The 144,179-nt window shown below is 42.6% G+C and overlaps 2 protein-coding genes, 1 long non-coding RNA gene and 1 pseudogene across 3 annotated transcripts; 3 read left to right on the forward strand and 1 right to left on the reverse strand.

Moving 5' to 3' along the window:
* The first annotated feature begins 10,587 nt into the window (after positions 1 to 10,587).
* Positions 10,588 to 45,307, forward strand: LOC115101686 (uncharacterized). Its single transcript, XR_003859340.2, has 4 exons — positions 10,588 to 10,719; positions 10,823 to 10,855; positions 11,274 to 11,320; positions 44,744 to 45,307. It is a non-coding gene; the product is annotated as an uncharacterized LOC115101686 (long non-coding RNA).
* Positions 45,308 to 61,232: 15,925 nt separating this feature from the next.
* Positions 61,233 to 69,462, forward strand: LOC115101687 (cerebellin-4-like). The gene is made up of 3 exons (XM_029621152.2): positions 61,233 to 61,787; positions 65,924 to 66,040; positions 66,821 to 69,462. Exons 1-3 carry the CDS (start codon positions 61,491 to 61,493, stop codon positions 67,016 to 67,018), a joined length of 612 nt encoding a protein of 203 aa, XP_029477012.1. The 5' UTR covers positions 61,233 to 61,490; the 3' UTR covers positions 67,019 to 69,462.
* A 13,112-nt stretch (positions 69,463 to 82,574) lies between these two features.
* On the forward strand, positions 82,575 to 87,489 carry LOC135563097 (uncharacterized; annotated as a pseudogene).
* A 43,238-nt stretch (positions 87,490 to 130,727) lies between these two features.
* LOC115101688 (N-acetyltransferase 8-like) lies at positions 130,728 to 132,322 on the reverse strand. Its single transcript, XM_029621153.2, has 2 exons — positions 132,175 to 132,322; positions 130,728 to 131,657 (listed from the first exon to the last, which is right to left on the reverse strand). The coding sequence occupies exons 1-2, from the start codon at positions 132,191 to 132,193 to the stop codon at positions 130,912 to 130,914; spliced, it is 765 nt and encodes a 254-aa protein (XP_029477013.1). The 5' UTR covers positions 132,194 to 132,322; the 3' UTR covers positions 130,728 to 130,911.
* Between the last annotated feature and the right edge of the window lie 11,857 nt (positions 132,323 to 144,179).

Consider the following 144,179-nt stretch of genomic DNA (forward strand, 5'->3'; position numbering starts at 1 on the left):
CCTCACCTTGAACTGGGTGTCACTCAATCAGTGCACGAATCCATCCCTGACTGCAGCATGTCACAACAATCCCATCCCATATGCTGTTTTTAGCATGTTAGTGTACTACTAATGAATTGTTTTCCTCCCAGGTAAAACAAAAATGTTCATTAGTTCAGATTTGATAGAATGCAAATGAGTGCACAACCCAAAGGCACTTGAGAGCTGATAATTAATTCAAGCACCTTTTTTTATCTTCTTTTTTTTTGTAGTTATTTAATTCCAAGTTTCAGGTAAAGTCAGAAAATCCATAAATTTCTGACTGTCAAGAGAAAAGCTTTAATTTGTCATTGTTGATTTTGTTGATTTTTATTGCTCCCCCAGATATCTTCCTCCAAAGTTTCCCTGTGCAGCCAGGAGAACTGAAAGACAAACTGTTCTTGGTTAATGAGGTTGAGGGAGGCTTCTCTGATGAACAGATCACTTCCCCGAGGAGGTAAGGGATTACATCAGAAAAACACATCCATGTTGCAGATTCATCTCGAATTTGGATACAACCGAATTTGGATTCCACCACTGAGGGGGGAAAAAATGATTCAGACTTGATGCAGGGATTTATCAAGTCCAATGCAGGGCAGTAGTAAAACATGTTGCATGGTAGCCTACATGCACAAGCCCAGTAAGGGGTGTAGTTGGTAAAACATTAGGTTGTGTAACATCAAGTGTTACAAGTGCAGGGTACATAAAGGGAACATACATGTACATACAGCAAATGAACCCTAGTGAGACATGGCAAGTGAAGTTAGTGCCAGAACCTTTTACCAGAGCAGACTACTAATGAAATTTTCATTGGCGAGGTATTTAAGGAGATGGGCACTATTTGAGTTTCTCTCAGCTGTCATACTGCTGGGAAAAATGCTTGTGTCGTGGGTCTCGGTCTTACGTCCCACCAGTTTACTCACTCAGTGCTTTCTTTTGTGAGCTGCTGATCTAATGTACCGCATAGAGGATTATATTTATTCTATGAAAACGTAATATCAATTTTAATGTGGCATCGCGTGGGCCTCAGGAATACAATCTCTGACAGAAACCACTCCCAACAGGGCCTGCAGTATTAATGATCTGCGGTTATAGTTGTATAGATCTACTTCCAACGACACAACCCTAGGCTCATGAAAAAGTACATCTTTGGTTTGGAGTGGAAACGCACTCAAATGACAAAAGTGAGGAGTAGAGTCCATTTTGGAAGATTCCCAGGCTTGGATCTGGGTTCATACTCGGTGCAAGTGAATGAATGAATGGATGGCTGTGGCCTGGCATCAACGGTCCTGCTGCTTTATAGGAGCTGACAGAGGCCATCTGAGCTACTTGGCTTTTAATCACTCCCCTTTCTCCAGGCCACTGGAAATCAGCTTAGCATATGGCTCTCAGACAAAGCCAGAGAGAGGGGGCATCGCATAGCATGATCTTAAATGACACCCTGGCTTAGTTTGTATGAAGCAGAGTGTGTCTTGTGAAAAAGTGTTTGTTGTATTTCACTTAATTTGTGCATTGTAAGTAAAAAAGTGACTAATTTGATTCAATTGCCAAAGCCTCACTGCCTTTCTGACTATGTATCACCGCTATACTGACTGAGGCATTATATTTTGCGGACTGAAGCAAAGCAGACCTAGTCAACCCTGACATTGCTCATTTGACTTATGACACAATCAAGTGGGACCTCTTATGACATGAAAGGGATTTATGTGTTAACAAAGAACTCCCACAGTGAAATGTTCCATTTATAGATATCTACCTACGTCAGACGATGTGGAAATGTATAAATCCTATTAGGGGTCTGTGTCAGATCTGCATGTTGTTGACCAGTACATGATGGAGCTAAGTGCTTTCGCATGCCATGCTTTCCATGACTCGTGTTTTAATATACCTACTTATCACCGGCATCCTGGAAAAAACCTTAATGTTGGCTAATTTAGAATTTGTTAACATAAATGGAAAGAAGCTCTTACCGTTCATGTGCTGTGCATGCTTCATGAGTCGAGGACCAATTAAAATCATTTAAAACCCCCTGTGAATGTTTATGTGGGGATGTGATGGATCTACAAAATAAACCATATTTAACATTTCCCGGGAAAGTTGAAGGTTTTTCCAGGACGTTGATGTTATGGCATTTCGGCATCTACAATTTGCATGGTAACAATATGCACTTTCCTCTGACTCCTTGTCCTGATGGATTGCTGCTGTGTCCTCAGTAACCTTTATCCTCCTCTCACAACATACTATATGATGAGGGTTCTCACCTTTTAGATACAGTGTGAAAGTATCCCATGCGGTTGATGATGGGCAGAAGAGATGACAGGTGCTCCAGGGAGCAGGATCAGCCAGCCATGTCCTCCTGGAGGTCTGACACCACGCATAGGGTTATGTTAGGAGGCATTGTGACAGTAACACCTCCAACGGTGAAACAGCTTAGAATTACATTATGTGGATACCCTAGGCTCTATGGGAATGATGGATAGTGGTGAGTCCCATTGCCGTCCTTAGGATAACCCAATTGCTAATAGTTAATCTTTCAAAATACACAGTTAAACTCTTTTGTAAACATTTTGGAAGTATAGATCAGATTTTAGACAGCCAGACAGCCTTTTAGACATCGAGCCTTTGAAAAATATAATTCCTGATATATAGCTACATTTAGTCTGCCCTAAAACAGTAGATGAACGATCACAGACACAAAGAAGTAACCCCAACCCTAGCATATTTCACACATCCCCCATCAGACCAAGGCCCTTTGGCTTCTGAAGCCTGACGCACTTGAGTATGAGCTAGACGGTCGGCGTGACAACCCAGATGATTTATTAGAGGTTAGCAACTAAACCAAAGGTCGACGAGGCAGATCAGCCAATCATTTCAAAGTGTCAAGCATTCAGCTTCTCTGCTGAATCAGACTGAAGACGAGACGTCCCACAGCATTCCCACTAGCAGCCCAGGGGATCTTAGCTCTTAGATAAAGCTGCTCTCCATGTCAAAGAACACTTGAGGAGAGTATGTAAATAGGATGTGGGATATTGTGTGTGTGTGCGTACTTGTTCGTGTGCGTTTTTGTGTGTTTTGTGCGCGCATGGGTGCGTGTGTGTACATTATGTGACTGTAATTTACTCATACTGTATAACTGTTTCCCCCATTACAGATGTGTAATATTCCTTACCTGAGCACCAGACTGGATCTGCTGATGACTCTGAGAGAGCTTCCCGTAAGCATGGAGGATCTGCAGCCAGTGAGTTCACTTTGGCTCTGTTGCAAAATCAACATTAGCATATCAACACTAGCATGCTACTGAAGCAATGTGTAGGACACAAGGTTCTCTCTAGGATTTTTTAACAAGGCGATGCTGCCGTGTACGGCCTGGGGGGAGGCCCTTTGAACGTTGGGTTTTTGTACACTTGTAACTGCCATTTTCCTGCAATCTAGAGCAAAACATGGCTGTATTGGATAACAAATAGTGGCACAGGGCCTCTTACATTCTTTGAGGAGAACCCTGGGATTAATAACTCACTGACCATTTGCTGCAGATGCAGATAGATAGGTAGTTCATTCATTAGTGAATAGAGGTAGACTAGACTTGGAGTAGAAGCAAAATACCGGCAGTGCTTTCAGAAAGTATTCGCACCCCTTGACTTTTTCCACATTTTGTTGTGTTCAGCCTGAATTTAAAATGTATTACATTTCAATTTAGTTTCACTGATACCCCATAATGACAAAGTGGAATTTTGTTTTTGACAAATTTATTAAAAATGAAAAGCTGAAATGTCTTTAGTCAATAAGTATTCAACCCCTTTGTTAAGGAAAGCCTAAATAAGTACATGAGTAAAAATGCCAGTCACATAATAATTGTATGGACTCTCTCTGTGCAATACTCGTGTTTAACACTATTTCTTTGACTCCCCTATCTCTGTACCACACATAAAATGATCTGTAAGGTCCCTCAGTTGATAAGTGAATTTCAAACACAGATTCAACCAAAAAGACCAGGCAAATCCAACACATCACTGAGTACTACTCTTCATATTTTCAAGCATGGTGGTGTCTGCATTATGTTATGGGTATGCTTGTCTCCGGCAAGAACTAGGGAGTTATTTGGGCTAAAAAATAAATGGATTGAGCTAAGCACAGGCAAAATCCTAAAATAAATCCTGGTTCAGTCTGCTTTCCAACGAAACTGGGAGACAAATTCACCTTTCAGCAGGACAATAATCTAAAAAAACAAGGCCAAATATACACTGGAGTTGCTTACCAAGACGGTATTGAATGTTCCTGAGTGGCTGAGTGACTCGGAGGTATGAATACTTATGTACATTAAATATTTCTGTATTTCATTTTCATGAATAGTTACAGTATCTAATCAAGATATATTCATGAAATCATCATTTTTCTTCTATTTTGACATTACAAGGTATTGTGTGTGGATCGTTCACAGAAAGGACTATTAAATCAATTTGAATTCCTCTTTGTAACATGACAACATTTTAAAAAGTCACGGTGTGAATACTTTTTGAAGGCACTGTTAAAAATGATTGGACGGGTGTACAAGATATTATCAGTACAATGTATTACATGGTATATATATATATCAGGTTGGTCTTTCAAAGATCTCCTGAATGTTGACCTTTCCCCCACACATCATTACTCTCCCATCACTGGCACAACTTTCAACTGCAATTATTTTCTTTGTTGATAATTTCCTCTGAAATGATCATGCCTTAACTTAACTGAATTGTGTTTCATCAAGAAGTTGCTTTGTATGACATTTTATTTCAGCAATGCAGCCTGAATAGGTTAACGGTGCAATATATACAAAAAAAATAAAAAAATATAAAAATATATATATATATATAGATATACTAAAAAAAGTATATAAAATAAGAATATAAATCAATTCTCTATGCAAATTGTCATCTTAATACATGTTTTTTTAATGAAAAGGATGTAAGACATACACAAAGGCTTTCCCCCATTTCAAAGTACCTCTTTAGTTTAAGTATTGTTTTGCTCCATTAATTTGTTGCTGGATGGTTCAATTCCACTGAAAGAATGTCCTGAGAGACACTTTTACATGCCTCTCTACATTTGTGAAAAGCAAAGTATTTTCTATCGGCTTAATTAAACAAGTAAATGCTCCACCTCACACCCTAATAAATTAAATATCGCAAGACATTTCAAAACTTTAATGACGTCTCCAAATAGTGTTTGAAAACTTGTTTCACCCCTCTACCATTCAAAAATACTGTAATAAATGATGTTTCTGAAGTTACAATTCATAGACCTTAGCACAGTGTTAGTTGCACATGGTTAACACTTATAAAATGGTGTCTGTACGGCATACTGTGTTTACTGTATACTGCATGAAGGTTCCATATAATACTGTGAGACACCAACACCTGCTTGTGCCCTGTTTTGTTTGTGGAATCTTGGTTAGTTGTCACATTGTATGCTTGACCTCTACTGTAGGTCTGTTCTGTACCTCTGAACAAATAGGACAATGTATAGGCTCTCATGAGCCCAGTAGTTTTGTCATTGTCTGTCCGGCTACTCTTTACACCGTTCAACTTAAATTTCATTATTGGATTTGTCTCTCTTCTCTTCATGCTTTCTCTTACTCATATTATAGTTGAAAACTATTGGAGGGAAATGGGCTTATTGTTGTAGGGTGCATATGAGTTTGGTGCCCAGATGTTCGTGTCTTGAAAGGTGGGAGGCAGGTAATCCTTCAGATGAAGCATCTCGGAGCTGAACACAATGTGAACACAAACAGGGAGAGGCCTGGGTTCTTCTTCTCTGAACAGTTTAAGTCCTGGGATTAAAGCCTATAACATTGAGGATTTGGCTGCCATCTGACTGGCAGGCCACTTGGATGGAAAATAGAGAACTCACAGCCCAGGGAGGGAAGGGGAACGCTTTCACACTCAAGGTGAGCTTTGTGTCTGCTCAACACCGAATTATGAATTTCATCCGGCATTGTAGGCGCTTCCTTATACGTATAAATTGTTAATGCCTAAGCAGCTGCTTTTGTGGATTAAGATTGATTAGAGGAGGAAATAAAATGTGGATATAACAACAAACGCCTAAGGCAACAGGGACCTTGTGCTAAGGAAGCCTTGATTTACTTGTGATCCTTGCAAATCATGTTGCTAGGAGTGCAGTACAAGGTTGCCCCCTTGAAGACCTGATTCGCATACTCCGATATGTGTTTGCTGCTCTGAGAAGGCTTGAGGAGGTCCCACTGGTGTGCTATGGGAAGTTACTCTGTAAACTTGAGCATATGGTTGGGTGTTGTATCAGACACCCACCTTTGCTAAGTGGGGTAGTTTTTCCAGAGGGCTTCTCTGTTTCCCCACAACCTCCCCACCTCACTTCCGTCCTTAACTCACGAGCAGACGGGGGAGTTCTATCTTGTTGAGAGAGATTGCAAACATAATGTAATATTTATTCTATTTTTCTATATAGCTGCACCCTGTTTCTTAGAATGATTGTGGATATAAGATACAATCAGTTACAGGATGGTCAAAACCTATGTAGTATGAATGATAACAAATAATGTAATTCGAAAAACATAATATGATGAAAATATAACTACTTTCGCAATGTAAAACAAGTTAATCTACTTGTTTACCACAACATTTGTTCATGTACCCAAGAAAGCGAAGGTAACTGAACTAAATGACTATCACCGAGTAGCACTCACTTCTGTCACCATGAAGTGCTTTGAGAGGCTAGTTAAGGATCACCTTACCTCACCCGACACCCTAGACCCACTGCAATATGCATACCGCACCAATTGATCCGCGGATGATGCATTCGCCATCGCACTGCACACTGCCCTATCCCATCTGGACAAGAGTAATGCCTATGTAAGAATGCTGATCATTGACAACAGCGCAGCCTTCAACACCATCATTAAGCTCAGGGCCCTGGGTCTGAACCCCGACCTGTGCAACTGGGTCCTGTACTTCCTGACGGGCCTCCCCCAGGTGGTGAAGGTAAGCAACAACACCTCCACTACGCTGATCCTCAACACAGGGGCCCCACAAAGGTGCGTGTTAAGACCCTTCCTGTGCTCCTTGTTCACCCACGACTATGTGGCCATGCACGCCTCCAACTCAATCATCAAGTTTACCAACACGTGGTTTACTAACACGAGTGGTAGGCTTGATTACCAACAATGACGAGGCAGCCTACAGGGAGTAGATGAGGTCCCTGGCAGAGTGGTGCCAGGAAAATAACTTCTCCTTCAACGTCAACAAAACTAAGGAGCTGATTGTGGATTTCAGGAGACAGCAGACGGAGCACACCCCCATCCATATCGACGGGCCACAGTGGAGAAGGTGAAAGCTTAAAGTTCCTCTGTGTACACATCACTGACAATCTGAAATTGTCCACCACACAGATAGTGTGGTGAAGAAGGCGTAAGACCTCTTCAACCTCAGGAGGCTAAGGACATTTGGCTGGGGCCACTAAGACCCTCACAAACTTTTACAGATGCACAATTGAGAGCATCCTGTCGGGTTGTATCACCACCTGGTACAGCAACTGCACTGTCCGCTACCGCAGGGCTCTCCAGAGGGTGGTGTGGTCTGCCCAGCGCATCACCGGGGGCACACTACCTGCCCTCCATGAGATCTACAGCACCCGGTGTCACAGGAAGGCCAAGAAGATAATCAAGAACCTCAGCCATCTGAGCCAAGGCCTGTTCACCCCGCTATCATCCAGAAGGTGAGGTCAGTACAGGTGAATTAAAGCTGGGACCGAGAGACTGGAAAAACAGCCTCCACCCAGTACCCTGCCCTGAACTTAGTCACTGTCACTAGCCGGCTACCACCCAGTTACTCAACCCTGCACCTTAGAGGCTGCAGCCCTATGTATATAGACATGGAACACTGGTCACTTTAATAATGTTTACATACTATTTTACCCTTTTCATATGTACAGTATATACTGTAGTCAAGGCCATGCTATTCAACTATAGCTGTACATACTGTGTACTATTCTACATATTCTATGGATGTCTATACATCCCATCAAATACACTACATGACCAAAAGTGTGTCTGTGTGTGTGTGTGTACCAGCACAGTACCAGTCAAAAGTTTGGACACACCTACTCATTCAAGGGATTTCTTAATTCCATTCTTTCACTTTTAGATTGGTTTGTATTGTTAGATATTACTGCACTGTTGGCGCTAGGAACACAACACCCGCAATAACATCTGCTAAATATGTGTATGTGACCAATAAAATGTTACTTGATTTGAACATACAAGCCTTTATAACCCAAAATAAATGTGTGCTACTGCTATCTACTCTGACTGCAAATGGACTTGAAAATCAAAAGGATTCCACCTGGGTTTACTCAATTCTCATAAGCCCCTGATTCAGGACAAAACTAGAGTGACTATGCAGTTAGATTAGAGTGAAATGACCTGTCCTGAACCGTTGTTTGTCTTTCAGCTGATTAACCAGAAGATCAGGATGTGCACGCAGTTATACGGCGCCAGGTCGTTCATCTCCGTGCTGCAGTACCTGCTGTCCATCGGCAATTGCCTCAACGAGAACGCAGGGAAGGGAAAGGCCAAGGGATTCCGCCTCTCCTCTTTAACTAAAGTAGGTTCTCCTCTCCTCCGTTGTCGCCTGACCTGTGGTGGAGTGTCTAGCACTAGGCTAATAAGACTTCTCGTGGATATACACAGAGGGATCTAACTCCTCCCTCTCCCTTCAATTTCTCCTGTTTACTCTGTCAATTTATTCCTAGTTATATGTAAATATTTCAACCTCAATTACCTTGTATCCCTGCATATCGACTCAGCACTGGGACCCTGTGTATAGAGCCAAGTTGTCAATACTCATTGTCTGCCTGTTATTGCGTGTTTTACTTTTCTATTATTTCAGTAATAATAGAAAAGTAAGCATTTCACTGTTATTCCACACCTGTTTACGAAGCATGTGACATTTCTTCCGTCCATCCTCTGCCTGGTCATCTGAGTCCAACTCAGCTAGGGTCATTCCTCCTAGTGCGTCTGATACGAAGGTGATTGTATCACCGCCTGGCTTCACAAATCAAATGGAACATCTCACCATGGCTCAGAAACTGGGCCGGTAGACATTGGACAAGTCGACCGCTAGGTGCCCCACAGTGGCAGTAACAGCAACTTTTTAATCTTGCTGGACCTTTTCCGTCAACTCTCAATTTTGAAAGTCTTTGTTTCGGGATTAGACTCATTGTTTATTAGATATGTGAATTTCCAAGTTTTGTCAATTTGTACAGGATGATTTAAAGATCTCCCTGAGCTATTAGCATAGGGTCTTAGAGGATATCGGCAGTTTCTATAGATTTCCTCCGGAACTGCTGCTGTGCTGCACTGGTCCCTTGATGGGATGATATAAGGGCACTTTGCCACAGATGTAAAATGCTTCCTCTCCATCTAACGAGACTGCAGTCTCTTACACCCATACTCCCACAGAGGGTTCGAATGTGAAACAGAGCGGGCTAAATTCACACAAACACATTCTTAGGGTTCTCTGTGAAATCAATGGCTGGGTCGGTGTAGTAACTGTAAGATAAGAAAAAGCCATAGAGGTTGTGTTGGATTAGTGGTTGTTGTTCTTATCTTTAGTTTCTGCTCCATGCATCTCTTCTAGCCTGGCCCTCAGGGGAATGCCCTGGACCTGAAATTGGTATAACAACGCAACCTAGAAAAGACTGGAATAAATCCCATCACATGATTTGCGAGAGGGGTCCCCCTTCCATTTCAATTAAGACAGAAGGCACAAGCCACTGTTGTGCAGCAAGGCTTGCATTTGGAAAAAATATCATTAACATTTTATATAAACGGGTTTAAAATGGATGCGTTTTATAGGTTTTGTCCAAGTATTTCATTCACAGAAAAAGATCACCACAGTCTAAGTAAGGAAACGACGTATTACGGCTCTACTGAAGGTGATAAGGACTCTGCATGTAACATGGAAGCTTTTGTGATGTCTTTGTTATGAAACAGTTTTGTTTGAATTTGTTTTGAACTCAGATTGATAGGAAACACAGCCATTATATGAGTAACAAATGTATTAACCAATACCACAACAATCGATTGACCTTGTGAGCATAGTACCCACATTCTTCCCCAACAGAAACACACAGAATTGTAAGGGTTAATGTTGGGTTGTTGATACATGGCTCCAGTAACACAGTGCCTCAATGGAAGCGTAGAGATTCATTTTTGTGTGGTAAGGATAACAGAAGCTGCACCTTGACCGACTATTGTTTGGTTGGCCTTGGGGAAAGGCACTTTCTTTCGTGAATGCAGCATACATGAATTTGTAAATTCTTCTGTGCATCTCAAGGCCTTATAGGAACAGTAGTTGTGTGGCTCAGGCAGGACTGCTGCAGTTGTACCTGCATGCCCTTCTCTCACATTCTCTGAAGGTCTCTGTGTAGACTGAAATGGCACAGTATGTTTTTTCATATTTGAACTTTTTAAACTTTTTTTTTTTTATAAACTTTTTTTTTTACAATGGAGAGAGCGTCACCTCACCTTCCAATGTTCCTCTTCAGCCCCACAGCTCTCCCAGCTCCATGGGACAGACAGGAAGTTCACCTTGCTGCATGCCCTTGTGGAGCAGATCATGTTGCACGAAGCCGGCTTGGCCACTTTTCCCCAAGAGTTGGCGGAATTCGAAACTGTCCCTGGAGGTAAGTCATCAAGATTTTGGTCAATGCCCTGAAAATCTGTACTGTAGATTTCAATTGGATCAGTTTAGTTAAAACCTTTTTGGTGTTGTCTGTTTCTGGTCAGCTTCCATTAAAGGCCTAACTGCTGAAGTGGATGGTGAGTCTATCAAGTTTCCTATCCTGTTCAATAATAATATTTTTGTTATTCTGATAAGCCTATTCTCTCTCAGTTATTATTCAGACAGAAAGATACAAGATTCAGACAAATGTACAAGTAAAACCTTGACACATTTAATAAACGACCGGCAGATGCATTGAACCTTTACACTTATCTTATACCGTGCTTGTCCCTAGATGAGCGCATCATAGTGTGGCGGTGAAGGGAATTTCCATTTGTCAGGCATATTGTAAGTGTTGCTTCACATCGCATTATGTTTCTCTGATGGTGTCTGCTGTCTGTTAGCAGTGATCGTTTTGTAACGCAACCAACCACAGGTGTTCTGATATTAGACACATCAAATAACGAATAAGCTTAGCAGTAACCCCTCTTCACTCTTCAACCCCCCTTACACCAGATGACGATTGAGAAGTACCACACAGATCTCACCCTGCTGACAAAGAGGTATGAGGAAACTCTACACTGATATATTGGTAATGCCTGAGTTATTGTTTTCTATATGTCTGTTGTGCAGCTCCTCCAGAGATAGATGGTTCCTCTGGTCCTGAAATGTCGAAGTGACCCGTTCCACTGTTTTTCATGTTATCTATTCCTCTGCACTGTGGAGGGGGGAGTAGTGGAGATATTTTCCAGACATACATTTCAGAGAAATTCTTTTTCAACGTTACTAACTTCTGCAGCAGATGCTTGTGCCCTCCCTATTTTGAGGGGTGGGCAAACTTCAAATATGTACCGTAGGCCATAGACAATATAGACTCAGCAAAAAAAAGAAACGTCAAAACGTCCTCTCAATGTCAACTGAGTTTATTTTCAGCAAACATAACGTGTAAATATTTGTATGATCATAACAAGATTCAACAACAGACATAAACTGAACAAGTTCCACAGACATTTGACTAACAGAAATGTAATAATGTGTCCCTGAACAAAGGGGGGGGGTCAAACTCAAAAGTAACAGTCGGTATCTTGTGTGGCCACCAGCTGCATTAAGTACTGCAGTGCATCTCCTCATGGACTGCACCAGATTTGCCAGTTCTTACTGTAAGATGTTACCCCACTCTTCCACCAAGACACCTGCAAGTTCCTGGATATTTCTGGGGGGAATGGCCCTAGCCCTCACCCTCCAATCCAACAGGTCCCAGACAAGCTCTTCGCTGGCCATGGCAGAACACTGACATTCCTTTCTTGCAGGAAATCATGCACAGAACGAGCAGTATGGCTGGTAGCATTGTCATGCTGGAGGGTCATGTCAGGATGAGCCTGCAGGAAGGGTACCACATGAGGGAGGAGGTCTTCCCTGTAACACACAGCGTTGAGATTGCCTGCAATGACAACAAGCTCAGTCTGATGATACTGTGACACACTGCCCCAGACCATGACGGACCCTCCACCTCCAAATCGATCCCGCTCCAGAGTACAGGCCTCGGTGTAACGCTCATTCCTTTGACGATAAACACGAATCCGACCATCACCCCTGGTGAGACAAAACCGCGACTCGTCAGTGAAGAGCACTTTTTGTCAGTCCTGTCTGGTCCAGCAACGGTGGGTTTGTGACTATAGGCGACGTTGTTGCCGGTGATGTCTGGTGAGCACCTGTCTGGTGAGCACCTGCCTTAAAACAGGCCTACAAGCCCTCAGTCCAGCCTCTTTCAACCTATTGCAGACAGTCTGAGCACTGATGGAGGGATTGTGCGTTCCTGGTGTAACTCTGTCAGTTGTTTTTGCCATCCCGTACCTGTCCCATAGGTGTGATGTTTGGATATACTGATCCTGTGAAGGTGTTGTTACACGTGGTCTGCCACTGCGAGGACGATCAATTGTCCGTCATGTCTCCCTGTAGTGCTGTCTTAGGCGTCTAACAGTACGGACATTGCAATGTATTGCCCTGCCCACATCTGAAGTCCTCATGCCTCCTTGCAGCATGCATAAGGCACATTCACGCACGTAAGTAGGGAAAAGTGGGCATCTTTCTTTTGGTGTTTCTCAGAGTCAGTAGAAAGGCCTCTTTAGTATCCTACGTTTTCATAACTGTGACCTTAATTGCCTACCGTCTGTAAGCTGTTAGTATCTTAACGACCGTTCCACAGGTGCATGTTCATTAATTGTTTATGGTTCATTGAACAAGCATGGGAAACAGTGTTTAAACCCTTTACAATGAAGATCTGTGAAGTTATATGGATTTTTACTAATTATCTTTGAAAGACAGGGTCCTGAAAAAGGGACGTTTCTTTTTTTGATTAGTTTATGTAAGATGCCTTCAGAAAGTATTCACACCCCTTGACTTGTTCCAAATTTTGTTGTGTTACAGCCTGAATTTTAAATGGATTAACTTGGGATTGTGTGTCAGTGACCTACACGTAATACCCTATAATGTTAAAGTGGAATTATATTTTTTGAAAATTTTCCAAATGAATTAAAAATGAAAAGCTGAAATGTCTTGAGTCAATAAGTATTCAACCACTTTGTTATGTCAAGCCTAAAAGTTCAGGAGTAAAAATGTGCTTAACAAGTCACATAAGTTGCATGGACTCACTCTGTGTGCAATACTATTGTTTAACATGATATTTGAATGACTACTTCATCTATGTACCCCACACATGCAATTATCTGTAAGGTGGTTTTCCAATGCTTCACAAAGAAGGGCACCTATTGGTAGATGGGTTAAAAAGATATAGATAATGAATACCCCTGTGAGCATGGTGAAGTTATTAATTGCACTGTGAATGGCATACCAATACACCCAGTCACTACAAAGATGCAGGCATCCTTCCAAACTCAGTTGCCGGAGAGGAAGTAAACCACTCAGGGCTTTCACCATGAGGCCAATGGTGACTTTAAAACAGTTGAGTGTAATGGCTATGATAGGACACAACTAAGGATGGATCAACAACGTTGTAGTTACTCCATAATAATAACCTAAATTAGAGTAAAAAGAAGGAAGCCTGTACAGAATAAAAATATTCAAAAACATGCATCCTGTTTGCAATAAGGCACTAAAGTAAAACTGCTAAAAACTCGTTATGTTGGAGGCAAACACAATACATCACTGAGAACCACTCTTCATATTTTCAAGCATGATGGGGGCTGCATCATATTATGGGTATGCTTGTCATCGGCAAGGACTAGGGATTTTTTTTTGTGGATAAAAATGAAAGGAATAAAGCTAAGCACTGGCAAAATCCTAGACACTGGGAGACAAATTCACCTTTCAGCAGGACAATGACCTAAAGCACAAGGCCAAATATACTCTTACGTTGCTTTCCAAGATGACATTGCATGTTCCTGGTGGCCTCTTATAATTTGGACTTAAATGCACTTGAAACTCTATGGCAAGAATTGAACTGTCTCGCAATGATCAACAACCAACTTGACAGAGCTTTGAAAATGAATAGTGTGCAAATATTTTACAATCCTATTCTGCAAAGCTCTTTTAGGACCCTCCCCTGAACAACTCCAAAGGTGATTCTAACATGTTTTGACTCGGGGGTATGAATACTTATGTAAATGAGATATTGCAAACATTTCTAAAAACATGTTGTTTTCACATTGTTATTATGGGGTAGATTGGTCAGAAAAATCAGTATAATCAATTTTGAATTCAGGCTGTACACCAACAGAATGTGGAATAAGTCAAGGGGTATGAATACTTTCTGAAGGCACTATATATATCTAAGGAAGTACTCAGTGGTTTGTAAGGAGAGATACAGCATCACACTTGTTAATAAATAGATAAAATAACATTGAACAGGAAGATATGCCTCAGGATATTTACCAACTTTTGGAAACTTAGTTCCCACTCTTTGTTCTGTCTAGTTTGGCATCAGCCTAGCTGCTGATTGCATAAAGAGAAACTCTTACACAACAATATATTTTCAAAGAAAGTAAATCCCATTTTCCAACCTCACAACAGGAGTTCACACACACACACACACACACACACAACAGGAGTACACACACACACACACACAACAGGAGTTCACACACACACACACACACACACAACAGGAGTTCACACACACACACACACACAACAGGAGTTCACACACACACACACACACACACAACAGGAGTTCACACACACACACACACACACAGGAGTTCACACACACACACACACACACACAACAGGAGTTCACACACACACACACACAGGAGTTCACACACACACACACACACAACAGGAGTTCACACACACACACACACACACACACAGGAGTTCACACACACACACACACACAACAGGAGTTCACACACACACACACACACACACAACAGGAGTTCACACACACACACACACAACAGGAGTTCACACACACACACACAACAGGAGTTCACACACACACACACAACAGGAGTTCACACACACACACACAACAGGAGTTCACACACACACACACACAGGAGTTCACACACACACAACAGGAGTTCACACACACACACACAGGAGTTCACACACACACACACAGGAGTTCACACACACAACAGGAGTTCACACACACAACAGGAGTTCACACACACACACACACACACAACAGGAGTTCACACACACACACACACACACACACACACACACACACACACAACAGGAGTTCACACACACACACACACACACACACACACACACACACACACACACAGGAGTTCACACACACACACACAACAGGAGTTCACACACACACACACACAACAGGAGTTCACACACACACACACACACACACAACAGGAGTTCACACACACACACACACACACACACAGGAGTTCACACACACACACACACACACACACACACACACAGGAGTTCACACACACACACACACACACACACAACAGGAGTTCACACACACACACACACACACACAACAGGAGTTCACACACACACACACACACACAGGAGTTCACACACACACAGTTCACACACACACACACAACAGGAGTTCACACACACACACACACAACAGGAGTTCACACACACACACACAGGAGTTCACACACACAACAGGAGTTCACACACACACACACACACACACACACACACACACACAACAGGAGTTCACACACACACACAACAGGAGTTCACACACAACAGGAGTTCACACACACACACACACACCAGGAGTTCACACACACACACACACAGGAGTTCACACACACACACACACAGGAGTTCACACACACACACACACACAGGAGTTCACACACACACACAACAGGAGTTCACACACACACACACACACACAGAGTTCACACACACACACACACACACAGGAGTTCACACACACACACACACACAGGAGTTCACACACACACACACACACAACAGGAGTTCACACACACACACACAACAGGAGTTCACACACACACACACACACAGGAGTTCACACACACACACACACACACACAGGAGTTCACACACACACACACACACACACACACACACACAACAGGAGTTCACACACACACACACACACACACACACACACAGGAGTTCACACACACACACACACACACACACACAGGAGTTCACACACACACACACACACAACAGGAGTTCACACACACACACACACACACACACAACAGGAGTTCACACACACACACACACAGGAGTTCACACACACACACACACACACACACACACACACACACACACACACAGGAGTTCACACACACACACACAACAGGAGTTCACACACACACACACACACAGGAGTTCACACACACACACACACACACACACAACAGGAGTACACACACACACACACACAACAGGAGTTCACACACACACACACACACACACACACACACAACAGGAGTTCACACACACACACACAGGAGTTCACACACACACACACACACACACACACACACAACAGAGTTCACACACACACACACACACACACACACACACACACACACACAGGAGTTCACACACACACACACACACACACACAACAGGAGTTCACACACACACACACACACACACAGGAGTTCACACACACACACACACACACAGTTCACACACACACACACACACAACAGGAGTTCACACACACACACACACACACACACACACACACACACAGGAGTTCACACACACACACACACACAGGAGTTCACACACACACACACACACACACACAGGAGTTCACACACACACACACACAACAGGAGTTCACACACACACACACACACACACACACACACACAGGAGTTCACAGTTCACACACACACACACAGGAGTACACACACACACACACACACACACAACAGGAGTTCACACACACACACACACACAGGAGTTCACACACACACACACACACACAGGAGTTCACACACACACACACAACAGGAGTTCACACACACACACACACACACAACAGGAGTTCACACACACACACAACAGGAGTTCACACACACACACACACACACACCAGGAGTTCACACACACACACACACACACACACCAGGAGTTCACACACACACACACACACACACACACACAGGAGTTTTACACACACACACACACACACACACAACAGAGTTCACACACACACACACACACACACACAACAGGAGTTCACACACACACACACACACAGGAGTTCACACACACACACACAGGAGTTCACACACACACACACACACACACAGGAGTTCACACACACACACACACACACACACACAGGAGTTCACACACACACACACACACACAACAGGAGTTCACACACACACACACACACACACAGTTCACACACACACACACACACACACACAACAGGAGTTCACACACACACAACAGGAGTTCACACACACACACACAACAGGAGTTCACACACACACACACACACACACACAACAGGAGTTCACACACACACACACACACACACACAACAGGAGTTCACACACACACACACACACAGGAGTTCACACACACACACACACACACAACAGGAGTTCACACACACACAGGAGTTCACACACACACACAGGAGTTCACACACACACACACACACACACACACACAGGAGTTCACACACACACAACACACACACACACACACACACACACACACAGGAGTTCACACACACACACACACACACAGGAGTTCACACACACACACACACACACAACAGGAGTACACACACACACACACAACAGGAGTTCACACACACACACACACACACAACAGGAGTTCACACACACACACACACACACAGGAGTTCACACACACACACACACACAGGAGTTCACACACACACACACAACACACACACACACACACAACAGGAGTTCACACACACACACACACACACACACAGGAGTTCACACACACACACACACACACAGGAGTTCACACACACACACACAGGAGTTCACACACACACACAACAGGAGTTCACACACACACACACACACACAAAGTTCACACAGGAGTTCACACACACACACACACACACACACAACAGGAGTTCACACACACACACACACACACAGGAGTTCACACACACACACACACAACAGGAGTTCACACACACACACACACACACACACAACAGGAGTTCACACACACACACACACACACACACACACACACAACAGGAGTTCACACACACACACACACACAACAGGAGTTCACACACACACACACAGGAGTTCACACACACACACACAACAGGAGTTCACACACACACACACACACACACACCAGGAGTTCAGTTCACACACACACACACACACACACAGGAGTTCACACACACACACACACACACACACACAACAGGAGTTCACACACACACACACACACACACACACAGGAGTTCACACACACACACACACACACACACAGGAGTTCACACACACAACAGGAGTTCACACACACACACACACAACAGGAGTTCACACACACACACACACAACAGGAGTACACACACACACACAACAGGAGTTCACACACACACACAGTTCACACACACACACACACACACAACAGGAGTTCACACACACACACACAACAGGAGTACACACACACACACACAACAGGAGTTCACACACACACACACACACACAACAGGAGTTCACACACACACACACACACACAACAGGAGTTCACACACACACACACACACAACAGGAGTTCACACACACACACACACACAGGAGTTCACACACACACACACACACACAACAGGAGTTCACACACACACACACAGGAGTTCACACACACACACACACAGAGTTCACACACACACACACACACAACAGGAGTTCACACACACACACACACACACACAACAGGAGTTCACACACACACACACACACAGGAGTTCACACACACACACACACACACACACAGAGTTCACACACACACACAGGAGTTCACACACACACACACAGGAGTTCACACACACACACACACAGGAGTTCACACAGGAGTTCACACACACACACACACACAGGAGTTCACACACACACACACACACACACACACACAACAGGAGTTCACACACACACACACACACACACAGGAGTTCACACACACACACACAACAGGAGTTCACACACACACACACACACAGGAGTTCACACACACACACACACACACACAGGAGTTCACACACACACACACACACACAACAGGAGTTCACACACACACACACACACACACAGTTCACACACACACACACACACACACAACAGGAGTTCACACACACACACACACACACAGGAGTTCACACACACACACACACACACACAACAGGAGTTCACACACACACACACACACACACACACACACACAGGAGTTCACACACACACACACACACAGGAGTTCACACACACACACACAGGAGTTCACACACACACACACACACACAGGAGTTCACACACACACACACACAACAGGAGTTCACACACACACACACACACACACACACACAGTACACACACACACACACAACAGGAGTTCACACACACACACACACACACAGGAGTTCACAACACACACACACACACAACACACACACAGGAGTTCAGGAGTTCACACACACACACACACAGGAGTTCACACACACACACACAGGAGTTCACACACACACACACACAGGAGTTCACACACACACACACACACACACAGGAGTTCACACACACACACACACACAGGAGTTCACACACACACACACACAGGAGTTCACACACACACACACACACACACACACACACAACAGGAGTTCACACACACACACACACACACACACAGGAGTTCACACACACACACACACACACACACACACAGGAGTTCACACACACACACACACACACACACACACACACAGGAGTTCACACACAACAGGAGTTCACACACACACACACACACACACACACAGGAGTTCACACACACACACACAGGAGTTCACACACACACACAGGAGTACACACACACACACACAGGAGTTCACACACAACACACACAGGAGTTCACACACACACACACACAGGAGTTCACACACACACACACAACAGGAGTTCACACACACACACACACAGGAGTTCACACACACACACACAACAGGAGTTCACACACACACACACAACAGGAGTTCACACACACACACACAACAGGAGTTCACACACACACACACAACAGGAGTTCACACACACACACACACACAGGAGTTCACACACACACACACACACACACACACAACAGGAGTTCACACACACACACACACAACACACACACAGGAGTTCACACACACACACACACAGGAGTTCACACACACACACACACACACACAACAGGAGTTCACACACACACACACACACACACAGGAGTTCACACACACACACACACACACAACAGGAGTTCACACACACACACACACACAGGAGTTCACACACACACACACACACACACACACACAGGAGTTCACACACACACACACACACAGGAGTTCACACACACACACAACAGGAGTTCACACACACACACACACACACAACAGGAGTTCACACACACACACACACAACAGGAGTTCACACACACACACACAACAGGAGTTCACACACACACACACACACAGGAGTTCACACACACACACACACACACACAACAGGAGTTCACACACACACACACACACACACAACAGGAGTTCACACACACACACACAACAGGAGTTCACACACACACACACACACAGGAGTTCACACACACACACACACACACACAGGAGTTCACACACACACACACACACAACAGGAGTTCACACACACACACACACAACAGGAGTTCACACACACACACACACAGGAGTTCACACACACACACACAACAGGAGTTCACACACACACACACACACAACAGGAGTTCACACACACACACACACAACAGGAGTTCACACACACACACACACACACACAGGAGTTCACACACACACACACAACAGGAGTTCACACACACACACACACACAGGAGTTCACACACACACACACAACAGGAGTTCACACACACACACACAGGAGTTCACACACACACACACACACCAGGAGTTCACACACACACACACACACACACAGGAGTTCACACACACACACACACACACACAGGAGTTCACACACACACACACAACAGGAGTTCACACACACACACACACACAACAGGAGTTCACACACACACACACAGGAGTTCACACACACACACACACACAGGAGTTCACACACACACACACACACACACAACAGGAGTTCACACACACACACACACACACACAACAGGAGTTCACACACACACACACACACACAGGAGTTCACACACACACACACACACACACACACACACAGGAGTTCACACACACACACACACACACAACAGGAGTTCACACACACACACACACAACAGGAGTTCACACACACACACACACACACAGGAGTTCACACACACACACACACACACACACACACACACACACACACACACACACACACACACACAACAGGAGTTCACACACACACACACACACACACACAGGAGTTCACACACACACACACACACAACAGGAGTTCACACACACACACACACACACAGGAGTTCACACACACACACACACACAACAGGAGTTCACACACACACAGGAGTACACACACACACAACAGGAGTTCACACACACACACACACACAGGAGTTCACACACACACAGGAGTTCACACACACACACACACACACACACACAACAGGAGTTCACACACACACACACACACACACACACACACAACAGGAGTTCACACACACACACACACAACAGGAGTTCACACACACACAACAGGAGTTCACACACACACACACACACAGGAGTTCACACACACACACACAGGAGTTCACACACACACACACACACACACACACACACACACACAGGAGTTCACACACACACACACACACAGGAGTTCACACACACACACACAACAGGAGTTCACACACACACACACACACACAGGAGTTCACACACACACACACACACAGGAGTTCACACACACACAGTTCACACACACACACACACAACAGGAGTTCACACACACACACACACACACACACACACACACAGGAGTTCACACACACACACACACAGGAGTTCACACACACACACACACACACAACAGGAGTTCACACACACACACACACAGGAGTTCACACACACACACACACACAACAGGAGTTCACACACACACACAACAGGAGTTCACACACACACACACACACAGGAGTTCACACACACACAACAGGAGTACACACACACACACACACAACAGGAGTTCACACACACACACACACACACACACACAGGAGTTCACACACACACACACACACACACACACAACAGGAGTTCACACACACACACACACACACACACACACACACACACACACACACACACAGGAGTTCACACACACACACACACACACACACACACAGGAGTTCACACACACACACACACACAACAGAGTTCACACACACACACACACACACACACACAGGAGTTCACACACACACACACACACACAGGAGTTCACACACAGGAGTTCACACACACACACACACAACAGGAGTTCACACACACACACACACACACAACAGGAGTTCACACACACACACACAACACACACACACACACCAGGAGTTCACACACACACACACACACAGGAGTTCACACACACACACACACACAGGAGTTCACACACACACACACACACACACACAACAGGAGTTCACACACACACACACACACACAGGAGTTCACACACACACACACACACAGGAGTTCACACACACACACACACACACACACACAGGGAGTTCACACACACACACACACACAGGAGTTCACACACACACACACACACACAGGAGTTCACACACACACACACACACACACACACAACAGGAGTTCAGTTCACACACACACACAGGAGTTCACACACACACACACACAGGAGTTCACACACACACACACACACACACACAACAGGAGTTCACACACACACACACACACACACACACACACACAACAGGAGTTCACACACACACACACACACACAGGAGTTCACACACACACACACACACACACACACACAGGAGTTCACACACACACACAGGAGTTCACACACACACACACACACACACACACACACACACACACACACAACAGAGTTCACACACACACACACAGGAGTTCACACACACACACACACACACAACAGGAGTTCACACACACACACACACACACAGGAGTTCACACACACACACACACACACAGGAGTTCACACACACACACACACACACAGTTCACACACACACACACACACACACACACACACACAGGACAACACACACACAACAGGAGTTCACACACACACACACAGGAGTTCACACACACACACACACACAGGAGTTCACACACACACACACACACACAGGAGTTCACACACACACACACACACACACACACACACACACACACACACACAGGAGTTCACACACACACACACACACACACAGGAGTTCACACACACACACACACAGGAGTTCACACACACACACCAGGAGTTCACACACACACAACAGGAGTTCACACACACACACACAGGAGTTCACACACACACACACACACACAACAGGAGTTCACACACACACACACACACACACACACAGAGTTCACACACACACACACACACACACACACACACACAACAGGAGTTCACACACACACAGGAGTTCACACACACACACACACACAGGAGTTCACACACACACACACACAGGAGTTCACACACAGTTCACACACACACAACAGGAGTTCACACACACACACACACAGGAGTTCACACACACACACACAGGAGTTCACACACACACACACACACACACACAGGAGTTCACACACACACACACAACAGGAGTTCACACACAACACACAACAGGAGTTCACACACACACACACACACACACAGGAGTTCACACACACACACACACAGGAGTTCACACACACACACACACAGGAGTTCACACACACACACACAGGAGTTCACACACACACACACACAAACAGGAGTTCACACACACACACAACACACACACACACACACAGGAGTTCACACACACACACACACACACACACACAACAGGAGTTCACACACACACACAGGAGTTCACACACACACACACACACACAGGAGTTCACACACACACACACACACACACACACACACACACAGTACACACACACACACAGGAGTACACACAGGAGTTCACACACACACACACACACAGTTCACACACACACACACACACAGGAGTTCAGTTCACACACACACACACAGGAGTTCACACACACACACAACAGGAGTTCACACACACACACACACACACACAACAGGAGTTCACACACACACACACACACAGGAGTTCACACACACACACACACACACAACAGGAGTTCACACACACACACACACACACAGGAGTTCACACACACACACACACACAACAGGAGTTCACACACACACACAACAGGAGTTCACACACACACACACACAGGAGTTCACACACACACACACAACAGGAGTTCACACACACACACACACACACAACAGGAGTTCACACACACACACACACACACACAGGAGTTCACACACACACACACACACACACAGGAGTTCACACACACACACACAACAGGAGTTCACACACACACACACACAGGAGTTCACACACACACACACACACACACAACAGGAGTTCACACACACACACACACACACACACACACACAGGAGTTCACACACAGGAGTTCACACACACACACACACACAGGAGTTCACACACACACACACACACACAACAGGAGTTCACACACACACACACACACACACACACCAGGAGTTCACACACACAGGAGTTCACACACACACACACACACACACACAGGAGTTCACACACACACACACACACACACAACAGGAGTTCACACACACAACAGGAGTACACACACACACACAACAGGAGTACACACACACACACAACAGGAGTACACACACACACACACACACACACACACAGGAGTACACACACACACACACACACACACAGGAGTACACACACACACACACACACACACACACAGGAGTTCACACACACACACACAGGAGTTCACACACACACACACACACACACACACAGGAGTTCACACACACACACACACACACACAACAGGAGTTCACACACACACACACACACACACACACACACACACACAACAGGAGTACACACACACACACACACACAACAGGAGTTCACACACACACACACACACACACAGGAGTTCACACACACACACACAACAGGAGTTCACACACACACACACACAGGAGTTCACACACACACACACACAGGAGTTCACACACACACACACACACAGGAGTTCACACACACACACACACACAGGAGTACACACACACACACACACAGGAGTTCACACACACACACACACAGGAGTACACACACACACACACACACACACACAGGAGTTCACACACACACACACACAACAGGAGTTCACACACACACACACACACACAGGAGTTCACACACACACACACACACACACAGGAGTTCACACACACACACACACAGGAGTTCACACACACACACACAACAGGAGTTCACACACACACACACACAGGAGTTCACACACACACACACACACACACCAGGAGTTCACACACACACACACACACACAGGAGTTCACACACACACACACACACACACACACACACACACAACAGGAGTTCACACACACACACACACACAACAGGAGTTCACACACACACACACACACAACAGGAGTTCACACACACACACACACACACACACAGGAGTTCACACACACACACACACACAACAGGAGTTCACACACACACACACACACACAGGAGTTCACACACACACACACACACACACAACAGGAGTTCACACACACACACACAGGAGTTCACACACACACACACACAGGAGTTCACACACACACACACACAGGAGTTCACACACACACACACACACACACACACACAGGAGTTCACACACACACACACACACACACACAGGAGTTCACACACACACACACACAGTTCACACACACACACACACAGGAGTTCACACACACACACACACACACACACAGGAGTTCACACACACACACAGGAGTTCACACACACACACACACACACAGGAGTTCACACACACACACACACACAACAGGAGTTCACACACACACACACACACACACAGGAGTTCACACACACACACACACACAACAGGAGTTCACACACACACACACACACAGGAGTTCAGTTCACACACACACACACACAGGAGTTCACACACACACACACACACACAACAGGAGTTCACACACACACACACACACAGGAGTTCACACACACACACAGGAGTTCACACACACACACACACACAGGAGTTCACACACACACACACACACACAACAGGAGTTCACACACACACACACACACAACAGGAGTACACACACACACACACACACAGGAGTTCACACACACACACACACACACAACAGGAGTTCACACACACACACAACAGGAGTTCACACACACACACACACAACAGGAGTTCACACACAACAGGAGTTCACACACACACACACAACAGGAGTTCACACACACACACACACACACAACAGGAGTTCACACACACACACACACACAGGAGTTCACACACACACACACAACAGGAGTTCACACACACACACACACACAGGAGTTCACACACACACACACACACACACAACAGGAGTTCACACACACACACACACAACAGGAGTACACACACACACACACACAGGAGTTCACACACACACACACACACACACACAACAGGAGTTCACACACACACACAACAGGAGTTCACACACACACACACAACAGGAGTTCACACACACACACACAACAGGAGTTCACACACACACACACACACAGGAGTTCACACACACACACACACAGGAGTTCACACACACACACACACACACACACACACACACACAGTTCACACACACACACACACACACACACAACAGGAGTTCACACACACACACACACACACACACACAACAGGAGTTCACACACACACACACAACAGGAGTTCACACACACACACACACACACACACAGGAGTTCACACACACACACACACACACAACAGGAGTTCACACACACACACACACACACACAGGAGTTCACACACACACACACACAGGAGTTCACACACACACACACACAACAGGAGTTCACACACACACACACACACACACAGGAGTTTCACACACACACACACACACAACAGGAGTTCACACACACACACACACACAGGAGTTCACACACACACACACACACACACAACAGGAGTACACACACACACACACACACAGGAGTTCACACACACACACACAACAGGAGTACACACACACACACACACACCAGGAGTTCACACACACACACACACACACACACACAGGAGTTCACACACACACACACACAGGAGTTCACACACACACACACACAGGAGTTCACACACACACACACACACACACAGGAGTTCACACACACACACACACACACAGGAGTTCACACACACACACACACAGGAGTTCACACACACACACAGGAGTTCACACACACACACAGTTCACACACACACACACACACAGGAGTTCACACACACACACACACACACACACACACAACAGGAGTTCACACACACACACACACACACACACACACACACACACAACAGGAGTTCACACACACACACACACACACACAACAGGAGTTCACACACACACACACACACAGGAGTTCAGGAGTTCACACACACACACACAGGAGTTCACACACACACACACAACAGGAGTACACACACACACAACAGGAGTACACACACACACAACAGGAGTACACACACACACACACACACACACAGGGAGTACACACACACACACACAACAGGAGTTCACACACACACACACACAGGAGTTCACACACACACACACACACAGGAGTTCACACACACACACACACAACAGGAGTTCACACACACACACACACACACACACACACACACACAGTACACACACACACACACAGGAGTTCACACACACACACACACACACACACAGGAGTTCACACACACACACACACAGGAGTTCACACACACACACACAACAGGAGTTCACACACACACAGGAGTTCACACACACACACACACAGGAGTTCACACACACACACACACACACACAGGAGTTCACACACACACACACACACAGGAGTTCACACACACACACACACACAACAGGAGTTCACACACACACACACACAACAGGAGTTCACACACACACACACACAGGAGTTCACACACACACACACACAGGAGTTCACACACACAACAGGAGTTCACACACACACACACACAACAGGAGTTCACACACACACACACACAGGAGTTCACACACACACACACACACACCAGGAGTTCACACACACACACACACACACACAACAGGAGTTCACACACACACACACCAGGAGTTCACACACACACACACAACAGGAGTTCACACACAACAGGAGTTCACACACACACACACACCAGGAGTTCACACACACACACACACACACAGGAGTTCACACACACACACACACACACACACCAGGAGTTCACACACACACACACACACACACACAGGAGTTCACACACACACACACACACACAGGAGTTCACACACACACACACACACACAGGAGTTCACACACACACACACACACACACAGGAGTTCACACACACACACACACACACACACAGGAGTTCACACACACACACACACACACAGGAGTTCACACACACACACACACAGGAGTTCACACACAGGAGTTCACACACACACACACACACACAGGAGTTCACACACACACACACACACACACACACACACAGGAGTTCACACACACACACACACACAGGAGTTCACACACACACACACACAGGAGTTCACACACACACACACACAGGAGTTCACACACACACACACACACACACACACACACAGGAGTTCACACACACACACACACACACACAGTTCACACACACACACACACACACACACACAGGAGTACACACACACACACACACACACACACACAGGAGTACACACACACACACACACACACACACACACACACACACACACACACACAACAGGAGTACACACACACACAACAGGAGTACACACACACACACAGGAGTACACACACACACACACAACAGGAGTTCACACACACACACACAACAGGAGTTCACACACACACACACACACACAACACAGTTCACACACACACACACACACAACAGGAGTTCACACACACACACACAACAGGAGTACACACACACACAACAGGAGTTCACACACACACACACACACACACAGGAGTTCACACACACACACACAACAGGAGTACACACACACACACACACAACAGGAGTACACACACACACACACACAACAGGAGTACACACACACACACACAACAGGAGTTCACACACACACACACACACACAACAGGAGTACACACACACACACACACAACACACACACACACACACAACAGGAGTACACACACACACACACACACAACAGGAGTTCACACACACACACACACAGGAGTTCACACACACACACACACAGGAGTTCACACACACACACACACAACAGGAGTTCACACACACACACACACAGGAGTTCACACACACACACACACACACACACACACACACAGTTCACACACACACACACACACACACACACACACAACAGGAGTTCACACACACACACACACACACACACAGGAGTTCACACACACACACACACACACACACAGGAGTTCACACACACACACACACACACACACACAGGAGTTCACACACACACACACACACACACACACACAGGAGTTCACACACACACACACACACACACACACACAACAGAGTTCACACACACACACACACACACACAGGAGTTCACACACACACACACACACACACACACACACACACAAGTTCACACACACACACACACACACACACACACACACACACACACACACACACAACAGGAGTACACACACACACAACAGGAGTACACACACACACAACAGGAGTACACACACACACACACACACAACAGGAGTACACACACACACAACAGGAGTACACACACACACACACACACAACAGGAGTACACAACACACACACAGTACACACACACACACACACACACACAACAGGAGTACACACACACACACACACACAACAGGAGTACACACACACACACACACACACACAACAGGAGTACACACACACACACACAACAGGAGTACACACACACACACACACACAACAGGAGTACACACACACACACACAGGAGTACACACACACACACACAACAGGAGTACACACACACACAACAGGAGTTCACACACACACACACACACACAACAGGAGTACACACACACACACACACAAGTACACACACACACACACAACAGGAGTTCACACACACACACACACACAACAGGAGTTCACACACACACACACACACAACAGGAGTTCACACACACACACACACAACAGGAGTTCACACACACACACACACACACACAACAGGAGTTCACACACACACACACACACACACAGCTTATATCTGTGACATTATCAAAACCTTCCCTCTGCTCTCCAGGGGAAGGTTTTGCAGTCAGATCAGAAGCAATGGTAGTAGCCTATACTGTAGGAGCCTCAGAGGTGAAAGTATTTAGCAAACGTTGCTCTCCCTCTGTTACTGTCGTGCCAGCTGAGGCATGATTGGCGGTTTCGGCTGTGGCATTTAGACCCGACGTCACCAGAAAATCTCTGTTGCTTCCATTTGTTGAGGCAGTATTCTATAACGCAAACGCTGGGAGTCGAGAAGCAAGTACAGGGGGTGAGTTTAATAATACAATAAACATGGAACAATCCAAAACAAGAGTAGTGTCTGGACATGAAAAACATAACTATTACTGCCTGGGGAAAGAACCAAAGGGAGTGACAGATATAGGGGAGGTAATCATAGGAGCGATGGAGTCCAGGTGTCTTTGGCGCAGGTGCGCGTAACGATGGTGGCAGGTGTGCGTAATAAGTATACTGGCGAAGTCGAGAGCCAGAGAGGGGGAGCGGGAGTAGACGTGACATTATTACATGTATGTGGTACATTTTCATAACTGTTAGTTCAAAACTCAAAGCACATTTTCAATTGACTAAATACAACACACACAATCAGTCACTTTTTCACCCAACTTAATCAGTGTTTCATCTAGAAATACATGTTTCACATTGCAATAGATGTTCACAGAAAGGAATTGTTTTTCACAATGAAATGCTCACATTTCTTTTGATATGATTCTCTTCTGTTGTGTTAAAATACATTTTATCATTACTTAATCTGACTGTTCTTAATTGATGATCACTTAAACGTTTGGTAAACCAATAGATTTGACATGTACACCGGTTTGTCTAGTACAGATTCTGAGAACTACATAATGAACATGTATGTCTTTGAAAGTATAAACACAAAGTATAATATTTACTCAAATGTACTACTATGACAAACTGTTATGATTTTACTGACAGCAAGTTAGAGAAAATAGAAGAAGCCTGCACACTGCTCTTGATAGTACCACTGCTCTTTAATAAGCTTTGCGTATCGGCCTCAAGGTGTTGTGGGTTCGATTCAAGGCCTTGAGGCCGATACGTAAAGATTATTAAAGAGCAGTGATACTTTCAAGAGCAGTGTGCTGGTTTCTTATTGTATTCAACTGTTACCATGCACCTGCAAAAAAGATTGCTCAGATGTGCGAATGCCTTTTCAATTTTGACTCACAGTAAGTAAAAAAAAAAAAATCTGATATTGACAAGATCAGAAATGTACAGTAACAAATCAACCAAATCAAAGTTTATTGGTCACGTAGACTAGCAGATGTTTCAGCAGGTGCAGTGAAATGCTTCTGTTTCTAGGTACTACAGTGTGCAGTAATACAATATCAATACATTACAATACCAATATGAAAAAGTCCAAAACAAGAAGGATATGCATCCCCTATACAGTAAAGCAGTTCACACTGCTTTACTAAAATTGCATTGACCAATACGGTAATACCTTAATATATGCAATTGACTTAGCAGACACTTTCATCCAATGAGAACAGTCCACACATTTTGGTGTGTGACCTGAGTGTAAAATGAACCCACAGCACTGGTGTTGCTAGTGGCATGCTCTTATGAACTGAGCCACGTACAGGGACCACTATAATACACAAGTGCAATACAATACATACACAATTACAATACAGGTGGAAGATGTATGATTGTCATCCCCATGAGCATTACCACCCCCGTTCAGGCCATGGATTGGGCATGCAATGATTTCAATCCAGACCTACAGTATGTCAGGCTTGGACTCACCATACCAAAAGGTTTTTTCCCAGGTGCATGAACAATGAGGATATTTACTGGGATTCCGATAAGAACCTATCAAATGCTCAAGACAGGATTGATGCAAACTAATGCCTGCTAAACATGTTCCTTTCATTTGATTTACATTGTGAAAGATGTCTTCAATGTCTTCAACACTTTTCATAAAACATATGATGGAAATGTGATGTTCAGTCAATTTGAATGGGTAGTGCAAGTGTATTGCCTAATGTGCAAACAGTGTAATGTTGTCACGCCTTGGTCTTAGTATTTTGTGTTTTCTTTATTTATTTGGTCAGGCCAGGGTGTGACATGGGTTTATTTTGTGGTGTGTTTTTGTATTGGGGTTTTAGTAGGTATTGGGATTGTGGCTGAGTAGGGTTGTCTAGGAAAGTCTATGGTTGCCTTGAGGTGGTTCTTAATCAGAGGCAGGTGATTATCGTTGTCTCTGATTGGGAACCATATTTAGGCAGCCATATTCTTTGAGTGTTTCGTGGGTGATTGTTCATGTCTCTGTGTTTGTTGTCACAAGATAGGCTCAGTCACTTGGTTTTTTTTTTTTTCACTTGTTTTGGAAGAGAAGAGAACGAGCGCCATTCTCCTTGCGGAGATGGTGCTAAATACATCAACACGGTCGGTCCCTGGGATTGGGCTGGCCAACACGATTCGGTTTGCTTGGAAGGAAAAGGAGTTTGAGCCTTTAGGACGGGAATCCTTTGGAAGGATAATATTGATGGGGATTCTAAAGCTGACGGTGAAGGACGTGTTTTGTTTCCAAGGCAACTCGTTGGAGGGAGCATACGACGTTGCACTATATACAGAGGAAAAACACGATGATATCCTGAGAAGGGCAAGAGCAGTGGGAGGTGAGAGGCCGATGTGCCACTACGAAATAACAAGCCTGGCGAAGAATAACTTTAGGGTTGTAACTGTAAACATTTACAACCCTTACGTTAAGGACGAAGAGGTGAGGGCTTTTCTGGGGAGATACATGGATAACGTCTCCTCAGCAAGGCACCTCAAAGACTCCCTTGGGTTTTGGAATGGGAGGAGAGGCTTCCAGGCCCTCCTCAGAGAGGACCCAAGGGGACATGGTGGCTACCTCCATCCTCCTGCTATGTTCTCCCTAGGGGCTGACAGGGGACGTTGTATTATGCACGTCAGCCCCATTTTGCAGACGCTGTATGGCCTATGGTCACATATTCGCCTCATGCAGTGCAAGAAAATGCAGATTTTGTGCATCTGAGGATCACGAGGCGAGGGATTGTGACAAGCCTAAGACGTGCCATGGGTGTGGCTCGTCAGCACACCTGTGGAGGGGGTGCCCGGCCCGTCAGAGGTCATATGCGTCTGCTGCTGGGGGGAGCAGGAGCGGGGGATGGGGGAAGAAGAGGAGGGGAAGGAAGCACGCCTCATGACCAGAGATCAGGTCCAGAGGGGAAGGCCACAAGGAAGGAGGAGGAGCCAGAAGCGGCGGATGGAAGAGAGAAGGAAACGGAAGGCACGGGAGTAGGAGAACCAGAAAAAGCGGCGGAAGAAGGCAACCGAGTGGAGGAGCATGAGAGAGAAGAAAGCGAGGGAGGAGTGGTGGAGAAGGAGACGGTGGAAGAGAAAGTGGACTGGGGGGAAAGTGCCATGGTGGAAGAGATGAGGGGTATGGTGGAGGAGCTGGCAGGGGGGGAGGGTGGTATCTCTTCACTGCCGCCATCACCAAAGAAGAGTATGAAGAGGAGGGGGCGATTGGCCGACAGTGAGGGGGAAGGGATGGCCAAGAGAGTGATGGGGGGGAGAAACCTCTGGGTTGCTGCTGGTTTCCCCAGGCCCTCAACTTCTGTTGGGTGGGGACACACATAACAAGACTCAGGACTGGGTACAAGAGGAGGTGGGGAGTTTTTTGTTTGGGGACTCAGCCTCCCCAATTTTTTTCCAAACCAGCTGCAACACTGGGGAGGGGAGGATTGTGGGGTAGACCCAGGGTGCAGGGCACTCCGGAGCCAAACACTATTCCTGCATCCTGGGAGGGTGTGATGGAGGAAGAGGGGGATGTCGGGATTACGGATGGTGTTCTCACCGGTAGATATGGAGCAGGGAGCATCGGGTGAGTCTCCTGTTTTATGTTTTTTTCTGTCTGGGTTTAGAATTTGAGTGTATTACATGTATTTATTTTTCATGGAGTCTAATTTTACTTTTGTTAGTTTAAATGTAAGGGGTTTAAGGGATTTTGTTAAGAGGAGGGCGGTTTTTAGTTATTTGGAGGGTGTGGGGTTTGATTTTTGTTTTTTACAGGAGGTTCACCTGAGGGATGGAGGGGATGTTATTAGGTTTAAGAGGGAGTGGGACAAGGGGGAGTCGGTTTGGGGTGTTGGGGGGGTGCACTCATCGGGGGTAGGGATTTTGTGTGGGCACAGGGAGGTAAAAGTGGAGGATTATTTCGTGGTAATGCAGGGGAGGGTTATAGGGGTGGATGTCACGATAAGGGATTGTAAATTTAGATTAGTGGTGGTGTATGGGCCACAGGTGGTGGCAGACAGAAGGGAGATGGTGGACTGTCTGACGCCCCTGTGTGTCACAAATAGGAAATTAGTGATAGGGGGGATTTTAATACAGATTTAGGAAGAGGGGGGGATAGCAGTGCGGGCGCCATTGCCAGGCTAATGGCTTGCCATGGTCTGGTAGATGGTGGTATGCACACTACTCCGAAAATGGACGGTCCTACATGGCGTAACTCCAGGGGGGTTGAGCGGAGGCTCGACTATATTTTTGTACCCAGGTCTTTGGGTAAGTTGTCTGGGCGGCTGTTGCCTGTTTTCTTTTCGGATCACGACGGGGTGCTCCTGCAGGTGGGGTCGCCAGTCTGCCTCTTTGGTAGAGGGTACTGGAAGCTAGATCGGGATGTGCTGGAGGAGCAGGCTTTTGTTGACGGGTTTTATGGTTTCTTTTGAGGCTTGAGGGCCTCCGGTCCATGTGCGAGGGGGTGTTAGAGTGGTGGGAATTAGTTAAGGTGAGGATTAGGGCTTTTATAATAGGGTATTGCAAGAGGAAAAAAGGGAGGAGAGGAGGGAGGTGGATCGTATCCAGAGGTTAATTGAACTCGAATACGAGGCAGGCAACCTCGGCGGGTCGTTGACTGGGAGAGATCCGCAACCCTAAAGGCGCAGCTCAGGGAGTTGCAGGAGCGGAAGGCTCGAGCTTTCCTTGAGCGAGCGCATAGTGGCTTTCTAGAACATAATGAGACTTGTTCTGCTATGTTCTTTAAGTTGGTTAGGCAAGACAGAGTAGGAAGGTAATGCATGGTGTTAGGGAAGAAAATGGTAGTATAGTTAGAGAACCAGAGGATATGGTCAGGGTGACAACTGATCATTTCCAAGGTTTATTTAAGGAAAGGGAAATAGATGTAGAGCAGGAAATGTGTTTTTAGAACACTTGTCCAGGCGGTTGCCGGAGGACATTAGAGAAGTGATGGAGGCCCAGATCTCACTAGAAGAGGTTGAGAGCGCTCTTAGGAGGATGGGAAAAGGGAAGGTGCCTGGGATAGATGGGCTGCCGGCTGAGTTTTATCTCAAGTTTTGGGGTATACTTGGACCAGTGGTCCTCGAAGTCTTGAAGGCCATCCTTGAGACGGGGTCCCGGGGATCAATGGCTGTTGGTGTGCTGTCACTTTTATATAAGAAGGGGAAGTAACAGACCTTGGCAACTGGCGGCCGTTGACCATGCTGTGTGTAGATTACAAGCTACTTGCAAAGGTTTTAGCAGACCGGTTGCGCACAGCCCTTCCCTACGTCGTTCATGAGGATCAGACGTGCGGGGTAGAGGGCCGCTCTATTCGATGGAACCTACAGTTAATCAGGGACTCCATCGCTTGGGTTGAAGATAGAGGTCTGCCTTTAATGGTAGCAGCGCTAGATCAGGCGAAAGCCTTCGATCGCGTGAATAGATCCTTTTATTCAGAGTGTTAGGTCGATTAGGATTTGGGAGAAGTTTATAGGATGGATTCGTACATTATATGTCGGAGCGGGGTGCCGAGTTAGTGTAAATAGTCACTTGGGTGATGTTTTTGACCTCTCGTCTGGGGTCAGGCAGGGGTGCCCACTCTCGGCTCTCCTCTTCGTTCTGTACATGGAGCCTCTGGGGGCTGCCATTAGGGCAGACACAGGGGTGGAAGGTTTGCTGATCCCTGGAAGTGGTGGGCTGCGTGTTAAGATGACGCAGTACGCCGACGACACTTCCTTGCTGTTGTGCAAGGACTCGTGCCTGACAAGGTCCCTTGCCATCTTTGGGGATTTCACCCGAGCGTCGGGAGCAGTTCTGAACCATGCAAAGTCTTCAGTCAAGTTTTTCGGAAGATGGCGCGGTAGAACGGATGTGCCTGGGGGGTTATCTCTCTGTGAGGGGGCCCTGAGGATTCTCGGGTCCATTTTGAGACCTCCGGCTCAGCGACGCTAAACTGGAACATGCGTATCGCAGTGGTACAGAGGAAGCTAGCAATGTGGAAAGCTAGGTATTTGTCTTTTATGGGCAAAGTCCTGGTCCTAAAGGTGGATGTGTTGCCGTCTCTTTGTATTTGGCATACATCTACCCATTGCCGGCTTGTCTGAGGAGGCCTCTAGTGAGGCTTGTGTTTCAGTTTATGTGGAGTGGCAGGTGCGAGTGGGTCGCCAGGGCACGCATGATCTGTCCCATCGGGGAGGGAGGTAGGGGGGTACCACATTTCCCCCCTCAAGCTGGACTCAATTTTGTTTCCTTCTTGTTAACGGAGCTTGCTCAGCCAGTGATACACCCGTCCGGTTACCTCCTGCGGGTGTTTTTCTCGTATCAGGCGAGAAGCATAATGGTGTGGTCTAACACGGGTCCTCGGGCGGAACAGCTGCCGTGGCACTTTGGTCATGCGGCCAAGTGGCTGCGTGCGCACCCTGAGGTTGAAGTTGCCCGAGTAGGTTTAGATCACAGGCACCTGTACGAGGAGGTCAGAAAGGCAGGGAGTCCGGCGCCTGTAGTGGGCATCTCGGAAGTGGTCTGGGAGGGAGTGCAGGCGCGGGGTCTGGATAACAGGCTCAAGGACCTGAATTGGTTGAGCCTTCATAAGTGTTTGCCGGTACGTTCCATCTTGTACCGGTATAATTTGGTGCAATCCCCCACCTGTCTAAGATCCTCTTGTGGCAGGGAGGAGACTGTGCGCCATGTCTTTGGGACTGTGCCTTTGCCGGAGTAGTATGGGCTAGGGCACGGGTGTTGTTAGGTTTGGTAAAGGGGGATTTTGTATTGACGTGGGCCAGGTTAGAGAGGGGTGTAGGGAGAGCGAGAGGGACGGATAGGGACAGGTTTCTGCTCTGGCTTCTCATGAGTCTCTTTAAACGGGGGCTGTGGGAAGCAAGGCAGAACATGGTGAAGACAGGGAAAGATTGGGGGTGGAAGGGATAGTGAGGAGGGTGGAAGGAGATTTGAGGGGGAGGATGAAGAGGGAGGAGAGGAAGTGGGGGCAGCATGCTGCTCGGGAGAGGTGGAAGGGGGGTTTAGGGCTGGGTGTCATTTAGATTTGTAAGAGGATAGATTAGGGACGGGGAGATGTATTTTGTAGGGTAACGGGGAGGGAAGATGCTCCCCTGAGGTTTTGTTTGTGGTTTATGTTTTAGTTTAATTAGTTTATTTAAAATACCATTATTTGTGTATGTATGTAAATTATGAGTTGTAAAGAATGAATGGTATTGAAGATAATAAATTATTTTTATAAAAAAAAAAAAGATAGGCTGTATAGGTTTTCACATTCCGTTTGTTGTTTTTGTATTGTTCATGTTTTTTCATTATTAAAGATGTATCGAACTAACCACGCTGCATTTTGGTCCGACTCTCCTTCGACGGAAGAAAGCCGTTACAAATGTACTGTAATTTACAGCACTGGAATACTACATTCAAAGGGCAGTTTTGAAACATGTATCCTCACTTTTTTTCCTATTGGATTAACTAGTTAAGGTAACTCAATTGAGAAGATATTATTCTGTTGTGTTTTGGTGATTAAACCGATATACTCATTATATTTCACAGTGGACTTACATTTTGGATCAATGGTTGTATGGCGAAAGATGTCTGCAAACAAAATGAATGCACAATGAAAGGTTTTGAATGTAAAGACTGGCTGTGTTACAAGTGTTAGCAGATTGGAGATGTGTACAAAGAGTTGTGAGAATTCGCCATACGTATACTGTAATTATAGAGATAGAAAAGAACTGTAATAGCTTGGACTTTGAACTGTAATAGGTTAAGTTCAGAGTTCAATATCTGCTGCAGTGATGTTTATTTCCTCTGAGTGACGTGGTTGTATAGCAGAGTTGAGCTGTGTTTGCTTGATATTAGATATTACTCTTGACAGGTTTGGGTAGCTTACTTTCTAAATGTAATCCGTTACATTTACTAGTAACCTGTCCAAAATCGTAATGTCATTTTTTGATTACCCAAATTCAGTAACATAATCTGATTACTTTCATATTACTTTCCCTTTAAGATGTGCAGGTTAGCGTTTTTTTTTGCCCTGAATCTTGTTCTGGAGGCAGCTCTGCAGAGAGGTAACATGCTGGCACAGCCAGCAAGTCATTAAATCAGATTTGAAACCTAACCCTAACCTTAACCACACTGCTAACTCTAATACATAATCCTAACCTTGACATGATGAATCTTTTCTATGAGTTATTGTGATAGTCATCTCTCTCGCTCCCTCTTGCTCGCTCTCTCACACAACACACAGCTAGCATAACAATGTTTTCTAAAGTTATTGTGATCATTATCTCTTGCTGTCTCCCTCTCTCTCTTACAAGCGCACACACACACACACACGAGAGAGAGAGAGAACACACACATACACACATTTACTGTCATTAACTAAACAATATCAAAATGGCAAAACGTTAGCTAGCTAGCAACAACCAACGGCTACAATAGGTAAAAATGAAAACTTACCATGTCCATGAGGATAAGCCAAGAGAGCTAATGTTAGCTAGCTAAAATTAGCCATCTAATATTTTCCTTGATGTTCTCCCCAACAAACAGATGCTTTACTTAAGAAAGCAAAACAACAATGCAGGAGAACAGAGGCAAGAACAGAGGCTACCACTTAGCATTGAAATCTTTTCAAATGATTTTGTGTAAATTTAGAGAAACATATGGAATGTTGACCGATGAGCTCGAGCAAGCACCGAGATCTATTGCTGCATGTGAAGCACAGATTCTAATCCAAGTTTTCGCTGGAGCAGACATGCCTACCTCATTTAGCTAATACATTTTTTTTAAACAACTGCACACATTATGTTAGTTGATTAAAACCTTTGAGGGACAATATAATAGTCATATTTTCAGGGTCAAGTTCAAGTGCACTAGTTTTGGACTAATTTGATATTGATGGAAATAAATGCGATTGAAAACAGGGTTTTGTCAATCCTGGTGGATTGTAGTAGGTTATTGAAATAAAATGCATATGCTTATGTGTTATCTTAAATTCTGAAAACATATTTAGTTAGTCAGTCAAAATATACCATCAAAACAGCATTCAGTGGAACAGAACAAAATGTGCAGCACAATAAACAGTGTAATTAGCTAACACAGACAAAATATTACCAAATAGAAGCCAGCACACACAGCAAGCTACCAGATATCATTAATTAAACAACCATTATTTCATTGCACTTCAGTTTTACAAAAATTCACTGCTGTTAAAAATGCAGTAAGGGTTTCCTGTTTTATTGTGCATGTTTATCTTTATATACCGGTAGCCTATATATATTTTTTTAATGGAAGTGAGTGGGTGGAATGCAACTATGAAAACACAAGGCCATAGGTTATCTAAATTAGGGACCATCTCTGATAGCAATAGGACAGCGGAGACTGTCACACATTTTTGCTTCCAATGACCTAGCAAATTCGATGACTTGGAGGTGAAGTATATATTTGTTTAAAATCTAATCACCTGCTGAATAAAAACCTCAAATGGCCCTACTGAAAAATGTATCGGGCCGGACAAGCTGAAGTGACTCAGGCCGTGTACCATTAGCCGGAGTCTAGAGTAATATGATTCGGAAAGAACTTGGCCCACATGAAGCCCCCCCGAGTCCATCCCGAGTCCATGCCGAGTCCCCCTAGTCTCAAATGGAACATGCCCGCATTCAAGCGTGTTGACTGGGTACAGTATGCCAGGAGACCCTAACCCAGTTTGGTGCACTCTGCCAGCTGTTTGCCAAGTGTGCTAAGATGAATCATGCAAACCCTGCTGAAAAAGAACATTGTTCCATGTTTAATAATTGTAAAGGTTCTAATGTCTTATATGCATTGGGTGCATGGCACATAAACACTGTGCTCATGTTTATAGATTGGTGTCTATTAATTGGTAGCATTTAGATTTTTTTTAAACTATATGGAATTGAAGTAATTGAACTGACACCGGTCAATTAGTTGGATAATAACCGAAACCCCCCAATATTTTTGGTTAATCACTCAGCACTAATCAGATTTCAACCAAAAAATGAATATCAACCAAAATAAGACGTATTTTTCATCTTAATCGGATTGTGATCTGTGTTGTCTGTTCACACTGCTATGCTTTATTTTGGCCAGGTCGCAGTTGCAAATGAGAACTTGTTCTCAACTAGCCTACCTGGTTAAATAAAGGTGAAATAAAAAAATAAGACATTCCGACCAGATTTCAACCAGTAAAGTACGTCTTTATCACGTCGTATGCCCACTGGGAAGTGATATCCTTATCGCTTGTAGGCTACAACACTGCTGTCGTCCTTTCTTCCAGGGGTTTATTCAAGTTAGATCATCTTTGGATGCCGACAGTAGTCACACCATTGGTAGATAATTTAGCTTGGACTGTAGTCTACAAATGCCTTTTCTTACTCTTTTCACGCCATCCATAAAACTCCTTTTGTCACGATTCCCGCCGAAGTTGGCTCCCCTGCCTGTTCGGGCGGTGCTCGGCGGTGTCGTCACCGGCCTACGAGCCGCCACCGATCCCTTTTTCCTTTTCTGTTAGTTTAGCCTTATTAGTTGCACCTGTTCCTATTTGTGTTTTCTTGATTTGCTCGGCTATTTAAGCTTGTGAGGCCCGCTCTTGTTTGTGCGGGATTATTTTGTGTTAACGTTTTGAGTTGGAGGTGTTTTTGTGCTCCGGACCGTGTTACCCTGTGTTTTGGGTTGGTGAGTGTTTTCCACCCTGTGTTTGGGCATGACCATTTGTGCCGGAATAAATTGCCATTTCTTCTTGAACCCTCTGCTCTCTGCACCTGATTCCTACCTTCCACTCCTGTTCATCCATGACACCTTTTTTCAATGCGGATTTGAATTTCAATTGAGAAAACAAGTGTCAAATAATTTTTTGTGCAAACCTCCTTTCTGAGTTTAAAAGTAATCTTAGAAATAATCATCTAGTTTCTCAAAAGTAATTTCTCTGTAATCTGATTACAACATTTTAGCTGGTAATGTAATCCGATATCAAGGTCCAATGCATCAGTTTTTATCTCAATATCAAATTTCTTGGGAACAATTAAGTACCTTACTGTTATAGTTTTCAATTAAAATTGTCAAATTGCAAAAAAAATACTTCTTACCAAAAAACTGTTTCTCAAGCAAGAATTTTGCTAGTACTGTTTTGGAGTGGTTAGAGTGGTGAGGGAAAACTGAAAACTAGCTTTTATTGGCAGAGAGGTTTCGAACTAACACATTTTCTGCCTGGGGATGTCACCAAGCTGGCCAAAACTCCATCCCACCAAAACAGTTCTTACACTAAAAGGGCATGTCGTATCTGGACTATCATTAAATGTGAAGACTGTATATTATCAAATCAATTCTATAGGTTTAATTATTACGTGATTAAACTAATCATGTAAACATTAATTAACTAGGGAGTTGGGGCACCATGGGAAATGTTTAGAGTTATAATTTCCCGAATATAACTTCAGATATTTTAATATTTTATCAATTAGTCTTCCATTGATGATTATTAATTGCCTCATCAGTTCTCATTACTGAACGTCACAAACCCTTGGACATCTGCATGAACCCTAGTTAAAATCATGAATCAGCGATATACAAATTGGCTTAGTTAGTAAATAAATGATTAACTAAATAATCACACAGAATTACATAACAAACAAACAGTAGATATTGGTTTCTAACAATGATGGAAATGTACCTAGTGGGCTAAGCCGATATGACGGATTGGTAGACAATGGAAAGGGGTGGGGACTGAGAGCGGGAAAGACAAAATGGATTAACTACACACAGTCTATAATTAATTATATTCATTGAAATGCTAATCCTTTGCACATGAACGGCCACTCATTCGAGAATAATTGCAATGTATATATTTACGCCCGTATGCTGTTGTTGTCACTCTGTTGAAAACACTTGATCGTCCTGTAGAGTTCATCAGAGTCTCTGGTTAACTTTCCCAGAAGGTGGTTAGAATGGATACTTCAGAGTACCATTTTGAAATGTTCTCATAGAATAGTTGCTTCGGCAGTTGTCGGTATTCTCGTATTAGGTTTACGTGATTTCTAGCTGCAGACTAGTAATTTGTGTCATCTAGAATTTGAGCGATAGTCTAAGTTGAACCATTTCCAGCCGTGTAGCCAAAACTACAGCGGTATGGTCTAATGGTCTATAGAATTGTAACTATTCCAACGTGGTGACTCTGTCCCGGTGGTCTATGACTTGTCCTTTGGTAGAGTTGTAGTTTAAACCATTTCACATGAAGGGTCAGCTGCATGTTTTTTAGTCTAATGTGAATTTCGTCAGGAGTGGGTTTTATACACTTCAGAGAAAAGGGCGGTCCATGATGTCAACGTAATGTCTATGCTCACGTGGGCGTGGCCACTGATTTGTTTAACTTTAGATGAAAACCCATATTTTCTCATTTAGAAGGTTAACATCACAATACATCTTTTCACAAATAGTTTCATGTTTAATCACATACGTTTCACAATATTTAGATGGAAACCTGACAGCTGGGAAATGTCCACTTTTTAAGAGATACAGTTATGTGTGTTTCCTGTCATTCATGAGATCACCAAACGAAACACACTCGTCATGACTGTCCCTTAAGTGTTCACGGATTTCCACATTCTCAAAAGCAGAAATGTTGTTTAGTTCTCCCATTTTGGGGATTAGGAGTTTTGAACTAAGAGAAGCTCTTTGTTCTGGTAGACTCTCCCTCAGTACTGCGTGTCAGTTTCTACCAGGTATTTATAACCTGTCATAAAACTGTGGAGGGGGTGGGTCATGACGTGTCCCCCCAGGACACGTCATGACAGGCATTCTCATCATTTTCACAATTCATAGTATTATTCCAACCTCATAGTATGGGAATACTATATACTTGTTTTTGACTGCACTGGTCATTAATGACAAGCCCTTTGAATTAGTTGGTGACCCTTTAGTGAGTTAAGTGTAGGCATGGATTCATGTTTTTCACTTAAGATATTTAGGTCTAGTAATTGCTTCCATGCTCACGCAGTTTATCAGCTCATTATTAAAAAAGCAGTTTAATGAACTGCAGTTACATTATGCATCCCAACCGAACCAGAGACATCAGTTAACCCCATTAATTAGAACAAATATATTAATACCTGTGGGTTGCCATGTATTGCATGTATTATAATCTCTGCAAGAATGATAGGAAATTAAGTGCTTGTGCCTTGCAATGTCAAGAATAATGGCAAATGTTTCCTTTTCTTCTTAATTAAAGGCTAAATTCGGAGAGCCAATGGATCAAGATTCTCAGGAGCTGTTTGGATTGGTGTGCCAGTTTGTCAACGACTTCAAGAGGACACATACTGAAATCCGATAACAATATTTGCTGTCCTTGAGATACTATCTATGTAAATTCAGCCAGTCTGAATAGAATGTAGTTATAATTTGTGTACCACACAAGCTGTGCTATTTCAGTAGTAAAAAAAACCTGGCATTCTACTGAGAAACATAACTCACAGCTGTGACTAATATTATGATCAGGCGGCTAGACTTGAGTACTGCAATTTCAGTAGGAAAACATTTTAGTGTACAGTACTATGCTGAAATTACAACAAGTCTACACTGAGTGTACAAAACATGCTCTTACTATGACATAGACTTACCAGGTGAATCCCGGTGAAAGCTCTGATCCCTTATTGATGTCACTTGTTAAATCCACTTCAATCAGTATAGATGAAAGGGAGGAGACAGGTTAATTAAAGAAGGATTTTTCAACCTCAAGACATGGAATGTGTATGTGTGCCATTGAGAGGGTGAATGGGCAAGACAAAAGATTTAAGCGCCTTTTGAACGGGGTATGGTAGTAGGTGCCAGGCGCACCAGTATGTGTCAAGAACTGCAACGCTGCTGGGTATTTCATGCTCAACAGTTTCCCATGTATATCAAGAATGATCCATCGCCCACAGCACATCCGGCCAACTTGACACAACTGTGGGAAACGTTGGAGTCAACATGGGTCAGCATCCCTATGGAACACTTTCGATACGTTGTAGAGTCCATTCCCAGACAAATTGAGGCTGTTCTGAGGGCAAAAGGGGGTGTTTGTATACTCAGTGTATAACAGCTATGTGGTTGGGGACCATAGACTAACTGTTAGTTTGGATTCATTGTGACAAATTGTCTGAAATCGATTGAATTAATTGAATTGAACTTATGAGACAGTTCGGGGAATGTCAGCACTTGATTTTTCACAGCTGTCTATCTGCTGGCAAGGGAACCTAATCACAAAAAACACTCACACACTAGCCTTCTGAAAACAGTCCATTTTGATTACCTAATTTGTCTTGTGTTGGTTGGAGACAGAGATTTCATATTCCAGTACCTCAGGAATAGCTCCAAGACCCTTCTCTGATTCAAGACAACATCTGGTGCTGTTTGCCATTTAAAATGTTTCCCCCTGTCCCTTCTCTCTTGTAATTGGTATTGCAGCAGCAAAATGGGTGCTGTTAGCAACAGCTTGAAAATACTTTAGATTGATTTTGAGAGAGAGAGTGTCTGTGTCTTGATATTTTAATTAGAGGACTGAAAAAAAGCAGCATTGGTTAGTTGGTCTAACTGTGAACCAACAATATAATGATCCAGGACCCCATGCTGGGGTGTTTAATTCATAAAGCCGTACATGTAAAACAAAAAATATAATTTCAATTAACTATTTATATAAAAAATGCTGGTGAATGATTTCAGTTAGAAAATGGAGAGAACATTTCATTAAATGTGACCTTCACTCGCAAGATGATAACTTACTTTTTTATGATATTACATATTTACCAAGACTGGGTTCTTTTGCCATCGTTTCTGAAACAAATTTGTTCTGATTTGGTACAATTTAATTTAGAGAAAAATGTGATTAATACATCTCTTGATGCTCCTGGACACATCATTAGTGACGTAACCTAGGGTCATTGGTTGTTTTGCATCATCAGACACCCTCGCCCAGGCGACCCAGCAGAGGTTGATCAGACCTTGAATTGTGTCCAGGTGGCATTACTCTGCTCCCTATGGATTTCCTCATGATCCAGAGCCATCTTGAGGCTCTATCAGCTTCCTTGATGGTGTTGCTGATTGTTGTCCTCATGAGAGGGATTGTCCAGCAAAACTTACCTTACCTCCCTACTTCTGGCAGTCGATGAACAGTCCCTCATACTTGGCCCTCTTCCTCTCGTACGCCTCCTCCAGAAGATCTCCCCAAGGGACTGTCAGCTCCAGAATGATAATGGTCTTTGGGTATCTGAGATCAGGGTGATGTCTGGGCTCAGAGTTGTCTTGACAATGTGCTACGGGAACTTGAGCTGCTTCTTCAAGTCTGAAAAGAGAGATCACATGTTTTTATTCATATATCTGTTTATCATAGCCCTTAGCAAATAACAAGCATGTTAAAACTTGACTTAGTTTATTAGGTACACCCCCCAGTTCACGAAACTGGATCGCTCCCTTCAGACAGTTAGTCACATGGCCATGGCTTACTACAGTGTATAAAGCAGGCAGATAGGCATCGAGGTATTCAGTTACTGTTCGACTGAATGTTAGAATGTGACTCACCACCTGGATTCGGTCTTATGTAGCAAAATGTGAAAGTGTTTTTTACATTGAATAAAAGTAGAGATGCAGAGCTACAAAATGGCATCTCATACACTGCAATTGAGGAACAATGGGAAAATAATTCTGCTTTGAAAGTTGATCAGCTTGTAAACTCACTTTTGAGAAAATCGCCTTTGAATATTTTGGTATCTAGTGAAGAGCTCTTCTTCCATTCACCAATGTTCACACCCTCTTAAGCTTTAGCCCCACCCATCTCATTTCACTCTCGGAATGCACACTTGAAGCTCTGGCTGATGATTTGTTTACCTCTGGAAAACATGAAAACAGCCTAACCAGCTCTGCTGGAAACAACATGATGCTTTTTTGCAGATGTTTACTGACACCGGCCATATTCAACGGGTGTTGTACACACATCACGTAACGTTAGCTAACGAGCCAGCCAGCTAATGTTAGCTAGTTAAACAACAATGAACAAAGTGCCAGCAATGCCACAGTGCTGGGAGCTAACCAACCATGTTCAATGTTATCTAGCTAAAATTAGTCTCTAAATAGAAATGCCAACAGCTCTGGGAAACGAATAATAATGTCCGCTAAGGAGCCAGCCAGCTAACTTTAGCCTGCTAGCTAACAGTACACTTCAGCTTAAGACATATAGCTAGTTAGCTAGGTAAACAACGTTTAAGATCACACACACGTCACGTAATGTTAGCTAACGAGCCAGCCAGCTAATGTTAGCTAGCTAGTTAGCTAACAGTACACTTTAGTTTGAAATGAAAACACTTTGTCAAAATTAGAAATATGTGGAAATGTAGCTAGCTATATTACATTACATTTAAGTCATTTAGCAGACGCTCTTATCCAGAGCGACTTACAAATTGGTGCGTTCACCTTAAGACATCCAGTGGAACAGCCACTTTACAATAGTGCATCTAAATATTTTAAGGGGGGTGAGAAGGATTACTTTATCCTATCCTAGGTATTCCTGAAAGAGGTGGGGTTTCAGGTGTCTCCGGAAGGTGGTGATTGACTCCGCTGTCCTGGCGTCGTGAGGGAGTTTGTTCCACCATTGGGGGGCCAGAGCAGCGAACAGTTTTGACTGGGCTGCGCGGGAACTGTACTTCCTCAGTGGTAGGGAGGCGAGCAGGCCAGAGGTGGATGAACGCAGTGCCCTTGTTTGGGTGTAGGGCCTGATCAGAGCCTGGAGGTACTGAGGTGCCGTTCCCCTCACAGCTCCGTAGGCAAGCACCATGGTCTTGTAGCGGATGCGAGCTTCAACTGGAAGCCAGTGGAGAGAGCGGAGGAGCGGGGTGACGTGAGAGAACTTGGGAAGGTTGAACACCAGACGGGCTGCGGCGTTCTGGATGAGTTGTAGGGGTTTAATGGCACAGGCAGGGAGCCCAGCCAACAGCGAGTTGCAGTAATTCAGACGGGAGATGACAAGTGCCTGGATTAGGACCTGCGCTGCTTCCTGTGTGAGGCAGGGTCGTACTCTGCGGATGTTGTAGAGCATGAACCTACAAGAACGGGCCACCGCCTTGATGTTAGTTGAGAACGACAGGGTGTTGTCCAGGATCACGCCAAGGTTCTTAGCGCTCTGGGAGGAGGACACAATGGAGTTGTCAACCGTGATGGCGAGATCATGGAACGGGCAGTCCTTCCCCGGGAGGAAGAGCAGCTCCGTCTTGCCGAGGTTCAGCTTGAGGTGGTGATCCGTCATCCATATCTTACCTGTATACATTGTCATGCATGATGGATGCGTCTCCCTGTCAGGAATGCCATACCATGGTTGCCCTTAGTTTTAAGATGTAATCTGGAGACAGGTGTTTTCTCTCCTTAGCTATCATACTCTAATTCCACTGATTTCAAAACATGATCCTCCAGAAAGTGGAGAGCACTTACGCAGCTCCACTACACAATACATAAGGACTGACGAGCTCAAATAAGCAGAAGCCTTCAATATGGCAGACCAATCCGAACTCCTCTCTCTACATGTCCAGCCCACTCATTATCTCAGCCAATCATGGCTAGTGGGAAGGTTGCTCACTTTTTCTGTGGCTTAACCAACAAGGCTCGTAATTTAACAATTGTATTTGTATATACAGATGGCATACAAAGTTTGTTATTAAGGCACATGAAAGGTCACATGTTTGAGAATTTTGAATTTACCTTCAAACGGCTCTCCTGTGAAGTCGTGACTTGCGACATACGCCTAGTTTCCTGAATGGGCAAAAGTGACTTTGAGCATGGTAGGATTGTCGGTGCCAGGCAAGCCGGATACAGTACCTCAGACACGGCCACCCTCCTGGGCTTTTCACGCACGATAGTGTCTAGGGTTCGAGAATGGTGCGACAAACAAAAAACATCCAGTCAGCGGCAGTCCTGTGGGCGAAAACTGCTTGTTGATGAGAAAGGTCGAAGAAGAATGGCAAGAATCGTGCACACGGCCTCCCGCGTGGCGCAGTGGTTAAGGACGCTGTACTGCAGCGCCAGCTGTGCCACCAGAGACTCTGGGTTCACGCCCAGGCTCTGTCATAACTGGCCGCGATCGGGAGGTCTGTGGGGCGACGCACAATTGGCCTAGCGTCGTCCGGGTTAGGGAGGGTTTGACCGGTAGGGATATCCTTGTCCCATCGCACACCAGAGACTCCTGTGGCGGGCCGGGCGCAGTGCTCGCTAACCAAGGTTGCCAGGTGCACAGTGTTTCCTCTGACACATTGGTGCGGCTGGCTTCCGGGTTGGATGCGCGCTGTGTTAAGAAGCAGTGCGGCTTGGTTGGGTTGTGTATCGGAGGACGCATGACTTTCAACCTTCGTCTCTCCCGAGCCCGTACGGAGTTGTAGCGATGACAAGATAGTAGCTACTAACAATTGGATACCACGAAATTGGGGAGAAAAATGGGTAAACATTTTTTTTTAAAGAACAAAAAAAAAGAATTGTGCACGCTAACAGGCGGGCCACAAACAGACAAATAATGGCGCAGTACAACAGTGGTGTGCAGAACGACATTTCAGAATACGTCAATCCTTGTCAGAGATGGGCTATTGGAGCAGACGACTACCAACACTGGTCAATTGAGTGGAAAAACCTTGCCTGGTCTGTCTGATCCCGGTTCCTGTTGCGTCATGCTGATGGCAGAGTCAGGATTTGGCGTAAGAGCATGAGTCCATGGACCCACCCTGCCTGGTGTCAACGGTACAGGTTGGTGTACCGCCGTCCAATCTGTAGCAACTGCGTGATGCCATCACGTCAGCATGGACCAACATCCCTGTGAACGTTTCCGACTTGTAGAATCCATGCCCCGAATAATTCAGGATGTTCTGGAGGCAAAAGTGACCCTGTACTAGATGGATGTACCTAATAAACCTACCGGTGAGTGTATGTTCAATATAAATGACCTTGACACCGCAACTAAAATACACAGCAACTAAAACTGTCCCATGTTTCAGTTTGTGCAGGACCTAGAAACGTACATCCAGTGCAAATATTATGCATGAAAGTTCCTGAGAAAATTATACCCTATTTTCATCCTGCCTATGTGTGCTTGCTATGCTTTCATTTTATTTCATTAAGTACACTTTTCCTGCCATAGGCTTGAGGCTTGAAGCAAATATCATTTTCACTTCATATCCACGACTTCAAATACTTGGTCATGTCAAGTGTGAAACCTCAATCAGGTTGTTTTTATGTAAGATGCAGATATGTGTATGGCACCTCGACTCCCACTACCACTCTGTGTTAAAAACACCTAGAGTAGGTGATGTGTTTGACCTATATGTTAGATATGAGTGTGAGTGGCAGACAGTCCGTGTGCTCCAATTCAAGCTACCAAGCATACGGTCTGTTAACCATCACCCTGTTAACAAGAGTTTACCTAACATTGCTAATATCTACTATGAGATACCATACGCGGTCACAGAGATAGCTAACTCTTGAAATGTATTCTGTCACTACAAAGTTTTTTGCACCTCACATATGGAACAATCTTCAGAATACCCTTCAGTTGGATGCATTGGTGCCTTTTGGGCATTTCAGATTGTTGGTAGAGGACCTCTTCACTAAAGAACTAATAGTGAAGAGGACTCTTCCTAGAGCTGGCCGCCCAGCCAAACTGAGCAATTGGGGGAGAAGGGCCTTGGTCAGGGAGGTGACCAAGTACCCAATGACCACTCTGACAGAGCTCCAGAGTTCCTCTGTGGAGATGGTTGTCCTTCTGGAAGGTTCACCCATCTCTGTAGCACTCTACCAATCAGGCCTTTATGGTAGAGTGGCCAGATGGAAGCCACTCCTCAGTAAAGGTACATGAGGGCCCGCTTGGAGTTTGCCAAAAGGCACATAAAAGACTCAGAGCATGAGAAACAAGATTCTCTGGTCTGAAGAAACCAAGATCAAACTCTTTGGCATGAATGCCAATGGGATTGCACCATCCCTACGGTGAAGAACAGTTATGGTGTCACGCCTTGGTCATTATATTTTGTGTTTTTGGTATAGTTTGGGTAGGCCAGGGTGTGACATGGGTATATATGTTGTGTTTCGTATTGGGGTTTGTATTATTTGGGATTGCGGCTGATTAGGGGTGTGGTATAGGTTTGGCTGCCTGAGGCGGTTCTCAATTAAGAGTCAGGTGCTTCTCGTTGTCTCGGATTGGGAACCGTATTTAGGTAGCCTGTGTTCACGTTGTATTTCGTGGGTGATTGTACCTGTCTTTGTGTATTCACCAGATAGGCTGTATAGTTTCACGTTCCGTTTGTTGTTTTGTATCTCACAGTTATTTCATGTATCGCTATTTCCTTTATTAAAGCACATGAGTAACCTACACGCTGCATTTCGGTCCGACTCTCTTTCTACAAACGAAGAACGGCGTTACATATGGCTGCTTTGCGTTATGTATTATCTCTACCTTCTTGCCCTTTGTGCTCTTGTCTGTGCCCAATGTTTGTACCATGTTTTGTGCTGCTACCACGTTGTGTTGTTACCATGCTATGTTGTTGTCTTAGGTCTCTCTTTATGTAGTGTTGTCTCGTCGTGATGTGTGTTTTGTCCTATATTTTTTTTATTTTAATTTGAAAGGCCGTTTCGTTTGGTAGGCCGTCATTGTAAATAGGAATTTGTTCTTAACTGATTTGCCTAGTTACATTTTAAAAAGAATTTAAAAAATGGTGCTGGCAGCATCACACTGTGGGGATGTTTTTCAGCGGCAAGGACTGGGAGACTAGTCAGGATTGAGGGAAAGATGAACAGAGCAAATTACAGAGAGATCCTTGATGAAAACCTGCTCCAGAGCTCTCAGGACCTCAGACTGGGGCGAAGGTTCACCTTCCATCAGGACAACGACCCTAAGCACACAGCCAAGACAATGCAGGAATGGCTAGATATGTTTATTTTTTTATATATTTTTTGACAAATTAATAAAACATTTAAAGCTGAAATGTCGTGAGTCAATAAGTATTCAACCAATTTATTATGGCCAGCCAAAATAAGTTCTGAAGTAAATATTTGCTTAACAAGTCACATAAGTTGCATGGATTCACTCTTGTGTGCAATAATAGTGTTTAACATGATTTTTTTATTGACTACCTCATCTCTGTACCCCACACATACAATTAATTGTAAGGTCCCTCAGTCAAGCCACAAATACCAAGGAGGTTCTCCAATGCCTCGCAAAGGCATTTACTCCCTAAACATATTCGTAGATGGGTTATAAAAAGAAAAAGAAAAGCAGATATTGAATATCCCTTTGAGCATTGTGAAGTTATTAATTACACTTTGGATGGTGTATCAATACACCCAGTCACTACAAAAATACAGACATCCTTCCTAACTCAACATTGTAGTTACTCCACAATTACTAACCTAATTGACAGAGTGAAAAGAAGGAATCCTGTACTGAATAGAAAATATTCCAATACATGCATCCTGTTTGCAACAAGGCACTAAAGTAATGCTGCAAAAAAATGTGGCGAAGCAATTCACTTTTTGTCCTGAAAACAAAGTGTTATGTTTGGGGCAAATCCAATTCAACATATTACTGAGTAACACTCCATATTTTCAAGCATAGTGGTGGCTGCATTGTGTTGTGGGTATGCTTATAATCATTAAGGACTAGGGAGTTTTTGAGGATAAAAAAAATAGATGGAATGCTAAAACCTGGTTCAGTATACTTTCCATCAGACACTGGGAGATGAATTCACCTTTCAGCAGGACAATAACCTAAAACACAAGTCCAAATCTACACTGGAGTTTCTTACCAAGAAGACGGTGATGTTCCCGAGTGGTTGAGATACAGTTTTGGCTTAAATCATGAAAATCTATGTTATGACCTGAATTTTTTTTTTTTTTTTTTAGAAGAATCATGGGCAATTGTTGCACAAGATGTGGAACGCTCTTAGAGACTTACCTAGAAAGACTCACAGCTGTAATCACTGCCAAATGTGCTTCTACAAAGTATGGACTCAGGGGTGTGAATATTTAAGTAAATTAGATATTTCTGCATTTCATTACAAAAAAACTTTTCACTTTTTCATTATGGGGTATTCTGTGTAGATCGTGTATTGGCTGTAACACAACAAAATGTGGAATAAGTCAAGGGGTACGAATATTTTCTGAAGGCACTGTAACTTGTACTTACTGTAAGTTGACATTCGCAAGAGAGAAACCTTGTTTGTTTCTCTGTGACAAATACTTATTTCCAGCCCTAGATAGTTATCCTCTTAAAGTGTCGACTGCTGACCGTATTGTGATGGGCCAAGCTTGATCACTCTCCCAAAGTCTTTCATGTTTCCCTCCCACTGATCATACAACTGTCTGAGGTGAAAGCAACAGCAAGTCAATCTCATATCATAACACATGCTTTTCTATGATGGCCTCTGTTCAACCATCTCTCTCTAGGATCTCTACTTTGACCAAATAGTTTTACTCTAAATCTAATGGTTACCATTAACCAGATGTTGTTAGGACCATTGTTACAGTGACTAGTGTGTGCTACAGTATATGTGGCTAGTCAGTTTACAGTGCATTGTGTAGGTCTATAAATGGGCTATGCAGCATTGCCATTGGATAAAACATCTACGTCCTTCTCATTTCTTTCTGTGTCAAGCTCCAAAATGTGTTATTTTGACAACAACTTTTTTTTCTCCAATTTATTTCAAATGAATGAAATGCTGGGGGCTGCTGGCAGAATATTAATGTGATTTGTGCTCTGTTTCAAAGTCAGAAGCTGAGCCATTTTATAGAGGCATGTCTTCACCTACACAGCAGAGGAGGGAGGTTACAGCAGCGAGTCTTAAAGGGGAATATCAATAAAAAATAATTGGCAAGTTATGTTGTTGCTCACCTCTATTCAGGGGAATTGATTTCAACCAAAGGGTTTTAATATATCTAAAGAATCACAAAAGGTTATAGAATAGTGTTTATATAACAGATGTTATACCCATAGATCAGGTAGAGCACTGATGTTTGAATCTCACACATACCCCACATATACAATTATCTGTAAGGTCCTTTAGCCGAGCAGTGAATTTCAAACACAGATTCAACCACAAAGACCAGGGAGGTTTTCCAATGCTTCGTAAAGAAGGGCATCTATTTCTAGTGTGCAAAGCTCTTAGAGACTTAGACAGAAAGACACAGCTGTAATCACTGCCAAATATGTCTTAACATTTATTGACTTTGGGATTTGAATACTTATGTAAATTCATTATTTCTGTATTTAATTGAATATATTTGCAAAATGTCTAAAAACATATTTTGACTTTGTCCTTGTGGTATTGTGTGGAGATGGGTGAGAAGAAAAATCTATTTAATCTATTTTGAATTCAGGCTGTAACACAGCAAAATGTGGAAGAAGTCAAGGGGTATGAATACTTTCTGAAGTATTCAACAGGTTGAATCATTGAATCATTATTTGTGGTTCTCTACAATAAATTGTACTCATCAGTTGCACAGTCATCCAGGAATAGATTTCTGGCCCAGCTTCTCCCGTGGCTGTTGTGCCAAAGATACATTTAATTACAGTTCATTACCGGAAAACTGATTCTTTATAATGTTTAAGATAAAATGTTTCATTTCCACTTACTAAAAGTTGCATAAAATAGTGACATTTAACATGATTTGATTTAACATTTAATGCCGGAATCCGTGCTGGTGAATCGGCCACTTTCGTTCGGGATATTACAACAACAAAGAAGTTACTGCAAACAACCAACACTGTTTTCCCCCCCTCGGATAATCAAGCCGGATAGAAGGGCGCTCTACTGCAATTTCTTCTTTTTTTACCATGCTGCGCGACGCTCCTCAGCGTGCTGCGACGGACAGTGGCGCTGTTTCCCCCTACAGCGGAATCCATCTTTAATGATACATTTTCTATGAACAGTAAAGAAGACACTTTCCCACAATCATCAACTTGCTGTAACAACAAGTTAATTGGTTATTTATTTGATCAAAGGAGAACGTGTGGATAGTGACGGATCTGGATCTCAGGTATTTGATGTGACATTCCAAATCACAGTTTATCATTCAGTCACCATCATACTGCACAACAAGTCTCAAGACATCATTTCAGATGCATTACACGGCCATGTAAATGCCCTGTGTGTAGCTCACAAGTCAAGTGGAATGTTGAGAGCTGCAGATGTATTGCATGCTGTCAGAATGTTCAATGACCCATTAAGTAACATGTAAGATATTGCACCCGTGACCATCTATACCCCATAGCACTCTTTAATGCTTGTTCTTCTTTACTGGTGGGGTCAAGACGGTTATAGTAGGATACTATATATGTTATATGTAGGGTACTACTGTATGGTAGGTAACTGTTACGGAGTCTAGTTGATAGGTAATCGACTAGCCGGACTGTTCCCCGGACTCCAGTTGTAGGGATTTGTACAATGCACAAACAAGGCTATTGAACCTGACATTGGTGTCTGTCTTTATTCCTTTATCTAACATATCATACTGAAACATGGTGTCAGAAGAGGGATAAAGACAGACACCAATGTCAGGTTCAATAGCCTTGTTTGTGCATTGTACAAATCCCTACAACTGGAGTCCGGGGAACAGTCAGGCGGTGTCTGAGTGGCGCCTGAGATATACCAACGTAAGCAGCACGAGTTACTGGCTGGGCTCAAGGGCATTGAACCCATCGCCGATGATGTCCTGATCGTAGGCTGTGGTGACACAGACGAAGAAGCAGTACGCGACCACGATGTGAAGCTCCTGGCACTGATGGAGCGCTGCCGATCAGTTAAGCTTCGCCTTGGCCTGAAGAAGCTGCAGTTCAAGGTGAAAGACGTCCACTTCCATGGCCACATTCTCTCGGCAAAAGGCCTGAAGCCGGACCCAGACAAGGTCAGAGCGATCCTCGACATGCCAAACCCGTCTGATGCAAAAGGAGTACAGCGTCTCATTGGCTTTGCAAACTATCTTGCAAAGTTCATGCCACACCTATCAGCAGTCTGTGAGCCTCTGCGCCGGTTGCTGGACAAAGACACACCATGGCACTGGCTACCCAAGCACGAGGCCGCAGTGCAGGAGATGAAATCTCTGGCTTCATCCATGCCAGTGTTGCGCTACTACGACGTCATGAAGCCTGTCACAATCCAGAGCGACTCCAGCCAAAGGGGACTTGGATGCTGCCTTATGCAGGAAGGCCAGCCCGTTGCGTTTGCCTCGAGAGCGCTCACCCCCACCGAACAAAACTATGCACAAATTGAGAAAGAGTGCCTCAGCATCGTCTTCTCCTGCCAGCGATTCCATCACTACTTATATGGGCGAGACCTGGTCATCGCTGAAACTGACCACAAACCACTCATTGTCATATTCAGTAAACCTCTCCTCAACGCGCCCAAGAGGCTTCAAAGCATGCTCCTGACTCTGCAAAACTACAGCCAGAAGGTCATTTACAAGCCAGGACCAGAGATGTACATCAGCGACACACTGAGCAGGGCAAAAACACAATGTACAGGCAGAGGCACTGTCTATCAGCGGCAGGCCATCTGTTCGCTACAGCAGGAACAACAAGATGTTCAACAGATCAATCAGGCAGACTACTTAAATGTCACATATCACCGCCTAGCCCAGATAAGGCAACACACTGACAAGGACGAACGCCTACAGTCACTGAAGTCCATGGCTCTCGCAGGTTGGCCATACCTGAAAGAGGAGACACCTTTCACAGTGAGAGAATACTGGACCTTTCGAGGTGAGATCAGCGTGCAAAATGGCGTCTTGTTCAGAGGTCAGAAGGTCATTATTCCCAAATCACTACGTCCAGAGATGCTTACCCGCATACACTCCAGTCACGTTGGAGGTGATGCATGCTACCGCCAGGCTCGTGAAACATTATACTGGCCAAACATGCAAGCAGAAATTAAAGACTTTGTCAGCAACTGTACCACATGCAACGAGTACGCTCATGAACAGCAAAAGGAAACCATGATGTCACACGAACTGCCCACAAGGGCCTGGCAAATCGTCAGCATGGACTTATTCAGCCACAGACAAAAGGACTATCTTCTCATCGTTGATCACTACTCTGACTTTTGGGAAATTGAACTGCTCCCTGACTTGTCTGCAGAGACGGTCATAAAGCGCTGCAAGGCGCAGTTTGCAAGGCAAGGTCAGCCTGACAAGGTAATCACGGACAATGGCCCACAATTAACTGCACAGTTCAAGCGTTTCGCCTCAGAATGGGAGTTTGACCACGTGACCTCCTCTCCAAGACACCCAAAAGCAAATGGCAAGGCAGAATCAGCTGTCAAGATTGCAAAAAACCTGTTAAGCAGGGCCTTGCGCGACAGCAACGACCCATGGAAAGCGATCTTACAGTGGAGGAACACACCCACCGAAAACATGGACAGCAGCCCAGCACAACGCCTTCTGTCCAGACGTCTGAAGACTACCATCCCCGTAGCTAACAAGCTACTTGAGCCCTGCGTCATGGTTGGCGTCACGGACAAACTGCGTCACAGAAAGCAGCTCGCTAAGTGCTTCTCGAGACCTACCAGAGCTGGAGGTGGGTGAAACGATAAGGATGAAACCGCTGCCGGGAGACCACACAGGACTTTGGAGGCTGGGCACATGCCTGCAGAGAGTTGCACCACGTTCTTACCTGGTGGATGTTGGTGGCGCCCTCTGTCGTCGCAATCGGGTGGATCTGCGCGTAGCAGAGCAGACAAACCAGAACACGCCATACACTCACCTAGATGAGCTGGATCACAGTCCAGGCCTAAGGGTAAGGGGTGCAGAATTGAGACATGGGCCAACTGAAGGTGAGGCTTCTACCCCACCAAGCTCTCCAGCTCGTGCCCCTAATCCTACCCCTGTCAGAGCCAATACTTACTCACGGGTGGGTCGGCTGTGCAAGCCACCGGACAGTTAACAAGGGACTGTTAACTTGCCCTCGGTTAATTAAAATCTATATTTTTTCTTAAATAATTCAATTGAAATTAAAAAAAGGAAGATGACAACTGAAGTAAAAAAGAAAATGTAATGCTTTTTCTATTGTTATGACCTGACTGTTAAAAATGTAATGTTATGCCTTTATGTTTGCACTTTCTATTGAAAAGGATGATGTTATTGAGTCTAGTTGATAGGTAATCGACTAGCCGGACTGTTCCCCGGACTCCAGTTGTAGGGATTTGTACAATGCACAAACAAGGCTATTGAACCTGACATTGGTGCCTGTCTTTATTCCTTTATCTAACATATCATACTGAAACAGTAACCTCTTGACACCATAGCGCCTGCGAACACCCACTCCACTGTAGAACAACGTTACAATACATGTTAGGTAGGATGACCATTCTAATGTGGCAATGTTGCATTCAGTATCTGTAGTGATTCACAATGTCCTGTGTGGGCAACATCACGACAAGACCCGTCCCAAAAAACATCTCATCTTACAAAAATATGTATTTTCTGCCTGTCATCGTGCAAGTAGCCATACTTCTCTCATTGATAGACATCAGGCACACATGCCACAAAGGTTATAGCACACAAGGATACATGGTCCTTTTTCAATCACAGCCCCTGAGCTCAGAAATTCCTATTGCCATGGAAACATATTGGCAATGCACAATGCATCAGGTATTGTTGTCAAAGCTGTGTGAATTGTACAAAATCACTCATATTGCAATGACAGCACTTCAGATTGGCATGGTGGTACCCCCTTGCCCTCCATTTTGTGATGCTTATATAACACAGCAGAGCATCATATTGTTGACAAAATTGAAATATTCACCATGCAGAGGGGTCTAAAACGTTGTAATTCCATTTAGTGTGGCACACGGGTCTTGCATCTCAGTGCAAGAGGCGTCACTACAGTCCCTGGTTCGAATCTAGGCTGTATCACATCCGGCCGTAATTGGGAGTCACATAGCGCGGCGCACAATTGTCCCAGCGTCGTCCGGGTTTGGCCGGGGTAGGCCATCATTGTAAATAAGAATTTGTTCTTAATTGACTTGTCTAGTTAAATAAAGGTTAAATAAAAATAAAAATAGTGAATTCCATTACATTTAATGGTTCCATTTAGTTTGTTTCCATTTAAGGGACCCTTTGTGGAGTGTTGGGTGTATACATTGTTGATACATTGTTTTGTGTTAAACTCTATACAACAAAACTTTCTTAGGGTCCAACAAGCTTTCTCTACCCTTAAACCTGGGTCGGAACACCTCCAAAACAACATGTGGTTTGGTAAGAAGAATGCCCCTCTCCCCCAGGTGTGATTAATACCTCTGACTGTTTGGATCTTGAGGTAGTCACCTCATAGTCACCTCATACAAGTACTTGGGAGTATGGCTAGACGGTACACTGTCCTTCTCTCAGCGCATATTAAAGCTGCAGGATAAAGTTAGATCTAGACTTGGTTTCCTCAGCTGGCAAACTAACGCTGATTCAGATGGCCATCCTACCCATGCTAGATTACAGAGACATAATTTATAGATCAGCAGGTAAGGGTGCTCTCGAGTGGCTTGATGTTCTTTACCATTCGGCTACCAATGCTCCTTATAGGACACATCCCTGCACTCTATACTCTCTGGTAAACTGGTCATCTCTGTAGGCCCATCGCAAGACCCACTGGTTGATGCTTATTTATAAAACCCTCTTAAGCCTCACTCCCCCGTATCTGAGATATCTACTGCAGCCCTCATCCTCCATACAACACCCATTTTGCCAGTCACATTGTGTTAAAGGTTCCCAAAGCACACACATCCCTGGGTCGCTCCTCTTTTCAGTTTGCTGCAGCTAGCGACTGGAACAAGCTGCAACAAACAGTCAAACTGGGACAGTTTTATCTCAATCTCTTCACTCAAAGACTCAATCATGGACACTCTTACTGACAGTTGTGGCTGCTTCGTGTGATGTATTATTGTCTCTACCTTCTTGCCCCTTGTACTGTTGTCTGTGACCAATAATGTTTGTACCATGTTTTGTGCTGCTACCATGTTGTGTTGCTATCATGTTATTGTTGTGTTGCTACCATTCTGTGTTGTCATGTGTTGCTGCCTTACTATGTTGTTGTCTTAGGTCTCTCTTTATGTAGTGTTGTGTTGTCTGTCTTGTCATGATGTGTGTTCCATGTTTTGTCATATATTTATGTATTTAATTTTTAATTAAAAAAAAAAATCCCAGCCCCCTCTCCAGGAGGCCTTTTGCCTTTTGGTAGGCAGTCATTGTAAATACGGACTAATTTGTACTTAACTGACTTGCCGAGTTAAATAAAACATAAAAATATAATGTTTATTATATGTTATGGTAAATAAAATACCAAATATCTACTGTTCTAAACAAAATGCTTGGTTTAGTCTCCAAACAATAATGCTTATCGCCAAAGATGAATTGATTAATAGTCCATGTGCTTTACATCCATTATGTATCCAATCTCATCATTCTAACTTTCCTGAACAGCAGTCTGGTACAGAAATACTGAAATACTCAAAGATTTAAAACGAGATAAAAGATTCATAATAGGGCTAAAACTAAAATGTAAGCTACAAATTAAGACATTGTTTTATGTGCGGGAAATATTTACGCATACGTTGCTAAATGGACGTGTCTGGATCGTGGGCATATCACAACTGGGACTAACAGTCAACACGCGTAATGTGGAGAGTCACAGAGCACTAGTCAGAAAAATGTTATTGCGCTTCTTCTCAGACTGAACCCTTCATGCCAGCCTCGTGCAGCCATCTATTTTGTATTTTTAACTCAATCACAAACATAATCTAAATGATAAAAATGAGACAAAGAGAAAATCATCGGGATGTTAATTTCCATCAGTTGTTGTCAACATTTGAAGTCGTCGCTTTCTTTCACCAATATAGCATACTGCTGGATCCAAGAAAATAATCGTATCGCGTCAGAAGCGTCTGCGACGGGGGACCAAAGAGGAGGACGTGGAATTTGATACAGAGAGGGTCTTTTTTAAAATGGTGCTGTTAGGGTTGTTGGACAATGCGATGGTAAAATATATTGTTCTTATGTTTAGTTTGGCGTTGATCTCTGAGTTTGTGGGAGCTCAGAATGACACGGAGCCTATAGTCCTGGAGGGTAAATGTCTTGTGGTTTGCGACTCTAATCCGACTACGGATTGGAAGGGCTCGTCCTCTCCTCTAGGCATTTCGGTGCGCGCGGCAAACTCCAAGGTGGCTTTTTCTGCGGTCCGGAGCAACAATCACGAACCGTCGGAGATGAGTAATAAAACAAGAATCATATACTTCGACCAAGTAAGACTGTTTACGTTGTTTTTGATATAGGGCTGGTTTGTTTTACTTCAACTTTATAACATCAAAGTTGCAATGCTGTTTAAAATCAACGTTTTACATAGCTAATCGACCACACAGTGACAGGTTATTCCCCCAAAGTATAACTAAATACAAATATTCTTTAAAAAAATAGTTGTTCTGGAAGAGTCTAACATTGGTTTAGACAGCAACCTACATACCTAATGATTGATTGCATTTGAATGATTAATCAATAATAATGGGTTTAATCAGCAGCAATGGGTTTATCACTGAGAATAGTGCATAGCACACTCACACCTACCTGGGCATCTCTCTCTCTCTCGCTCTCACTCTCTCTCTCTCACATACACACACACAGGAGATGTTTGGCTTCATCAGTTTGATTGGGTGGTACTCTGAATTGAGACAGTGCCATTTTCTATGGAGTAAATGCAGTGCATTTAACTTTTGTTCCGTGTTTGAATTAACCTAAAATCACTGTTTTATATCACTTCCTGGTGGCATCTCAACTGGCATAACCAACACTTTACATAAATCACTGACTGAATCTGCCTAATTGGAAGAGAGACTATTGGAGAAGAGTGCAGCTCCTGTGTCAAGTAGTTGCTGCTGGACTAGTAGGCTGCATTTACACAGGCAGACAAATTCAAGAGGGGATACATAGAGAGCAGTTTCTTCGTGAGGTATCTCTATCTGAAAATACATGATCTAAGTCAGGGTTTCCCAAACTCGGTCCTGGGGCCCCCCTGGGTACACATTTAGGATTTTACCTCTAGCACTACGCAGCTTATTCAAATAACCAACTCATCATTAAGCTTTGATTATTTGAATGAGCTGTGTAGTGCTTGGCCAAAAACCAATTCGTACACCAAGGTGGGCCCCAGGACCGAGTTTGGGAAACTATGATCTAAGTGATTGATAGTTGGTATTCAACAGTCATAAAAGTATGCCTTATTTACTTTGAAGAACTACTAAAATAGCGATTTTGTCAGACAGCATAGGCAGCAGCTCAATAGACATTAGATGATGACTAGGAATGAAATAAAGTCGTCAAATAAAACAAATTAAATGTACACGACAACTGAAATATTTTATTCAAGTAAAGTAATGTGAATAAGTGATGGTTAATAAGTGATAAGCAGTAATGGGCAGTCACTACCATCATGGGATGTTTATTACAGTTTTTCTCAATTGCTAAAACACTCAAGCCCATTGGCTGTACAAAGTTCTCAGTTGCCTGGACTCATTTAGCTAATTATGCAGTCTGTTGCCAATACCTTAAACCATTTCACATGGTAAAACACAATTTGCAGATCTCACTTTTCAGCAAAACTCTAAACACATTCTCATTCTCAAAACACACTCTGCACTCTAATGCACATGTCATCCATACTGGTAAACACAAGTGGCAACAATCAAATACAAATAGAGAACATATGTGATTGATTGAACACAACCACTCAAAATTGATTTAACCTGTTTCAAATGATGCGACACAACCAATATAAGCCAGTTCAGAGAGCAAACAGGTTGTTGAAGGTGGAAAGGAGAAAGTCTGAGAATGGATACTGTAGTACAGTGCATTCTAGGCTGTATACTGTACAATGGACAAATTGTATGGCCCTGAACATTGTGCTTTCCATTTAATACAGTTTTTCTCAATTGCTAAAACACCATTTCTGAAACCTTGCTCCATTTCCTGAAAACATTCAACACAAAACCTCATCTTCAAGCACTAACCTCTGACTCCTCTTGCAAAATGAAACATTCGCCTCAAAACAGTTTTACCTGTGTTCAAAATCAAACACTGCTCTCAAATCATAAACAAAGTGATCAAAATTATATACATTCTCAAGCAGGCAGTAAACTGCACCGAAAAATAGAAAACACATTGTTCAAAACATACAATTCTCAGGGAGAAGTACATTTTTATTTAAAAAAAAAAAAATCATATTTTTCCGTCATTGTCTTTTGATGAACGAAAACATGTTCTATCATAGTAGCTCAAAATGTATCAGAAATTACTACTCTGCTTTGCTCTTTGCAATTTTGTTTTTTGTTCTTCCTCCTCCTTGTACCCCTATTTTTACAGTACTTCACCCTGCATCTCACAAACCTGTCCTTTGTCTCTGTGATACTGTAATTCTTGTTCTTTGTTGATATGAACCTGCAACCAGTCAAAATCTATTGAGCAGTCAGTACTGTTAATAAATGGAAAGCACAAAGTTCAGGGCAATACAATTTGTCCATTGTACAGTATACAGCCTACAATGCACTGTACTACAGTATCCATTCTCAGACTTTCTCCTTCCCACCTTCAACAACCTGTTTGCTCTCTGAACTGGCTTATATTGGTTGTGTCGCATCATTTGAAACAGATTAAATCCATTTTGAGTGGTTGTGTTCAATCAATGACATATGTTCTCTATTTTTTATTTGATTGTTGCCACTTGTGTTTACCAGTATGGATGACATGTGCATTAGAGTGCAGAATGTGTTTTGAGAATGTGTTTAGAGTTTTGCTGAAAAGTCTAAGTGAGATCTGCAAATTGTGTTTTACCATGTGAAATGGTTTAAGGTATTGACAACAGACTGCATAATTAGCTAAATGAGTCCAGGCAACTGAGAACTTTGTTCAGCCAATGGGTTTTAGTGTTTTAGCAATTGAGAAAAACTGTAACAGTACTGACAGCTCAATAGATTTTGACTGGTTGCAGGTTCATATCAACAAAGAACAAGAATTACAGTATCACAGAGACAAAGGACAGGTTTGTGAGATTTGCGGTACAGTACTGTAAAAATAGGGGTACAAGGAGGAGGAAGAACAAAAAACAAAATTGCAAAGAGCAAAGCAGTAATTTCTGATCAATTTTGAGCTACTATGATAGAACATGTTTTCGTTCATCAAAAGTCAATGACGGAAAAATATGAATATTCTTTTAGATTAAAAATGTACTTCTCCCTGAGAATTGTATGTTTTGAACAATGTGTTTTCTATTTTTCGGTGTATTGTTTACTGACTGCTTGAGAGTGTATATCGTTTTGATCACTTTGTTTATGATTTGAGAGCAGTGTTTGATTTTGAACACAGGTAAAACTGTTTTGAGGCGAATGTTTCATTTTGCAAGAGGAGTCAGAGGTTATGTAAATAGTGCTTGAAGATGAGGTTTTGTGTTTGATGTTTTCAGGAAATGGAGCAAAGGTTTCAGAAATGGTGTTTTAGCAATTGAGAAAAACTGTAATTGTTTTGTTCTGTGTTGTTACAGCATTTAACCCACATAATGCATACATAGTGCATTTCATTATTTTTTTTAAATATTGAAACCGAACCGACCTCAAAAAGCACTAAAGGCTCAGCATTACCCAATTCAGATCTTTTTCAGGACGGATCCGATTGGTCAAAAGACCAATTAGTGAAAAAAAAGATCACTGCTTGTGATGTCAAATCACAGGATTAAAACTGTCAGTACATTTTATCTAAGGAGTTGAGGTGTCTACAACTACTGAAATATCCCAGATTTAACACGATAATCTTGTCACCATAGTTGTGTCAGCAGAAGAAAAGCTGGTCGTTAACGGTCCAGCCGGTTAACGGTCTGTTTTAAAAAAAACTCAATATTAAATCATTTCTGGGTAACAATTAAGTACCTTACTGTGACTGTTTTCAATTAATATGTCAATAAACACACAAAAATAGTTTATTAGCATAAGGCAATTTCTCAAGCAAGAATTTTGCTAGGTCTGTCTGGGAGTGGTCTGAGTGGGGAGGGGAAACTGAAAATGAGCTGTTATTGGAAAAGACGTTTGGAACTTTCTTAATGGTTGATTAACTCATTTACCACATGGTGATATTACCATGGAGGCCAAAACTCCCTCTCACCAAAAAAGTCTGAAATTTCAGGCATTTCAAACAGCTCTTATACTAAAAGGGCATCATAATTTTCACAATTTCACAGTATTATTCCAACCTTATAGTGTGGAAATATATATAAAACACAGGAAAATCACATTTTTGACTGCATTGGACCTTGCAGCAATAAATATTCTGGTCTGACTTAAATAGTCAGCGAGGAGAATATTTTTTTACTTTCTAAAATGCTTTATTCTTCTTTCCCCAGGTTCTTGTGAATATAGGCAACTATTTCACTTTGGAGTCAGTGTTTTTGTCACCCAGAAAAGGGATCTACAGTTTTAATTTTCATGTTATAAAAGTGTACCAGAGTCAGACTATACAGGTAAGCTATTTGTTTTGGCCAAATTGATTCAGCAATTTTGTTCCAGTTATAATATAATGTGATTCCCATGAGACAATTCATTTTCTATACAATGGCCATGGCTACATTATTTGAAAGGGGCTTGTAATCTATTAGGAAATGTGCCTAAGACTATTTTGTCTACGTCTATTCTGGACTATTTCCTGTGTAGGCCTATTGGGACATTTGGATTTGCATTAACAGAATGGTTATTAGAGGAAGCAGAAACAAATCTCTGACAAAGCACTTGATTTCAATAGATGAGAGAGTTAACCGTGTCAATGCTAGGAAAATGTCCTGTAGAACTTCAATGGGAAATCACAGACACATCTTCTAATTTGGTGATGTGTGTTTAGCACAAAAGTAGTGCCAATTTCCAGTCCTCTCTTTGTGAAGCCCCGAAGCCTGGAAAGGTCTGGGCTGTCTCTGGGTGGGGGAAGGAGGAGTAGACTACATGAGCTTATTAAACATACAATCTTATTATTCTGGCTATTTAAGAAAGTGACAAAACTAATCTAAACAAGAATGTGTTTTTTCTCTCCAAAGTACACCAAGCGAAGGGCTCCTGCAAACTGTACATATTTGAACTAAAACAATAGTTTATAGCAAATGGCTACTCTAGGTAGCTGTGGATGATGATGATGTTTGGCAATGCAATCATAGCATGGCAAGATATTTTAGTACAGAACAGTAGCTACATTAGCTGCATTTCTCCCCTGTCTTGTTTATTTTCACTCATTGCTATCTCTTTGGGTCATCCAGGTGAACTTAATGTTGAATGGGAAACCTGTCATCTCAGCTTTTGCGGGTGACAAAGACGTAACTCGAGAGGCAGCCACCAATGGAGTTCTGCTCTTTTTGGATAAAGAGGACAAGGTCTACCTTAAACTGGAGAAGGGAAATCTAGTTGGCGGATGGCAATATTCTACATTCTCTGGTTTCCTTGTTTTCCCACTGTAAAAAAAGAAGAAGAAGAAAGCCCCACCGTTCAAATGACTCTATCAACAATGTACTGTCACTGTATAATCAAAACATTTCTACATCAGTTGGATCTAGCCAAAGGATGGATAATATCATGTTCCGTGTTCATGGATTACAACAGAGAGAAGAAAAGAGACATTGAAAAGCTTTGATGTTTTATGGAAATGGGAATCCCTCTGAAATGCAATACTGCTCAAAAAAACGACTTCAACAGACGAACATGCGTTCACAGCAATTCTTCACACACAAACTTAATAGTCGCAGAATATGTTTAGCATAGCATCTTTTGAAATTCGTTTTTTCTTAGCAAGTGTGGCATACATGGTATTTAGCAGTGACAGATCCTGTGTCATCTGATTATACAAAAAGCTGTGTGATTGAGTAGGACTGCATAGAAAAACCCAGGTCGTTTCAGACAGCACATCACCCGTTTGTTTTGTCTGGCCATTCCCACGTGGATCTCATTGCTAGACCAGCTCTGGCCACTAAACAATCAGCTGTCTGAACCATAATGGAGCAACCAACTTGTTTCTGTAGGTGTGAGAAACACTTTTTGGTGTGTTAGGGAATTACTGACAAATTGGGGTACAATGTGCCCAACGTTTGCAGACAGATGAACACAATGCAGTTTAATTGCAGGCATAGCCTTTAGCCTTGTATACATATATACACAGTATTTTATAAGTCTAAACAGATAGATTGTAGATGCAATATTTTAATTTGAACTGAGAAGCAATGGAAGCTCAAGTTGATGCTCAAGAGTTGGAAACGGCATTAGTTATTACATTTACATTTAAGTCATTTAGCAGACGCTCTTATCCAGAGCGACTTATGTCACTATTGACCTCCCTCATCACAGCCTATGCTGCTGGCCATGTCTATACCTGTCTGTGGTCAGTCACATGTCATGTGTTTGTTTGAACTTCGACCTATGATGGGTACACCCGTGGAGTCATGTGCAATGCTTCATTGAAGAGATCACAATGGTATATGTTAACACTTTTTAAAAACATTTTATGCACATTCATTTATTTATTTGTTGAATATTTACACATTCATTCATTTATAATAGCTTGGTGAATTTAAATGCTTATTTAAGTGAATGACCAAATTTGGCATTTTGCATCCAATGATTTCAATTTGTTATGTTATCAATGACTGCCACATGATCTGTGGCAGCTGCAAAGTATCTGAGATTCCTTCTTACCATTTGTATACAGCCGGTGCATTCTAACAATATTTTAAACATTTGGGAGATTTGGAAAGGGAATTATTCTAGCTAATCTATCAGCAGATGAAATGTAAAAGAAATAAGGTGTGTGTGGAACGACTGGAGACAATTTCTACACAAACTTAATCTCACTCACATTCTTGAACCTTTCCCCTTGAATACAATTAGGGAGAGTATCTTGCTAGCCATTTTGCATTTATAGAACAGCTGTTGTGTTCACTCTTGACCTTTGTGACTATACGGTACTACCCATATTCATTGAGTTATACTATCTAGACTCAGAATGGTTTGATTTGCTCCTAATTTATATTCCCGAGTTAACAATTGTTTTCTGTGCATATCAATATCATGGTAGTGAGAATATGTGTTTTGTGTGTGAATCTCATGCTTCAGTTAGTATAGCTGTGTGCTTCTATTGTCACCTGATGCTGCTACAGTTCATTTCCAAATGGAATGGAATAGGTTTGGCCTATTTCACAATTCTCAGTCTGGAAACTCAAATCCCTATAATGTCAATGCATTTAGACTTTCTGTGTGATCGTTGTACATTTGGCACAGCTCTCAAATTAACATGCTTTACTGCTGGACTGAATAATAGTGACATGGCCTCATTATGGACACTGGAGAAGAAAACAACTCAGTATTGTATTTCAAATGAATGAATGAATGAATGAATGTACAGAATGGAGTAAAAAAAAAAAGGTGTATGTTTACAATTGTCTGTTGTGGTATAATGTGATAAGTATTGTGACTCAAATGACTTACTTCATTATTTCATGGAATCTTTTCACTTTCTTGAATTGAAATCAATTACAACTGAGAATCTGAAAAATAATCCTGTGCAAATGATTGGCTGACAAATTTACCTTAAGAATTTATAATAATGCCAATGGATTATCACTCACAAAGTTTCACTACCACTGTAGATGTACTTGACCAATATTCGAAGGCGGCAACAATCCGAAGTATGTATTTTATTCAAAAAGCACTGGGGTTGTGTGAATACCGGTAACCCAAAATATCTATTCTAGGGATTCCAAAATAATTCCACATACAACATGAAAGTATGCAATCCATGAAATACACCATTGGTAAATATCTGTATTCGAAAACATGGATGGATTATTGTTGAGATTTCCAAGAAGCTTATCATGCAGTCATATTGTATTTCTGTCAAATTAAATTTGAGGCATCTGTGTTGAATTCTGGTCTTTATTGGTATACAGACAGTAATGTCTGAAACAATACTTTTATTTATCACCAACATGACTTACATATCATATTTAGGTCACGCTCATGTTCAGTGTGTTTTAGAGTGTGAGTTTGACAATGCATTCTGGCTGTCTTACAACTATCTTGACATTAATTGGTGTAATAATATACAGTACATGAATTATGAATATTGAGAATTAGCTATTTTCTCAGATACAGTTGAAGTTGGAAGTTTACATAAACCTTAGCCAAATACATTTAAACTCAGGTTTTCACAATTCCTGACATTTAATCCGAATAAAAATTCCCTGTCTTAGGTCAGTTAGGATCACCACTTTATTTTAAGAATGTCAAATGTCAAAATAAAAGTACAGAGAATTATTTATTTCAGCTTTTATTTCTTTCATCACATTCGCAGTGGATCAGAAGTTTACATACACTAAATTAGTATTTGGTAGCATTGTCTTTAAATTATTTAACTTGGGTCAAACGTTTCGGGTAGCCTTCCACAAGCTTCCCACAATAAGTTGGGTGAATTTTGGCCCATTCCTCCTGACAGAGCTGGTGTAACTGAGTCAGGTTTGTAGGCCTCCTTGCTCGCACACGCTTTTTCAGTTCTGCCCACACATTTTCTATAGGATTGAGGTCAGGGCTTTGTGATGGCCACTCCAATACCTTGACTTTGTTGTCCTTAAGCCATTTTGCCACAACTTTGGAAGTATGCTTGGGGTCGTTGTCCATTTGGAAGACCCATTTGCGACCAGGCTTTATCTTCCTGACTGATGTCTTGAGATGTTGCTTCAATATATCCACATAATTGTCCCTCCTCATGATGCCATCTATTTTATGAAGTGCACCAGTCTCTCCTGCAGCAAAGCACCTCCACAACATGATGCTGCCACCCCCGTGCTTCACGGTGGGGATGGTGTTCTACGGCTTGCAAGCCTCTAAAACTATAGTGTGTTAACAAGAAATTTGTGGAGTGGTTGAAAACTAGTTTGAATGACTCCAACCTAAATGTATGTAAACTTCTGACTTCAACTGTAGATGGGTTTATGACAAAATAATGAATCACTGCATAATACCAACTATTTGGAATTTGGCAAAGGTACTTGTTGCTTACAAAGTGAGAAGTTTGATAATCATCGTTTACATTGTAGAAAGAAGAGAACCTACTCTAACTCCTTGAGGTACTGTTTCATGTCTTGGGCTTTGATTAACAGGCAGAAGCCCATGTATCTGACATAACCTTTATGACCTACCCTTTGACCTATCTACTGCTGTATGTGTGTGTTTCGCTTTGATCAACTGGTGGGAACATTCATACGTTTTGTATTGTCAAAGACATATGGGTTATTACTAATTTATCATTGTCTGATAGAATTCTGATTCAATTCTACCTTCTCCGATTCTGGGGGATACATTTCTCATTGAGTTTTGCATTTCGCTGTATTGTTGATATTTTTCAGCCTACAAACGTGGCCTTCAATCTAACACCTCCACTGAACTACTTTCAACACAACATTTGGGTTATAATTTAATGACACGTACATACATACTGTAGGAGTGATTTGAGTGTTCTTTTATTTGATGTGTGGTATGCAGAATGTCAGTGCCGAATGTACAGGCTTTGATTGCATCCGGTGGGACAAGTAACCCCTGAACTGAATAATAATTCTGAGATAACGCTAACAAACAAACACAAATGGAGAAATGAAGAAAGGAATATATTCTGTTTGGAAATTCAAATGAGTGCTCTTGAGGGTTTCGAAGTAAAACAAAATGACTTTTTTTCTGACAGAAAGCAAGTTCAGCTGTAAGGCAAGGTATCTAAGAGGAATCCACTCTGTTCCCACTCCCCTATTAGATGTTTTAATGTTGTCACACTGGGCTGTTAACTATTGTATTATTGTATTGGTCTTTTGACATATTCAATAAGGTTTGTATGCTTTAATTTATAGGTTGACATTAGGATAGTGCTGAATGTGAGAATCTCCTTTCGACTGAATTCATTTTTTCTAATGTGGTTGTTTGCTTGACTGTGTTCTCTTCTGCAGTCTGTTTTAAACGTTTACTTCATGCACAGCAGTCTTTCATGATATAAGCTCATCTAATGTATCTAATGAATCCGCACCAACACTTTTGTCATTTCAGCGTTATCCCTCTCACTTTCTTGGGGTAGTGCTCATTCCAGTGTGTGCATTAGAAGTGTCTGCTTGGTTAAGCCTCAAGATGTATTTCATGTTCAAATATCAGGAGAAAAGGATTTCATTCCTCTGCGTAACGTTATTTATTCAAATAGAAAGAACAGAAAGCACAAAATTATGTCATAGTGTTTTTAATCATATTTATTCCTGATAATCATTTTAATATATTGGTGAGCAAGTTATTCAAGGATAAACATGCAGCTAGCTAAGAGTTGAAGATTGTACAACTTTGAGGCAAGCGTTACATGTCTGTCTATTCATATGAAATACTATATTCTACCTATTCTATAGATCCTATGCTGTATACAACAAAGATCACAGCACTGAATAAGAAAGCTTGAGTGACATTTTCGTTGCACAGGAACTCTCTGAAAAGTGGATTCATAGTCTCAATTCGTTCTGCTACATGAAATACAACGTAACAACAGGGCCTAGCATGCTGTTAACCAAGTTGAGAAGGTGCCAGGACCCTGTTGGGCAAGGCTCTCTTTGCTCATTTCAATTTCATGGGCCACTGAAGGGCGACACTGACAGACCTACGGTTCACAGGTCTTGTCATGGTACTTTACAGATGTAGGATCTTCATTTGAGCCAGTTTGCTACAGCAAGAAAATACCCATCAACAGGAAATGTTCATTATTATGTGAATTGTAATAAATGGAAAGTTTGCTGTCCATTTATTACAGGATTGATACCTTTTTCGTGAGGGAAAATCAGGTCTGAAATGTCAAAGTGAAAATGACGAACTTCAGAAACGTTTTTAAACATCAAATTCACTAAGTAAAAAAGGTTTCCTTCAACCGGGTGGTCAAATTAAGATCCTACATCTGTACCCGAGTATCAAATCAAATCAAATCAAATTTATTTATATAGCCCTTCGTACATCAGCTGATATCTCAAAGTGCTGTACAGAAACCCAGCCTAAAACCCCAAACAGCAAACAATGCAGGTGTAAAAGCACCTGAGTAGTAGTGTGCACTGCAGTGGCTCACTAGGTGGAGCACACATGGACATCATGGCCGTTTATACCATTCATATTATAGTGTATTCAGCAATGGCATGAACAAATAGTCTACTTGTTGTGATATGCGAGATGTTCTGCTTCTCGCCACACTTTCACAATTCAATTTGTGCAAGGCATGTCTTTAATTTGGGGCAGCAGGTAGCCTAGTGGTTAAAACATTGGGTCAACTTGGGGATTTGCTGGATAAAATCCCCAAGCTGACAAAGTAAAAATCTGTCGTTCTGCCCCTGAACAAGACAGTTGTTCCCCAGTAGGCTGTCATTGGAAATAAGAGTTTGTTCTTAACTGACTTGCCTAGTTACATTTAAAAAATATAAAAAACTTTCATGTTCTTGACTTTTTTTCTTCAATACTAGAGGATTTAACCAGCGGATGGCTTATTTTGATACAACGGTGTTCAGACCTGTTTGCTATTTCATCTGGTTTAATTATTCAGACACTAACACTCATTAAATCAGCAACACTTACTCTTTAATGCTGGTGCATTATGCATTCTTAGCTCAGTCAGATCGACCATCTAGCACAGCTTCTGTAACTAATTAAATATGTTTATCCTTCATAAGAATCACACAATATCCATGAACACATTTTAAAAGTGCACATCTAACATTACAACCTAAATGATCCTATTGTGTTAAAAACTATTTCCACAAATGGTTGTGAAATACCTGTTTTTTGCTCAGAACACACTGCCAAAGTGCATAGCGAGGTATGCAAATTACCATGTGACAGCATGTCTGGTTGTTGTTGGGCTTTAGGAGCATGAACCCAATTTTGCATGCAATGCAATCTCTCAGCCGAACACCTCTGCGGCAGACTGCGACATGACAAGAGCTCATTTCCTGAATGGCAAATGAAAAGCTCATTTGGTAGAGCTCAGTGACTGGCATGCCCTGGGTAGCTGAAGCTCTCAGTTTATGATCATACTCTCAGCTAATTTCTCACACTGGCAGGCCAGTGCTTCCAGGCATGATGCTCTGTGTCCACAGGGATATTGTTGCTGGGCTAGACTGAGTAGGCTAGCTGGTTTTGGTAACACTTGGGTGTTTTGAGGTGGAGTCAATCAACTAATAAAGAAGCAATGAGTTTCTGTATGACATATTCTGGTCATACCCTGAACACTACTGGTTTCTGAAGATTATTCCCTGTAAAAACAAATCCCACAGTGCTATCAACCTGTATTACCTATTTAGTAAACCCTTGCAATAACTACGATTGATGTTAGCGTGATGTCTTTTCAACACATTTTTGACCCACTGGGATGTGTTATATAATTGTGCTTCCTCAATTAATGTTTTTCACTGCCAAAAGATAATTTAGCCCAGCTTCTTCTTCATTTCATCTGTTTCAAATAACAGATGCACCACTCCATGGCTAACAGTGATTTGTCTCAGTTAGTCCATACACTCCATACTAAACTACAACACACAGTAGGCTAGCCTCTTTCATCTGTTATCGAAAGCTAACTCTCAGTCAATATGCAGAGTAGGCATATGGTGTGGTGTGCAGATGAGATGATACGTGTGTGGAAGGTCTGTTGCCTGTTGTTCTCTGTAAAATAATGAATATTCTATGTTGGTATATTAGCTTTCACTTAAAGTGAAGGTTAAGTACATGGTTATGTACTGTACATAGCCCATCTGTAAGTAGCCCATCCAACTACCTCATCCTCATACTGTTATTTATTTTATTCATTTTGCTCCTTTGCATCCCAGTATCTCTACTTGCACACTCATCTTCTGCATATCTAGCACTCCAGTGTTTAATTGCTATATTGTAATTATTTCTGCACTATGGCCTATTTATTGCCTTTACCTCCCTTATCCTACCTCATTTGCACACACTGTATATATACTTTTTCTATTGTATTATTGACTGTATGTTTGTTTATTCCATGTGTAAATCTGTGTTGTTGTTTATGTCGCTCGCACTGCTTTGCTTTATCTTGGCCAGGTTGCAGTTGTAAATGAGAACTTGTTCTCCACTAGCCTACCTGGTTAAATATAGGTTAAATAAAAAATAAATGTGGTTAATAGCATATTTCCCTTTAAATCATGCTCAAAATGATGCTATTCAATGTTCAAGGGCATATATATTACATTTACATATTGCATAGAATCAGACTTGGGGCTCTATTCAATCCGTATCGCAGAAGTTCAGATTTACAGGGTGATTATAATTTAAAGGCAACGTTCTCGCGTTAGCGGAGACTGTATTCACGGTAAACGCAGCATATGTCAGCTCAATCAGAAATAAGCTTTACATTTCGAGCACATTTCGAGCAATCTGTAAAGCTTCAGCGATACAGATTGAATAGCAAATCGCATCGGTAATAGTGCTCATAACATTTGAGATGAAGTGTATTCTTTTAAATGATCAAAACCAGCTCAGGTCATTATTCCTTAGTTCATCTTCAGCACAAAGCCTCTGTTTGATTTTATTAACTACAAATGACATCTGAAGCTCTTAATATACTCCTAAAATACTGTAGTCTTCCTTAGCATGGATCTGTGAGTGAGGACTCTTGCATTATCCAACGGAATGGGCTCTGTCCTAATGGTGATCTGTCTGCTAGGATGATGAAGAGCAATCCCCATTGTCTCTTTTGCCTCGTCTCAATCACTAGAGCAGAAAGGTAGATGGGTACAAACTACATTTGTGCATCCTGCCAACTTCAAGTAAAATTGTATTCAAATGTGCATTAGTGGAATCTGACGGTAAGTAAACATGTAGCCTGCGGAGGGTATGAATAGCGTATATAAAGTATCTCTCAGTCAGAATAGAAAGGACAATATAAAGCAGTCTGAGGACACAGGCGTCTGCAGTAAAACACCTGTTGACCTTTCAGACTTGCTGCTGAGTGGATATGAACTAATCTGACCCTAAATGGCCCATGATCCAGCCTCCACATTAAAGTAGGACAGCCTGTATTGTGTAAATAGCTATTTTCAACTGAATTGTTCACGTCAAGAATTGCTCTAAACATTTTTTATTTGTTAGCTAACAAAAACAAGGATGCCTTCACCTAAAGTTAGGCATATGTCCGGGTCCCCATAGTTAGAAGAAACTTTCGTTTAGCTTGACATTTAAACATGTGGCACTTTTTTTCCAACTGTTTTGCCGAGATGCTTGTCCGCGTGCGTCTATCCACACAGGGGGCCCTTGACATTAAGCCAAGCTGTGTTGGAATGGAGCGCCACTCAGATTAATGGCACATTCAGTCTTCTAGAGCAACTTCAGTTGATTACAGTAATCAAATCAGAAATGACTATTTAATTCAGCATTCTTCAGTTGATGATGTCTTCATTTTCGTATGTCTAAAGGACCGGCACATTAAATGAATTATGAATCACTTAAGCACTATAATATCAACATGAGGCCTTCAGACTGATTGATATCTGTTATTGATTGGATATTTCACTCTGATTCGCTGTCAGAGCTGTAATATACAGAACTACTTAAAGGCTATATACAGAGTATACTGTATACCACTACAGTGGTAGAACAAACACTTGGACTTACAATAGCGCCATGGCTAAACTTTTTGCCACAACGTCCTGTTGACAAAGAAGTTCAGTTGTGCTTAGTCCACTTATCCAACCACGTGCTGTAGCAAATGAAATGATTGGACTCATTATAAACTATGTGCTTTTAAAATATGTCCTCTTTGCTTAATGGTTGACTGATGAAAATAATCCACTCACAACAGTCGCTCAGCACGATGCTTCTACTTCAAGTCTAACTGTATTAACAAAGTTATTGTGAATCAATAAACTAGATATAGTTACTTAGTTCTCTACATTCAAGACATTGATTACATTTGGTATTTTGGTATTTTATTTGGATCCCCATTAGCTGTTGCAAAAGCAGCAGCTACTCTTCCTGGGGTCCACACACAACATGAAACATAATACATAATTACATAATACAGAACCCTTAACCAACTGCACTGTTGGTTAAGGGCTTGTAAGTAAGCATTTCACGGTAAGGTCTACACTTGTTGTATTTGGCGCATGTGGCAAATAAAGTTTGATTTGATTTGAAATAGACAAGAAAAGCTCAAAGACAGAACTACATAAAAAAAATGTAAAGGCACACGTAGCCTACATATCAATGCATACACACAAACTATCTAGGTCAAATAGGGGAGAGGCGTTGTGCCCTGAGGTGTTGCTTTATCTGTTTTTTTGAAACCAGGTTTGCTGTTTATTTGAGCAATATGAGATGAAAGGAAGTTCCATGCAATTAGGGCTCTATGTAATACGCTTTCTTGAATTTGTTCTGGATTTAGGGACTGTGAAAAGACCCCTGGTGGCCTATCTGGTGGGATAAGTGTGTGTGTCAGAGCTGTGTGTAAGTTGACTATGCAAACAATTTGGGATTTTCAACAAATGAATGTCTCTTGTAAAAAAAGAAGTGATGCAGTCAGTCTCTCCTAAACTCTTAGCCAAGAGAGACTGGCATGCATAGTATTTATATCAGCCCTCTAATTATAATTAAGAGCAAAATGTGTCGCTCTGTTCTGGGCCAGCTGCAGCTTAATTAGGTATTTTCTTGCAGAACATCTCTTTATTACAGCCAGACCACTCCCCATCTTTACAACCGTTGAATCTAGGTATATGTTTTGACCATGACAGTTTACAATCTAAAGTAGTGCCAAGTAATTTAGTCTCCTCAACCTGTTCAACAGCCACACCATTCATTACCAGATTCATCTGAGGTCTATAACTTAAGGAATGGTTTGTACCAAATACAATGCTCTTAGTTTTAGAGATGTTCAGGACCAGTTTACCCATTCCAAAACAGACTGCAACTCTTTGTTAAGGGTTTTAGTGACTTCATTAGCTATGATTGCTGATGCGTATATGGTTGAATCATCAGCATACATGGACACACATGCTTTGTTTAACACCAGTGGCAGGTCATTAGTAAAAATAGAAAAGAGTAGAGGGCCTAGAGAGCTGCCCTGCGGTACACCACACTTTACATATTTGACATTAGAGAAGCGTCCATTAAAGAAAACCCTTGAGTTCTATTAGATAGATAGCTCTGAATCCACGATATGGCAGAGGTTGAAAAGCCATAACACATACATTTTTTTAACAACAGGTTATGGTCAATAATATCAAAGGCTGCACGGAAATCTAACAGTAAAGCTCACACAATCTTCTTATCAATTTCTTTCAAACAATCATCAGTAATTTGTGCCCTTCTATAAGCATGCTGAAAGTCTGTTGTTAATTTGTTTAGAGAGAAATAGCATTGTACTTGGTCAAACACAATTTTTTCCAACAGCTTGCTAAGAGCTGGCAGCAAGCTTTTAGGTCTGCTGTTAGAACCAGTGAAGGCCGCTTTACCACTCTTGGGTAGCGGAATTACTTTGGCTTCCCTCCAGGCCTGAGGACAAAGACTTTCTTCTAGGCTCAGATTACAAATATGACAGTGTGTCACGTTCGTCGTACAGAGGAGACCAAGGCGCAGCGTGATGAGAATACATTCTTCTTTAATAAATGAAGAACACTTCACAAACTAACAAAACGACTGTGATGCTATATAACACGAGTGCTGACAGGCAACAACACATAGACAATAACCCACAAAATACCCAATGAATATGGCTACCTAAATATGGTCCCCAATCAGAGACAACGATAAACAGCTGCCTCTGATTGAGAACCAATCTAGGCAACCATAGACATATAAACCCCTAGACATACAAAAACCCCTAGACAATACAAAATCTAAACAAACCACCCTTGTCACATCCTGACCTAACCAAAATAATAAACAAAACAAAGATAACTAAGGTCAGGGCAGGACAGCCCCCCCCCAAAGGTGCAGACTCCCGGCCGCAAACCTAAACATATATGGGAGGGTCTGGGTGGGCATCTAACTTTGGTGGCGGCTCTGGCTCTGGACGCCGCCCCCCTTCTTTACATTAAGCCCTCCTCCCTTGTAGCACTGACCCGTGGATCATCGCTGGCTGAGAACCAATCTAGGCAACCATAGACATATAAACCCCTAGACATATAAACCCCTAGACATACAAAAAACCCTAAACAATACAAACACTAAACAAACCACCCTTGTCACATCCTGACCTAACCAAAATAATAAAGAAAACAAAGATAACTAAGGTCAGGGCGTGACACGGTGGCCATAGAGTCAACTACCATCCTCAGTAGCATTCTATCTAAGTTGTCAATGCCAGGAGGTTTGTCATTATTAATTGATAACAATCATTTTTCCACCTCTCCCACACTAACTTTTCAAAATTCAAACTTGCAATGCTTTTCTTTCATTATTTGTTTTTTATTCATGAATACAATTGCTTACTGTTCGTTGTTGGCATTTTCTGCCTAAATTTGCCCACTTTGCCAATGAAATAATCATTAATATAATTGGCAACATCAAATGGTTTCGTGATGAATAAGCCATCTGATTCGATGAAAGATGGAGTTGAATTTGTCTTTCTGCCCATAATTTAATTTAAAGTATTCCAAAGTTTTTTTTCGATCATTCTTTATATCATTGATATTGTCACGAATCCCGCCGAAGATGGTGCCTTTTCCTGTTCAGGCGGCGCTCGGAGGAGGTCGTCGTCGCCGGCCTACTAGCTGCCACCGATCCCCTTTTCTGTTTCATTTAGTTTTGTCTGATTAGTTGCACCTGTTAGGTTTTGGTTTTGGGCTATTTAAACCCGGTAGGCCCGCAGGCTTTTGTGCGGGCTTGTTTTCTGTTATTTGATGTGTGATTTCTGTGGAAGTATTTTGTTCTCGAACCGTTTCGTCCTGTTGTTTTGTACTGGGTCTTATTGCGCCTGTGTGTGTGGCGTTGACTGACACTGTTGTTTTGGGAATAAAAATTCCACTTATCAACTACCCTGCTCTCTGCGCCTGACTCCTCCACCCACTACTTCTAGAAGTACATGATATTGGCTTCATAATACAGTTTCTTCTTCTTTTTGTTGAGTTTAGTCACATCATTTTTCAATTTGCATTAAGTAAGCCAGTCAGATGTGCAGCCAGACTTATTAGCCACTCCCTTTGCCCCATTTCTTTCAACCATTCAGTTGTTCAATTCCTGATCAAATCCACGGAGACTCAACAGTTCTAACAGTCAGTTTCTTAGCAGGTGCATGTCTATCAATAATTGGAAGAAACAATTTCATAAATTCATCAAGTGCAGCATATGGATGTTCTTCATTAATCACTTCAGACCAACAAATATTTTTAACATCATCCACATAAGAGTCACAGCAAAATCTTTCGTATGATCTCTTATACACTATTTTAGGACCAGCTGTTTGAACTTTGGCTTTACCTGGGGCGGCAGGTAGCCTAGTGGTTAGAGCGTTGGACTTGCAACTGAAAGATCGAATCCCCGAGCTGAGAAGGTATAAATCTGTCCCCTGAACAAGGCAGTTAACCCACTAGGCCGTCATTGAAAATAAGAATTTGTTCTTAACTGACTTGCCTAGTTAAATAAAGGTCAAATAAAAAATTGTGATCACTGCATCCAATGGGGACAGATACAGCTTTAGAACAAAGTTCTACAGTACTAGTGAAAATATGATGGATGATCTTGTTTCTGTAGTGTTTGTAAACACCCTAGAGGGTTGGTTAAAATAACCTGAACCAGATTACAGGCACTGGTTACAGTAAGAAGCTTCCTCTTGAGCGGACAGTTCAGGGCCGTGCACAGACCTTACCGGGTGCAGGTGCTCAAAATGTAAAAAGGGCATCTCTCCCTTAAAAAAAAATTGACTTTCATAATTCTTATCTCAACATTCATAGCATACTGCCATTTTTTGCAAAGGTCTATTTATTTCCGCAACAACACAGGTACTCACAAGTCATATGCAAGCTAGTTACAGTGCCTCCTAAAGACATGATTGACATCGGGAAATATGGGGCTACCAGCTGTTCATTGATTGTTTATGATTGATGTGAATCTGCTACTATGCTCGCTCAATATTTTTTTTTACGATTGTGATTTATCTTCAATGCTTTAAAATAATAACTTAATAATATTGCTAACATTCATAATCTTATAACTCATGATATATGGCAGGCCGGCTAGTGGCTTTTGTGGATATGTTTGTATATGGTGGTTAGCTAGAGTCTAGACTACCTGTTCAGTGCTTAATTCGTAAATCAGGAGGTGCCGGAACAAAAAGTGAGCGCTAGAGGGATGTGACCTGGGGAGCTCTCAGGTACCGGAATGAATGAGACCTTTTAAATGGTTGAAGGCATTTAGAATTTCAATGAAAATGTGTCACGTTTATTCAGCAAACGCGTTTAGGTTTTAAACACTTAACACTTGGGTTGTTGTTTTAGCAAAGATATATTTTACATATTTCACAGCATGCCTTTCGAGTGAGTATGAAGAGAAACCCACCCATGAATGGGTTTGTTCGTGACAGAGAGATGGTTGCACCTAATTAGTTATTTTCCTGTTTTTCTGAAGCATTTATCAAGTGGCTGCTTAAGTGAATGTCTTTCAATTCGGCCTTTTGGCTAAGATCACGTGCAGTGCCCTTGACAGTGCTGCACCTGATCAGAGAAGCGATCGGAGGGCGCCGGGATTTTGTGCTATTTATTTTTGTTTAAAATCATTATTGTTGTATTGTTTCACTATTGTTTTTGTCCTGGGTTAGGTGGTGGTTCTGGTGGTGGTCTACAGGTGCACCAGCACCTGTAGGGTGAGTTTAAAGGCCCTCTGGTCCTTCTTCCTTATTTTATTTAAATTTCAGTTTTCCCCTTGTTTGTCCCGTTTTGTACCTCTCCTCCCCTTTGTATCCTACCCTTCCCCCCCCCCCTTCAATTATCCCTACCGTTTGAGTTTTGTGTTGCCTGCTGGCCGGAGGGGCTTTCTGGTTTGTTGGAACGCTAGCCTCCTGGCCCTTTAGGCGTGGCAGGCATTGCATTGTTGCGTGTTTGTCTGACTGTATTTTCCTTGTTCCCATCCACCTTGTACTTGTTAGTTCACCCCCTAAAATTGCCTTTTGTCTCTGTTTTGTGTTGTCAACTGGGGGACCTTTGCCGGCTTGCTAGCTGGTTAGCTTGGCCTGGTCTGCTGGCGAGGCTCGCTAGCTGGTTGGCTTAGCCTGGTCTGCTGGTGAGGCTTGCTAGCTGGTTGGCTTGGTCTGGTCTGGTCGGCTGGTGAGGCCGGCTAGCCCTCTCGGCCCTCAAGTTTGGTAGGTGTTGTGTTGGTCAGTGTTCCTTTTTGTTTTCCCCTTATTTCCCCTCACCTAAATTTGATTTTTAGTTTGCCCCCCCTCGTTCCTTGTTGTTTTGTGCTTTGTTAATTTTTGTCTTTCCCCTTCGTGTCTTTAATTTAAAAAAATTACACACAAAAAAAAAAAAAAAAATCCCTCCTTGTGTCCCTTCCCATTGTCGATAAGATTCGTTTGGTGCTGTGCTAGATAGTTTGTTGTGTGTCCCGTGGTACTGGTAGGCCCTGTTCAGCATAGCCTGGCTGAGCCTGCTAGTTCCTTGGCTGTTTTACACCCCCCCCCCCCCCCTTCTCCCTCACCCCTTCCCCCTCCCCTCTCACTGGTGTTGGGCTGTAAAGGGAGTGGGCCCCCATCATGTCAGCAGCACAGGCTGGCATGAGGAGGCACCATGCAGTGCGCCTCCTTCTAAAGGAGAGGGGAGGAAAAATAATGGAGTTATCCCGATTGGATTTCTCCAGAAAATTCCTCCAGAAAGAGCTCGGCTTTCATCCCGCGCAGGTAAACTGCATCTTAGCCCTCCCCTATAGGAAGGGCTTCGATGTCAGTTTCGCCAACGCCAGCTTCCTGAGGGAGTTCTGGGGGAAACTCCAGAACGCCCTGAACATCCAGGGTCCCTCTCAGCAATGTTTGAGGTGACCAAGCTGACGGATAATAGCATTAAAACCGTTATTATCCGCATGTACAATGAAACCGTACAGCCGGAGGACGTTGAAGTATGGCTGGACAGGTACTGCAACGTGAAGGGTCCCCTGATCCAGGTTAAAGACCTCGATGGGATCTGGACAGGGGCCTGGAGGGTCACTGTCCAGCAAAGGGAGGACCCTGGGGGCTATGGTGGGTTGAAAGCCATCCCATCCACCATAGTCCTCGGAGAGAACAGGGGCCATGTTCACTACCAGGACCAGCCCAAGCTGTGCCGTAAGTGTGGTGAACATGGCCACCTTGCAGACGCCTGCCAGAAGGTCGTCTGCATGAAGTGCCGGGAGGTGGGCCACCGCTACGAGGAATGCACGAACGGAAGGTCGTGCAACCTCTGTGGCGAGCGGTCCCACCTCATCCGCGACTGCCCCTCCTCCTGGGCCAACAAGGCCAAGGCTGGAAGGAGGGAGTGGGCGGCCGCGGACCGGGCTTTCGAGCGCCAGAGGGCTGGAACGGCAGTTGCCGAGGTGGTAGTGGAGGAGCCGGTAGTGGTGGTGGAGGAGGTGGCAGTAGTGGAGCTGGTAGTAGTGGTGGAGGAGACAGTGGTGGAGCCGGTGGTTGCTGTAGTGGAGGGCGCGGAAGGTGTAGTGGTGGAAGAAGTGAGAGGAGAGGACAAAACCCTCCCCACCCCAATCCCCCTACCCCAGACTAATGTGACCCCTGAAGGAGAAAGGGCCGAGAAAGACGGCTCCGGAGAGATGTTCAGCGAAAGCTCCCCAAGTGGGTCAGATATTATAGGGTCGGTGTCGGAAAGCACCATGGAGACGGTGTCAGAAGGTACGGGGGAGGAGGGGGAGATTCTGGAGGTTCACCTCCCCCCACGTAAAATAAATGTTGAGGAGCTCTCTGACCCCGAACAGGGTGAGGAGAAAAAGGGAAAGGTGGAGTGGGAGAGCTCCCAGGGGGAGGAAGAACCCAGAACCTTCCCCTCCAACTCCCCCAATCAAGTCTCCTTTTTTAAGCCCGATTTTAACCTCCTCTCCCTTCCAAACCCCCTTACCCCGGAGGGAGAGAGAGAAAGTCCCTGAGAACTAACCCCCTTTTAACTGTTCAATGCTTTTTCTTTTAGCACTGTTTTTACTCACCCCTTTTATGGCTTTTAAAATCACCACTATAAATGTGAGGAGTGTAAGAACAGCAACAAGAGCACAGTCGGTTTTATCCTTTTTAGAAAGGTTTAACTCTGATGTGTTTTTACTACAGGAGTGTGGTCTACCCTTTTTATCCTCTTACAGGAAATGGGAGGATAAGTGGCAGCACGGGCCCTCCATTTGGAGTGGTTCCAATTTTAACAAGAACGACGGTGTTGCCATTTTAATCAAGACCCCACAGGTGGTGGTGAAGGGGAGCACGGTGGTGGTAGGCGGGCGTGCTCTTTTAGCCAATTGTACTTTTATGGGGAGGGATTTTAACGTGCTAAATGTGTATGGTTTTAACGATAAACATGACCGGTGCACACTTTTAGAAGACATGCAGTCCCACATGCTAGGGAGGGATCCTCTAGTGGTGGGTGGAGATTTTAACTGTGTTTTAAGTAGAGCAGACAGGAGAGGGGCAGGAGGGGATTTTAAGGTAGACAGGTCAAGTGTTTTATTGCAAGGGCTGTGCAGGGATTTTAAACTGACTGACTGTTTTAAAACCCTGCATCCAAGAGAGGAGGGCTTCACCTGGACCAGTGGTGATGGCACCAGAGCCTCTCGCATTGATTATCTGTTTACTCGGGACTGTCCCCCAACTGATGCTAGAATAACCCCTGCTTTCTTCTCAGATCACGTAATGCTGACGTGTACCCTTTCACTATCTTCGGGTGTGACCGTGGGAAGAGGGCCCTGGAAATTGAACTGCTCCCTTTTAGAAGATGATAGAGTAGTTAGTCAGTACAGAGAGCAGTTCAGCCAGTGGCAGACGCTACAGGACTTCTTTGACACGCGAGCACAGTGGTGGGAAATGGTGAAGGGAAGGACGAGGACCTTCTTTAGAGAGATAGGAAAGAAAAAAAGCAAAGAAAAAGATAGACGCATGGTGGGACTGCAAAAGCGACTGGAAAGGTATTTTAACCTATGCCAACAGGGCCTTGATTTTAACCAAGAAATTAAAGAAGTAAAAAACGAAATGGCATTTTTAGCAGAACAGAGAAGCAAGGGGGTTATTTTAAGAAGCAAGGAAAGGGAATTAGAAGAGGGGGAGAAGTGCACAAGGTACTTTTTTAAGAAAATAGTTAGTAAGGGTAGGTTAATGACTCGTTTAAAAAATAAAGATGGGGTTTTAAAAACAGATACAGAAGGAATAAAATAAGTAGTTGAGGATTTTTATGGGGAACTGTTTGGGGTAAAAGATGTGTGCGAAGAAACAATGGGGACCTTTTAACATACATCGACAAGACCCTACCAATACAGACGACCTGACAAAAGACCTGACGAGGACAGAAATTGACCAAGGACTGAAACATTTTAAGAGGGGTAAATCACCGGGGAGGACGGCCTCCCTTGGAGTTTTATTTGACCTTTTGGGATGTTTTAGCCGACGAACTTCTGACTGTTTTTACCGACTTCGAACACCTTGACAGACTACCCGACAGTTTTAGAGTGGGGATCGTGACTCTTTTATACAAAAAAAACGACAGGACGGACCTGAAAAACTGGAGACCGATTACCCTTTTAAACTTTGACTGTAAACTTTTTACCAAGGTTTTAACACTCAGAATGTCTTCTGTTTTAGGGGAGGTGATCCACCCGGATCATACCTGTGCCGTGACCGGAAGGAAGATCACGGACAGCCTGATACTGATCCGAGATGCCATCTGTTATGCGAGAGACAGAAACATGCGGCTTGTAGTCCTAAATTTAGATTTTGAAAAAGCCTTTGATCGGGTCTCGCACCAGTACCTCTTTAAGGTACTGCAAAAAATGGGTTTCCCGGACAGGTTCTTAGCTTGGGTGGGAATGCTGTACGGGGACATCACCAGCAAAATCCTTGTAAATGGGTATCTGTCAAAAGCAGTGGGAGTACACTGCGGCATCCGTCAGGGCTGTCCGTTATCTCCTCTTCTGTTCGTGGCCTGTATTGAACCACTGGCACAGGTCTTGAGAAGGGACCAAGGGATCAGTGGGGTGGGTATCCCGGGGAGTGGGGGGATGACCGCCAAGTGCGTCTTTTACATGGACGACGTCAACATTTTATGTACCGACCTTTTATCCGTCGACAGGACCTTGGACAGGACTGACTGGTACGGACGAGCCTCTGGGGCGAGACTGAACAGAGACAAGACAGAGGCCCAATTCTTCGGACCGTGGGCAGACCCAGACTTGACCAGACTACCTCTGACAGTTAAACTGACGGACATAAGGGTACTGGGGGTAAAGTTTGACCGGGGGAGGAGGGAGCGGTAACTGGAGTGGAATCCTGGGGACTGTAAGACAGAGACTGGGTTTTTGGGGACTACGACAGCTGACTTTGGAGGGCAAGGTTTTAATCATTAAAGCTGTGATTTTACCTGTGCTTTTATTAATCAGTTCTGTTTTTATCCCCCCTCGAAGGAGTATTTTAGACCTGGAGCGAATGCTTTTTTTTACTTCCTGTGGGGAGGCAAGTGGGAGAGGCTGAGGAGGGAGGTGGTCAAGAGGCCCAGGTCCAAGGGGGAAAGGCTTGCCTGACCTCTACTTGTTCCTGGGCAGCCGCTACACAGCGTTACATCTGACTCTGGCCACCTCCCGGTCAACAACAAGACACAGGCCCTCGCACGGTTCTGGCTGGGATCTTACCTCAGGACTCTGAGGCTGATCCCAGTCGACCTGCGAGCCCCAGTCTCTTTCCTGCTACCCCGCCCTACGTCCAGCTCCAGAAGTTTTTAAGACATTTTAAACTGGAAAAAGAAACAGTCACGGTCTTAACAAAACACCGCTCTCTTCTCTCTCTTGTGCAGGATCGGGAACCAGTATGTCCAGTGCGCGGCTCGCTATAGGTGAGCCCACAACGGTTTGGCGCAACGTGGCCCATCCTGCTCTCCTGAATCGGCATCGGGACCTGTCCTGGATGGTTGCCCACGAGATCCTCCCGGTCAGGGCCGTTATGCACTCACGGGGCATGGCGAGGACATCCGCGTGCCCCCGACCAGGCTGCGGCCAAGAAGAGTCGGTGAGGCACATGCTCTGGGAGTGCAGAGCCGCCAGGGACCTGTGGAAGGAAGCAGGCCCCCTGATCTCCTCGTGTCTGCCAGCAGGGGAGGACCTAAACCCTCAGCTCGTGCTGTATGGGGTGGGCCGAAGGCCCTTTCCATCGAAGACCTTCACCAAGCTCTGGCCCACCCTCACGTGCCTGAAGGAAGCACTGTGGTCCTCCCGTAACCTGCTGGTAGCGAAAAACGTAGAGACCAGCCCCCAGGCAATGGCCATGGTAGCCACGGAAGCCCTGGGGTGGTACGAAAGGAAGGGGGCCTCGACCCCAGGCGAAGGGTCCCCCACAACACCCTAGGTCCCGGCGGCCACGGCCTGACAGCGCTGCGGCGCCTAGGGCGATGCGCCTAGGGGAGGGATCTCCTCTGGGCCCCGAAGGACGGGACGATGATCTATTCAGAAGAGCAGGATGAGGGGAGCTTGATAAAGACTCACCCCGCTCCTGTACAAGGGACTGAAGACAGCTTTTTAACAAAGTGGCTTTTTTAACATGTTTTTCATGCCTTAAAAATGTTTTACCTTTGTTAGATCATTAGTACACATTTTAAATGGCTTTTACAGATTCGATGTTTTTACAAAGAAAGTACTTATATTCATGGCTGTTTTCATTGGTTTTAACAACATGTACTTTTTAACAAATTTAAATGTAACGTTCGAATGCTGTGTTTTATGCTTTGTTGCCGTTTTATGTGTATAAATGATGATGTAAAAAATGTATGAGCTGTTTTTAAAGGAATTGTGCCAATAAAACTTTTCCAAAAGAAAAAAGAATGTCTTTCAATTAAAAGTTAACCCTCTATGACCACATATTATACATTTCATGAGCGTGTTCCCTCTACATTTTTGGGGAATTGAGCAAATTTCATGTCTGCTGAGCGCGAACTTGTGCGTTGTGACAATTCTGTGCAACTTTCATTGTGTGTTTATTGTGAACACTGAGGTACCTGCTCTAAATTACAGTTTTAACAGTGGACAAGTAGGCTACTGTGGCTATTTGATCATAATGAAGGCCTACCAAAAAAATAATGGAGAAAATGCATCCCATAACATTTTAACATGAAAATAGCTGTTCTATCATTCAGTTTAAACTCTCTGTGGGCAAACATTTATTCTGCTCAGCAGTCTGGGGGAGCTGCTTGGCAGTCTCAGGGCTACTGTACCCCAGCTTAGAGGGAACATTGTTCATAAGGCCTTTAGCTATAACCTACTTATCCTCAACAATGTGGTTTGAAGATCCTGACCCATGCAGGGGCAATTGGAATATTTTATCACCCATAACCTGCACTAAGTGTAACTGCTATGGCGAAGGACTTTTAACAAACAATTTGTATTTATTTATTTTTATTTAACCTTTATTTAACCAGGTAGGCCAGTTGAGAACAAGTTCTCATTTACAACTGTGACCTGGCAAAGCAGTGCGACACAAACAACAACACAGAGTTACACATGGAATAAACAAACGTACAGTCAATAACACAATAGAAAAGTCTATATACAGTGTGTGCAAATGAAGTAAGATGAGAGGTAAGGCAATAAATAGGCCATAGTGGCAAAATAATTACAATTTAACAATTAAACACTGGAGTAATATTGCATTTTATATGCCTAAGATGAAAAGACTTCATGTCAAATCTAAATGCCTAGTATTTAAGTTTTAAACAATGACGTTTAGGTTATAAACTTGTCACATGTTTCATGGTTTTACAGTGTAGTAGCCTAGAGTCTGTGAAAAATGTGCCTGTTTATGAACACATTTCATGCAATTCTTCCTTAATTTAGACTTTGGGATAATCTTTTGTAATACCGCAGAAATGATAAAAATGACAGGCTACTTTGACACTGACAAACTCAGAATGTGAACTCAGTAAAAACGACCTTGTCTTGAATCCGTCAATAGCCTAGGCCTACTGTGTGTCGAGACACCAGTGGCGGTCTATGCCGTTAAAGATTATGGAGGACAGTTTTTTTAATGAACATGGCCTTATTTCTATTACAACATATTGGATGACTGTCATTCATATTCTATTCACCCAGGTCAATGTAACATCAATAGACTTAGGCTACTACATGTTACTCAAATTTTCCCTATAGCATCATGAGGTTGCTACAAACTAGCCTACGAATTAAAGTTTATAACATAGGTGCACAGGTCTAGAGACAAATTGGAGTAATCAAGGTGACAGACAGTTACACATTCTTGCATGCATCTAGCTGATCTAGGGTGTAATCATTAGTCCAAACAGTGGCAAAAAAAACTTTCTATTAGACAAATTCAGGTAGATTTATCGCATTTTGTTACGTTTGCTTCTGTTTAAGAAACGTTTTTTCAACAGAATCGGCGCAATGAATACACCTCTGATTACCCGCACACACAGCAGCCACATACAATCAGCATCATCACTTTGCTCGTTGTATAATTCCTTCTTGGATCTACACGTAAATTAAAGTGAAAGTGAAAAGAATACAACAAAATATAGCTATCTTTCTCTCTCTGCTGCTTTTTAAAATAAATACATTTGTTCAAAACTGTTCAAATCAAATCAAATGTATTTATATAGCCCTTTGTACATCAGCTGATATCTCAAAGTGCTGTACAGAAACCCACCCTAAAACCCCAAACAGCAAGCAATGCAGGTGTAGAAGCACGGTGGCTAGGAAAAACTCCCTAGAAAGGCCAAAACCTAGGAAGAAACCTAGAGAGGAACCAGGCTATGAGGGGTGGCCAGTCCTCTTCTGGCTATGCCAGGTGGAGACTATAGCAGAACATGGCCAAGATGTTCAAATGTTCATAAATGACCAAATAATAATAATAATCACAGTAGTTGTCGAGGGTGCAACAAGTCAGCACCTCAAGAGTAAATGTCAGTTGGCTTTTCATAGTCGATCATTAAGAGCATCTCTACCACTCCTGCTGTCTCTAGAGAGTTGAAAACAGCTGGTCTGGAACAGGTAGTACGTCCGGTTAACAGGTCAGGATTCCATAGCCACTATTGTCTTTCTCTTTGAGTCAACTACTCACCACGTTTTATGCACTGCAGCGTTAGCTAGCTGTAGCTTATGCTTTCAGTACTAGATTCATGCTCTGATACTTTGATTGGGTGGACAACATGTCAGTTCATGCTACAAGAGCTCTGATAGGTTGGAGGACGTCCTCCAGAAGTCATCATAATTACTGTGTAAGTCTATAGAAGGGGGTGAGAACCATGAGCCTCATAGGGTTTCTTATATCTCTCAGATATAGGACAGAGACTTCTGAACAAACTTCCTTTTGATTTTTTGGGGGGATTATCTGTCGTTCCATGTTATTAATCTGTCATTCAGTGGGTTTGTATGGGCTGATAGGGCTAATATCAGTAAGGCCAAATAAAATGTTTTATCAAATAATTAAAAAACAATCAAATAGCTAAATGATGGTTCGTATGACTTTAAAACAATTCCATGTAGCTTAGTAGAACCACCCCCGACAGTTGCTATTGGAGCCCTGCAATTGGTTGCCGAAAGTTCTGGGGCGGGGCTTAGCAAAGGGTCAATTGCACATGATGCAGATGCACATGTTTCAAGTTAGGATTTTACCCATAGAATAACATATAGTGCCTTCAGAAAGTGAACGACACAAAATATTCTGTAATGTCAAAATGAAAAAGTTTATGAAAAATATTCAATCCCCTGACATGTTAGAATCAACTTTGGCAGCGATTACAGCTGTGAGTCTTTCTGGGTAAGCTTTGCACAGCTGGATTGTACAATATTTGCACATTATTCTTAAAAAGTTCTGTTCCTGGCCTTTGTGGTTGAATCTGAAAGAGGAAACTGGCTCGCTTGAACACAATGGTGCCGGAGGGGATGGCTGCCGTTTTACCGTCTCCTAACAAACTGTGCTGTTTTGTTTGTTTTCTCGCATGGTTTGTAATTCATTTTGTACATAATGTTGCTGCTACCGTCTCTTATGACTGAAATGAGCTTCTGGACATCAGAACAGCGATTACTCACCTCGAACTGGACAAAGATTTTTTTCTTTAATGAGTCCGACGCGAAGGATATACTGCTTCCCGGAGACCAGGCCCAAATCCCCGTGAAGAAAATACGGAAATACAGGGAGTGGAGGTCTGGGTGCCTTGTGGGAATTTGTCAGCGAGTGAGTAAACCACCACTTCCCTCTGTATTATTGGCCAACGTGCAATTATTGGAAAACAAACTGAACGACCTACGATTAAGACTATCCTACCAATGGGACATTAAATGCTGTAATAGCTTATGTTTCCTTGGCTGAACGACGACACGGATAATATAGAGCTTGGCTGGCTTCTCCATGTTTCGACAGGACAGAGCAGCTAAGTATGGTAAGATGAGGGGCGGGGGTGTGTGTCTATTCATCAATAATTGCTGGTGTGCGATGTCTAATATTAACAATGTCTCGAGGTATTACTCGTCTGAGGTAGAATACCTCATGATAAGCTGTAGACCACACTATCTACCAAGAGAGTTCACATCTATATTATTCGTGGCCATCTATTTACCACCACAAACCGATGCTGGCCGAACTCAACGAGCTGACCACACTAAGAGCGCACTAAACGAGCTGTATAAAGCCATAAGCAAACAAAAAAATGCTCATCCAGAAGTGGAGATCTTAGTGGCCAGGAACTTTAATGCAGGCAAACTTAAATCTTTTTTCCTAATTTCCAACAGCATGTCATGTGCAACCAGAGGGGAAAAAAACTGTAGACCACCTTTAATCGACACACAGAGACACATACCAAGCTCTCTCTCCCCCTCCATGTGACAAATCTGATCACAATTCTATCCTCCTGACTCCTGCTTACAAGCAAAAACTAAAGCAGGAAGTACCAGTGACTCACTCAATACGGAAGTCGTCAGATGACGCAGATGCTAAGCTACAGGACTGTTTTCTAGCACAGACTGGAATATGTTCCGGGATTCATCCAATGGCATTGAAGAGTATACCAGCTCAGTCCCCGACTTCATCAATAAGTAGATAGATGACGTCGTCCCTACAGTGACCGTACCTACATTTCCCAATCAGAAGCCATGGATTACAGGAAACATCCACACCGAGATAAAGGCTAGAGCTTCCGCTTTCAAGGAGGGGGACAGTAATCTGCTATGCCCTCTAACAAACCATCAAACAGTCAAAGCGTCAATACAAGACTAAGATTGAATCCTACTACACCGGCTCTGATGCTAGCCGGATGTGGCAGGGATGGAAAACTATTACGGACTACAAAGTGTGATGGCCCCTCCCTGCTCTGTCTACTGGGTTTTGCTGTGTTTATTTCCTGCAGGAGATTGGTGGGCGGAGTAGGAGAGGTGGGCGGAGCTGAGAGGGTCGTCAGTGCTGATGGGGCACACCTGTGAAAGCTCAGCTGTGGCATAAAGCCATTGTTTCCCCATTCAGCAAGAGACCCCTCTCTCCATGCATACATTTAGTTATTTCGTTGTGGCTTTGGCAGTTGACCCCAAAACTCCAATTCGCTTACCACAACAACAGATCCACAGATGACGCAATCTCAATAGCACTCCACACTGCCCTTTCCCACCTGGACAAAAGGAACACCTATATGAGAATGCTATTCATTGACTACAGTTCAGCGTTCAACACCACCCACTCGTAGCACGCGTTCCAGCAGGTATATCTCACTGGTCACCCCCAAAGCCAATTCCTCCTTTGGTTGTCTTTCCATCCAGTTCTCTGCTGCCCATGACTGGAACCAATTGCAAAAATCTCTGAAGGTGGAGACTCATCTCCCTCACTAGCTTAAAGCACCAGCTGTCAGAGCAGCTTACAGATCACTTCACCTGTACATAGCCCATCTGTAAACAGCCCATCGATCTATCTACCTACCTCATCCCCATACTGGTATTTATTTATTTATTTTGCTCCTTTGCACCCCAGTATCTCTACCTGCACATTCATCTTCTGCCGATCTACCATTTCAGTGTTTAATTGCTATATTGTAATTACTTCGCCACCATGGCCTATTTATTTCCTTAACTTACCTAATTTGCACTCACTGTATATAGACTTTTTGTTTTCTTTTGTTCTACTGTATTTTTGACTGTATGTTTTGTTTATTCCATGTGGAACTCTGTGTTGTTGTATGTGTCGAATTGCTACGCTTTATCTTGGCCAGGTCGCAGTTGCAAATGAGAACTTGTTCTCATCTAGCCTACCTGGTTAAATAAAAGGTAAAAAAATAAATACAATTTTAAAAATTCATTGTTAACTTCACTAGGGTAGGGGGCAGCATTCTGAATTTTGGATGAAAAGTGTGCCCAACTTAAACTACCTGCCACTCAGGCCCAGAAGATAGGATATGCATCTAATTAGTAGATTTGGATAGAAAACACTCTAAGGTTTCCAAAACCTAAAATAATGTCTGTGAGTATAACAGAACTGATATGGCAGGCAAAAACCTGAGGAAAATCCCACCAGGAAGTACTATTATTTTCAAAGGCTGTTTTTCCATTGAAAGCCTATCCACCATACAAAGCCTTAGGACCCAGTTCACGGTCTCTATGGTTTCCTCTACATGTGGCCAGTCTTTAGACATTGTTTCAGGCTTTTACTCTGAAAAATGAGGGAGATACACCACTTTCAATCAGTGGCCAGTGGAAATTTTCATTCATCAGCCATGCGCCTGATCGCAAACGCGCCTTTCTTGTTTCTCCTTTTTCTATTGACGAAGCTTTTGTCTGGTTGAAATATTATTTATTATTTATGACAAAAACAACCGGAGGATTGATTTTAAACGTTGTTTGGCATGTTTCTACTAACTTTTATTGTACTTTTTAAAAACTTTTCGTCTGGACTTAGTGCACGCGCCTTTTGGATTACTGGACAAAACGCGTAAACAAAAAGGAGGTTTTTGGTCATAAAGAGGGACATTATCGAACAAAACAAACATTTGTCTAACATGGAGACCTGGGAGTGCCACCAGATGAAGATCATCAAAGGTAAGTGATTAATTTTAATGCCATTTCTGACTTTTGTGACACTCTCCTTGGCTGGAAAATGGCTGTATGAGTTTCTGTGGCTAGGTGCAGACTTAACATAATCGCAAAGTGTGCTTTCTCCGTAAAGCCTTTTTGAAATCTGACACAGCGGTTGCATTAAGGAGAAGTTTATCTTTATTCGTATGTTTAACACTTGTATCATTTATCAATGTTTATGATGAGTATTTCTGTCATTTGATGTGGCTCTCTGCACTTTCACCGGATGTTTGTTTGAGACAATGCATTTCTGACCAATGCATTTCTGGCCAATGTAAACTGAGATTTTTCGAAATACTGTAAATATGAACTTTATCGAACAAAAAATGAAGTCCTATGAGTGCCATCTGATGAAGATCATCAAAGGTTAGTGATTCATTTTATCTCTATTTCTGCTTTTTGTGACTCCTCTCTTTGGCTGGAAAAATGGCTGTATGGTTTTCTGTGACTAGGTGCTGACCTAACATAATCACATGGTGTGCTTTCACAGTGAAGCCTTTTTGAAATTGGACACTGTGGTTGGATTTACAAGAAGTTTCTTTAAAACGGTGGATAATACTTGTATGTTTGAGGAATTTTAGTTATGGGATTTCTGTTGTTTTGAATTTGGCGCCCTGCAATTTCACTGGCTGTTGTCGAGGTGGGACGCTAGTGTTTGCTGACTACACAACAGTGGTAGGATGGATCACCGATAACGATGAGACAGCCTATAGGGAGGATGTCAGAGACCTGGCACTGTGGTGCCAGGACAACAACCTCTCTCTCAATGTGAGCAAGACAAAGGAGTTGATCGTGAACTATAGGAAAAAGAGGGCTGAACAGGCCCCCATTAAAATCGACTGGACTGAAGTGTAGCAGGTCGAGAGTTAAGTTCCTTGGTGTCCACATCACCAACAAACTATCATGGTCCAAACACAGCAAGACAGTTGTGAAGAGGGCACGACAACAACTTTTCCCCCTCAGGGGACTGAAAAGATTTTGCATGGGTCCCCAGATCCTCAAAATGTTATACAGCTGCACCATCCAGGACCTATATACTAGGCTGTTCTCTGCTACCGCATGGCAAGCGGTACCGGAGCACCAAGTCTAGGACCCAAAGGCTCCTCATCAGCTTCAACGCCCATGCCATAAGACTGCTGAACAACTAACCTAATCAAATTACTATTTACATTCCTTTGTTTTTACACTGCTGCTACTCACTGTTTATTATCTATGCATAGTCACTTTACATATTACCTCGACTAACCTGTACATTGACTCAGTACCGGTACCCCCTGTATACAGCCTCATTATTGTTATTTGTTATATACATGTAATTTGTTACTTTTGATTGATTCGAGTTTTATTACTTTAGTATAGTAAATATTTTACTTTAGTAAATATTTTATTAATTCTATTTCTTGAACTGTATTGTTGGTTAAGGGCTTGTAAGTAAATTTCACGGAAAGGTCTACACCTGTTGTATTTGATTTGTGTTTGAAATGAACTGCTCGACCTTACAATTATCTGAATGTGTGGGGTACAGAGATGAACTTATTTAGGCTTGCCATAAAGCATGGTTCCTCCTTTTCACGCTGCTTGGTCCTGGTTTTGCGGGTTATTCTCTCACGTTCATCATAGTGAGGAGATCAAGGCGCAGTGTGATAAGCGTACATCTTCTTTTAATGGAAGAACGAACACTGAACAAAACAAACGTGAAGCTATATTACACATAGACAATAACCCACAAAACAAAAATGGAAAATGGCAACCTAAATAGGATCCCCAATTAGAGACAACGATAAACAGCTGCCTCTGATTGGGAACCAATTCAGGCCACCATAGACCTACATTAACCTAGACCAACCAAAACCCCATAGATGTACAAATAAACCTTGACAAGATAAAACACACATACCACCCTCGTCACACCCTGACCTAACCAAAATAATAAAGAAAACAAAGATAACTAAGGCCAGGGCGTGACAGGGGTTGAATACTTAATGATTCAAGACATTTCAGCTTTAATGTTTTATTCATTTGTAAACATTTGTAAAAACATAATTCCACTTTGACATTATAGGGTATTGTGTAGGCCAGTGACACAAAATGTCAATTTTATATTCAGGCGGTAACACACCAAAATGTGGAAATGTCTCCAAGCTATATCTTGCCCATACCTCCTCATAAAAATACAGCCAATTCTAAAGATTCCACAGCCGATTCTAAAGTGTTTTCTAGTAATCTAGATACCTCAGTATATGCTCACAGTCATACCAATGTACTAAACAGACAACATTTCGTTGTGAAAACACATCTGAAAAATTAACTCAAGGGACAAACCATCCACAGAGACAAACTGATATCTTTCCAACAGATAAGATCTAAACCAGGCCAGAACTTGTCTGTGTAGACCAATTTGGGTTTCCAAAAGTGGCACTAAGGTCTAGGAGCACAAGAACAGATGCAGAGCCTTGGTTTGACACCATTAAAAGATCATTTACCACCTTCCCGAGTGCAGTCTCAGTGCTATGATGGGGTCTAAAACCAAACTGAAGCGTTTTGTATACATTGTTTGTCTTCAGGAAGGCAGTGAGTAAATGCATAATTATGAAGTGACAGACTGTATGTGGCACTTGAAAATAATTTGATAACAGTGGTAATAATTTGCAGTCTTTTGTAAGATATCAAATAAGAGAGTAAATATGAACCTCTCGTTCTGTAGCTGTAGTGGAGCCTGAATGCATTTACTATTTAAGATCAAATCCTAACTTGAGAAATGCGGATAGAACTCTTCTCATGAATCATGCATGATGTCTATGGGAGATTTGCCATTTGAAAATTAGGATTCAGCCTGCATTGAGGACAGTCTGTTAGTGTTGTTGTCATATTCTGTTCATACTGTTTCCTTATGGGCCCTGGTCAAAAGTAGTGTGCTATAAAGGGAATAGGGTGCCATTTGGGATTCAACCATACAGTACGTCTCACATGTGAGAGCTACAGTATGATGGTCACAAGCTTTCCATCAAGATAAAGTATACCGGTGTCTTTTAATATAACTGGAACAAACTGTGTCTATAGCGACTGAGCAGCCAGGAACAGCCGTGATAGCCAGCCATTTACAATGTCAGACCTCACGAAGGGCCTGGATTCATTGTGAGTTACGAATGATCTCCGCATTGTCTTCTGAGATCATAGTGGGATGGCTTCCAATGTGCAGGATCACTGTTCTTTTGTGACCAATTGTTTTTATTGGGTCACATCTAAGGCAATACACCCCCTCCCCCTCCCCACCCCCCAACCCACTTCCAAACATACCCCTGGCAACCCCATCCCATCCCCAACCTTGGTCAACACACAATATAAAGTACTTAAAGGGAAAGGGTGATACCTAGTCAGTTGTACAACTTAATGCCTTCCACTGAAATGTGTTTTCCGGATTTAACCCAAGCCCTCTGAATCAGGGGGGTCTGCCTTAAAACCGACATCCATGTCTTCGGCAGTGGGTTAACAGTGGGTTAAACTGCCTTGCTCAGTGGCAGAATGACAGATTTTTACCTTGTCATTCGACCCAGCAACCTTTTGGTTACTGGCCCAAAGCTCGAACCACTAGGCTACCAAAACATACAAACAAATAATAACAATAAACAAGCACCACAATAAAATGTAAATATTATTTACCATGTACCACCATCAGGAAAGCACACCTACATACTATTTTTTTATATTTTTAAGGCAGCTAATTTCCATAAAATAGTAGACTTGGCTTTGTTTATGCGGGAAGTGGATAATTCCAACATAACCACATCCTGAAAGTACGCTAACCATTTTCTGTTGGCAACCAGCGCTGAACCAGCAGGATGACTGTTGAATTGGAATAGGACTGTTCTGTTTTTATTAATCACACAAATCCAGCTCAGACAATGTGATTATTTTACTGTAGTAGGCTACACTGTAGGCTAAATATTACAAGGTTTATCATGGTTATCATGGTTGTGATTCTCACTTCTTTCTCACTTCTTACAGCAGAGAACAGTGTCTCAAGGAATATGTATCTAAGGGATAGTTATTCATATCCTTCAACTTGCTCTTACCTCTCTCACTACCCTCCTTGTCAGAACTGTACAAACCAATAGTAGGATTTGGACCCAAAAACCCCTCTTTGCTAGAAGACATGTCACACAAATCCCCCTGCATGACTCATCGTGCCCACAGCTTTTCTACATCAATATTTCTCTCCATTCTCCAGAGCTTCACCATTTAAATTTCCTTGGGGGTACCCTGGGTGGCATTATATTAATTGTCCACATAATAGACTTTATGATACATTCATGATTAGGGAAATAGGCTTAGGGAGCTCTCTCTTGTTTTCTGCTCACTACCAAATCAACAAAAAAATGTCTATAAGCAATTGTTACAGCAACAGGAAAGTAGCTTCAAGAGCTTTGTCCAAATACTGGTGGACTCAACTTACAAAATAATGGATGATCTGACCAGAGAGGTCCAGGCCTTTAAGAAGAGCTTGCAGTTCTCCCAGGGAGAGGTGGATGTCCTGAAAGAGACTTTCAGCAAGATGACAACCAACTGGAAGTCCACGCGAGATGACATCAGCACAGATGACAGGGAAAACAGACTATCTGGGACAATCCAAGAGGAATAACATTGTGGTGGACCTGGGCGGAGTCTGAGGAGAAAGTGAGGAAAGGGATCACTGAAAAGCTGCAGATAGGAAGATTGAGGTGGAGTGCATCCACAGGTCTGGAAAACCTATAACCATCCCAGGTGACAGACCCAGGCTGATATTGCTCAAATTCCTAAGGTTCAAGGATTAGATGGCTGTTCTGGAGAGAGCCAAGAACTTGAAAGAAACCAACATCTTCCTTAAGAAGTAATTCTCTGAATCTGTGCACCAGAGGGGGAAATAACTTATCCCAGCTATGAAAGCTGGCAGAGAGTGTGGGCACATTGCTTACATCCGCTATGACAATCCCATTGCCCACCCTCTCTCCCAGAAGCCTGGGAGGAGTGAGAGAGTCATGCTTCTGGGACAGTAGCTAATTGGCCCTCTTTCTGGGACTCACCCAGAAACAGGACCAAGCATGGCCTGCTGAGGAGTGAGGGCCTCCATCCTCACTGGAGGGGTGCTCTCATCTTATCTATGAACATAGACAAGCCTCTAACTCCTCTAGCTCCACAACGAGATAGGGTGCAGGCAGCAAGCAGATAGCCAGCCTGCCAGCTTAGTGGAGTCAGCTCAGCTATCCCCATTGAGACCGTGTCTGTGATTGATCTAGGTTGGGCAAAACTGAACATGGCGGTGTTCGCCTTTGCAATCTCACTGGAATAAAGACCTCCTCCATTCCTGTCATTATTTAAAGAGATTGTGATATCGCACATCTCAAAATAGGGCTACTTATTGTTAGATCCCCCACTTCCAAGGCAGTTATAATCAATCATCTAATCACTGATCATAATCTTGATGTGATTGGCCTGACTGAAACATGGCTTAAGTCTGATTAATATACTGTGTTAACTTCTTGACGCTACCCATCCCGTTATCGGGATCATTTTCGTCAGCAACCGCTGAATAGCATAGCGCCACAGTCAAATAATATTACTAAAATTATTCATATTCATGAAATCACAAGTGCAATATTGCAAAACACAGTTTAGCCTTTTGTTAATCCACCTGTCGTCTTAGACTTTGAAATTATGCTTTACAGCGAAAGCAATCCAAGCGTTTGTGTAAGTTTATCGATAGCATAACAAAACATTATGTACACTAAGCATTAAGTAGCTAGGTCACGAAAATCAGAAAAGCAATCAAATTAATCGTTTACCTTTGATGATCTTCGGATATTTTCACTCACGAGACTCCCAGTTACACAACAAATGTTCCTTTTGTTCCATAAAGATTATTTTTATAATACCCAAAATACCTCAGTTTGTTTGATGCGTTATGTTCAGAAGTCCACAGGAAAGAGTGGTCACCACAACGCAGACGAAAATTCCAAATAATATCCATAATGTCCACAGAAACATGTCAAACGTTTTTTATAATCAATCCTCAGGTCCTTTTTAAAATATATATTCGATAATATATCAACCGGGTGTGTAGGTTTTTCAATAACACCGGGAGAAAGAATGGCCACTTTACTCTGTAGTGCAAAACTCACTCTGAGAGCCCCCACCTATCCACTTACACAATGTGATCTTTCACGCTCATTATTAAAAATAAAAGCCTGAAACTATGTCTGAAGACTGGTGACACCTTAGGGAAGCCATAGAAATAGGAATCTGGTTGATATCCCTTTAAATGGAGGATAGGCATGCATCAGAACAGAGAGGTTTCAAAATAAGAGGCACTTCCTGATTGGATTTTCCTCAGGTTTTTGCCTGCAATATCAGTTCTGTTATACTCACAGACAATATTTTTACAGTTTTGGAAACTTCAGAGTGTTTTCTATCCTAATCTGACAAGTATATGCATATTCTAGTTTCTGGCGCTGAGAAATAGGTTGTTTCAAATGGGTACGTTTTTTAGCCAAAAATGAAAATACTGCCCTCTACGCGCAAAAGGTTAAATGAGGCCTCTACTCCTGGTTACACTAGTGACCATGTCCCCCGCGCATCCAGCAAAGGCGGGGTTTTGTTCAAATTAAAGATAGCAAATTCCAATTTACCAAAAAATAAATGAATGTGATTTTGTCTTTTGAGCTTCTAGTTATGAAATCTACGCTGCCTACTCAATCACTTTTTATAGCTACTGTTTACAGGCCTCCTGGGCCGTATACACCGTTCCTCCCTGAGTTCCCTGAATTCCTATCGGACCTTGTACTCATGACAGATAATATTCACATTTTTGGTGACTTTAATATTCACATGGAAAAGTCCACAGACCCATTCCAAAAGGCTTTCGGAGCCATCATAAACTCAATGGGTTTTGTCCAACTTGTCTCCGGACCTACTCACTGCCACAGTCATACTCTGGACCTAGTTTTGTCCCGGGGAATAAATATTGTGGAGCTTAATGTTTTCCCTCATAATCCTGGACTATCGGACCACCAATTTATTATGTTTACAATCGTAACAAATAATCTGCTTAGACCCCAACCAACGATTATCAAAAGCTGTGCTATAAATTCCCGGACAACCCAAAGATTCCTAGATGCCCTTCCAGACTCCCTCCACCTACCCAAGGACATCGGAGTACAAAAACCGGCTAACCACCTAACTGAGGAACTAAATTTAACCTTGCGTAATACCCTAGATGCAGTTGCACCCCTAAAAACAAAAAACATTTGTCATAAGAAACTAGCTCCCTGGTATACAGAAAATACCCGAGCCCTGAAGCAAGCTTTCAGAAAATTGGAACGGAAGTGGCGCCCCACCAAACTGGAACTCGACAAGCTTGGAAAGATAGTACCACACAATATCGAAGAGCCCTCACTGCTGCTCGAGCATCCTATTTTTCCAACTTAATTGAGGAGAATAAGAAGAATCCAAAATGTATTTTTGATACTGTTGCAAAGCTAACTAAAAAGCATTCACCAAGAGAGGATGGCTTTCAGCAGTGATAAATTCATGAACTTCATCGATGAAAAGATCATAATCATTAGAAAGCAAATTACGGAATCCTCTTTAAATCTGCGTATTTCTCCAAAACTCAGTTGTCCTGAGTCTGCACAACACTGCCAGGACCTTGGATCAAGGGAGACACTCAAGTGTTTTTATCCTCTAGACACATTCATGAAAATAGTAATGGCCTCTGAACCTTCAAGCTGCATACTGTACTGGACCCTTTCCAACTAAATGACTGAAATAGCTGCTTCCTGTACTTGGCCCTCCTATGTTGAACATAATAAACTGCTCTCGAACCTCGTGAAGTTTGTAAATTACCTTTTAATGGCATCAGACCATTGCTGTGCATCAGTCCTCATGCTCCTAGACCTTAGTGCCACTTTTGACACCATCGATCATGACATTCTTTTGGAGAGATTGGAAACCCAAATTGGTCTACACAGACAAGTTCTGCATTACTTGCTGTTTGTGGTTTTGAGCTGGGTTTCTGTATAGCACTTTATGACATTGGCTGATGTAAAAAGGGCTATATAAATACATTTGATTGATTTATTGATTGATTGATTGATTGAGTAGCTTCAGCCCAACATCACACACACCAACTGGCACTAACGAGTGCCTGATTGACTGACACTATTAGCTAAACAATGTTTATATTTTTATTTTACTTTTATTTTCTTCTCCATATTATGTCTATCTTCGATAACCTACCCAGGAAAGGGTATGAATATATGTAGCCTTAGAAGTAAGGTCAATAAAATCAATAACTTGCTAACATTCATATACTCTGAAACGCACTTAGATAATTCCTTTGATGATACAGCAGTAGCAATATAAGGATATAACATCTACCGAAAAGACCGGAATGCCTATGGTGAGGTGTTGCTGTGTATGTTCAGAGCCATATTCCTGCTTAGATGGGCATCTCATGTCAAATGTTGTTGAAGTGTCGTGGTTACAAGTTCACCTGCCACATCTAAAGCCCCTTCTTTTGGGGTGTTGCTATAGGCCACCAAGTGCTAACAGTCAGTATTTGGATAATATGTGTGCAATGCTTGATAGTGTATGTGATGTTAACAGAGAGGCTCATTTTCAGGGTGACCTGAACATCGACTGGTTAACAAATAGCTGTCCTCTCAAGACAAAGCTTCTAACTGTGACTAATGCCTATAATATGACCCAGGTTATCACTCAACCAACTAGAGTGCATACCAATAGTGTTGGATCTGTGACATCCACTTGTATTTATCATAGCTTCTCTCATATCATATCCAATATCATGTCTTCTCTTTGTTCCCTTTGGTGGTCTTGTGTCATGCTGGTATGAATGATTCGGGAGACAGGCGCAGGAATGCGTAATAGGGCTTTTAATTACACCCAAATTACGGCCTGCTGTGTAAAGGCACGGGGACGAAGACCAAACAAACACTATACAAAACACAGGGTAGAAACCCAAACAAGAGAGCGAGGAGCACCTCAAAAAAATAACACATGCGCACAATGATTAAAACATGGGACGAGACCCGTAATCATCTGCGCAATCCACAATGGCGCGAAAGCCAAAACACACAGCACAGGTACTTGCAGCAACAGACTTTGTAACAATAATTGACAGGGCATTGATAAACCAAGGGCACACTTATACAATTACTAATTACTGGGAATAGGGGCCAGGGGTGCGTAATGAACGTTCTGGAGGGACCCATGACATAGTGACCATAACATTGTGGCAATAACAGAAATAACCAAATTACCAAAGGTTGGGCCTAAAGTAATTTACAAGAGATCATACAAGATGTTTTCTCAGGACTCTTTTGTTGAAGAGGTGTACAACATTCCCTGCCGTTTTGGGTGCGACATCACTCACCTGTTCTGAGCATGTGAACGTTTGCCTTTTGTTGTTTTCCTTACTAATAATTACTTTTTACATATGTGCATTCCTATCAAAGTAAATGCCTTATTTACCTTATCATAAGGGACATTTCAAAATGTACTGGGGGAGAGGCGCTGGTCTAACTCAAGGTGTCATAAAAAAGAAATGCACCCCCTCCATAACGTAAACAATATTTTCACATTACCCTCCTCTTGTGCGCTAATATAAATGGAACACCTTCCCCCCTCATAGAATTAACTCAATAATGTTTACGACCACAAATAACAATAACTGTAGCGACCCTATGTTTATAAATGTGGATATCGACTTTGCTACTTCAGCATGCTTTGGTGGCACAGTCGATGCCAAACAGGGCTGTTGGCCAGAAGGTTAGCTGACCACCACAGACGAGCTCACTCTCCCTGCCTGTTCCATTACACTACAATCAGAGGTGGCTGCATATAATGATCAGCTTGGGGGAAATCTGATTTTGAACATTTTGATGCCATATTTATAATTATATAAAATATATGCAATGAATTTTCCACCAACAGGTTTCTGGTCAAATGCACCACACAACCAATAAACAAAGCATACCGACTTTGGGCACTTCAGTATGGTTTGTGTTTTCAACACCATAATAAATAGACTATGTCAATCTCGACAAACATAAAATACACACCATGACCAAAAGTATGTGGACACCTGCTCGTCGAACATCTCATTCCAAAATCATGGGCATTAATATGGAGTTGGTCCCCACTTTGCTGCTATAACAGCCTCCACTCTTCTGGGAAGGCTTTCCACTAGACATTGGAACATTGCTGCAGGGACATGCTTCCAATCAGCCACGAGCATTAGTGAGGTCGGCACTAATGTTGGGTGATTCAGTCAAGTTCTTCCACACTGATCTCGACAAACCATTTCTCTATGGACCTCGCTTTGTGCACAGTGGCAATGTCATGCTGAAACAGAAAAAAAACCTTCTGTTACCACAAAGTTGGAAGTACAGAATCGTCTAGAATGTAATTGTATGCTGTAGCGTCAAGATTTCCTTTCACTGGAACTAAGGGGCCTAGCCGAACCATTAAGAACAGCACCAGACCATTGTTCCTCCTCCACTATATTTTACAGTTGGCACTATGCATTAGGGTAGGTAGCATTCTCCTGGTATCTGCCAACCCAGATTAGTCCGTCGGACTGCCAGATGGTGAAGCGTGATTCATCACTCCAGAGAACGAGTTTCCACTGCTCTAGAGTCTAATGGTGGCGAGTTTTACACCACTCCAGATGACTCTTGGCAATGTGTATGGTGATCTTAGGCTTGTGTGCGGCTGCTCGTCCATGGAAAATAATTTCATGAAGCTCCTAACGAACAGTTCTTGTGCTGATGTTTCTTCTAGGGGCAGTTTGGAACTCGGTAGTGAGTGTTGCAACCGAGAACAGACCATTTTTACGAGCTACTCGCTTCAGCACTTGCCGTATCCATTCTGTGAGCTCGTGTGACCTACCACTTCGCAGTTGAGCCGTTGTTGCACCTATACGATTCTACTTCACAATTACTTATAGTTGACCGAGGCAGCTCTAGCAGGGCAGAAATATGACGAACTGATTTGCTGGAAAGGTGACTTCTTATGACGGTGCCATGTTGAAAGTCACTGAGCTCTTCAGTAAGCCCATTCTACTGCCAATGTTTGTCTATGTAGATTGCATGGCTGTGTGTTCAATATTATACACTTGTTAGCAATGGGTGTGGCTGAAATAGCTGAATCCATTAATTTGAAGGGATGTCCACATACTCTTGTCTATATAGTGTACATCCCTCCCTACCCTGTAGGCTTACCCAACATAGAAGGCTTGGCTTGACAATCTCCGAATGTCATTAAACCTTTTGGCATTTTGTAACAGATGTTTCTTTCCATTCATCATTTGGCCGCTGCACAGTTTGGATTGATGAATTGATTGATTTTATTTGTCAGTAAATTAAATACATAAACTAAAAAATTACTTCCCTTTTTCAGGACCCTTTCTATCAAAGATCATTCGTAAAAATCCAAATAACTTCAAAGATCTTCATTGTAAAGGGTTTAAACACTGTTTCCAAAGCTTGTTCAGTGAAACATAAACAATTAATGAACATGCACTTGTGGAACGGTACACCAGGAACACACAATCCCTCCATCAGTGCTCAGACTGTCCGCAATAGGCTGAGAGAGGCTGGACTGAGGGCTTGTGGGCCTGTTGTAAGGCAGGTATTAACTAACCTCCAGACGAGCTTCAATGCCATACAACTCTCCTTCCGTGGCCTCCAACTGCTCTTAAATACAAGTAAAACTAAATGCATGCTCTTCAACCGATCGCTGCCCGCACCTGCCTTCCATTTCAGCCTCACTACTCTGGACGGTTCTGACTTAGAATATATGGACAACTACAAATACCTAGGTGTCTGGTTAGACTGTAAACTCTCCTTCCAGACTCACATTAAGTATCTCCAATCCAAAATTAAATCTAGAATCGGCTTCGTATTTCGCAACAAAGCTTCCTTCACTCATGCTGCCAAACATACCTTCGTAAAACTGACCATCCTACCGATCCTTGACTTTGACGATGTCATTTACAAAATAGCCTCCAACACTCTACTCAGCAAACTGGATGCAGTCTATCACAGTGCCATTCATTTTGTCACCAAAGCCCCATATACTACCCACCACTGCGACCTGTACACTGTCGTTGGCTGGCCCTCGCTTCATACTCGTCGCCAAACCCACTGGCTCCAGGTCATCTACAAGTCTCTGCTAGGTAAAACCCCACCTTATCTCAGCTCACTGGTCACCATAGCAACACCCACCCGTAGCAGATATATCACTCCAGCAGATATATCTCACTGGTCACCCCCAAAGCCAATTCTTACTTTGGCCGCCTTTCCTTCCAGTTCTCTGCTTCCAATGACTGGAACGAACTGCAAAAATCACTGAAGCTGGAGACTCATATCTCCCTCACTAGCTTTAAGCACCAGCTGTTAGAGCAGCTCACAGATCACTGCACCTGTACATAGCCCATCTGTAAATAGCCCACCCACCTCATCCCCATACTGCATTTATTTATTTACCTTGTTCCTTTGCACCCCTGTATCTCTACTTGCACATTTGTCTTCTGCACATCTACCATCCCAGTGTTTAATTGCTATATTGTAAATACTTTGCCACCATTGCCTATTTATTGCCTTTACCTCCCTTATCCTACCTCATTTGCACATGCTGTATATATACTTTTTCTACTGTATTATTAACTGTATGTTTGTTTATTCCATGTGTAACCCTGTTGTTGTATGTGTCGAACTGCTTTGCTTTATCTTGGCCAGGTCGCAGTTACAAATGAGAACTTGTTCTCAACTAGCCTACCTGGTTAAATAAAGGTGTTAAAAAAATTAGATCCGATTTAGATCCGACCTGGCACAGCCAGTGCCATCAATAAACAAGGGATATTGGACAAATTAGCCATATTTATGTGCCCATAAAAACAGCCTATAACAAATGACAAAATCATTATTCCTTATGTTTTGATATGTAGCATATGCAAAACTCTATAGTCCATTTTTTATTGTTTTTTAGGCGGCTTTCCTAAAACAATAATGAATTGTTCACCTCACAGTTCAGCAGTCAGAGATTTGAGCACTACATGTATCCGGGCATTGCTTGCATAGGCCTAATTATGCATCCACAACAGCAATATGCATTTCTTCATGTCACATGGCTACTGCGTCTGCTATACAAATATAGACTTACAGAAGGAGGCTAATTTGTTAATTTTTGATCTGAAAATGTTGTATTAAGATAAGCATTATATTGTTAGTAGGGGTGTTATGGTGACCTTATTACCGCCACACAGGTGGTCACAAGTCATGATTCCATGTGACTGTTTAGTCACCGTAACTAGGCTTCTCCAAGCTCTGATACTGCTTATAGTCATTAGTAGCCTACCAAACTTGCTAACTGACTGGTACTCAGCACTCTATTGTCCCTCTAATCCCTTTGACATCAATGCAAATGTAATCAAAAATCAAATCAAATTATCATCTTCCATTCGCTATTTAAGTGCATAGATGTTTTCCCCTGCCTCTGTTCTGAGACAGATGCATAATAATTGTCCATTCTAAATCAAAATTAATTTCACACATATTTTATTTAGTATTTGTAAAGACAAGATTAAATTAAGAACAGACTAATGGGTGACATTATTAGCACTTATCACTTGTAAATTGTGTTATCACTTGTGAGTGATGCCCAGCGTGTGCAGCAAGGCAAGGAACAGAGCGTGCCTTTTTTTGCAACTTTTGCAAATCCCAGTGCACACCTCATGTAGCCTAGCCCATAGGCCTATATGTTTTGATAAGGTTTGTATTGTGGTGGAAAAATGATGACATAAGCTTATGAATTGTTTAACCCTGGCTATATGATTGTTTGCATTGGTTGCTATAATGTAACAAATATTTGCTATACAACATGTTTTATAACTAGTTCCCTTTGTGCTCACTAGATGAGGAAGTGTGTGTGTGTGTGTGTGTGTGTGTGTGTGTGTGTGTGTGTGTGTGTGTGTGTGTGTGTGCGTGCCTGCGTGCGTGCGTGCCTGCGTGCGTGCATGGGTGTGCAGACAATACCCAAGAGAGAACCTTGAGCTCTTGGGTAAACACCCAGAAATATCCTCTGAGAACATTATCAGGAGCAGGTGTCTTGTTAAACATTCTCTTTGGCACCCAAACCTCCTCCCTTGTGCTGAGGAAGAATCATGTTTATGTATTGTGTGTATCCTAGTTTAAAAGGTGCTTGGGGACAGCCCACTGGTAGAGCTTCTGACCGGCCTGTACTGAGTTTGCAGAGTTTGTCGAAACCTCTCCCCTGGCGAGAATCTTAATAAAGTTAGTTGACTAATTGACTTGATTAGTCCCCGATGGTAATTTCCATTAGAGGAAACTAAAGTGGCCAAATAACTTCTTAAAATGAAGAACATTAATTCACTTTACAACCGGTGTAGAGCCTAACTGGTATACATAGGCATCGTGTTTCAATTTTGTGGAGATAAGGAATTTTTCGCCATAAAAATGCACCTTTAGCCTATAATAAAGCATTCAATTTGTATTGTATGTATTAAGGCAGCAGCTACGCTTCCTGGAGTTCAGTAACATTAAGGCAGTTATATACAATTTAAAATATTACTTGAAATTACATTTCATAACCCATTAGGTGTGTTCCCTCAGGCCACTACTCTACTACCACATATCTACAAGACAATATCCATGTGTACATGTTTAAAATCTGATTCTCGCATCAGTTACCTGATATGGAATAGAGTTCCATGTAGCTATGGCTCTATGTAGTACTGTGTGCCTTCCATAGTCTGTTCTTGACTTGGGGATTGTGAAGAGACCTCTGGTGGCATATCTTGTGGGGTATGCATGGGTGTCCGAGCTGTGTGCTAGTTGGAGCACTGGAGCGCACTGCCTTCATATCATAGGTAATATCAAAAGTAAGTCAAGCCATTGTTTATAGGGAAAATACGAGCAGAATAGCAAATGTAAACCAGGGAAAAAAACGCACTATCCTCCCTTGTTGTCACGACTTGCACAGAAGTCGGTCCCTCTCCTTGTTCGGGCGGAGTTTGGCGGTCGACGTCACATATCTTCTAGCCATCGCCGCTCCACCTCTCATTTTCCATTTGTTTTGTCTTGTTTTCCCACACCTGGTTCACATTCCCTCATCAGACTAAATGTATATTACCCTCTGTTTCCCCATGTCTGTGTGTGGAATTGTTCTTTGTGTAGGGTGTTACGCTACAGGCTGGCTTGCGCTAGGTTTGTTTCAAACCTAGGTTTGTTTGTTTGTTTTGTATAATCCGGTTCATGTTACCGTGGTTGTGCTTTGTGCTGCCTCGCCTGTGCCTTTGGGCCAGGGTGTATATTAAAGTTCTCCTATTATCACCCATCCCTGCTCTCCTACTGTCACGTTCACTGTCTTCAAACTCCCTCTCATAGATAAGCCAAGCCGCAGCGTGCATGTAATTCCACATCTTTTAATGAAGTGAAACTTTCCCCCAAAAAACGGGTAAACAGAAACAGAACGTGATGCAACTGTGGCGCACACAAACACACACAGAAAATAAATAATTACCCACAACATAGGTGGGAAAAAGGCTGCCTAAGTAGGATTCCCAATCAGAGACAACGATAGACAGCTGCCTCTGATTGGGAACCACACTCGGCCAAAAACAAAGAAAATTAAAACATAGAATGCCCACCCAAATCACACCCTGACCTAACCAAATAGAGAAATAAAACGTCTCTCTAAGGTCAGGGCATGACAGTACCCCTCCTGCCAAAGTTGCGGACTCCGGCCGCAAAACCTGACTCAATAGGGGAGGGTCTGGGTGAGCATCTATCCTCGGTGGCGGGTCCGTTTCGGGACGTAGCCCCCGCTCCGCACGCTGACCCCTCCGCTTCTGTGGAACCGGACAGCGGATTGTCTCCGGAGACTCCGGACCGTGGATCGTTGCCGGAGGAACCAGACCGTGGATCATCGCCGGAGGCTCAGAATTGGGAAACCCCGCTGGAGGCTCTGGACAGGGAATCCCCACTGGAGGCTCTGGACTGCAGACCGCCGCTGGAGGCTCTGGACTGGGAACCGTTGCTGCAGGCTCCGGACTGGGGACCGTCGCTGCAGGCTCCGGACTGGGGACCTTCGTTGGAGGCTCCAGACTATGGATTGTCACTGAAGGCTTTGTGCAATGGATTATCACTGGAGGCTCTGGGCCATGGATTATCACTTGAGGCTTCGTGCCATGGATCATCACTACAGGCTCTGGGCCATAATTCATCACTGGAGGCTTCATGCCATGGATCATCACTACAAGCTCCGGGCCATGGATCATCACTGGAGGCTTCGTGCCATGGATCATCACTACAGGCTCCGGGCCATGGATCATCACTAGAGTTTTCGGGCCATGGATCTTCACTGGAGGCTTCGTACGTGGAGCCGGAACAGGTCTCACCGGACTGAGGAGACGTACTGGAACCCTGGTGCGTGGAGCTGCCACAGGGCTTACCAGGCTGGGGAGACATACTGGAGGCCTGGTACGAGGAACTGGAACAGGTCTCACCGGACTGGGAAGATGCACTGGAAGCCTGGTGCGTGGAGCAGGCACCAGATACACTGGGCCATGGAGGCGCACTGGAGGTCTCGAGCGTAGAGCTGGCACAACCCGTCCTGGCTAGATGCCCACTTCCGCCCGGCAAATTCTGGGTGCAGGTACAGAGCGCACCGGCCTGTGAATGCTCACTGGAGACACAGTGCGCATCACCGCATAACACGGTGCCTGACCGGTCACATGCTCCCCACGGTAAGCACGGGAAGTTGGCTCAGGTCTTAACCCTGACTCCGCCAATCTCCTTGTGAGCCCCCCCAAAAACATTTTTTGGAGCTGCCTCTCGGGCTTCTGTTACCGGGTCTTGTCCCTTGCCATAATCTCCTCCTTGGTCCAGCTCGTCTTCCAAGTTGGCGCACGCTGCTTGGTCTTTTTAAGGTGGATAATTCTGTCACGTTCACTGTCTTCAAACTCCCTGTCATAGATGAGCCAAGGCGAAGCGTGCATGTAATTCCACATCTTTTAATGAAGTGAAACCTTCACAAAAAAAACAGGCAAACAGAAACCGAACGTGACGCAACCGTGGCGCACACAAACACACACAGAAAATAAATAATTACCCACAACATAGGTGGGAAAAAAGTCTGCCTAAGTATGATTCTCAATCAGTGACAACGATAGACAGTTGCCTCTGATTGGGAACCACACTCTGCCAAAACGTACACTCCTTTACAAGATGACAAACATTTATGTTGGTCAGATGTATGAGGAAGGGAATCCAGCTGCGGCGCTGGAAGTATTTGTAAAATTAATTAATTAATTAAATTAATGCAAATTGTTGACAAGCATGCACCTGTTAAGAAATTAACTGTGAGAACTGTTAGAGCCCCCTGAATTGATGATGAATTGAAATTATTACGGTTCATAGAAATTAAGCAAAAGAGGTGACAAACAAGTCGGGCTGCTCAGCTGATTGGTTGACATAATGTCAATTGAGACATTTTGTGACAAAACTTTAAAAGATTAAATGGTATCACCAAACCAAGATAAATTACATAAAAGACAATGGAAAAATGCTTTGGAATACCTTAAATGATATCATGGGCAGAAAACCCAATTAATCTCCATTGTTCTTTCGAGTTGATGGGTGATTTATAACAAAGCCTTTAGATATTGCCAATCATTTAAATGATTAATTCACAAGTAAAGTGGAAAAACTCCAAAGTAAAATTGCAACATTGAACAGTGAGCTATAAAATTAAATAACAAGCTCCCAGTAATTTATTTTGGTAAACCACCAACGTTTCGGCATCACTGTGCCTTCTTCAGGGTAATGTCATAAATGCTTGAACCAGGTTATGTAGACAAACAGTGCAATTAGTGCAACCCAATGACAATAGGGAGGGTTGTGTCATAATTATTAGGGTGATGAGAATTAAAAAGAAAATGAAACTGTTAAAAGACAGTAGTTTACAGCTTGTTGAATAAATTAGGCTGTCATATTACTGTCACGTTCTGACCTTTATTTCCTTTGTTTTGTATTTATTTAGTATGGTCAGGGCGTGAGTTGGGTGGGCAGTCTATGTTTGTTTTTCTATGTTTTGGGGTATTTCTATGTTTCGGCCTAGTATGGTTCTCAATCAGAGGCAGGTGTCATTAGTTGTCTCTGATTGAGAATCATACTTAGGTAGCCTGGGTTTCACTGTGTGTTTGTGGGTGATTGTTCCTGTCTCTGTGTTTTGCACCAGATAGGGCTGTTTTTGGTTTTCCACGTTTATTGTTTTGTAGTGTTCGTGTTTATCTTTTTGTTATTAAACATGAATCAAAGAAACCACGCTGCATTTTGGTCCGCTTCTCCTTCAGATGAAGAAAACCGTTACAATTACAACATAATTAGATATTGTACATAGTAAAAAATGTATAATAAGCATCATTAACAAAGGGAGCATCTGTGCTCCCAAGATGTTTCCTTTGTTGAGGATGCTTGATGTATGTTGTGATGTATGTTGATGCTTTTACTATGTATAATATATACGCTCTTTTATATAGGGAATATCTTGGGTGCACAGATGTTCCCTACGTTGATGATGCCTATTTTACAGTTCATTAAGGTTGAACAAAAATATTACATGTAACAAAGATTTAATGAAATGGAAACAATTAAATATATTCAACATGCTGTAAACTATTGTCTGTTAACAGTTTAATTTGTTTTCATTCTCATCACCCTATTGTCATTGGTTGCACTAATTGCACTGTTAGTTTACATAACCTGGTTCAAGCATTCGTGACATTACCCTGAAGAAGGCAAAGTGATGCCGAAACATTGGTGGTTTACCGACTAAATTACTGGGAGCTTGTCTATAGAGTGTGCAACGCTCTTTATTTATTTTTGACAGTTTACCTGCCGTTAGTCAGCACCTCAAGCAACTTTTTGGGGGGTCTGCGCCAGCTCATGTTTTTATTCGAACTATGAACTGTGAGCCATCTTTGTATTACATACAGTGGGGCAAAAAAAGTATTTAGTCAGCCACCAATTGTGCAAGTTCTCCCACTCAAAAAGATGAGAGAGGCCTGTAATTTTCATCATAGGTACACTTCAACTATGACAAAATGAGGGGAAAAAATCCAGAAAATCACATTGTAGGATTTTTTATGAATTTATTTGCAAATTATGGTGGAAAATAAGCATTTGTTCACCTACAAACAAGCAGGATTTCTGGCTGTCACAGACCTGTAACTTCTTTTTTAAGAGGCTCCTCTGTCCTCCACTCGTTACCTGTATTAATGGCACCTGTTTGAACTTGTTATCATTATAAAAGACACCTGTCCACACCCTCAAACAGTCACACTCCAAACTCCACTATGGCCAAGACCAAAGAGCTGTCAAAGGACAACAGAAACAAAATTGTAGACCTGCACCAGGCTGGAAAGACTGAATCTGCAAAAGGTAAGCAGCTTCGTTTGAAGAAATCAACTGTGGGAGCAATTATTAGGAAATGGAAGACATACAAGACCACTGATAATCTCCCTCGATCTGGGGCTCCACGCAAGATCTCACCCTGTGGGGTCAAAATGATCACAAGAACGGTGAGCAAAAATCCCAGAACCACACGGGGGGACCTAGTGAATGACCTGCAGAGAGCTGGGACCAAAGTAACAAAGTCTACCATCAGTAACACACTACCCCGCCAGGGACTCAAATTCTGCAGTGCCAAACGTGTCACCCTGCTTAAGCCAGTACATGTCCAGGCCCGTCTGAAGTTTGATAGAGAGCATTTGGATGATCCAGAAGAAGATTGGGAGAATGTCATATGATCAGATGAAACCAAAATATAACTTTTTGGTAAAAACTCAACTCGTCGTGTTTGGAGGACAAAGAATGCAGAGTTGCATCCAAAGAACACCATACCTACTGTGAAGCATGGGGGTGGAAATATCATGCTTTGGGGCTGTTTTTCTGCAAAGGGACCAGGATGACTGATCCGTGTAAAGGAAAGAATGAATGGGGCCATGTATCGTGAGATTTTGAGTGAAAACCTCCTTCCATCAACAAGGGCATTGAAGATGAAACGTGGCTGGGTCTTTCAGCATGACAATGATCCCAAACACACCGCCCGGGCAACGAAGGAGTGGCTTCGTAACAAGCATTTCAAGGTCCTGGAGTGGCCTAGCCAGTCTCCAGATCTCAACCCCATAGAAAATCTTTGGAGGGAGTTGAAAGTCTGTGTTGCCCAGCAACAGGCCCAAAACATCACTGCTCTAGAGGAGATCTGCATGGAGGAATGGGCCAAAATACCAGCAACAGTGTGTGAAAACCTTGTGAAGACTTACAGAAAACGTTTGACCTCTGTCATTGCCAACAAAGGGTATACAACAAAGTATTGAGATAAACTTTTGTTATTGACCAAATACTTATTTTCCACCATAATTTGCAAATAAATTCATTAAAAATGTAATTTTCAGGATTCCCCCCCCCCCTCATTTTGTCTGTCATAGTTGAAGTGTACCTATGATGAAAATTACAGGCCTCGCTCATCTTTTTAAGTGGGAGAACTTGCACAATTGGTGGCTGACTAAATACTTTTTTGCCCCACTGTATCTAATAATGAAAGAAAATGATTTCTGTTTTGAATTTGGTCAAGTTAGTGTAAGGAGAGGTGGAAAAACTGTTATCCATCAATAATGATAAGTCACCAGGTTTAGACAATCTTGGTGGGAAACTATTGAGAATGATAGCAGACTGTTTTGCCATCCCTATTTGCTATATTTTTAACCACATCCTAAATTACTGTGTACACAGGCGTGGAAGGTTGCTAAAGTAATTCCACTGCCTAAAAATAGTAAAGCAACCTTTGCTGGCTCTAACAGCCGCTGATGGAATAAACTGATGGAGAGAATTGTTTGACCGAATCAGTTATTTTTCACAGAACAAGTAAACTATTGACTTTCAGCATGCATATAGAGCAGGACACTCAACTTGTACTGCTCTGACTCAGATGACAAATGATTGGTTAAAAGAAATGGATAATAAGATGATAGTTGGACCTGTATTGTTAGATTTCAGTGCAGCCTTTGATGTTATTGGTCATAAATTGTTATTGAAGAAACTCACTTGCTATGGTTTTACATCACCTGCCATCACATGGTTGGAGAGTTGTTTATCCAATATAATCTAGTGTTCTTCAATGGAAGCTTCTCTATCATCATATGTACAATGCGGTGTCCTTCAGGGCAGTTGCCTTGGGCCATTACTCATCTCAATTTTTTATTTCACAAATTATTTAACACTGGTCTTACACAAAGCTAGAATGATCATGTATGAGGATGATTCCACACTCTACATGCCAGCAACCAAAGCCAGTGAGCTCACTGAAATTCTAAATAAGGAATGGGTGATTAAAAATAAACTGTTCTTAAATAGGTCTGAAACTAAAAGCATTCTATTTGGTTCAAAACATTCTCTAAGATCTAAATCTCAACTGGTCCCATCTTCATTACTGTCCGGTAATATGGTCAAGTGCAGCAAAGAAAGGCCTAGCAAAGCTGCATCTGGCTCAAAACAGGGCCCTTAACAGCACATACAGAACTATCATCAACAACATGCATGCCAGTCTTTCCTGGTTGAGGGTTGATGAGAGATTAACTGTGATGAACGGGGTTGAGAGCAGAGCAGAATACAGATTTCCATTGTAACTGCTGGACAACTTAAGTTGTATTGTCTTGTGGTGATTTTGTCTTGTTTACTCTAGCCTAATTAAGCATCTCAAAGGCAGTTATTTTCTGATGTGATTGATTGTTTTGAATGTGATGGACCACATGGCCATTAATCTCTCATTCATAACTCAATTCTACTTAAAATATCATCAGGTCTGGGAACTGCTGACAGTAAACACCAATACAGGTAACAGCTGTTGCCACGGTGAATATAACTTTATTATAATCAGGAGAAAATGGACAATATAAAAAACCTGATTATTATTCATAGACAGCCTGCCAGTATGTGTACTATGTCTGTTGTACTACTCACTTTTGGAGGTACAACTAATTTCCTAATGAGATGGTAAATATGGATTTTTAAGGGGGACAGTATCATGCATTAAGATGAATTCAGTTTATGCCAGTTACATAGTGACAGTTGCATTCTTGTTTTAGCATCTGATTCCTCATAACAACGTTTTTGGGGAAATATCAGCAGGAAATCTATTTTTCTTAAAGAGTGTAATTTGTATGCCATGCTCAAATTGCCTTTCAACATTCATTTGCAGAGATGCCTGTGATGAACCTTCTAAAGACTAGTGAGATTTGTCACACGTTTTACATCACTCGTAATCGCTAGTTGCTCACTAAGTAATATGGAGTTTTGTGCAGAGAATAGGATTGATATCATACAGTACCAGGGACTGTATCCCTCGATCCTTTGAGACAATCACCTTTGTCTGATGTATAATAAAATGTGCAAGTTTGCTTCACCTTCTCTCATACAGCTCCCTAACAATTACAGGCTACGTGTGTCTTTTACATTTTTTTTTAATGTAGTTCTGTCCTTGAGCTGTTCTGCATTATGTCATGTTTTGTGTGGACCCCAGGAAGAGTAGCTGCTACTTTCACAACAGCTAATTCGGACCATAATAAAATACCAAATACATTGTGACCAAACCTCCTTTGGACAATTTGCAATCACACATTAATTATATTTTTAACTGTTGGGTGTGGAGTATTCCATGAAACCCAATTAAACTAGAAACCTAATCAGTATATCTCTTTTGAAATGTACAGTAGTGATTATAAAGTTGGCATTCCAGGACTGAGTTAACATAAAAACAACCTCACGTGTAGTCAAATATAATCATAATCATAAGTACTGTGGTCCTAGTCCTGAAAAGAAATAATGAATAGAGAACAAAGAACAGATAAAAACCAACCGAGATATTCATCTTTCGCAGCTCTCTCGCAGCTCTCTAGCAGGATAGTTATGAAGCTAAATAAGGTTGTTTGTTTCATATAGTGCCAAGATCATGCTTATAGCAGATCAGTTCTGTTCTCATTCCTATTCTAAAATATTGATACAAATCATGGAACGGAAGCTATTGAAGCACTTTCAAGCAACAATAACTCATGTGTTTTATTATATTGAACAAGCCATATTGACCTGTCCCGATGTTCATCAGGCTATTTGCTTTCAACTCCGGCAAAACACACATAGTGGGTAAGTAATGTTTAGTGACACAAGGTAGCCTTTTAGCTTGTTACTGTAAGTAAACTATTGAATACTTACCGGGCATATAATTCATATAAGTGATATCATCACCTAAACTAAAATAGTATCCATACATCCTATGCCTAGATTAGGTTAAACTAATATGGAACATTTAGATCCGGGCAATGGAGCCACACCAGTTTATGAACTGTGAACCAGCACTTTTCTCAAATGCAAATAATCGTTATGGCAGATTGTTACTGGGGACTGGTTTGGGTTGTTAGTCCCCTTGGGGCTTGGATGCTTTTTGATGGATAAAGCTTCAGCCACACAGACCATGTTTTAAGTTCTCAGCATCTTTTCCATAGTCATCATGCATCTCTTGGTGGGGGGGGGGTGTAACAATAGCAGAGCAAGAACAGCTGCTCTGTGAGGTAAAAAAAAAAAAAAAAAAAAAGAAAAGGCCAGGGCACCAGGATGCTGTCCCTGTACTGTGACTCGGCGGGAAACGCATGACTCTCCACCAACAATTAAGTCTCCTGAGAGAAACATGTCCTTATCCTGAAGGGCTTGGAAGACACTACATCCTGCCAAATACTCAGAGATGGCTAGGTCACTCCAACAGAGGCAGCAAACTGTTGTGGTGAATGTGCAACATAACAGATGAGTTATTATCTGTGTGTGTTGTTTGTGGGTCCCCTCTGTAGCTCGTGTCCAAGACAGCTGTGCAGTTTTTTTTTCTTGGGGTAATAATGATGCATTTCTACTGGGCGGTCCCAGTGGATTCAGTTCCCAGGTCCCAGTGGTTATGGTCTGTGGCATATGGGATTGGTTTGATGGTTATGCAGTCATAGACAGAAATACAGTCAGCAAATGAGGGATGGTTGGTTTTAAGAGTAGGCTTTCATCACGATTGAGGAATTAGTGTTCAAGTTTTAAAAGGTCAGGAAAAAGATTCAGACTTATTGCAATCCTCGATCAATGTTATGGTAAGGAAAATCCTCATCGCCTTCATTATGTCACGCATCTTTATGAATTCAGAATCAATATGAGGGTTAAAAATTCACCACCAAATGCATAGCCAAATAAAAGTAATTTAATCAATAAAATAGTGCATTGTCATTGTCATACAGTTTTTTTTTCACATTTTGTTCTATTACAGCCTGAATTTAAAATGGATTAAATTGAGAAGTTTCACTGGCCTACACACAATACCCCATAACGTCAAAGTGAAATTATGTTTTTAGACATTTTTACAAATAATCAAAAATGAAAAGCTGAAATGTCTTGAATGGTGTATCAATACACCCAGTCACTACAACTCAGTTGCCAGAGAGGTAGGACTCCAACAGACACTGGTAGACAAATTCCCCTTTCAGCAGGACACTAACCTAAAACACACAGACAAATATACCCTGTTGTTGATTACCAAGACAACATTGAATGTTCCTGAGTGGCCTACTTTCGTCACAGTTTTGACTTAAATCGGCTTGAAAATATATGGCAAGACTTATGTCACGAGTCCGACCGAGGGTGTTTCCCCTTCCCGGGCGGGTGGCGCTCAGCGGTCGTCGTCACCGGCCTATTAGCTGCCACTGATTGTTTTTCCTCCCCCTCCTTGTATGTTTAGTGGTAGCACCTGTTCATGTTTAATTAGTTTGTCTTTATTAGACAGCCGGCCCGCCTGGTTGTTGTGCGGGATTATTTATATGTAACTTTCGGCTCTGTTATTAGAGGTACGTGTTAGTGCCGAGTCGTGATTTGTTCTATTGTACTTTTTGATTCCCTGTGGTTGGGAACGTAACTTTTTGTGAGCACCCTGTGGTGCGTTGGTGCTATTCTTGATCCAAATCAGTCAGGTTTCAAGACTAGTCATTCAACTGAGACTGCTCTTCTCTGTATCACGGAGGCGCTCCGCACTGCTAAAGCTAACTCTCTCTCCTCTGCTCTCATCCTTCTAGACCTATCGGCTGCCTTCGATACTGTGAACCATCAGATCCTCCTCTCCACCCTCTCCGAGTTGGGCATCTCCGGCGCGGCCCACGCTTGGATTGCGTCCTACCTGACAGGTCGCTCCTACCAGGTGGCGTGGCGAGAATCCGTCTCCACACCACGTGCTCTCACCACTGGTGTCCCCCAGGGCTCTGTTCTAGGCCCTCTCCTATTCTCGCTATACACCAAGTCACTTGGCTCTGTCATAACCTCACATGGTCTCTCCTATCATTGCTATGCAGACGACACACAATTAATCTTCTCCTTTCCCCTTCTGATGACCAGGTGGCGAATCGCATCTCTGCATGTCTGGCAGACATATCCGTGTGGATGACGGATCACCACCTCAAGCTGAACCTCGGCAAGACGGAGCTGCTCTTCCTCCCGGGGAAGGACTGCCCGTTCCATGATCTCGCCATCACGGTTGACAACTCCATTGTGTCCTCCTCCCAGAGCGCTAAGAACCTTGGCGTGATCCTGGACAACACCCTGTCGTTCTCAACTAACATCAAGGCGGTGGCCCGTTCCTGTAGGTTCATGCTCTACAACATCCGCAGAGTACGACCCTGCCTCACACAGGAAGCGGCGCAGGTCCTAATCCAGGCACTTGTCATCTCCCGTCTGGATTACTGCAACTCGCTGTTGGCTGGGCTCCCTGCCTGTGCCATTAAACCCCTACAACTCATCCAGAACGCCGCAGCCCGTCTGGTGTTCAACCTTCCCAAGTTCTCTCACGTCACCCCGCTCCTCCGCTCCCTCCACTGGCTTCCAGTTGAAGCTCGCATCCGCTACAAGACCATGGTGCTTGCCTACGGAGCTGTGAGGGGAACGGCACCTCAGTACCTCCAGGCTCTGATCAGGCCCTACACCCAAACAAGGGCACTGCGTTCATCCACCTCTGGCCTGCTCGCCTCCCTACCACTGAGGAAGTACAGTTCCCGCTCAGCCCAGTCAAAACTGTTCGCTGCTCTGGCCCCCCAATGGTGGAACAAACTCCCTCACGACGCCAGGACAGCGGAGTCAATCACCACCTTCCGGAGACACCTGAAACCCCACCTCTTTAAGGAATACCTAGGATAGGATAAAGTAATCCCTCTCACCCCCCCTCCCCCTGAAAAGATTTAGATGCACTACTGTTCCACTGGAGGTCATAAGGTGAATGCACCAATTTGTAAGTCGCTCTGGATAAGAGCGTCTGCTAAATGACTTAAATGTAAATGATTAAAAGACGCACAGCATTGAACTCTGTCTCCTGCATTTGACTCCACACCCACGACACCCGGAGCATTACAACTTAAAAATGACTTTCTAGCAATGATCAACAACCAACTTGACAGGGTTTGAAGAATTTTAAAAAGATGAATGTGCAAATATTGTACAATCCAGGTGGGCAAAGCTCTTACAGACTTACCCAGAAAGACTCACAGCTGTAATCGCTGCCAAAGGTGATTCTGACATGTTTTGACTGAATACTTATGGAAATGAGATATTTCTGTATTAATTTTCAAAAAATGTGCAAACATTTCAGAAAACATATTTTAACTTTATTATTATGGGTATTGTGTGTAGATGGGTAAGAAAACAATTATATTTAATCAATTTTGAATTCAGGCTGTAACTCAACAAAATGTGAAATAAGTCAAGGGGTATGAATTCTTTCTGAAGGCACTGTAAATTGCCACGAGGAAATAGACCAAATTGTTTATGCTGAGTTTATGTGCCCCTTTAAAAAAAAAAAATCCAAACACCTTAGATTGATTGTTTCATGTAATTGGTTTACAAGTGTTTTTATTTCTTCCGTTTTCCCTCTAACTGGGGCTAGTAATCTCCAAAGAGTTGAATATGGAACAGGCTGTCTTCTATCTACCACACAGGCTTATTTAATTATCTCTAGATCTGTCACTGTCTATTGTTATTATTCGTTTTTGGAGGTAAAAAAAAACTCATTTAGAAATCAGTCAGATAATTAAAAAGCCAGCTAAAGACATTCCCTGAGGAGGATGGTGGTGTATCACACTGCCGAGACTGAAACTTCACTTCCATGTCAGACAGATGCAAGTCTTTAGGCAGAATGAATGCATTTTAATAGCAGAGTTAACCTTGTGACTGCCTAAATGACTCTTTAACTTATATTTTCAACTGTCTTTGTGAGCTTTTTCTACATTTTTGTTGTACATTTTTCAAAACAAATTAACATCATGTAGAAACAAAAGCCGTTTTGAGGTGACAAAATTACTGAAATGAGGCACATGGGAAAGTTTGTTGTTTTATTGAGTGTCATCCTCGTTGTCATAGTCTTCATCATTACCACAACCACACTCATCATCATCATCATCATCACGCCTAGAAATATAATTCTGAGCAAATACCTAAAGAAATATCTCAAAAGATGTTGTTTTATAGGATGGATTTTGTTTGCCCTTCTGTGTTGGAACCGACCCTTTCAACCCTAGAATGATTCTCTATGACTGTTGAACTTCAATGACACAATGATTGTATATAAATATCATGTAGCTTTGTCAACCTGTCATGCTAGTAATACCCTTGACAAATAGCATCATGAAAAATGTAAGTCGTTTCCCTGTCAGGATGCATTAAAGGCCTGATCCAGCTTCCAAAGACAGTCAATACTCTGCCCCTGTCTGCTCCATTAAAATCACTTTAGGAATCATGTTTCACCTTGACACATTCTATAGTCATTTGTCTTCTGATGCTGGGCTGGGCTGGCCTGAGTGCAGCTAGTGCCACACACGCATACACACACACAACAAGTCAACTAAAATCTTGATGGAGATGTTTCCTATACTGTCTGAAGACATCTCATCTATTAGGAGCTATAGATATTAGTCAACCTTAATTTAAATGCTGTGAGACATGCTTGATGTAGTCACTGTAGCAAGCTAAGCCATGACTCATTTTTATCTTGGGTGGTGAAACCATGGACTGTATAAGTTCCAAGTTTCTTGTCAATTGGACTTTTCTGACCTGGATGAATGAAGATTGAAGGATTTCAATGGTTGCTGCAGGCTAAGATAATAATGTTTTCTTCGATTACAGTTAACCTCTAGAGTTATGAATACAACTTTTTGAGAAAAGGGCACCAACCGGCTCAAATCGGTCTTATGTAGCAAAATTTGATTTTTTTTTTTTTACATTAGATAAAAGTAGAGACAAAGAGCTACACTGTATTTGAGGAACAATGGGAAAGTAATTCTGCTTTGAAAGACGACAAACCTGTAAATTCACTTTTGACAAAATGGCCTTTGAATATGTTTGTGCCTACTGGGGAGCTCTTCTTTGTCTACAACCATTGAACATTATTTACACCCTCTTAAGCCATCCCTACCCATCTCTTTAACGATTCACATGTGAGGTAATGTGCTAAACAGTAAGTAGTATAGTAAAAGTAAAAGTAATAGTGTATAATAAGGACAAATTCCAGGTAAAGAGAAAGTGTTCACATAAAAATATTTTATAAATATTAGATGATGCTTACCTAGACATACTTGTCTAAATTGAAGAGTCATGTGCAAGAAATGCTGTAACCCCCAGTCACATATGTTACCCGTTCAGGAAACTAGGCATATGTCACGGGTCACTACTTAACAGTAAATTCAAATACAAATGTTAAATTATTAGGCTAGTTGGTTAAGCCACAGAAAAAGTCAGAAACTGTCCCTCTAGCCATGATTGAGATAATGAGTAGGCTGGACATGCCGAGAGATGAATTTGGATTGGTTTGTCATAAAGCACGTTTCTGTCTATTTGAGAGGGTCAGTAGGTAATCCTGTGTAACAAGGATTTTTTAAATGAATCACGTATTAAAAATTAACAAAAGACTTGACCATGCAAGTATCCATTTCAGTAGAACTTCACTGCAACAACTGTTTCAGAGCACTCTCGTCTTAGTGTGCCAGAGCACAGAATAACTGATGAATTTACGAGCACTCAACGCCGGTTGAATATGGCCGGTGTCAATAAACGTCAGCAAAAAAAATGTAATTAATATGTTGCCAGGAGCACAGTTACTGTAATGGGTGCGTGTTGGTGGCAGGGAAGTCATGGTCAAGTCTTTCGTTAAGATGTAATACTCGATTCATTAAAAAAAACAGCATTAGACACGATTACCTACTGACCAGCTAAAATAGACAGATGCGTGCTCAATGGCAGACCAATCCAAACTCATCTCTCGGCATGTCCAGCCCACTCATTATCTCAACCAATCATAGCTAGCGGGATGGTTGCTGACTTTTTCTGTGGCTTAACCAACTAGGCTCATAACTTAACAATTTGTTATTTGTATTTACAGATGGCATACAAGTTTGTTATTAAGGCACATGAAAGTTCACATGTTCGAGGAGGCATTTCTGCCCAAAAAAGCATTTTGATAAAAAAAAAGGTTTACGTTCAAATGGCTCTCCTGTGAAGTAGTGACCCGCGACATATGCCTAGTTTCCTAGTAACGGGTCACATATGTAAACATAAAAAAAGCACAACTTGAAAACAAATATTGTTGAATATTTCTCATTAATTCAGCTGTGATTGTTTTTTGGGACCACATTACTTCCTTCACTGAGTGAACAAAACATTAAGAACACCTGTTCTTTCCATGACAGTGTGACCAGGTGAATATAAGTGAAAGCTATGATTCCTTATTGATGTCAACTGCTAAATCCACTCCAATCAGTGTAGATGAAGGGGAGGAGACAGGTCAGAAGGATTTTCAAGCCATGAGGCAATTGAGGCATGTATTGTGTATGTGTTCCATTCAGAGGGTGAATGGGCAAGACAAATTATTTAAAGCTGTGACCTGACCAAATTCACATAGAAATGTGTGTCATTATTATTGAAAGCAAGTCTAAGAAGCGGTAGCTCTGTTCTACAGTTGAAGTCGAAAGTTTACATACACTTAGGTTGGAGTCATTAAAACTTGTTTTTCAACCACTCCACAAATTTCTTGTTAACAAACTATAGTTTTGGCAAGTCGGTTAGGACATCTACTAAGTGCATGACACAGGTCACTTTTCCAACAATTGTTTACAGATAGATTATTTCACTTATAATTCACTGTATCACTGTTCCAGTGGGTCAGAAGGTTGCATACACTAAGTTGACAGTGCCTTTAAACAGCTTGGAAAATTCCTGAAAATTATGTCATGGCTTTAAAAGCTTCTGATAGGCTAATTGACATCATTTGAGTCAATTGGAGGTGTACCACGTTCATCTGTACAAACAATAGTACGCAAGTATAAACACCATGGGACCATGCAGCTGTCATACCGCTCAGGAAGGAGACACGTTCTGTCTCCTAGAGATGAACGTACTTTGGTGCGAAAAGTGCAAATCAATCCCAGAATAACCGCAAAGGACCTTGTGAAGATGATGGAGGAAACAGGTACAAAAATATCTATATCCACAGTAAAACGAGTCCTATATCGACATAACCCGAAAGGCCGCTCAGCAAGGAAGAAGCCAATGCTCCAAAACCACCATAAATAAGCCAGACTACGGTTTGCAACCCCACATGGGGACAAATATCGTACTTTTTGGAGAAATATCCTCTGGTCTGATGAAACAAAAATAGGACTGTTTGACCATAATGACCATCATTATGTTTGGATGAAAAAGGGGGAGGCTTGCAAGCCGAAGAACACCATCCCAACCGTGAAGTACGGGGTGGCAACATCATGTTGTGGGGGTGCTTTGCTGCAGGAGGGACTGGTGTACGTCACAAAATAGATGGCATCATGAGGCAGGAAAATGATGTGGATATATTGAAGCAACGTCTCAAGACATGAGTCAGGAAGTTAAAGCTTGGTCGCAAATGGGTCTTCCAAATGGACAATGACTCTAAGCATACTTCCAAAGTTGTGGCAAAATGGCTTAAAGGACAACAAAGTCAAGGTATTGCAGTGGCCATCACAAAGCCCTGTCCTCAATCCCATAGACAAAATGTGGGCAGAACTGAAAAAGCGTGTGCGAGCAAGGAGGCCTACAAACCTGAATCAGTTACACCAGCTCTGTCAGGATGAATGGGCCAAAATTCATCCAAATTATTGTGGGAAGCTTGTGGAAGGCTATCCAAAATGTTTGACCCAAGCTAAACAATTTAAAGGCAATGCTACCAAATACTCATTGAGTGTATGTAAACTTCTGACCCACTGGGAATGTGATGAAATAAATAAAAGCTGAAATAAATCATTCTCTCTACTATTATTCTGACATTTCACATTCTTAAAATAAAGTGGTGATCCTAACTGACCAAAGACAGGCAATTTTTACTGGTATTAAATGTCAGAAATTGTGAAAAACTGAGTTTAAATGTAGTTGGCTAAGGTGTATGTAAACTTCCGACTTCAACTGTATGTGTGCTATTTCTATGCTTTCTGTGCTTAAGGTTTTTTTTCTTCATCTATTAGCTTAAATAACTGAAAATTACAATATTTTGGAAAATACATTTCACAGCGGTTTAGATAGTATAGTGATTCTCCACACTATACTTGCTTGTTTTGTCACAAACTAAAATTAGGCAAACTATTAGAATTTTAACAACCAGGAAATCATGGAGGTATTTCTGCATAGTGCATATTTAAGTGCCTTTGAATGGGGTATGGTAGTTAGTACCAGGCACACCGATTTGAGTGTATCAAGAACGGAATCGCTGTATACCCAGCCAACTCTTGTGGCTAGGGGGCAGAATTTTCACTTTTGGATAAATAGCGTTCCCAATTTCAACTTCATGCTACTCATGCCAAGAATATAAGATATGCATATTATTCATATATTTTGTATAGAAAACACTCTGATGTTTCTAAAACTGTTTGAATCATGTCTGTAAGTATAACAGAACTTATGTAGCAGGCAAAACCCTGAGGACTAACTGTTCAGATTATTATTATTTTTTGCCTCTCTCTGTTCCCTGGGATATTTCTTAGGAACCTGTTTTCAGTTCCTACCGCTTCCACTGGATGTCACCAGTCTTTGGAATTTGGTTGAGGTTATTCCTTTGTGCAATGGAGAAGTAGGCCAACTAGGAACTGGGTACACATTGTGAGTTGCGCAAGACGTGAAATTGTGGCGCTGGTTTGTTTTCATTCCTGTATTGAACACAGATTGCCCTGTCTACAATTTGATCGATTATTAACGTTTAAGAATACCTAAAGTTGTATTACGAATGTATTTTGCAATATTTTGGCAAGGTTTATAGGCAACTTTTGAAATATTTTCAAGTTTTTTTCTGGATCAAACGCGCTTTATAAATGGACATTTTGGATATATATGGACGGAATTAATCGAACAAAAGGACCAATTGTGATGTTTATGGGACATATTGGAGTGCCAACAAAAGAAGCTCGTCAAAGGTAATGCATGTTTTATATTTTATTTCAGCGTTTTGTGTAGCGCCTGCAGGGTTGAAATATGCTAACCCCTTTGTTTACTGCTGGTGCAGATGGTGCAGGCTATCAGATAATAGCTTCTTATGCTTTCGCCGAAAATCATTTTAAAAATGTGACATGTTGGCTGGATTCACAACGAGTGTAGCTTTAATTGAGTCTCTTACATGTGTGATTTAATGAAAGTTTAAATGTTATAGTATTTTATTTGAATCTGGCGCTCTGCATTTTCCCTGGCAATTGGCCAGTTGAGACATTTGCGTCCCGCCTATCCCTAACTAGTTTGAGGCACACCTGTTCATTGAAATGCATTCCAGGTGACTACATCATGAAGCTGGTTGGGGGGGGGGGGCAATGCAAATAGTCTGGGTAGCCATTTGATAAGCTGTTCAGGAGTCTTATGGCTTGGGGGTAGAAGCTATTTAATAGTCTCTTGGGCCTAGACTTGGCGCTCCGGTACCGCTTGCCATGTGGTAGCAGAGAGAACAGTTTATGACTAGGGTGGCTGGAGTCTTTGATCATTTTTAGTGCCTTCCTCTGACACTGTCTGGTATAGAGGTCCTGGATAGCAGGAAGCTTGGCCCCGGTGATGTACTGGGCCGTAGTGCCTTGCGGTCTGTAGTGCCTTGCGGTCGAAGACCGAGCAGTTTCCATACCAGGCAGTGATGCAACCTGTCAGGATGCTGTTGATGGTGCAGCTGTTAAACCTTTTGAGGATCTGAGGACCCATGCCAAATATTTTCAGTCTCCTGAGGGGAAATATGTTTTGTTATGCCCTCTTCACGACTGTCTTGGGATAATGGTGTTGATGTGAGCCATGACCAGCCTTTCTAAGCATTTCATAGCTACAGACGTGAGTGCTACGTGTCGGTAGTCATTCAGGCAGTTTACCTTAGTGTTCTTGGGCATAGGGACTATGCTGGTCTGCTTGAAACATTGTTGGTATTACAGACTCAGACAGGGAGAGGTTGAAAATGTCAGTGAAGACACTTGCCAGTTGATCAGCGCATGCTCGGAGTTCACCTCCTGGTAATCCGTCTTGCCCTGCGGCCTTGTGAACGTTGACCTGTTTGAAAGTCTTACATCCGCTGTGGAGAGCGTGATCACACAGTCGTCCGGAACAACTGGTGTCTAATGTGTTGCTGTTAGCGGAAAAGCACATGTATAATTCTTGAACTATGCAGACAATTACCAAATTGTCCGATTATTTAGAAAAATAAAGTGCAGAACCTGCATAATGTCAGCTCCAAATGTGCCAAATTGTCTGTTGTTGGATGATCTGGAGCAGGGATGGGCAACATTTTGTTAGCCCTAGCCCTTTTGTACACTCTCTTAGAAAAAAATGGTTCCTAAAGTGTTCTTTGGCTGTCCAAGGAGAATCCTTTTGGGTTCCAGGTATAACCCTCTTGGGTTCCAAATAGAACCCTTTTGGATTCCATGTAGAACCCTCTGTGTAAAGGGTTTTACATGGAACCCAAAGGGGTTCTACCCATAACCAAAAAGGGTTCTTCAAAGGGTTCTCCCATGGGGACAGCCGAAGACCCATTTCAGTTTCTTGATTGCAACTTAATGTTAAGATTTAGAATTGTAGAATACACAAGGTGCACTTTCGAAATGTGGTTGTGCTTCAGCAGCTTTTCTCTTATGTCAGTCGCTCAATTAGTCCATGTCAGCTACCATTTTTTACTTTGTTTAGTTAGTCTACCAGCCAGCTATCTAAACTTGTAGTAATCGTGGTCGAATTACTGATTTTGTTAATCACTCTCACTCAGATGTCATATTAAATACTGCAAACATTTCTTTACACCCTATGGCAAAATAGAATTGCAGGAAATCAGCTGCCCATTAGCTGCCCATGGAAAAATGTGTAGAATTGCATTAACAAAAATGTGCTAATGGCCCCCAAAAGGCTAGGGCTGGCTCTGACTGCATGTGTGGATATGGATGTGGGTACGCAGACCCACATGATGAGTTCAGAATTTTTTTGGGGTGACCCATCAAAGCTCCCCATCCCTGATCGACAGTATCCATTTACTTTGGTACTTGGCATGCTTTTGTTACTCAGGTGGGGTGTAGTATAATTAGAATATTTGGCCAGGTGCTATCCTCACTAGTCAAGTTCAACTGGCGAAACCAATAGGAAATGTGAGAGAGTCGTGGTAATTTGACGAAGATGATGTAGGATCTAACAAATAAGAATCCCTAGTTCCAAGACAACAGCAAAACACAGTTTTCTACAAACAAGTTCAATTCATCTCATCCTGCTCAATATGCATAAAATACACACAAACAGTGGAAATGAGATGTACTATACCGGAAAATAGTTTAAGAACCAGGATTTTTGTTTCTTCTAAAACCTGGATTATACCCTGATATGAAATATATATTTTTTAAATGATACAGATTCATTAACATGATGGAACAGATCTCACCCACAATACAATCCCAAAAAGCCACGGGACCGACTCACTCAGTTGATTTCAGACTTTTCAGATGAGTGAATCTCGTGAGCACGAATGATGGATGGATGAATCCTATGTGGGTACATTTGTACCAAAAGTCATGGGGCACGTGTTTTCAAGGAGTGTTTAGCTTACTTTTTCCAGGTGGTGGAAATACTAATGCTATGATAGTGACCCTATTCTCGTTTCCATATTACCTTCCTCCTAGCCGTTATTGCCATTGAAATATCAACTTCCAATTCTATACTTTTAATAACCATAGGAGGTATTGACAAAACATAAAGGGTTGTTTTTCGAGCCTTAATGGTGGGGAAATCCCTCTGCTGCTTTCCTGATATGCCATTCAACTTTCCAGCTGCAATTGAGCATTATATATCCACTAATTACAAGTGAAAAAACCCTCTCTGAGTTGCTTTCATCACTTATTTACTTTTATGGACTGCACTAACTATTACTTTACTTACTGGTTTCAAAACAGACGGTTTTTAAGCCATAATATCCAATTGATTTATCAGCGAATGTTTGTGCATGAGAAGCATTGCAATCAAGGCAGACCATTACCTGAGGCTAACTGTAATAGTGAATGGATGACAACAGACTTGGCTGTATTAAGGCTCAGCTTGCTCTGGCTACAACAACACCTGCCGGCCGGGCCATAAGCTTAATCGTCTCTGACAACCATGGGACGAGTGATTGATGTTCACAACGCATCTGATAGAGTGTGTGTTTGCAGCTCAATGCCAAGCTGCACCTTCCATATACTTGTTTTTGGAACTCATTTAAGCCACACCTGGACATCTCACTCGTGGATGTCCAGAGTTGTTTTATCTCCTATAAAACGTGAAATGTCAAGGTTAAACGATAGGTAAAAGAAAATACAGAATGTCCTGGGAAATGAAAGTTGCTCTAGTCTAAACGATCGCGCAGGTACTATGTGTTAAAGTAAATGATTGTTTCTTAGCCTGGAATCCATTACTGATATGATCAGTTGCACGATTGTTTCACTGAAACTGAGCGTACCAGTTTGGATTCCAGGCTACCTGTTTCTATTGCCTGTTGAAAATGAGTGAAGGACAACAACCAATCAGTCCTTCGTACTGTTGTGAAATAACCCCTGGTCTTTAACTTAAGCCCATGCAGCCTATTGTCCTGTATTGCTTGATCATGTCTAATAATCTCAGTCTGCATTGTATACAATGATCGTACATGGCATGTAAGTAGCAGAACACTGAACACTGCGCTCTTTATCCTGTCTTGCACTACACACATTCATTTTTTCCTAGCTTGAAAGAATGTTAAACCTCCCAACGTTCCCGTACTATTAAATCTTTCATTAGTATTTAAGCAAAGAGTTTTGACGTCTTAGAAGTCAGCTGGCAGTAAATTCCTCTGAGGCAACGGAATTAAAACCTTTCCCTGGATAGAATGAAACCATGTTTTTTTTTGCATTTTTGTTGTGTAGGCTTGTTATTTCTCAGTAGACAAGAGAACAATCCATACTTTAATGTGGATATTGTTTATTTTATTTTTTTGCATCATATCCAATACTTTGTTTCACAAATATTAATTTGAGATTTTATTTTCTCAGTAATATCGGCAAACGTCTTTATAAATAATTTTTCTTCAAACTGGTGGGATGGTATAATTGCCTTACCCGGTCTCAATGCCTTCAGATAACATAATATACGCTACATACATTAAGACATCTGAAAAGTAGTATGCTAAGGAGATAGAAACCTTGATTCTGATCAAATTGTGAAATGATCTGACAACATGTACAGGATGTTGTCAAACTGTTTGGACAAGAGACAGGCTTTTATATGTAAACGTGAATTTGATTGGAAACACTTCATTGAAAAGGGCCTGTCTTGAGTAATTGAGATGAAATAGCTGTGTTTATTTCTACATGGTAGTGCTGTCATGGGTAGCTGTGGCTGAGTGATGCTAGATGAACTTTTGATTGTTAGATGTACTTCTCCATATGCATTACTTGGATGTTGGCCAGTTTGGAGAACCAGTGGTTAACGTGCGTGTTACTGTGGCAGGAGGTTTGAATGAAGCCTAGTTTGCTGTAGAGGGCATTGGCTGCTGTCTGCGGTGAGCTGGTTTCCAGGACAACACGAGAGAAGCCACGATCCTTGCAGAACTCCATGACCTTATGAGCCAGTTGCGAGCCAAGGCCTTTTTTGCGGTACGCGAACGACACGATCAAGTGGGGCACCTCACCGTAGCTTCCATCTCTCTCATCTTGGCCAATCTCATCGACCCCACTCAAAAGCCCTCCATTCCAGCCATCTCCCCTTTCGTCCCCTCCCCTCCTCCCCACTACCGCCACCAGCCCAGCCACCTTGGACTTGCCGTTGACTTCAGCCTTCGCCACCCAGAAGCCGTTGTCTGGGTTGTCTAGGAAGCTGGCCTGGATGTCGGACATGTCCGTGGCCATCCTACTTAGCCTGTAGCCCTCGTATATTTCATAGCAGCAGTAGTAGATGAGACCAGCCCACGCTCCTCCAAAGAGTAAGGCCATGAAATAGGAGCTTCCACCTAGCACGTACCCTGCCATGGAAATGCTTAGGGTCACACCGATTTGATCTGGGTGGCTTATGGTCTTGAAGAAAGCTGGGTAAACATGTTCCAAAATCCCATTGCGAAACAATGTGATGACGGCGTCTTTATCCTCGGCCTGGTACTCCCGGATCGAGCACTGCACTGCGAGAAAGAGAAGGGGGGAAGGTAGGGGGCTGTTTCAGCTCAACACCACTAATCTGCCTCTTTTTGCAATTATACAATCCTGCTGGATTTGCTTCACAATGGGCTCACATAACAGTTGGTCAAATAAAGCCCTTTTACAGAAAGTCCCTCTAAATATAATTTATATACTAAAAACCAAGCAAATATAGAATACACAAAGTGGCATACAAGATGTATCTTGCCAACTAAAATGAGACTAATGAATCTAACTGTATGTGTTTAAGTGATAACATTGAGATACTGTAATCTTTGACAAGAAAGGTCCTAATTAAGCAGTCATGACAATTCAAGTAAGTTATGATATAAATCACAGACAACTGGAACATTTTTATGTAAATGAACACAAACTGTGTCACAGTCTCAGTTACATGCCAGTGTTACTATTGACCCATCACCCATACACTCCTTGTCTAACCAGAAACTCAAATCAACTAGCACTGGTAGTGCACACAGAGAATAACAGAATATGACTTACAGTTGTTTTTTTGGTCCATTTTTGTGTCCTCTGTTCCCTGTTTCTTTTCCTTCTTGATACTTTCACAATGCTACTCACTTTGGTACAATTCCCCCACCTCACCTTATCTTTCTATGAACTATAGCACAGTTTATGGTACGTACCAATTCACAAAGCTGCTGCTAATTAGTCTGAGCATGCTCTGTTGCTATTTCACACATACACAGATGCATTCACGAACACACACACACACACACACACGACAAAATCCTGTGTACCTTAATGACCTTGTAAGTTGCATTTTTATTAATACAAAATTATATCCATGAAATGCAATAATTTGACATTTGCTGAATGTGAAAGTAAAATGATTAGACAGAATTTCTAATTGTAATAAATAATCAAATGATGAAATGTAGCCTTTTTGCTTTATTTAAAGGACACATTTAATTTTTCCCTTATCAATGAAAACTGTTAACAAGCGTGTAACTAAGTTGTTAATAAAGTGATTCATAGACGGAATTTCTTGGTGTGACAAGCAGAGGCAGGACAGTAGCTATAGACTATTATTCACTTTAGACAAGAATACCAACACATCTGCATTAAGCTACACGAGGATACAACAGTGAATGTTTGAATGAACAGTATCCCATATAGCCTATGTCTACAGTAAACAACCCATTTACATTTGACATTAAAGTGGTTCTGAAGGCCCCTGTATTGTTGGGATCACTGTCCCCTGTATGTCCTATACTGTGCTATTATAGGCCTATCTGAAATATGAGCAGAGAGTGTGATGAATAATGTTGTGTCCCTTGATGTTTGAGCTTCTATGGCCTCATGCAGTGACAGTGTCTTCTGCAATAACCCAATGGCCCTCTGACGAGATTACATTTCCTCTGCTGGAGGAAGGCCCTTACACCTGTTTAAATCAATAGCGTCGCCTCATGAATTGCAGAGCGATGGAAGGTCAAGGAACTCTGGAACTTTCTCAAACCTTTTTAGAGTGCTCCTGTGAATTCTGAATTCCAGACCAGTGAACCTTCCAAACCTTCATCGTTTAATCAAATGTAGGGACTGAATCAAATGTTCCTCTGTTTATATAAGAGGATGGATGGTACGACGTGATAATATCACACTGGAGCGAACACTGTTTCGTTCCACTTGTTCATGTAATCAATACATTACCTGTATATATAATGTTTGGTAGAAAAAAAGATGCTAAACAGATAGACCACATCCTGCATACCTACTGTACGGAGAATTTATGACCAACTTACAGATCTGTGACTTCTGTCATTGAGAAATACAACAAATCACAACTTATTCTTAAGTCTAATGCAGCAACAAGAAAAAATATTTCAATATCAAACCTTTCTGGGTAACAACTAAGTACCATACTGTGATTGTTATCAATTAAATGGTCAAAAAGAAACGATATCTTCTTAGCAAAGAGCAATTTATCAAGCAAGAATTTAGTTGGAGCTGCCAAAGAGTGGCTTCAGTGGGAGGAAAAGTATACTTGTAAACTGTCAGACAAAATAAAACAAGGAAGACTTGCAGGTGCCTTGGTGGACGAGTAGGGTAACGTCTCACATCAAGAACTGGCAAATCTGGTGCACTGCAAATCTGGTGCACTGCAGTACTTAATCTAGCTGGTGGCCACACCAGATAGTGACTGTTACTTTTGCTTTTGACACCCCTTTGTTTAGGGACACATTATTCCATTTCTGTTAGTCTCATGTCTGTGGAACTTGTTCAGTTTATGCCTCAGTTGTTGAATCTTATGTTCATACAAATATTTACACATGTTAAGTTTGCTGAAAATTAACACATGACAGCGAGAGGACGTTTCTTTTTTAGCTGAGTTTACAGGACATTCGGAAGGTATTCAGATCCCTTCCCTTTTCCAAATATTGTTACGTTACAGCCTTTAAAATAGATTAAATAAAAAGAATTGCTCATCAATCTACACACAATACCCCATAATGACTAAAGAAAAGCAGGTTTTTAGAATTTTTGCAAATTATTAGAAATACAAAATCTGAAAAACCTTATGTATTCAGAACCTTTGCTATGAGACTCGAAATTGAGCTCAGGTGCATCCTGTTTCAATTGATGATCCTTGGGATGTTTCTACAACTTGATTGGTGTCCACCTGTGGTAAATTCAACTCATTGGAAATGATTTGGAAAGGCACACATCTGTCTATATAAGGTCCCACAGTTTACAGTGCATGTCCAAGCCATGTCGTCAAATGAATTGTCTGTAGAGTGACGAAAAGGGATTGTGTCAAGGCACAGATCTGGGGAATGGTGACATATCATCTCTCCACCAATCAAGCCATGGTAGCGTGACCAGACATAAACCACTTCAGTAAAAAGCACATGACAGCCTGCTTGGAGCTTGCCAAAAGGCACCTAAATTTTTTATTTTTTTATTTCACCTTTATTTAACCAGGTAAGCAAGTTGAGAACAAGTTCTCATTTACAATTGCGACCTGGCCAAGATAAAGCAAAGCAGTTCGACACATACAACGACACAGAGTTACACATGGAGTAAAACAAACATACAGTCAATAATACAGTAAAAAAAACAAGTCTATATACAATGTGAGCAAATTAGGTGAGAAGGGAGGTAAAGGCAAAAAAGGCCATGGTGGCAAAGTAAATACAATATAGCAAGTAAAACACTGGAATGGTAGTTTTGCAATGGAAGAATGTGCAAAGTAGAAATAAAAATAATGGGGTGCAAAGGAGCAAAATAAATAAATAAATTAAATACAGTTGGGAAAGAGGTAGTTGTTTGGGCTAAATTATAGGTGGGCTATGTACAGGTGCAGTAATCTGTAAGATGCTCTGACAGTTGGTGCTTAAAGCTAGTGAGGGAGATAAGTGTTTCCAATTTAAGAGATTTTTGTAGTTCGTTCCAGTCATTGGCAGCAGAGAACTGGAAGGAGAGGGCGGCCAAAGAAAGAATTGGTTTTGGGGGTGACTAGAGAGATATACCTGCTGGAGCGTGTGCTACAGGTGGGAGATGCTATGGTGACCAGCGAGCTGAGATAAGGGGGACTTTACCTAGCAGGGTCTTGTAGATGACATGGAGCCAGTGGGTTTGGCGACGAGTATGAATCGAGGGCCAGCCAACGAGAGCGTACAGGTCGCAATGGTGGGTAGTATATGGGGCTTTGGTGACAAAACGGATTGCACTGTGATAGACTGCATCCAATTTGTTGAGTAGGGTATTGGAGGCTATTTTGTAAATGACATCGCCAAAGTCGAGGATTGGTAGGATGGTCAATTTTACAAGGGTATGTTTGGCAGCATGAGTGAAGGATGCTTTGTTGCGAAATAGGAAGCCAATTCTAGATTTAACTTTGGATTGGAGATGTTTGATATGGGTCTGGAAGGAGAGTTTACAGTCTAACCAGACACCTAAGTATTTGTAGTTGTCCACGTATTCTAAGTCAGAGCCGTCCAGAGTAGTGATGTTGGACAGGCGGGTAGGTGCAGGTAGCGATCGGTTGAAGAGCATGCATTTAGTTTTACTTGTATTTAAGAGCAATTGGAGGCCACGGAAGGAGAGTTGTATGGCATTGAAGCTTGCCTGGAGGGTTGTTAACACAGTGTCCAAAGAAGGGCCGGAAGTATACAGAATGGTGTCATCTGCGTAGAGGTGGATCAGAGACTCACCAGCAGCAAGAGCGACCTCATTGATGTATACAGAGAAGAGAGTCGGTCCAAGAATTGAACCCTGTGGCACCCCCATAGAGACTGCCAGAGGTCCGGACAGCAGACCCTCCGATTTGACACACTGAACTCTATCAGAGAAGTAGTTGGTGAACCAGGCGAGGCAATCATTTGAGAAACCAAGGCTGTCGAGTCTGCCGATGAGGATGTGGTGGTTGACAGAGTCGAAAGCCTTGGCCAGATCAATGAATACGGCTGCACAGTAATGTTTCTTATCGATGGCGGTTAAGATATCGTTTAGGACCTTGAGCGTGGCTGAGGTGCACCCATGACCAGCTCTGAAACCAGATTGCATAGCAGAGAAGGTATGGTGAGATTCGAAATGGTCGGTAATCTGTTTGTTGACTTGGCTTTCGAAGACCTTAGAAAGGCATGGTAGGATAGATATAGGTCTGTAGCAGTTTGGGTCAAGAGTGTTCCCCCCCTTTGAAGAGGGGGATGACCGCAGCTGCTTTCCAATCTTTGGGAATCTCAGATGACACGAAAGAGAGGTTGAACAGGCTAGTAATAGGGGTGGCAACAATTTCGGCAGATAATTTTAGAAAGAAAGGGTCCAGATTGTCTAGCCCGGCTGATTTGTAGGGGTCCAGATTTTTCAGCTCTTTCAGAACTTCAGCTGAATGGATTTGGGAGAAGGAGAAATGGGGAAGGCTTGGGCGAGTTGCTGTTGGGGGTGCAGTGCTGTTGACCGGGGTAGGAGTTGCCAGGTGGAAAGCATGGCCAGCCGTAGAAAAATGCTTATTGAAATTCTCAATTATGGTGGATTTATCAGTGGTGACAATGTTTCCTATCTTCAGTGCAGTGGGCAGCTGGGAGGAGGTGTTCTTATTCTCCATGGACTTTACAGTGTCCCAGAACTTTTTAGAGTTAGTGTTGCAGGAAGCAAATTTCTGCTTGAAAAAGCTAGCCTTGGCTTTTCTAACTGCCTGTGTATAACGGTTTCTAGCTTCCCTGAACAGCTGCATATCACGGGGGCTGTTCGATGCTAATGCAGAACGCCATAGGATGTTTTTGCGTTGGTTAAGGGCAGTCAGGTCTGGGGAGAACCAAGGGCTATATCTGTTCCTGGTTCTAATTTTCTTGAATGGGGCATGTTTATTTAAGATTGTTAGGAAGGCATTTAAAAAAATATATCCAGGCATCCTCTACTGACGGGATGAGATCAATATCCTTCCAGGACACCCCGGCCAGGTCGATTAGAAAGGCCTGCTCGCTGAAGTGTTTCAGGGAGCGTTTTACAGTGATGAGTGGAGGTCGTTTGACCGCTGACCCATTACGGATGCAGGCAATGAGGCAGTGATCGCTGAGATCTTGGTTGAAGACAGCAGAGGTGTATTTAGAGGGGAAGTTGGTTAGGATGATATCTATGAGGGTGCCCGTGTTTAAGGCTTTGGGGGGGGTACCTGGTAGGTTCATTGATAATTTGTGTGAGATTGAGGGCATCAAGTTTAGATTGTAGGATGGCTGGGGTGTTAATTAAGCATGTTCCAGTTTAGGTCGCCTAGCAGCACGAGCTCTGAAGATAGATGGGGGGCAATCAGTTCACATATGGTGTCCAGAGGGTGGTCTATAGCAGGCGGCAACGGTGAGAGACTTGTTTTTAGAGAGGTGGATTTTTAAAAGTAGAAGTTCAAATTGTTTGGGTACAGACCTGGATAGTAGGACAGAACTCTGCAGGCTATCTTTGCAGTAGATTGCAACACCGCCCCCTTTGGCAGTTCTATCTTGTCTGAAAATGTTGTAGTTTGGAATTAAAATTTCTGAATTTTTGGTGGTCTTCCTAAGCCAGGATTCAGACACAGCTAGAACATCCGGGTTGGCAGAGTGTGCTAAAGCAGTGAAAAGAACAAACTTAGGGAGGAGGCTTCTAATGTTAACATGCATGAAACCAAGGCTATTACGGTTACAGAAGTCATCAAAAGAGAGCGCCTGGGGAATAGGAGTGGAGCTAGGCACTGCAGGGCCTGGATTCACCTCTACATCGCCAGAGGAACATAGGAGGAGAAGAATAAGGGTACGGCTAAAAGCAATAAGAATTGGTCGTCTAGAACGTCTGGAACAGAGAGTAAAAGGAGGTTTCTGGGGGCGATAAAATAGCATCAAGGTATAATGTACAGACAAAGGTATGGTAGGATGTGAATACAGTGGAGGTAAACCTAGGTATTGAGTGATGAAGAGAGAGATATTGTCTCTAGAAACATCATTGAAACCAGGAGATGTCATTGCATGTGTGGGTGGTGGAACTAATAAGTTGGATAAGGTATAGTGAGCAGGACTAGAGGCTCTACAGTGAAATAAGCCAATAAACACTAACCAGAACAGCAATGGACAAGACATATTGACATTAAGGAGAGGCATCCTTAGTCGAGTGATCAAAAGGGTCCAGGGAGTGGAGAGGTTGGTTTGGGGGTCACGGCGATTTAGACAGCTAGCCAGGACATTGGTAGCAAGCTAGCATAGGATGGAGGTCTGTTGTTAGCCACCTCTTGCGTTCCGTCAGTAGATTAGTGGAGTTCCGTGTTGTAGAGGGGATTAGTCCAAATCACACAACAACAAAAAAATAAAAACAATAGATATAGTTATAGAGGCCCAAGAAGAAACATAATAATAATAAAAATAAATAAATTGTCCGATTGTCTATTCTGAGAGCAGCCGGTAAGACAGCTAATGGTTAGCAGGCCGCAGATGGGCGTTCAGGTAACGTCGCGACGGAGGAGCCAGCCGGATCTCCTTCGGGTAGATAACGTCGGCAGTCCAGTTGTGAAGGCCCGGTGGGGCTCCGCGTAGGCAGTAAAACGGGTCCGGATAGGTGACTGCAGCCCAGGAGTGATTGACGGAGCTCAGGAGTGATTGACGGAGCTGGCTAGCTCCGGAGTAATTGATGTTTGCTCCGGAATCGACGAAAGCAGATAGACACACGGATAGCAGCCAGCTAGCTGTGAGATCTGGGAGTGAATGTCCAGAGAGCAGTTGAAATCCAGGGACATGGAGAGAAAAATCGGTCCGGTATGTTCCGTTCCGAGCCGCGCTGCGCCGTACAAAACTGGCGATAGATTTTCGAGTTAAAGGATAGCTGATGACCACAAACCGTGGTTAGCTGAATACTAACGAGTTGCCAGTAAAGAAGCTAACTAGCTTCTGATTAGCTTCTGGCTAGCTCCTGGCTAGCTTCTGGCTAGCTTCTTGGAGTTTCTGGCTAGCTTCTGGCTAGCTTCTTGGAGGATTGCAGATTTGATTGCAGATTTGAGGTAAATAATACGTATTTATACATATCAATTGGTGAGGCAGGTTGCAGGATTGAAGATGAGTTGATGGAAAATAAAAATAAAATGTATGTGAAAAAAGTTGTAAATATATATATATACACGACACAAGACGAGGACAAAAGACGTCTGAACTGCTATGCCATCTCGGGCAAGTTATATATGACTCTCAGACCATGAGAAATTTGATCTGATGAAACCAAGATTGAACTCTTTGCCCTGAATGCCAAGCATCATTCAGGCCAAAGAGTTCAATATTGCACCATCCCTACAGTGAAGCATGGTGTTGGCAGCATCATGCTGTGTTGATGTTTTTCTGTGGCAGGGACTGGGAGACTAGTCAGGATCGAGAGAAAGATGAGTGGAGCAAAGTACAGAGAGATCATTGATGAAAACCTGGTCCAGAGTTCAACATTAGGCCTTTTACAAATGCAGCATATGGCATTCATTTTTCACATGTAAATAGCACTTTTCAGCGCAGCATTTATTTTTCAAATCGAATCAATGAGCCCAATCAGTTCACCATGACAACAAAATCCTAAACAACAAAGTAGGACTGGCTAATAAGTCATTTTGGGGTTATGCTCAGGTAAAACAATTTAGCTAATCTATACGTCCATATTTCCAAATCCTATTCTTGAAGATGGGGGTATAACATTTATTGAAAAGACAAATTCTACATGACCAACCCATAAAGTAACATTTAACATCCGTATATGGCCAACTATGTAATCTTTAACATTGATTTATCCTGCAATAGATGTTGTTCAATTGGTAACATGCATTTTTGTCTTCTAATGACTCTTAAGGGGAAAGTAATCTAAAAGTAACGTAATGTAATCCAAAAGTTACGTTACGGATTACAATTTTGGACAGGTAACTATTATCTGTAACAGATTACATTTAGAAAGTAACCTACCAACCCTGACTATATCCCTACAGAAGAAAGTCACAATATAACCTGCAATGAAACACACAATCAATGAAATACCTTAGGGTCAACTTGCCAAAAGACCTTACAAAACTATACAATACAACTGTACACAACTAAATAAAAAATGCATAGCTAGATAGTCCTTGTATAACAAATAAAATCAATATATGGAACAAGACCAAAAAGCAGAACAACCTGGACAATCAAACAGCTACCCTATGATGGCCAGCATTTCACAAATGAAGGCCAAATTATACCCTGAATTTAAAAGGGTGGACAGACAAATGAATAACAGCCTATTGCACAATTATAAACTGTGTGGTTTGAGCCCCGAATGCTGATTGTCTGGTATATCAGACCGTATACCACGTGTATGACAAAACATTTATTTTTACTGCTCAAATTCCGTTGGTAATTTGTAGTGTAGCGAATTATGTTTTTCCTTGGTCTATAATTAAGCAATAAGGCCCGAGGAGGTTTCCTATATGGTCAATACACCACAGCTAAGGACTGTGTCCAGGCACTTCACATTGCGTTGTGCATAAGAACAGCCCTTAGCTGTGGTATATTGGCCATATACCACACCTCTTCAGGGCTTATTGCTTAATTATAGACCAAGGAAAACATAAGAATTCACTATAACACACATACCATCTAGACAGCAAAGACACCTTCAGAAAAACACCTTCAGATACCTTCAACTAAATAATAAAGAACTACACAACACCTCAATCAACAAAAATCCAAATTCTGACTGATGTCTACAAAGGGAAAACTAAATCAAAATTGCAATAATCTTTAACAGGCTAACCTCTTTCATGAACCACAGTACCCCAAATATTGAAATCTGAAAACTCTATTAAAATCACAGAAGATGACTGGAAAATGATATGCAAGACCCACACTACCACAAACTCAACATCATGGCAAGGAAAACATGGTAGGCTTTTTTTATAACCCCAAGATTTAAGAAATATTCCACTAAAATCACATGCTGGAGAAACTGCAGACAAACAGATGCCAACAATTGACACATCTTTTGGATATTCCATACAATACAACCTTTCTGGACAGACATTCTCTCAGACCTCAAAGACATTTTTAAAGTGGACTGTCACGAACTTCAAAATGAGCGGACCAAAGCGCAGCGTGCAGTGAGTTCCACATCTTTTTAATACAAAGTGAATCTAGAAACAAAACCATAGGATAGGGCTTCCTAAATATGATCTCCAATTAGAGGCTACGATTACCAGCTGCCTAAAATTGGGAACCATACAATTCCACAAACATAGAAATACACATTCTAGAACACCCCCCCTAGTCACACCCTGCCCTAAACCACTATAGAGAATCCAAGGGCTCTCTATGGTCAGGGCGTGACATGGACATCCCAAATAATTTAACAACATATCTTGGAATTACTCCACAAACACTCAACAATATGGAAAAACTACTATACAACAACCTAATTGCTGCAATTAAGAAAACAATAACAAGACACTGGCTAACACCTCAAACACCAACCATGGACTAACATAACCAATGACATCCACGACATGGAAAAAATGACAGCTACAATTCGATTGAAACTGGACCTCTTTGTAAATACCAGGACAAAATGGACATCATATATAATACAACAGAACCCACCTGAGCAAAAAACCACAGACCACAGAAGACCAGACATCAGACCACGGAACAACGAAAGACATAAAGGAAGCGCATTGGAAGAAGGATAATGCACCAGGGTGAAAATGGAGGAAATCAGTTTATCATATACAAATTGTGGTCAAATAAATGTAAACAGTGTATTAAAGTAAAAATCCAAATAAATAAAAAGAGTGGGGAGGGGATAACGGATAATTAGCTGCTATTGGCAGTGAGGTTAGGAACTCTTTCTTCTTATTATTGCTCTATTAACACATTTACTGTATGGTGATGTCACCATGGAAGTCACCAAAACAGGCAGAAATTTCAGGCGGTCTTTCCAAACAGCTCTTAAACTTAAAGGGCATTATCCAGTGGAGGCTGCTGAGGGGAAGACTGCTCGTAATAATGGCTGGAATGGAGTCAATGGAACGGTATCAAACACACGTGGTTTCCATGTGATTGACACCATTCCATTGAGTCCATTCCAGCCATTATTATGAGCCGTCCTCCCCTCAGCAGGCTCCGCTGGCATTATCATCATTTTCACAATTTCACTGTATGATTCCAACCACATAGTGTGAAAATATATATAAAACACAGGAAAATCACATTTTTGACTGCATTTGCCCTACAACAAAACCAAAACCATTTGCATTTCGTTTTTTTTTTCTTATGTGAATAGATAATAATTTATTTGAAACCTTTGAACCTGGAAACGTACAAATAAAGTTTTATACCACTTTTCCAAGGCAACCTTGTGAGCAAAACTGCAAGTGACAATAAATAATTCAGTATTCTGTCTTGAATAACTGCATTATACATTCCATGCTAGGCCAGTCATGCATTGCTTCCCATTGGGCAAAAGCATCATGAGAAATACATTCCTTTCTGCAATTTTGTACTTCAAGATGATGTTGTTCAAGTCAAATGACATTCAATTCAGATATTGAACACTTCATTTTGCACCTGGCTCCTTACATTGTGTAAATATCTTTCATCAGTGCTGATTGCTGTCACGAGGAAGGGGACTGTAAATCTATTAATGACTTTCAGCATTTTGCAAAGGTAAGAGTGTTTACCTGTACATACTGGACAGTCATTATGGAGTTTTCTGCAGTGCTTAACTGTCAACAGCGTGCCCGCAAAACACCAACCTCAACTTCAACAGTGAAGAAGCGACTACGGGATGCTGGCCTTCTAGGCAGAGTTTCTCTGTCCAGTGTCTGTGTTCTTTTGCCCATCTAAATCTTTTATTGGCCAGTCTAAGATATGGCTTTTTCTTTGCAACTCTGCCTAGGAGGCCAGCATTCCAGAGTCACCACTTCACTGTTGTGGTTGAGACTGGTATTTTGCGGGTACTATTTAATGAAGCTGCCAGTCGAGGACTTGTGAGGCGTCTGTTTCTCCAACTAGACACTCTAATGTACTTGTCCTCTTGCTCAGTTGTGCACCAGGGCCTCCCACTCTTCCTGTTTTGGTAAGAGCCAGTTTGCGCTGTTCTGTGAAGGGAGTAGTACAGTGTTGTACGAGATCTTCAGTTTCTTAGCAATTTCTGAGCATGGAATAGCCTTCACTTCTCAGAACAAGAATAGACTGATGAGTTTCAGAAGAAAAGTCTTTGTTTCTGGACATTTTGAGCCTGTAATCGAACCCACAAATGCTGACACTCCAGATACTCAACTAGCCTAAAGAAGGCCAGTTTTATTGCTTCTTTAAATCAGGACAACAGTTTTCAGCTGTGCTAACATAATTGCAAAAGGGTTTTCTGATGATCAATTAGCCTTTTAAAACGATAAACTTGGATTAGCTAACACAACTGCCATTGGAACACAGGAGTGATGGTTGCTGATAACGGGCCTCTGTATGCCTATGTAGATATTCCATTTAAAAAATCAGCCGTTTCCAGTAAACAATAGTAATTTACAACATTAACAATGTCTACACTGTATTTCTGATCAATTTGATATAATTTTAATGGACAAAATTTGCGCTTTCCTTTCAAAAACAAGGAAATTCTAAGTGACCCCAAACATTTCAATGGTAGTGTATTTATAGGAAAGACACCAAGAGACAAGAAAATTACTATTTACAAACTATTCAGATATACATATTCAGGTTTGTTTTTACCCCTTTTTCTCTCCAGTTTCATGGTATCCAGTCTGGGTAGTTACAGTCTTGTCTCATCGCTGCAACTCCCGTATGGACTCCGGAGAGGCGAAGATCGAGAGCCGTGCGTCCCCCGAAACACAACCCACACTGCTTCTTGACACAATGCCCACATAACCTAGAAGCCAGCCGCACCAATGTGTTGGAGGAAACACTGTACACCTGGCGACTGTATCAGTGTGCATGAGCCCGGGGGGCCACAGGAGTCTCTAGAGCGTGATGGGACAAGGACATCCCTGCCGGTCAAACACTCCCCTAACCCGG

This window comes from Oncorhynchus nerka, linkage group LG20, assembly GCF_034236695.1.
Source record: "Oncorhynchus nerka isolate Pitt River linkage group LG20, Oner_Uvic_2.0, whole genome shotgun sequence".
Lineage (NCBI taxonomy): Eukaryota > Metazoa > Chordata > Actinopteri > Salmoniformes > Salmonidae > Oncorhynchus > Oncorhynchus nerka.

What these genes read in the sequence shown, in the direction of transcription:
- LOC115101687 (XM_029621152.2), top strand. Translation starts at nt 61,491, where the DNA reads ATGGTGCTGTTAGGGTTGTTGGACAATGCGATGGTAAAATATATTGTT. An exon ending in GAATCATATACTTCGACCAA is followed by an intron (nt 61,788 to 65,923) that starts GTAAGACTGTTT and finishes TTCTTTCCCCAG; the next exon opens with GTTCTTGTGAATATAGGCAA. An exon ending in ACCAGAGTCAGACTATACAG is followed by an intron (nt 66,041 to 66,820) that starts GTAAGCTATTTG and finishes TGGGTCATCCAG; the next exon opens with GTGAACTTAATGTTGAATGG.